The following is a 141,138-nucleotide window of genomic DNA, read 5'->3' as shown; positions in this document are numbered from 1 at the left end:
ACGTCTCAGACCTTCCACTACACATCCCACACCCTCCTAATCATCCTCCAGCTGCAGATTCATATTTTGAGTTGCAAAACTCATGTGGTGTGTGTTATAAGCCACAAACGTTCTCTTATTCATCCATTTTGTGTTCCTCACTCAAGTTCTCTGTTTTCCCTCTCTCTCCCCTCACATTTCCATATCTGAAGCAAACTTCATAAACCACTTTTCTTAACCTCCCTAGGCCTTACTGCAGCACCAGCAGAAAAGGTGCAATATTAAAAAAGGTATTAAAATAGCAGAGTGATACCTCCAGAGTGATGGGAAGTGGCGAGAAACAGAACTTTATTGAAACCAGTATTTAATGTTAATTATGTTTTCCCTTCCAGTAGTGAATAACCACTCAGTGCTGAAATTGGAAGGCTTGCTCAGAAAGGGTTCCATGGGATTATTTGATTGGAATATGTCAGTGGTGCTTATGGTTACCATTCTCCTGATTTCATGCCAACAGAATGGGCAGTGATGGTTGAGAATCAGCTAAAGAGTTCCCCTTCTTCTGAGCATCATAAATGGTTTAGAGAAAACACATCTGAGCATTTTCTTTCTGAGCTCTTTCATCATCAGAACTGTGATACAGAATAGCTTTATTCAGTCCTCACTGTATCACCACCGTTTCCTTAAATACAAATTTATTTTTGAAGATAAAATTTTATCTTCTCTCTTCCAGGAGAATGCATTGTCCATCTGAATATTTTGGGTTTCCGTTTGTACTTTTGCTCTGTCACCCCCAAATATTCAGTGTATGTTTCTTCCTTCTTCTAGCCTCCTTCCTTCTTCTATAAATTAAAATTCAATTTCATTAAAGTTGTAAGTAATCACTCTCTGGCTCTCATTAGTAATGATTCGGTGCAGGGGGATCCCGGCTGCTCCCACAACTGTAATTCAATTGGACTCATCAGCTCTTGTTCACAAATCGCTTGAGCTGCACTTTCTTCCCAAATTTATGGCATCAGCACTGTCCAGAGGTTGAATTACAGCTGCAGGTTTGATCAGGGACTGCATTATTCTGCATCTAATCCCTGCATTCTGACAGCAGTGGGGGGAGCACTGTTGTTTTACAGGAACTCTGCATTGTTCCTCTGCTTTATGTCAGGGGCTGAATTGCCTCTGGAATCAGGGAACTGTCAGCCCAAAGCTACAAGCAAACAAGCAGCTCCAGATGACATGGTGTATAAATAACAAACATGGAGACACTCAAAAGCCAGCTCTCCTTCTTCTGCACTCTCCTAAATTACCGGGATGGTGATTGACCACAGCCTGTGCTCCTGCATCAGCGGGTGCAATCTGAATATATTGATGCTTTCTGAATATATTGTTGGAATGTGACTCCCAGCTTTTACCCAAAATGAGGAATGCTGATATTCACTGGTGGCACAAAGTCACTTCCACACTGATTAAATATTTCAGCCAGAAGCCATGTTCATGCATTCATTCACATCCAAGCCTTTCCTCTTGAGCAGTGACCTGCAGCCCACGGCATTCCTGGCAAGAAGGGCTCTGGAATGGCAGGGAGCAGGCCCTGTGCCATTTTCCACAGTGTCACTCCTCAGCTGGCAGCCAGGACTTTGCCTCCTGCAAGGCAGCATGCCCCCAGACTCCCTGGAACTCAGGGTTTAATCCCAGAGGGATGCAGAAGCATTTATCCCTCCTGGAACCACTGTCCTTCAGCTGACAGAAGGGCACTGGCAACCTTAGTTAGGAGCAGAGGAAATGCCCCAGGCACATCCAACCTCAGGTCAGGCCAGGGGGAAATGGGGCACTGCCTTTGGAAGCTTCTCCTGCTTTAGCATATCCGTGTCCATGTGCTCCAACAACACAGAGCTCGCCACAGCCAGTACCTACCACTCATTTAATTGACCTTTGCTGTTAAATCATTAATGGAAATCACTGAACACAGGGCAATAAGGTGGTTTCAGCACTGTTCTGCTGCTTGTGGCTTCTGCTAATTTTCTGGTGTAGTTTTGCTTGTTCTAATAGCAGAATCTGTCATCTTCTAGTTTCTCACAAATCCTGGGAGGCAAATTAGAAGAGATGTGGAGCAAATTCCTGTTGACTTTAACGAGGGTTGTGGTTTTTAAAAACTACATTAAGAAGAAAACGAAGGTTCTTTCATTTCTTTATGCAACCTTGCCTTTTTATACACTTTGTGGTTGGAAAGACTGTGACATGAGACAGGCTATGGGAAATGTCTGCTTTCATATAACAACTGAGAGCAGCAGCATTTGGCTGCTGGAGTGCAGCTTTCAGAGAGCTGTCGGCATCACCTGTTGTGTCAGTCCCCTGTGGCTGCAGATCCCCAGGCAGGATTCTCAGTCAGCCTCCCAGGTGGGTTCCAACATGTTTTCAGTGTATTTTAGTTCTTTCATTTGTCCATTTTTTTATTCCTTTTCAAACTGAAATATATTTTTTCCATTCCTAATTAACTCCCTGCCACCCTACTTGTGGTAAAACCTGATTTATTTCTCCTTCTCTGCACTGAGAGGACAGGATACTTAATCTCCTCTGGGTGGACGCTGAAACACTGTCTGAATAAAATGCTGATCACTCATCTGGTTAGCTCCTGCCAGCTCTTCTCTGCATTCCTGCCACCTGGGTTTTGCATCATTTGCTATCGTTTCTTTAAGTGACAGTGACTATTCCTTCTCCATTTTTGGAAGAGCAATAATTCCTAAATTAGCTGCTCGTCACATTTAGGTGTGGTGTGAGTGTTTATCTTCCGCATTAATTGTAAGACCGTGACTATTCACAGGCTAAAAAGGATTGTTTGAATAAATACTTGGAAAGGGTATTAAACCAATGTCTACAGTTTACTGCATTTGCTGTCCTTTTGGGATCCCTTTTTTTGTGGATAGGGAGCAGCTTTTTATACCAATGTCCACTTGGTATCTGCAGAGGAATAAAGAAGGCTTGGGATCCTTCGTTCAGGGAGCAATGAATAAATGTTGTAGAAACAAAGCAATATTAGCATTTTGAAAGGCTCTGTGTTTGACACTAGTCTGCAAAGTAAAATATTAATTTCAGATACATGTGCATGCATGCATCCATGTTTGCAGGGGCAAACTCTTTCAGATGGCAAACACTCACTGTAAGTGCCAACATTTTTTTGCACATCTTGGAAATATTTGTGTAGAAATGGAAAGAGCAAAGATTGCCCATGTGCAAGGTGAGCAGGGGATGCTGTGGGCAGAGCTCACGTGTGCTCAGTGAAGGGAGGTGAAGAATCGAGGCTTCCCTTCCTCCTGCTGAAGCCTTGAGAGGCCCATCCTGTGACATGTCCAGTGACACCTCTCAGATGCACCATCCATCCCTTCTGCCTCACCTCTGGAGCCAGCCCAGGCTGAGGAACCTCCCTGTGGATTCAGGGAGCCTGGTCCACCACCCTGCCAGTGATCCCAGGCAAATACCGGGAACTCTGTTCCATTTATTCATTCTGAAGTGGAGATGCTAAGAAATACGAGGTTGGTAAGTGGGTGACAGGCATCTGCAAGTGTCACCTCAGCAATTCAGGTTCACAGAGAGCCTTGGAGTAGGACTGCAAAAATTGCATCATTTGTAACCTTTTCAGCACCAGCCGTGTTAAAAACAAACTGTAACCAACAGCTTTCCTTCGGACATGAAGAGAATAACTAAAGAGAACATCTGTTTTCCCTTTAGATGTGGAACTGCAATAGCAAGCCATGCATAAATTTTATTAAGGCTTGCTAATTTCTGACGAGTTTGGGGAGATACATGCTACCCGTGGAGATATTTGGCTCTGCATCACCAGATGAAAAGTCATTTTAAAAACAATGCAGAAAAAATGGACACAGCTTGGCAGCAAATGTGTGAGGTTTTGCTCCCAGGGCTTTGGCTTTGTTTGTGCAATTTATAGATTTGTGCCCTTTTTTTTCCCCTGTTAATGTCACTTATCTTGTTTTCTGATGACTTTTTACAGCATAGATGACTAAACAGAATGCACTAAACTGACAAAGCTACTTATTGCTGGAGCCTTTTGTACTCAAAAGCAGAGGTCCAAATGCTTGCAGCACTTGCAAAAAAGTTGTTTCTGCAATGCCAAGTTTTTCTGCACCCCAAGAGCACTTGAGCCAGCAGGAGCCTGTTCTGTCCCTTTTTCTGCAGCAATGTGTCCCCAGATTTAGAACTCAGAACTTGGGAAAGCCCCACTCAGGTCCCACAGCCCCAGGTTCTGTTCCCTCTGAGGAAACATCTTAGAGCAGAACCTCAATTTCTGATCTTTCTTCACTCTCAGAACCAAGGTTCATCATCCTGGGGGATAATCACAGTAACTTCACAGAATCCCAGAGTGGTTTGGGGTGGAAAGGACCTCAAAAACCATCGGGTTCCAACCCCCTGCCATGGGCAGGGACATCTTCCACTATCCCAGGTTGCTCCAATCCCTGTCCAGCCTGGCCTGGAACACTTCCATGGATGGGGCAGCCACAGCTTCTCTGGGCACCCTGTGCCAGGGCCTCACAGGAAAAGATTTTTTCCTAATATCCAATCTTTGCTGAGAACTGCAGGATGCTTTGCAGGACATGCCTGGAATTGCACAGATCATGCCTCGTTGCATGAAATAAGTAGGAAAGTCACAGGCTGGGCTCAAAATATGCTTGTCTTCTCTCAGTAATTAATTGTTTGTGGATTAATATGAGGTTTTGTGTTTTGAAAGTAAACTAATCCACTCACTGGCTGGTGTTTAATGAAGGAGAACAGGCTGCTGTCAAGCGGTCTGAAAATAGTGAAAATTAACTCCATGAAGTGTCACGACTCACATATTTTATGTGTATGAGTAATGTGTCTTCTGTGGGACAGAAGATGAAAATACCACATGGAAGAGAAAAAATAGTGGCTGCCAATTAAATAAGAGAAGCTGGAGTAATTTCTTTGACATAATTTGGTGTTTTGGCTGTTTGGTGGCAGCTGGGCTGCAAGAGAATCCACTGCAAGAGGACTCATAAACACTAGGAACCAAAGGTTCTGCAACCTCTGTAATCACAGATAATTAAAAATCAGAATACACTGAAATCATAGAGTTCCTCCCCAGGTTGGAAGGGATCTCAAGGATCATCCAGTCCAGCCTTTCTTGGCAAAAGATTGGTCTAGGCAAGGTGTCCCAGCACGCTGTCCAGCTGAACCTTAAAAGTATCCAGTACCGGGGAATCCACCACGTCTTTGGGGAGATTATTCCAATGGCAGATTGTTTTCATGGTGAAAAATTTTCCTCTTGTGTCCAGTCAGAATCTCCCCAGGAATAACTTGTACTCATTTTTCTTGTCCTTTCATACAACTCCTGGTAAAGAGGGAGTCTCCATCTTTTTTGTAGCCACACTTTAAATACTGAAACATGGTGATAAGATCTCCCTCAACCTTTTCTCAAGGCTGAACAAACCCCATCCTCTCAGCCCTTCCAGTGGCATTAAAAGGGACAAAGCAAATATTGAGATACAAATTCACTAATAAGTTGGATTTTTTCTTGAGAGATGTCAAACTGCTTCAGTTTTCTTTGGCTTTGCAAGTGTTAAGACTGCAAGCACTTCAAAAAATTGGGATTTCTCAGAAAGAGAACAGAATAGGGATCATAAAGTCTTGCAGATAACAACCAGCCAAGGGTTCAATACCTACAGCAAAAACCTCATACTTTAGTACCAGAAGGTTCCCATATACTTAATGATGTTGCTAGAAAATGGTTGATCTGTTTGAACTGCTCTTGTTCATTCCTGTGCAGGAGAATGTTATTCCCTTTGCCTCTCTGCACTTTTTCATTCTGCCATGGGGAGTGTGCAGAGAGAAGGCCATTGAAAAAGCCATATAAAACCTCGAGAATGCAATAAGCAGAACATGGCACTTTTAACACGACAAAACTACCAGCTTAGGTAAGGCTTGAAGTGCACATAAACTCCAGCACCTCCTCAGGCAAAGAGAGTCACAGTCTCAACAGAGAAGCAGCAAAAGGAGTTTAGATCATAAATGCTCTTCAGAACTGCAGGCTTTGCTGCCTGAATGCACAATGAGCAATTCAAGGGCCCAGACATCTTCCCATCACCCAGGCTAAGCCAGGAGTGCACCTGCCCTGTGGGAGCCACAGTTCAATATTCTGGCTCAGTTTGCTCACCCAGCACGAGGTGGGTGATTTATCACTTTGGGTGATTCCATCACTGCACACTTTTCCTTGCTGTCCTGTTAAGATCTTCAGTTTTGTGCCTAAACTGGAGTTTTGATTGCATTTGCAGTGGCTCTGGCATTGCTGCAAGGTGCTACTACTGCAGCAGGGGCAAATCCTCCTTGTGGCTTTATTTGCTTCCCAATTTCACTGAGCAAAATGCTCTTCGTGGCAGTGCTGGTGTCTGGTGGCACTCAGGGAAACAGCAGCCATGTCCTGGGTGTGGGCAAACAGATTTTGGTACAGGATCCATCAGCTGCACCTGTGGCAGTAGCTCCTTCCCACTGGGGCTCCTGCTGTCGCTCCAGCTGCAGCCAGATCTTCATGCACAAGCAGCCCACTGCCTTCTCCAGCTGCCAGACACCTTTCCAGCTTTCATCTGCAGATGTTCTCAGGGCCAGAGCCTCAAAAATTTATTCCCCAGCCTTTCCCCCCAAGAGCTCCCCAGCTTTCTGCTCATCATTCAGTTGCTTTGTAGGCTAGGGGGGAAATTGAAATCATGTTTTCCTAATTAGCCCTTTCTTTCTATCCTCTAGTTCTCTGCTCCTTTCCATCTTTTAGTCTTTTCCCTTGCTCTATGGGAGATTAAAGAAGAAGGAATAGAAGCAGCTGCACAATCAGCAGAAAGAGAACAGATGTTATAGGAAGAAGCAGAGATGGGAAAGAGGAAAACAGAGTAGAAATAGAAAAAAAATAAAAAAGGGAAACTGAGAAGGTAAAGGAATAGAAAGATGAAGTAATAGGCATTACTTTATTTTATTTTTGTATCAATGTAAGTTGTTTTAATTTCAGTCTAAGCCCAAAGAAGGGAGATGAACCAGAAATCCTAAAGCATGGAGCTGGGCAGATAGTAAGGAAAAGGGGAAAGGGAAATCTCTGAAGCTGAGAGCAAACCTATCTCTCATCAGGGACACTTCCACCTCCTGCTGACACTCATGGCAAAGCCTCTGCAGGGCCATCCATGGGATTGTCACAGGTGGCTGTGAGCCCTGCCCAGCCCTGGGCACAGCACCAGCCCGGCTGCTGCAGGAACAAACAGAATTCTGCTTTGTGCTGCTCCAGAGCAGCCTCCCAGTGATTCCACGGGGAACCACAGTGCTGTGGGGATGGAAGGAGGCAGGGCTGGACCTTTTCCTTCTGACAGTTAGATGGGAGCTGTTGAAAGCCACTTTCATGGATGAATGCATGGAGAACTAAGGATGTCTGGCAACCGATTGATTTGATTAGTTTATTGTGCACCACAATTTCCCTCTCCCAGATGAAGCAGGTCTGTCACTGGAGTGGGACTTTGTAGTTACTGAACTCTCTGCCAAAAGCCCTCAGCACCTCAGAAGTCTGGAGAGGACCTCAAGTAGGGCACAGACAAAGCTGGGGGAGCAGGAGAAACTGAGCTAATCAGAACACAGCAATCTGGGCACTCCAGAGTTCCACAGGGGCTGATTTGCAGTTCAACATCTGTGGATTCCAGCGGGAGCACTGAGAGCTCAGCTGTTGTGGGGGTTCAGGGTTGGGGTGTCTGTCTCCATCCCAGCGGTGTGGCTGGGTTCTGGCAGGGCAATCATGACATCCAGTGGGAAACTCCTGAACTACAGCATCTGATGGGCGCAGTGAGTCTCAAACTGCAATCAAAGGGTAAGGCCATGGAAGGGAAACAGTTCAAGAAAGCTTTATATACTGAATGGCTCAGGACTTAAAAGTTCTGTGCTGGTCTCATGAAATCTCAATATCCACATGTGTTTTGAAATGTCTCTTCTTGCCAGGGAGAAAAACAATTTGGGGAAGAGATGACAACAGTATCTCAGCAGGATTAATCCTCACACAGGATTCTCACTTGCATGAAAGGTTTTCTTTAATTGGTTTTGTTTTTAAATCTGTGACTCCCTGACCGTTTCAAAGCCAAAAGATTGGAGCCATTTGAAGATTATGTAAGAGTAAAGGTGCAGATACCCTTTGGAAAGAGGAATAATGGGCCCAGGCATTCAGGAATATCCCTTATTACTGCACAGAGAGACACAGCAGAAGGAAAGCCACAGCCACACCAAGGAAAGCCAGGAGGGAATGGAGTGGGCAGGTTGGAAGACCCGGACTGGATACCAGCCAGAGTCTGGACCGGAGTCGGACAGCCGGAAAACCCGGACCAGATTCCAGCCGGAGTATGGACCAGAGTTGGCAAACTAAAAAATCCCGAAAAAAATCCCCCAAAAATCCCAAGCAATTGCAAAAAAACTCCAAAAAAATCCAAAAAAACTCCCGAAAAAAATAAAAAAAATTCTTGAAAAAATTCTGGAAAAAGTAAAAAAAAAATCCACAAAAATTCCCAAAAAAATCAAAAAAAATTCCAAAAAATTCTGCAAAAAATCCCAAAAAATCACCAAAAAAATCCCCAAAATTTCCCCAAATATTCCGCAAAAAATCCCAAACAATTCCCAAAAAATTCCCGAAAAAATCCCAAAAAACCCCAAAAAATGCCAAAACATACCCAAAAAAATAAAAAAAAATCCCGAAAAAATAAAAAAAAAATCGAGAAAACATCCCAAAAAATCCCGAAAAATTCCCCAAAAAATTCCAAAAATTCCCCAAAAAAAAAAAAAAAATTCCCTAAAAAATCCCTAACAAAATCCCGAAATAATCACAAAAAGTCCCGAAATAATCCCAAAAAATTCCGCAAAAAATTCCCAAAAAAATCGCAAAAGATTCTGAAAAAAATCACAAAAAATCACAAAAAATTCCCGAAAATATCCCTAAATATCCCAAACAATTCCCGAAAAAATCCCAAAACTTCCCCAAAAAATAAAAAAAAAGTCCCGAAAAAATCCAAAAAATGAAAAAAAATTCCGCAAGAAAATCCAAAAAATTCCCAAAAAATCCCGAAAAATTCCCCAAAAATTCCCCAAAAAATCCAAAAAAATCCCAAAAAATTTCCAAAAAAATCCCCGAAAAAATCCAGCCGGAATCCATCCGGAGTCGGCAACTCGGAAAACCCGGACCGGATTCCGGCCGGAGTCTGGACCGGAGTCGGCAACTCGGAAAACCCGGACCGGATTCCGGCCGGAGTCCGGAATGGAGTCGGCAACCCGGAAAACCCGGACCGGATTCCGGCCGGAGTCCGGAATGGAGTCGGTAATGCGGAAAACCCGGACCGGATTCCGGCCGGAGTCCGGACCGGAGTCGGCAACCCGGAAAACCCGGACCGGATTCTGGCCGGAGTCCGGACCGGAGTCGGCCATATTTTTTGGGGATTTTTTGGGATTTTTCAAGATTTTTTTGGGATTTTTGGGGAATTTTTTGGGAATTTTTTGGATTTTTCTGGGATTTTTTTTGGGGGGGGGGGGAATTTTTTTTATTTTTCGTGAATTTTTGGGATTTTTTGGGATTTTTTTCTGGAATTTTTGGGGATTTTTGGGGATTTTTTCAGGAATTTTTGGGATTTTTTCAGGTATGTTTTGGGATTTTTTCAGGTATGTTTTGGGATTTTTTGCAGAATCATTTGGGAGTTTTTTGGATTTTTTAGGGAATTTTTCGGAAATTTTGGGGATTTTTGGGGAATTTTTGGGATTTTTTTGAGTATGTTTTGGGATTTTTTCGGGTATGTTTTGGGATTTTTTGCAGAATCATTTGGGAGTATTTTGGATTTTTTAGGGAATTTTTCGGAAATTTTGGGGATTTTTTTGGGAATTTTTGGGATTTTTTTGAGTATGTTTTGGGATATTTTCAGGTATGTTTTGGGATTTTTTCGGGATTTTTTGGGATTTTTTGCAGAATTATTTGGGAATTTTTGGGATTTTTTAGGGAATTTTTCGGGAATTGTTGGGATTTTTTCGGGAATTTTTTGGATTTTTTCGGGGATTTTTTCGGGAATTTTTGGGGAATTTTTGGGATTTTCTTGGGAATTTTCGGGAATTTTTCGGGATTTTTTTTGGGAATTGTCCCGGTTTAAAGGGACAGTATTACCAGGAAAAGGAAATTCAGGAACTCGCAGGCACAAAAAAGGTATAGGTTGGCAATAACAGTTCTTTACTGATATATTTATAAGACAAACAAAAACAGCATCAGCTATATGAAAGAAAAAAAACAGTGACAGAAAAGAATGGAATTCAGTCCCAGTCCCTTTTTTCAGTCACCGATGGCTCTCCGATGGAGCAGGGCAGGCGGCTTCTCAGTCGCGGCTGCTGCAGGGGCAGGGGAGGGGGCCAGGTGGCCTCAGCGCCCCAGGTGGAAGAAAAGGGTGAGGAAGGAACTCTGCTCACCGTGGGCGTCCCAGTTCCCAGTTGTTGTGGGTTGGCGAGGTTTAGAAATTTTTCCCATTATTATGTTAAACTAGCCGGGATGGCTCTCCTATTAGCCGTTAAGAGCTGGAGACAAATGACTAGCTGAAGCAAGCTGATGGCCCATTAGGGAAAGGTGGAGTCCTGCTTTTGTTTTTCGGCAAGTGAGAGGACACTGGGGGTAGGAGAACTGGTACAGCTCGCCGGCCGAACTGGAGGAGAGAGGTTCCTTTTCTAATGTTGGGATCAGGCTTCTTGGATTTGGACTGCTAAAGCTTCCTGCTTCCTCTGAACAACTGGGAACTGGGACGCCCACGGTGAGCAGAGTTCCTTCCTCACCCTTTTCTTCCACCTGGGGCGCTGAGGCCACCTGGTCCCCTCCCCTGCCCCTGCAGCAGCCGCGACTGAGAAGCCGCCTGCCCTGCTCCATCGGAGAGCCATCGGTGACTGAAAAAGGGACTGGGACTGAATTCCGTTCTATTCTGTCACTGTTTTTTTTCTTTCATATAGCTGATGCTGTTTTTGTTTGTCTTATAAATATATCAGTAAAGAACTGTTATTCCCAACCTATACCTTTTTTGTGCCTGTGAGTTCCTGAATTCCCTTTTCCTGGTAATACTGTCCCTTTAAACCGGGACACCAGTTGTTCAGAGGAAGCAGGAAGCTTTAGCAGTCCAAATCCAAGAAGCCTGATCCCAACAGGAGAAAAGGAATCTCTCTCCTCCAGTTCGGCCGGCGAGCTGTAAGAGTTCTCCTACCCCCAGTGTCCTCTCACTTGCCGAAAAACAAAAGCAGGACTCCACCTTTCCCTAATGGGGCCATCAGGTTGCTTCAGCTAGTCCTTTGTCTCCAGCTCTTAACGGCTAATAGGAGAGCCATCCGGGCTAGTTTAACATAACAATGGGAAAAATTTCTAAACCTTGCCAACCCACAACATTATCCACCCCAAATTTTTTCCATGTTAACATACTACATTAAATTAGAACCTTTAAATTACATACATACATGCAGTTACAGACACAGTATCATAGGTAGTTCACCCTAGAACAAGATCTCCTTGGGGTATGCATCGGGTTTCTCCATCCTTTTGCATCACCCACCAGGTACAACCTGGTCCTTGAGCAAAAACCACCCCACGGACAGGATTGTCTTTGCTGGAGGCAGAGTTCACCCAAACAGTTTTCCCTAGCATACCTCTCATGTGTACCACTGGAACCTTATCCCCATCTGGTGTTTCCAAGAGCTCAGATTGGGCAGGGCCTGCTCGGTTAGTGGAACCTCGGGTATTCACTAACCATGTGGCCTTTGGTAGATTACTTTCCCAGTTCTTGAAAGTCCCCCCACCAAGTGCCTTCAAGGTGGTTTTAAGCAGGCCATTGCACCGTTCGACCTTCCCAGCTGCTGGTGCATGGTAGGGGATGTGGTACACCCACTCAATGCCGTGTTCCCTAGCCCAGCTGTTTATGAGGCTGTTCTTGAAATGAGTCCCGTTGTCTGACTCAATTCTCTCAGGGGTGCCATGCCTCCAAAGGACCTGTTTCTCAAGGCCCAGGATGGTGTTCCGAGCAGTGGCATGAGGCACAGGGTAGGTTTCCAACCATCCGGTGGTGGCTTCCACCATGGTCAGCACGTAGCGCTTGCCTTGGCGGGTCTGAGGCAGTGTGATGTAGTCAATCTGCCAGGCCTCCCCGTACTTATATTTGGACCAACGCCCCCCATACCAGAGGGGCTTCACTCGCTTGGCCTGTTTGATGGCAGCGCACGTATCACAGTCATGGATGACTTGAGAGATACTGTCCATGGTTAGATCCACCCCTCGGTCTCGTGCCCACTTATACATGGCATCTCTGCCCTGATGACCTGAGGCGTCATGGGCCCATCGAGCCAGGAACAATTCTCCCTTGTGTTGCCAATCCAGGTCTATTTGTGACACCTCTATCTTTGAGGCCTGATCAACCTGCTCGTTGTGTTGGTGTTCCTCATTAGCCCGACTCTTTGGGACATGGGCATCCACGTGACGAACTTTCACAGGTAGCTTCTCTACCCAGGTGGCAATGTCTTTCCACTCGTCGGCAGCCCAGATTGGTTTTCCCCTACGTTGCCAGTTTGCCTTTTTCCACCTTTCCAGCCAACCCCACAGAGCATTGGCTACCATCCACGAGTCAGTATAAAGGTAGAGCTTTGGCCACTTCTCTCTTTCAGCAATGTCCAGGGCCAGCTGAACAGCTTTGAGTTCAGCAAATTGACTTGATCCACCTTCTCCTTCAGTAGCTTGTGCAACCTGTCGTGTGGGGCTCCATACGGCTGCTTTCCACTTCCGGTTCATCCCCACGACGCGGCAGGAGCCGTCGGTGAAAAGAGCGTAGCATGTTTCATCTGCTGGCAGTTGGTTATACGGTGGGGCTTCCTCAGCCTGGCTCACTTGTTCTTGCTCCTCATCATCGGCGAGACCAAAATTTTCACTTTCTGGCCAGTTCGTAATTATCTCCAAAATCCCAGGGCGATTTGGGTTTCCGATGCGGGCGCGTTGCGTGATGAGGGCAATCCACTTGCTCCATGTGGCGTCGGTGGCGTGGTGGGTAGAGGGAACCTTTCCTTTGAACATCCACCCCAGCACTGGTAGTCGGGGTGCCAGGAGGAGTTGTGCTTCTGTCCCAATCACCTCTGAGGCAGCTTGGACTCCTTCATAGGCAGCCAAGATCTCCTTCTCTGTGGGAGTGTAGTTGGTTTCAGACCCTCTGTAGCTCCGGCTCCAGAATCCCAGAGGTCGGCCTCGAGTCTCCCCAGGCACCTTCTGCCAAAGGCTCCAGGACAAGCCATGGTTCCCGGCTGCAGAATAAAGCACATTCTTTACCTCTGGTCCCGTCCTGACTGGGCCAAGGGCCACTGCATGAGCGATCTCCTGCTTGATCTGGGCAAAGGCTTGCTGTTGCTCAGCACCCCAGTGGAAATCGTTCTTCTTACGAGTGACCAGGTAGAGAGGGCTCACAATCTGGCTGTACTCAGGAATGTGCATTCTCCAAAAGCCTATGGCACCTAGGAAAGCTTGTGTTTCCTTCTTGCTGGTTGGTGGAGACATTGCGGTGATCTTATTGATGACCTCAGTGGGGATCTGGTGCCGTCCATCTTGCCACTTTACTCCCAGGAACTGGATCTCTCGGGCAGGTCCTTTGACTTTGCTCTTTTTAATGGCAAAGCCGGCTCTCAGCAGAATCTGTATGATCTTTTCTCCTTTCTCAAATACCTCCACTGCCGTGTTCCCCCACACAATGACGTCATCTATGTATTGCAGGTGTTCTGGAGCCTCACCCTTTTCCAGTGCAGCCTGGATCAATCCATGACAGATGGTGGGGCTGTGTTTCCACCCCTGGGGCAGACGATTCCACGTGTACTGCACGCCCCTCCATGTAAAGGCAAACTGAGGCCTGCACTCTGCTGCCAGGGGAATGGAGAAAAATGCATTGGCAATGTCAATGGTGGCATACCACCTTGCTGCCTTGGACTCCAGCTCGTACTGGAGCTCCAGCATGTCCAGCACAGCAGCGCTCAGCGGTGGAGTCACTTCGTTCAACGCACGATAGTCCACAGTCAATCTCCATTCCCCATCAGACTTGCGCACGGGCCAGATGGGGCTGTTGAAGGGTGAGTGGGTTTTGCTGACCACCCCTTGGCTCTCCAGCTCACGGATCATCTTGTGGATGGGGATCACAGCATCTCGATTCGTCCGGTACTGCCGGCGGTGCACTGTTGAGGTGGCAATTGGCACTTGTTGCTCTTCCACCTTCAGGAGTCCCACTGCAGATGGGTTTTCTGACAGTCCAGGCAAGGTGTTCAACTGCTTAATGCCCTCTGCCACTACAGCAGCTATTCCAAAAGCCCATCTGTATCCCTTTGGGTCTTTGTAGTAGCCACTCCTGAGAAAATCTATGCCTAGAATGGGCGGTGCCTCTGGGCCAGTTACAATCGGATGTTTCTGCCACCCCTCTCCTGTCAGGCTCACCTCAGCTTCCAGCAAAGACAATTCCTGTGATCCCCCCGTCACCCCAACAATGGAAACACGCTCTTCCCCCACATGTTCTGATGGTATTAGAGTGCATTGTGAACCAGTATCAACTAATACCCTGTATTCTTGTGGTTCTGATGTGCCAGGCCATCGGACCCACACCATCCAATAGACTCTGTTATCCCGTGCCTCTCCCTGGCTAGAGGCAGGGCCCCTCTAGCCCTGGCTATTATTCCTTTCCTGAACATACATAGTGGAGGTTCCTTCAAGTGGGTCTGACAGATCATCCTCCCTTCTGTAATGCCCAGCACCTTGGTCATGGGAGGTTGAGGCTACCTTCACTTTAGTGTAGCTCCCTCGGTTAGCATTTCCCTCCCTGAGTTGACGCACCCGTGCTGCCAAGACAGAAGTGGGTTTCCCATCCCATTTTCCCATGTCTTCCCCATGGTCACGCAGGAAAAACCATAGGTCAGCTCGTGGGGTGTACCCTCTTCCACTAGCTGAGGGGCGTGGGGCTGTAACCTTGGGGTATGAGGCTCGCACTGGTGCTGCCTTGATCTTCCTGATCTCCTCCCTCATCTCACTTATGTCACCTCTCATCCCCCTCACCTCCTTCATCTCCTCCCTCATCCCCCTCATCTCCTGGACCACGGAAGAAACCTGGGCCTGCACTACGCCATTCATCATACTGTGAAAATCCCTAAGCTTGTTAGCAACAGAGCTCACTGTTTCTCGGTGCTCATCAGCATTAATCATTGCAATGAAGGTGGTGTATTGAGATGGCCCCAGGTTTGCCAGGTTCCACAGCATGTGCCCTGTGCACCTGACCTTGTCAGGGTCATTGTCATGCTGTCCATCCCTCCCAAAGAGTACCTCCAGTACCGCCACCTCTCTCAGCTGTTGAATCCCTTCCTCAACGGTTTTCCAATGCATTCTATTATGGTGCTCCTGCATTCTTTCTTTGTTGACAAACCTCTCTCTTACACTCATTAAAAGCCGCTCCCAGAGGGGAAGTGGGCCTGGCTCCCTTACGAATATTTGGTCCACACCTGAGTCCTGGGACAAGGATCCCAAATTCCTTGCCTCTGTACCATCCAAGTGCACACCTGTACCCATAAGGTCCCAGACCCGAAGTAACCAAGTTGTCAAAGCCTCCCGGCCCCGTCGTGCAATATCTTTCCGCAGATTGCGGAGATTTTCATAAGACAGGGACTCAGTGATGATTTCAACCTCTGGCTCCCCTGCTGGTTGTGAGGGCCCTCCTCTCTGGTCCTCTTTGTCTAGGTGCCTTGTTTTCATTTTAGACTTCCTAGTTTCTACAGGGGCGACTGCTGCTGGCTGTGAGTGCCCTTGCAATTCAGCTGGACCCTGGGCAGATGTAACACCTATGGGTTCCACTACAGCATCACTGGATTCTCCCCCTTTATGGCAGGGCTTCTCACCAGCTGGGGAGAGGTACTCCTTCATCATCTGGCCCATCTCACTCATCTGCTTCACTAGAAGCCCCACCCACTCCGGGTGGTTTCTTTCTGAGATGGGCTGTGGGGCAGGGTCAGGCTCTGGGGCAGCATCCCTAGTCTCTGGGGTAGGGTCAGGTTCTGGGGCAGCATCCCTATTTCCTGGAGTAGGTATCAGAGTTGTTATCCAGCTCAATCCCCCGTTATCTCTTAATGTTAAATAGGACAAGCCTATCAGTAACACCAGCCACTGTACGATATCATTAACATTCATAGGAAATCTGAACCCTTCAAAAACTGGTGGGGTAGACCCAAAAATTTGGGTGAGGGGTTGGGAGAAAATTTCCCCTGGTGTTATTCCCTCACAGTAGGTGCCATTATTAAAGTAATCCCAAAAACATGCATTTAGTGTGTGGTATCCCTGAATCCATGTACCCGCTGTCCAAAGGAAGTTAAAAATCCATGAATTCCTCACCTTATCAACCCATAAAGCAAGTTGGATAACAGTCACAGTAGCCTTAGTTACAGGGCCCATGCTTATGTAAGGGTTTGCAAATGGGAGATATACATGTATGAACACGTGCAGCCCAAACCAGATCAAACTGGACCACATGTTGCTAGCACACAAAAAAACAATCTCAGGCAACTGAAGAACTGTTATTCCTTAACCTCGTGCCACACGTTCTGGGCGCCAAGATCTGTCCCGGTTTAAAGGGACAGTATTACCAGGAAAAGGAAATTCAGGAACTCGCAGGCACAAAAAAGGTATAGGTTGGCAATAACAGTTCTTTACTGATATATTTATAAGACAAACAAAAACAGCATCAGCTATATGAAAGAAAAAAAACAGTGACAGAACAGAACAGAATTCAGTCCCAGTCCCTTTTTCAGTCACCGATGGCTCTCCGATGGAGCAGGGCAGGCGGCTTCTCAGTCGCGGCTGCTGCAGGGGCAGGGGAGGGGGCCAGGTGGCCTCAGCGCCCCAGGTGGAAGAAAAGGGTGAGGAAGGAAACTCTGCTCACCGTGGGCGTCCCAGTTCCCAGTTGTTCAGAGGAAGCAGGAAGCTTTAGCAGTCCAAATCCAAGAAGCCTGATCCCAACAGGAGAAAAGGAACCTCTCTCCTCCAGTTCGGCCGGCGAGCTGTAAGAGTTCTCCTACCCTCAGTGTCCTCTCACTTGCCGAAAAACAAAAGCAGGACTCCACCTTTCCCTAATGGGGCCATCAGGTTGCTTCAGCTAGTCCTTTGTCTCCAGCTCTTAACGGCTAATAGGAGAGCCATCCCGGCTAGCTTAACATAATAATGGGAAAAATTTCTAAACCTTGATAACCCACAACAGGAATTTTTCGGGATTTTTTGGGATTTTTTCGGGAATTTTTGGGGAATTTTTGGCTCTTTTATTGCGATTTTTTGGGATTCTTTGGGGAATTTTAAGACGTTTTTCGGAATTTTTAGGGATTTTTTCGGGATTTTATGGGATTTTTTCGGGAATTTTTGGGGAATTTTTGGGGAATTTTTGGGATTTTTTGCGGAATTTTTGGGAATTTTTGGGGATTTTTTGGGGGAATTTATTTGGATTTTTTTGGAGACGGCAACCCAGAAAACCTGGACCGGATTCCGGCCGGAGTCCGGACCAGAGTGGGCAATCCGGAAAACCGGGACCAGATTCTGGCCAGAGTCTGGACCAGAGTCGGCAACCCAAAAAATCCCAAAAAAATCCCATAAAATTCAAAAAAAATTCCCCAAAATTTCCCAAAAAATTCCCGGAAAAATCCTCAAAAATTCCCAAAAAAATCCCAAAAAATTCTGCAAAAAATCTCAAAAAATCCTAAAATAATCCCAAAAAACTCACAAAAATTGCCCAAAAATCCCGAAAAACATCCCAAAAATTCCCAAAAATTTCCCGGAAAAATCCCCAAAAATTCCCCAAAAATTTCACAAGAAGTAAAAAAAAATCCCAAAAAATTCCAATAGCATTCCCGGAAAAATCCCAAAAAAATCCCCAAAAAATCCCAAGAAAATCCAAAAAAATTCCGCAAAAAATCTCAAAAAATCCCAAAATAATCCCAAAAAACTCCCAAAAAATCACAAAAAGATCCCCAAAAAATCCCAAAAAATTCCAGAAAAATTGCCGGAAAAATAAAAAAAGTTCCAAAAAAATCCAAAAAATACCCAAAAAATTCCCCACAAATTCCCAAAAAGTTCTTTAAATATCCCCAAAAAATCACAATAAATTCCCAAAAAATCCCGCAAAAAATAAAAAAAAAAATCCCAAAAAATTCCGCAAAACATCTCAAAAAATCACAAAATAATCCCAAAAAATTCCCCAAAAATTCTGCAAAAAATCCCAAAAAATCCCCCAAAAATTCCAAAACATACCCGAAAAAATACCAAAAATTCCCAAAAAAATCCCAAAAAAATCCACAAAAATTCCCGAAAAAATCCAAAAAATCCGGTCGGAGGCTGGACTGGAGTCGGCAACCTGGAAAACCCGGACCAGATTACGGTCGGAGTCCGGACCGGAGTCGGCAACCCGGAAAACCCGGACCGGATTCCGGCCGGAGTCCGGAATGGAGTCGGCAACTCGGAAAACCCGGACCGGATTCCGGCCGGAGTCCGGACCGGAGTCGGCAACCCGGAAAACCCGGACCGGATTCCGGCCGGAGTCCGGACCGGAGTCGGCAACTCGGAAAACCCGGACCGGATTCCGGCCGGAGTCCGGAATGGAGTCGGCAACCCGGAAAACCCGGACCGGATTCCGGCCGGAGTCCGGACCGGAGTCGGCAACCCGGAAAACCCGGACCGGATTCCGGCCGGAGTCCGGAATGGAGTCGGCAACCCGGAAAACCCGGACCGGATTCCGGCCGGAGTCCGGACCGGAGTCGGCAACCCGGAAAACCCGGACCGGATTCCGGCTGGAGTCCGGACCGGAGTCGGCCATATTTTTTGGGGATTTTTTGGGATTTTTCCGGGAATTTTTTAGGAATTTTTGGGACTTTTCTGGGATTTTTTTTTGGGGGGGGGGGAATTTTTTTCATTTTTTGTGAATTTTTGGGATTTTTTGGGATTTTTTTCTGGAATTTTTGGGGATTTTTGGGGATTTTTTGGGAATTTTGGGGGATTTTTGGGGATTTTTTCGGGAATTTTTGGGATTTTTTCGTGTATGTTTTGGGATTTTTTTCGGAAATTTTTGGGATTTTTTCGGGTATGTTTTGGGATTTTTTCAGGTATGTTTTGGGATTTTTTGCAGAATCATTTGGGATTTTTTTGGATTTTGTAGGGAATTTTTCGGAAATTTTGGGGATTTTTTTTGGGAATTTTTGGGATTTTTTTGAGTATGTTTTGGGATTTTTTCGGGTATGTTTTGGGATTTTTTTGAGTATATTTTGGGATATTTTCAGGTATGTTTTAGGATTTTTTCGGGATTTTTTGGGATTTTTTGCAGAATTATTTGGGATTTTTTTGGATTTTTTAGGGAATTTTTTGGGAATTTTTGGGATTTTTTTGGGAATTGTTGGGATTTTTTCGGGAATTTTTCGGATTTTTTTGGGGATTTTTTCGGGAATTTTTGGGGAATTTTTGGGATTTTCTTGGGAATTTTCGGGAATTTTTCGGGATTTTTTTTGGGAATTGTCCCGGTTTAAAGGGACAGTATTACCAGGAAAAGGAAATTCAGGAACTCGCAGGCACAAAAAAGGTATAGGTTGGCAATAACAGTTCTTTACTGATATATTTATAAGACAAACAAAAACAGCATCAGCTATATGAAAGAAAAAAAACAGTGACAGAACAGAACGGAATTCAGTCCCAGTCCCTTTTTCAGTCACCGATGGCTCTCCGATGGAGCAGGGCGGGCGGCGTCTCAGTCGCAGTTGCTGCAGGGGCAGGGGAGGGGGCCAGGTGGCCTCAGCGCCCCAGGTGGAAGAAAAGGGTGAGGAAGGAACTCTGCTCACCGTGGGCGTCCCAGTTCCCAGTTGTTCAGAGGAAGCAGGAAGCTTTAGCAGTCCAAATCCAAGAAGCCTGATCCCAACAGGAGAAAAGGAACCTCTCTCCTCCAGTTCGGCCGGCGAGCTGTAAGAGTTCTCCTACCCCCAGTGTCCTCTCACTTGCCGAAAAACAAAAGCAGGACTCCACCTTTCCCTAATGGGGCCATCAGGTTGCTTCAGCTAGTCCTTTGTCTCCAGCTCTTAACGGCTAATAGGAGAGCCATCCCGGCTAGTTTAACATAATAATGGGAAAAATTTCTAAACCTCGCTAACCCACAACAGGAATTTTTCGGGATTTTTTGGGATTTTTTCGGGAATTTTTGGGGAATTTTTGGCTCTTTTTTTGCGATTTTTTGGGATTCTTTGGGGAATTTTAAGATGTTTTTCGGAATTTTTAGGGATTTTTTGGGGATTTTATGGGATTTTTTCGGGAATTTTTGGGGAATTTTTGGGGAATTTTTGGGATTTTTTGCGGAATTTTTGGGAATTTTTGGGGATTTTTTGGGGGAATTTATTTGGATTTTTTTGGAGACGGCAACCCAGAAAACCTGGACCGGATTCCGGCCGGAGTCCGGACCAGAGTGGGCAATCTGGAAAACCGGGACCAGATTCTGGCCAGAGTCCGGACCAGAGTCGGCAACCCAAAAAATCCCAAAAAAATCCCATAAAATTCAAAAAAATTCCCCAAATTTTCCCAAAAAATTGCCGGAAAAATACCCAAAAATTCCCAAAAAAATCCCAAAAAATTCTGAAAAAAATCTCAAAAAATCCCAAAATAATCCCAAAAAACTCACAAAAATTGCCCAAAAATCCCGAAAAACATCCCAAAAATTCCCAAAAATTTCCCGGAAAAATCCCCAAAAATTCCCCAAAAATTTCACAAAAAGTAAAAAAAAATCCCAAAAAATTCCAATAGAATTTCCAGAAAAATCCCAAAAAAATCCCCAAAAAATCCCAAGAAAATAAAAAAAATTTCCGCAAAAAATCTCAAAAAATCCCAAAATAATCCCAAAAAACTCCCAAAATTTGCCCAAAAAATCCCGAAAAAAAAAAAAAAAAAATTCCCGGAAAAATCCCAAAAAATTCCAAATAAATGCCCAAAAATAAAAAAAACCTCCCAAAAAGTTCCCCAAAAATTGCTGAAAAAATATTTTAAAATCAAAAAAAAATTCCCCAAAAAATCCAAACAAATTCCGCAAAAAATCTCAAAAAAATCCCAAAATAATCCCAAAAAACTCCCAAAAAATCACAAAAAAATCCCCAAAAAATCCCAAAAAATTCCAAAAAAATTGCCGGAAAAATAAAAAAAATTCCAAAAAAATCCAAAAATACCCAAAAAATTCCCCACAAATTCCCAAAAAGTTCTTTAAAAATCCCCAAAAAATCCCAATAAATTCCCAAAAAATCCCGCAAAAAATAAAAAAAATCCCAAAAAATTCCGCAAAACATCTCAAAAAATCACAAAATAATCCCAAAAAATTCCCCAAAAATTCTGCAAAAAATCCCAAAAAATCCCCCCAAAATTCCAAAACATACCCGAAAAAATACCAAAAATTCCCAAAAAAATCCCAAAAAAATCCACAAAAATTACCGAAAAAATCCAAAAAATCCGGTCGGAGTCCGGACCGGAGTCGGCAACCTGGAAAACCCGGACCGGATTCCGGCCGGAGTCCGGACCGGAGTCGGCAACCCGGAAAACCCGGACCGGATTCCGGCCGGAGTCCGGAATGGAGTCGGCAACCCGGAAAACCCGGACCGGATTCCGGCCGGAGTCCGGAATGGAGTCGGCAACCCGGAAAACCCGGACCGGATTCCGGCCGGAGTCCGGAATGGAGTCGGCAACTCGGAAAACCCGGACCGGATTCCGGCCGGAGTCCGGACCGGAGTCGGTAACCCGGAAAACCCGGACCGGATTCCGGCCAGAGTCCGGAATGGAGTCGGCAACCCGGAAAACCCGGACCGGATTCCGGCCGGAGTCCGGAATGGAGTCGGCAACTCGGAAAACCCGGACCGGATTCCGGCCGGAGTCCGGACCGGAGTCGGTAACCCGGAAAACCCGGACCGGATTCCGGCCAGAGTCCGGAATGGAGTCGGCAACCCGAAAAACCCGGACCGGATTCCGGCCAGAGTCTGGACCGGAGTCGGCCAGATTTTTTTTTGATTTTTTGGGATTTTTCTAGATTTTTTGGGGATTTTTTTTGATTTTTGGGGGAATTTTTTAGGATTTTTTCTGTAAATTTTTGGGATTTTTTCGGGAATTTTTTGGGAATTTTTGGGATTTTTCTGGGATTTTTTTGGGGGGGGGGGAATTTTTTTTATTTTTCATGAATTTTTGGGATTTTTGGGGGATTTTTTCTGGAATTTTTTGGGATTTTTTGGGAATTTTTCTGGGATTTTTGGGGATTTTTTCGGGAATTTTTGGGATTTTTTCGGGTATGTTTTGGGATTTTTTGGGGCTATTTTGGGATTTTTTTCAGAATTAATTGTGATTTTTTGGGATTTTTTAGAGAATTTTTCGGGAATTTTTAGGATTTTTTCTGGACTTTTTCGGATGTTTTCGGGTATGTTTTGGGATTTTTTTGGGAATTTTTGGGGAATTTTTTGGGATTTTTTCGGGAAATTTTGGGATTTTTGGGGGAATTTTGGGGGAATTTTTGGAATTTTTTTCGGGAATTTTTTTATTTTTTTGGGAATTTTTTTGGAATTTTGGGGGATTTTTTGTGGAATTTTTGTGGGATTTCTTGGGATTTTTTGGGGAATTTTTGGGGATTTTTTTGGGAATTTTTGGGGAAATTTTGGGGATTTTTTTTGAGTCAGCAACCCAGAAAACCTGGACCGGATTCCGGCTGGAGTCTGTATAAGGGGTACATATATCTGATAGAATTTTTCACTTTTGCATTAGTAATATTAAAAATACAGCAGTGCATTTGTAGTATAAAAAGTAAAAAGTGGCCATGGCGTAGTTCTGAGGAACTTTAAGAATAACTGCAATAAACCTTTTTCTTAAGCTCAATTGCGCTCTACGCTTTTATTGTACTTCCTTTCTGACACTCATCTATGGTGCTATTTATATCTGATATTCTGTTTAATCCTTTGTGGTTACAGTAATGGAAAAAGCCATCCAAGTACCAAAGGACTAAATAAACCAATTTCTTATCCCATGTTTGGAACAGAACTGGGGAGGATAAATTATCTGAAACTTAAACTGAAATAGATATTTGTGGCATAAATAATCGGAAGCACAGGCAGAAGAAAGGTAAAAAGGACAAATAATCTCATAAAATTGAGGACATGTGCCTGTCTTTTATGATTTCATTCTGCAGCCAGAAGGTCTGGGATCCCAGCCGCTGCTCAGTGATCACACACCAGCTGCTTCCCAAAATGTTTTTTTCTCTCCAGTACCTAATCACGAGGCTGAGGGGGATTTCTTTAAACCTGTACTTTGATACTTTAATCCCCACCTCGCCATCAGCCCAGCACTGGATTGCTCCGGTGTGTTTGCGAGGAATTACACCTGATGTCATCAGGGACTGAAGTGTCCCTGTCCCACACCAGTGGGTTCACCCTGGGGGTTGGATTTTGGATGGCAGAGAGGCTGGGTCCACCTGGGATCAGCTCCTGGGGGCAGCCGGGTCCGTGGAGTTTAATCTGGCTGAATGAGGATCCACGGCTGCTGCAGTGCTATGGACGTGTGCTCCCTGATGACGTCAGCAATGACACGATTCATTGCATCACTGCATGAGGCAGCTGCTGCATCTCTCTAGTGAGAACAAACCCCGCTGGGCTCTGACCCACACGTTACAAACACCGCCCCAAGGGCCCGCCCAGGCCTCACCGTCGCGGCTCTCCTGACGTCATCCCGGACGCACCGTGACGTCACGCCAAAAACACGGGGCACTGTGTGACGTCACGCCGCGGGCGGCGTTCCCGCCTTCTCCTTCCGCCTATCAAACCCCGCCCCGGCAGGGAGGCCACGCCCTCTCTCTGCTGATTGGTGCTCGTGTCTCTGTCCCCGCCCCACTCCCGGCACCGCCGGCCCCGCCCTTGCCCTGAGCCGCGTCGCCCGCCTGGCCCCGCCCCGCGTCCCGGTTCCTCCAATTGGGGAACGGACTCGTTGAGCGACAGCGCTACCGCCCAATGAGGGCGGCGCGGGCTCCTCCCCACGCGGGCGGCGGCGCTCGCTGTGCGAGGGGCCGGGGCCGCGTGTCCCCCGCCCCGCCGCGGCACCGCCACGACCCCGCGCCGAGGGCTCCGGGTGCCTCCCGCCGCCCCCGGCTCCGCGCAGCCTCTCGGAGCGGCCGCGCCCCCGCCCCCTCCCCGGGCAGGGCCTGCGGGCCGCGCCCTGCCGCCCCCACCCCCTCCCCCGGCCGGCCGCTCCCTCCCTCCGCCGAGCCGGAGCGAGGAATGGGCGGTCCCGGCCCGTAGCCCCGGGCTGCGGCTGCTCCTCCTCCCGGTCGCAGCGTCTCGGCGGCCTCCGCCCGATGCTGGCGGAGCTCGGGGTCTCGGCGGCGGCGTTGTGAGCGCTCCGGCCGGGCCGCCGCCGCCATGTCCGGCGTGGTGCGCACCCTGAGCCGCTGCCTGCTGCCGGCCGAGGCCGCGGGCCGCGCCGGGGAGCAGCCGCGGAGGGACGGCAAGGAGCGGAGCCGCGATGCCGAGCGGGAGGCGCGGCGGCGCAGCCGGGAGATCGACGCGATGCTGGCCCGGGAGCGGCGCGCCGTGCGCCGCCTCGTCAAGATCCTGCTGCTGGGCGCCGGCGAGAGCGGCAAGTCCACCTTCCTCAAGCAGATGCGGATCATCCACGGCCGCGAGTTCGACCAGAAGGCGCTGCTGGAGTTCCGGGCCACCATCTACGAGAACATCCTCAAGGTGAGGGGCGGCGGAGGGGGGCGGTGGAGGCCGGCACATCCCGCAGCGCCGGGAGCTTGGGCCGTGCCCGGAGTCGGAAAAGGAGCTGAGGGCTGGGCCGGGGCTGCGCCCCCCGCCCGTCCCGCCGCTCCCGGTGCCCGCTCCTCGGGAAGGGCTCTCGGTGCAGGTGTTTAGGAGGGCGGGGACCTTTGTGCTGCTGGCGGCCCGGGGAATGCGGGTTCCGCCGTTACCCGGCTAAAGATTTGCTTTAAAAGGCTCAAAGGAAATTTCCCTGCAAAGGGGACTGAGAAAAGCTTTGTGGAAACGCAGAGGAAAGAGGATATAGGTGTGGCCTGCCTTCTGGAAAAAACATTATGAGAGCATCCTCGAAGTCGGAATTGGAGAAACTTGAAGGTTTGAAGCGATGAGTAGGAACTTCTCTGCTTTTGCAAAGTATCCCCAGTCTGTGCACCTCGAGATGGGACAAGAAGGGGTCCTTGTACAGTTAAGGCTGCGAGTGGTTCTTACTTGGAGCATCTTTAGAAAGGAGGGGAGTGTAGGCCCGCAGAGTTGGGCAGTGTGGGGTCTTATCAAACCTGGAGCTGAAGTGGAAATAACTTTGGTTGGATGCCTTTGCAGGGAAGTTTTAGTTCAGTGTGTGTGCGGGTTTTATAGTGCTGGCAGTGTGTGTCTGTAGTGACTGGAGACTATAAAAGCTGCTGTGGTACAGCCCTTGGTCTACAGACCAATAGTTCCATAACTAGGGAAAACCAGCTTGGAAATTTGGAAAACCAAATACTGTTCCTTTCAGGGATACCAGCATTGATGCCCTGTGTGAGTAGAAGTGATCACGTTTCAGAAAGCACCTGAAGATACATAAAAAGCTCACTCAGGAGTGTTTCTCTCTTCCTAATCTTTCCCTAAAAGAAATGCTGCTTTCCTGCCTATATTTTTCTGTAGGACCGTCTCCATTCTTTTGTGGGCATGGATGTGTGAGGCTCTGTGAGATTTCATAGAAAGTTAAAGGAAAGGGAACTGTGCAAGTTAAAGATAACGAGTTACTTTTGAGTTTCCAGATTTGTGTTTAAATAGGAGCTTTATGTGCACTTAATAACTGCACGCATACAATGACTCTTGTTTTTAAGAATGCTGCTATTCCATAAAGGGCTTTCACTTCTGTTAATGATCAGGAAAATGGTTGTCTAATTTTCTTTCCCTTTTTTTTGTCCATTTTCAGGCTGGAGCCCATTAACTGCAAGAAAGTTGAAATTCAGAAGCTTCTCTCTGATTTTAGTTATGTGAGCAAAGAGCGTTACGATTTTTGAAATCTATGTGCCTAGAAATGAGTCTTATTTTAGCTCTTAATGCTTATAGTGGTCCTGTCAGTGATTTTTATGTTTTTTTACTGCTACTTATTTCAAGTAGTAGCAGAAGCTTTTAGGGAAGCAGTTTGTGAAAATGGAAAAAATCTGAGACTCCTTCCTCTTTAAGTTGTCTAAGCAGTAGCAGTTATAGTAAAATGATGTAATATTTTATGCATGCAGAAGGTGTAGAGCTTTCAGCAGTAGAACTTGGTGTGCTCTGGAAAGGAAAGTGTCCCCTTGTAGTAGAGGAGGCAGAGTCACACACTTGAAACACTTGTTTGCTGGATGGCTCCAGGTAGATTGGCAGAATTCAAAGGAGAATCCTGGTCCTCCGGCAATCAGGTGTTCTGGTAGTTAACAGCTCTTCTTGGACTATGTAAGTTGAACCTTTTAAACTTCTAATCCTGAAAATAAAGTTTGGAAGTAGCTTTAAAGTGGGTTAATGTGGTTCAGCAGATTGATCACCCTTTTGGCCTTGCAGGTGGTGATTTGGGAGTTAAGGTTAGGTTAGGGTTCTCCTTTAGGTACGGGTCACACTCTTCCTTCCCTTGCTTCTCCAGATAACACAGGTGGCTCTTGCATACAAGAATACAATTTATATTCCCCCTTATAAGTTTTTTGGGGAATGGCTTGGGAATATGGAAAAAGTAGGCAGAAGGAGGAAGGGCAAACAAAGAGAAGAGTCTTCTGCTGGGAAGGCAGTAGATTTTTTTTGCATTTTTGCTCATCAGAGAGAAACCTGATAACACCTTAATATTCTGCCATAATCATCAGGAAGAAATCAAATACCAAGACAGAATAATGGCTTTCAAAACAGAGTGACTGTCAGTGCTTTTGTTTTAGGGTAATTGTGTAATACTCTCTTGCATTAAACTTTGTTCTGTGGATAAACATCCAGTGTTTAAAGTAAACTGATTTAGCTTCTTTCACAATATAAATTGTCAAGTGCACGTGATTGCTGCTCTTTCTATAACAGTGTTTAGACTACAGGTTCTTTTCACTTTTTCAGGAAGTTCAGTGATCACCCGCTAAGACTTAATGAAGCCAAGATCACCGTGTGTTTAACCAGCAATAAAAGATCTCAGATGAATTTTTCATACTAGATGTGGACAATGTGAAGTGGAAATGATCCTATCAAATAGCATTTAAATCTGTGTGACACTGTCAAGTACAGCTGCAGCAACCTTAGCCCGTTTTTCCACACAGCCCTCAGTGTGATCAGACAATGGTCCTGCTAAGCTTCTGCAGCACTGAGATCTGACTTAGAAATGCAGTGTAAATCTCTGGGATTAAATGGTCAATTTTCATTTTCCAGCCATGACTAAACTTTTGTTTGAAGAAGGAGCATTCCTGCTCTCGTAACAGTGCTGGGTATTTCTGAAATGCTTATTGCAGTGGTGTTTAGGTGACTGTACAGCTTATGGAGAATGAAGAAACTGCTTCAGAGAACACAATGTGAAACCTCTTTGAAAATAACAGTGCTGAGTATGAACTGACATTAGTGTCAGCTTCCACTTTGAGTTTTCACCTTCTTGCTTTTCTGATATCTTCTTGATGCTGAGTTCTTTGCTTACCCTGTTCTCTCTGGTTCTCATGTCCCATTTTGGGGAAACCCTAGTCAGAAACAAAATGCTGAAGCAAAATAAACCTATGATACAGAATTTACTTTTCCATTTAGTACAGGTGATGGTTCAGGGCCTTGCTAGCTTTTTCTGGCATTTGTGGGATGGTATTCAAATACAGGAGTTTTGCTTTGGTTTAAGGTAAATAGTCATTGGTTAACTCGGGTTTTGCTTGTTAATCGAGGCTAAGTTTCAAAGTAACTTTTTGGAACTTTTTGATGTTTGAAGTGAAAAGCAGTAGTGTTAATGTTCTGGTATGAGTACACAGGCTTCAGGACTTCAGCACACCCACCTGGAAAAGGAAAGTGCACAGGACAGGGCTGTCTGACTACTGAGGCCTGAATTTTAAGGTGACTCCTGGCTATGCAGAGAAACTTGGAAAACTTTCATGTACCTTAAGTCTCAAATCTAAGCAATGTGTGGTGGTATTACAGAGTATTTTGATGCTTTTCAACTGTAGCTGCAGGAATCTTTTGATACCTTCCATCCAAAACAGATGGGTTGGCCTTGGTAATCTATTTGCTTCCTTTGATAAAAGTTAAAGAGCTCAGACACTCAACGAGTCACAACTCTGATGTTCCTTGTCTAAATGTTTTTTTGTTTCAAGTATGTGAATATCATGCTGCTTAAAAAAACCCAGTTTAGTTGCATAAGAAAATAATTACAGCAATCTACAAGCGCCAGAGTGGTACTTGCACCAGCTTGTTGAGGAGATTTCAATCTGAAGAGAGAAAAAATTCAGCTTTTAAAAGCCTGAAGTATAATCTGTTGAGCTCTTTTGGTAATGTTACTTTTCCTGTTGAGAACGGAAAGACCAGCTCAAAGTTTCAGTATATCCATGAGGGTTTTCTTGTTGTTTGTAGCCTGAAGTGTGATGATTGACTAAGGAATTGAAAAGCCTGGAATTACAGAGGGAAGGACTACAGAGGAAATTATGTGTAATTTCATTTGTGAGCTCTGAGTGGGGGAAAAAACAAGGAAGGATTCTGAACATGTAAAATCTTTGAGGAACAGTCCTTTGGGACTTTTGAGTGCTGCTGCCATACACAAGGGGATACCTGAGAGTATTTCTCCTTGATAGCAGGAATATGAGTGGCAGTAAGGCAAAATAAGTGGCTTATGCTGAAGGCAGCTTTAAGAACTTTAGACTTCTGCAAGTAATACTAAACCTGGACTGTTGCTGGGACTCTGTGTACCTTGAATGTACTTAAATTGTATTTATGGTGCCTGAAGTAAGTTGGTTGTACCTTGTGTCATCAACAAACAAACCAAGAAAACTCTTTTGCAATTTTCAAGCTTCTGCCAGGTACAGATACAAACTCTGGGATGTGGAAACAGGCTATTCCTCAATTTGTTTGGGAGCTGTGCTTGCAAGTGACCAAGTTACTGCTCATTTATAATGTAAGCATATTCCTTCCAGTGCCTACAGCCCCAGGGGGAATACATCAGGGTAAACCCCAGTTGCTCTTTAATTGTCTTGACTCCTCACTTTCCTGGGTTTACATGCAAATGAGTTTGGAAACCCATTAGGAGGTGATGATGGTCACACTCCATCTGTTGCTTCAGAGCTGGGGTCCAGCTGTTTGAGTAGTTGGTCTCAGGACAGTGTCAGTCTCCTTTCTGCTTCTTTTCAGAGGAATGACAAGGAGAGTATAGGAACTGTGATTAATTAGAATATTTTCCTTTAAATTTAATATAGAAGTGCTAAAGTTCTGTACTAGAACAGTTTTTTAATTCTGATTATCTTTTTTTGAGCTTATTTTATTAAGAAAAATAATATTCACTAGTTTATGTAGAAGAGACAAAAAAAACCCTCATGAGTCTTGCTGATTTTGTTGTTCCAGGTTCATTTAATCAATGGATCTCTTACTGACTTCCAGCTGATGTATTTTCCATGTCTTAAATGTAAATTCCATCAACTCTGGTGGTCCCTTTGCATTTGGGGTGTCTCTTATTCAGGCTGGGAGACAGCAATCTCTTCATCATGGCAGATACTGGAAGAGGAGTAATGGTCAGTAGTAAATGATAAATATTCATAGTTGTTCCAAAATGGAGCTCACAATGCTCTTGTGATGTAGTCATTAGTATTGCAGAACATGACTTAGTCCCTGGAGACTGCAGGCACATACTTTGATGTCTTCCAGACAAAAGTTTAGTCACTGGAGTGACTAAATCTGGGAGCTTACATTATATTCACTTGGTTAACTATACATGTAGTTTTATAATTAGCTTGGAAACAGTATTGGCAAAAAATTAGCAAATTGTCCTCTTAAAAATGTTTACAGGAAAACTTGGAGCAAGCTCTAGTTTACATTGTCTGAAAAAGTTGCTAAGTTCAATGCAAATTTCAACAAGGAAAAAGCTGAAAGGAATTGGAGGCTGCAGAGTTTCCACATGAGTTTCCACCACTTGCCTGGTGTTTTTCAGCCCAGTGAAGGTCAGGAGCTGGTCCCATCCTGGCATTAAAAACACTGTCTGAGCACATGTGCCGGGTGCTGGATCCATGAGGGCAGCATGGCAGGGATACGTTTGGAACTGCAGATGCTGTGTCTCCTGTATCTAAGGCATGAGCTAACTGTGGACTGATACTGGTGGGATGGTCTCAGGGCAAGGAGAAAGCTGCTAATGCAGGTCTGAAAGCATTGACTGGCAGCTTTTTGTGAGGTCCTGCACCACTCGTCATCTCTGAGGTCATCATCTCTACCCTGTGCTGAGTTACAAGTAAAGTTTGCAAGTGAGTATTTTCCTTCTGCTGCATTTATCGTCATTTTGCTGGGTTCAGTCAAAGACAAGGACTCTTTTCAGAGTTTCCAGACAAGCAGACATCACTGCTGCTCCCAATCCAGAGACTCGGTGGCTAATCCAAATGTTTTTTAATATTTGTGTTCCTGTGGATTAGGTAAATGACACTTCCCCTTTGTTTCTATTTTTTATTTGTATGCTGGGCTGGAAGGTAGGTCATCTTTGCTGTTTACCCTGCTCTCACCTGGGTGGTACTGGAGTGTGTGAGTGGTGAAAGGACAGACAGAACTGGGAGCCTTTTCGTTGTCTAACTGGGCCAACTGGTGCTGCTCCCACTGCTACCCTTGTCTTGCCTCACAGCAAACTAAATAGCCACTGGAAATCTCTTTGAGTGGCCAGGTTTTTGGTTGTTTGCTTGCTGGATTGTGGGTTCAGGCAAATGACAAACATATCAAAGAGGAGAGGGTGGAACTGCACTGCCAGGAAAGATGCCCCTTTGGATGGTACCTCGTTTTTTGACAGTTCTGTAATGTGAAACCTTATCCTGAATGACATTGGGTTCTCTACTGCTGTAATGCTCCAAGGACATAGATCAAAGAAAATCTCTGTTAATGCATTTATGATAGTGTGCTGTAAAAATCTGATTGTCTTACTATGTTTGTAGTAGGTCAGCTTCTCTGCAGTGTTCCAGACAGCAATTTACAAACAGTGCATATGATTATATTTGCTAACACTGACAACTTTGTTTTTAAAAACTGTGCAGTTGTACCTGTGTTCCTATGGCTGCATCACCTTGTACTGTTCCTCTGGCTCCAAGGAATAACTGTGGGCTGAGGTGGGAGCAATTCTGTTGGCAACAGATCAGATTAATATTGGTCTCTGTGAGATGAGATCCCCAGACTTTTGCCAGCTCCTTGTAACAGCAGTGAGGAAAAACACACAGTAGGAAACACATTTTAATCTCCGTGTGCCTGTGATGTTCCTGTTGGTTTGCAGCCGTAGGAGAAGACAGCAGTGCCTGTTAGCTGTGACCTGGAGTCCCCCAGGGAGTGCTCAGCAGTGATCAGCACTTCTCTCAGGACAATAAGGTCTTAACTGATATGTAGATGCTGGAGATTTCGGGCGTTGCTGTGAGGTTAAACACTATGAATGGTACAGGTGTAGAAAGTAGCTGCTGTAGTATTTCATGTGTAACAGTTACTCTCTTATCTGTGATCTCATACCCAGTAGTAATTCCCTAAAATTATTTTGAGAAAATGCATTGTGGGAGACTCTTCTATTTGTACACAAGCTCTGAGCAGGTTTGCAACACTGAATCAGGTTTTTTGATCCCTTGACTGCTGGTGTGTGCATGGAAGAATCTGGCTTTGCCTATGAGCAAGTGTTCCCTAAACCTGTTGTGCCAATTTTACATTTGGTGCTTAACTGAGGGGTGTTCTCTTGGCCTCTTGAGTTGGTCCATCTGGTGAAGGGTGTGAGGTTTTAGGGATAATGAATACTTCAAGTACTGGAGCATATGAATAATTTAAAAAGTGAGTGTTGTGTTTTATGTAGCAGTGTAAGTACGTGTGTAAGATGTGCTTGAATCACACCACTCTTTAAATACAGGAACGCTTCTTGTCCTGTATTGACAAACATCTCTGACTTCAAGTGACATCAGCTCATGACAACCTTTCTAATAATTCCCACAAGTTCATTTAATCATTATTTAAAAATACAAGAGAACCTGGATTTTTTTCAAAGCTAGGATGCTTTCAAAAGTAAAGGAGAAGAAATGTATTTGAGCCAGTCCTAGTAATGACCGTTTGTGTAAATGCTCTTAAAACCGTCCTGCTGGTGAGTAGCAAACGTGCTCCCAACAGCTGTGCTGTGTCAGGCTGAGGAGCTCAGCCTTTGTCTGTGACATGAAAAAACAACCCACAACCAAAATGGGCTGGGAGCACAAGGCAATGTGATCCTTTGGTGTGCTCCTCCAATTATTGGCAGCCTTTGGTTTCGGAAACTTCTTGAGCCAGGATTTGCATCTGGAATGTAATCGAATAGTCCTCTCTGGACTCTGCTTCCATCTATTCTTCTTCATGGCTTTGGGAGTCCATTTATGCTTTTGGCCAACATCCTGTGTAAATGCATTTGGCTGGCTGGGGGTGTGTAGGGTTCGAGTTTGAACTGTTTGATAACTCGTGTTTGTCTAGCAAAGGGAAGGAGAAAAATGGTCTTTGTCTATTCCCTTTCTGCAAGTTGTTTGTAATTTCTGTGTATTTCTTGTGTGTTATGCTTTAGTTGTCTATTTTCTTCAAATCTGTGTATTTCTAGACTTGGCTTTTTCTTCTGTGTAAGATATGGTGCTTCATGAGAGAGATCTCATCACGCTCTTGTTGCACCTTTTTCTTCTCCTACCCTGATTCCATGCAGGTTTTGTGCATGCCAGGGATTTATGCAGTGACTTGAATATATTAAAAATTATTAAGAAAGGAATGGAACAGAGAATTTCCTATATTTACTCCCTAGCTGGTACTTCCATTATGCTGCTGGTTTTCTATTTTCTAATGCCTGACACTGTCCTTATCTGTCAATTTTAATTCTTCCCATCTGTGCTTATTCTGGGTCCTGCTTTAACTGCAACACAAAAGCTTTGAATCAGTTGAAATGTTCAGAAGTTTATTTCCCATATAAAGTTGTTGCTTCATTTTTTTTCCATAGTCCAAATTTGAAAAGAGAATGGTAATTGATGGTGTTCAACCTCACAAATGAAAGAGTGAATTGACATTCTCTATAGTAGCAGAAAATCAGAAAAACTGTCAGGAAAGGGGTAGGAGAAGTGTCTTGCTTGTATTTCCAGTAAGAGGAAGCCTTTCCTATGGTAACTTGCTCTGTAGATTAATGAGGCAGGGATTATCTAATGCTCAGTGAGGTTGCAAAATACAGTGTTACCAGTAAATCTGAGATGCAAGAATAGCTGTACATAGGATCTAAATTTAGTGATTCTTCTGCTTCTCCTCATTTTTCTGACATCTGCTTGTAGCATTTATGGAACTGTTTTGTGGAGATGGAGAAATATTGTTTAGATTCACTTTACTGGGGTTTCTGCTGAGTCACACTTCTAACTGCTAAGAGTTGGGAGGAAGAAACATTGGCTATTATGCTCGTTATGTGAAGTTTTTATTCCTGATGTGTTTTAGAGACACATCTTGAAGCAGATATGCTCTAAAAAATTTTGAGAGGTGCTGTGGGTGTGCATAGGACAGCATTCCTGCTGTTTTTTTATTTTCTTCATGCAGTGTGTGTCTGTCAGTGCTGATGCTGGTGTCCTACTCCTGAATCACTTTGTCCCAGGTCAGGCTCTACATGTGACATCTGTCTCTGGAACAGTCAGAGGAAGGTGCTGATGCCACATGCTCCCCGTGGGTGACCTTACAGTGGTTAATCCACTCCCACAGGATCTGTGGGACCTAAGTTTAGTTCCCTCTCTTGCCTCAGGGAGGGTCAAACCTGCATTTCCATTGAGCACCAGCCAGCAGATAAGTGACTATTCCGGGACTGGAGCAGTCTCTATGCCCTTGACTGAAACTGTTCTGTGGTTTTCTCCACACAAATAATGAAACTTTCCCTGACAACAAACAGCCTCTTGAGAATCTTCGTGTCTCCAGTGGGAGCAGGGAAAGTCAAGACAGCAGTGTGGGGAAATGCACTGGAACTGAGCTCCCAGTGCACTTTTATCCAAGCAGGAATTGTGCAGACCTGCAGCCATTCCTGTGAGATGCTGTGCAGTGGCTGTGGGGTGCAGAAGGGTTAAAGCAGCCCCAGGGCTGGAGCTGAGCAGCTGAGGGAGATCCTGCAGAGCCCAAGCAGGAGAAAGGTCAGAGCTGCGTGGGCTGGGAGCTCTGTGCAGGGCCCAGGGCAGCCAGGGGAGGTGGTGACCCCTGGGGAAGTGGCTGGGGAGATGGTGACCCACAGGGAGATGGTGAGCACTGTCCCACACACAGTGCTGATTAACCATTTCATACACAACAATTATCACTGAGCAGAGACAAACCTGGCATGAAACACCTAGAAATAACAGTGTCCTGCTGGTCTCAGTCATCACAGTGCTCTGGAAAAATCCCCCAAGTTCTTGACTGGGCATAGTGGGGAGCTGACCCTGTCTTTCAGTCGCAGCCAAGATGGGGATGTGTGCAAGGAGTGGTTTGCAAAAGTGTCTGAAGCTGTGAGATGTCGTGGAGGCATCTGCAGTTCAGAGACAGAGCCTTGTAAGTGGGTTTTTCATGCTTCTGTTTGTTAGTGCCGTTCAAATAACCATCGAAAGACTTCTGTTAATGAAGGGATAAACTCTGCAACTAGGAATGAGAGTTGGCTTTTTGTCTGTATGACAGTTACTAAATAGTTATGTCTGGAATTTAAAGCAGCAGTTGGTAAATATATTTGATTTTAGTCTTTTCATGGTATTGTGGAGATACATTCTCTACTTTATGAAGAGGAGTAACAATCAGTGGAGAATCATAAATATTTACATTTTTGGAAAGCTGCTCTTCAGGAGCACTGTTGGATAGTGACAACCATGATACTTGGCTTTGAGTTCCTATTCTGTGACACTCCACTAAATTGCTTCTCACTTTCCTCTCTAATCTTGGTTGCTGTTGGAAGTTACTTTTGTTGTTGTGTGGTTCTGCTAAAGGACTGGAGAGCAGAAAGGTTCAAGTGTTAATAAAACATCCATGCAGTCTTGATAGCTTAAAGTATGCAGAAAAAGAGATCAGTCTAGTGATGTGGAGGCTCATGTGAGTAACTCTGGAAGCAGAATTTCACTTTTTGAGATTTTAAAATTTTATTTAATTTTCATATATCTAGAACTGAATATTAACATAATGAGAAAAGAAATCCAATATAACCCACAGATTTTTCCTTGTGAATGCGATGGTACTTGAGATGCTCAGTCACCACTAGCAGATCTATCCATTACTAAAATGGGGCTCACTATTGAGAAATAAATATTGGCCATTGGAAGCTATTTACTGCAGGTGAAGTTCGAGTCAAGACTGAAGTTTCAAATTTCTTTAACCTCATGTGTTTGGCTTGTTGCCATGAGTATGAAATCAGGTTTCTGTAAAAACTGCAAAATGTGAAAAGAATCAGCTCAGTAATCCTGAATTGAATTTGAGAACTAGATCACTTTGCTTCCAGGTTTCTTTTCCAGTATTAGAGTAGCAAAACTTACCTGTCACACATTGCTTAGCAAAAATAGTTCAAAAAGTAAGCTGATTCAGAGGGAAAACTGGATCTGCTTTCCTGGTGGCTTGGAATCTATGCAATGCTCTTCAGTCCTGCAATGCTCTTCTGATCTCCCTAATGCTTGAGAAAGCTGGGATGTCCTTTTTGGTGTCAGAAACCCAGATGCAAAGAAAAAGATGGAAGATTATGGTTTCAGGCATGGTGTTACTTTTAAAACTACAGCTATGATGATCACACATTAGTTCCCAGACACTTTCCTTAATTCCCAGACACTTTTCATGCTCTCACTCATGTTTACTTTCATTATCTGTTGGTAGCACTGCTTGTTGCCATTAGCTGTTGCCGCTAATACTTTTTCCACCTGGGGAAATATTTTGTGGCTAAGTTGCTTACAGAAGCATGCTCTATCTTATTTCTGTTGGAGATGTTGCAATAAACAATGTTTATGATTCTCTCCTGAGTTCAGTCTCACCAGAACAGTGTCAAAAAAATAATCTTCAACTACCTTCAAGTCCTTGTTCTTTTACACTTTAATCTTTTTATCACTGACTTTCTTATCTGAATCATTCTTTAGGGCTGCAGGGTTCTGGTTGACGCACGGGACAAACTGGGGATCCCTTGGCAGTACACAGAGAATGAGAAGCATGGAATGTTTCTGATGGCCTTTGAGAACAAAGCTGGAATGCCCATCGAGCCTGCCACCTTCCAGCTCTATGTCCCTGCCCTGGGTGCGCTCTGGAGGGATTCAGGAATCAAGGAAGCCTTCAGCCGTCGGAGCGAGTATCAACTGGTGAGTACGGTGGGAGGAGAAAAGTGCTGCTCTATAAATCTCTCTTCAGCTGAAAGACAGCTTGCTACGTGCAAGATGGAGCCACCCTGTTAGCTGTTTGTAGGAGTGCTGTAAATCTGAGCGCTCCAGCAGCAGAAACAAGTGGTAATTGGAGCCAAACTTGAAAAACTACATGGCAGTAAGAGGGAGTGGAAAAGTGCACATGACTGGATAAACTGGAAGAGCAAGAGGAACCAAAAAAGGCAGGAATTGGTTGAACTAAAAATATTTTAGCAGCTCAGTAGGTCTGTTCATAGTAGGTCACTGATGAAGGCACACTTAATTTGTAACTTTCCAGTCCTGCCAGCTTGCACTGTATTGATACTGGCAGAGTCTTCCTGCATGCAGCTCTTTTGAAGTGAATGCAACACCCATTCCGGCTGCTGCTCCCTGACTGTTTCTTTTCATCCTGACGTCTGCAAGTGAAACTTGGATAAGCAGCTGAAAGATGACAGTGAGCATAAAAATGTGCTCTCTTCCCTGCTTTCTTGTTGTTAGGTCTTCATGCTCTTGTGCCAAAATAGCTGCACTTCTGGTATGGGATATGTTTCTGACAGCTGTTCATAATCCACTCCTTTTTCTTCATATGCACAAAATGGAGAGGATTTTTTTCCTTCTCTTTTTCTTCCCTGTTCTGTGGAACAAGGTACTGATCCAAACAACCTGGTACCACAATTGCCATGTTACCATTGTTTTATTAGAGGGGTTAAAGGACAGAAACATGGCTTTGCAAAGTCTCCTTTAGATTCTTTTACAAAGGAAGTTGGTACAGCTGAAGGAGAAGGAGAACTAGAGAAATTCAGTAGTGAAATTCTGGTTGTTCCCTCATGCTGCTCCTCTGTGTGGGTTCCCTGGTGTCTGGTACTGTAGTTAAACTCATGCTGCAGCCCTTAGGTACTCATCTGTCTCCACTAATAAGATGCCTCTTTGAGTCTTGTTGTTGCATATCTTTGAAATCTGTCTCTGAAGTATCATGAGACTGCCAAATAGGTAAAGAATAAATGAAATGGCAAAGTAAAGCTGTCACAGGATGATTGGCTAGACCTCACTTCCTTAGGCTAAAAATGAAACAATTTCCATGTTACAGCACTGGGGGTGGGGGAAAGGATGTGCAGGGGGAGAGAGGATGGATTAATTGTTCTATTATTCCTAGCATCTGTAGACTTTGCTGTTCTAAGCATTGTTCAAATGTGGAATAAAAAGATGGTTCGTGCCATGGGGAACTTGAACTTGCCACGAAACAACTGCTAAGAGAATCCAGTATAGTAAGCAATAGTTGCATCAGCAGCCTGTTAAGACTGTTTGTTTTTTCCTTGGGAAATGCTATGGTCAAGCATGGATTTTGTTTGTAGAGGGAGATTCAGATGGGGATCATGTGGGAGGTTCATTCCTATACTGGTTAGCAATAAAGTAGTATCAAACTGGGGGGAAGAAAAGTCCCATTTGTTGAATAAATAGCGTTCCAAAAGTAGTAGGCCTACCTCTGCATTCCCTGGCTTAGAGGATTAAACAGGAAATACCAAAAAAATAAAAAAGCCCCACAGGAACAAAGCAGAGAGGCATGCAAGTGATCATTTGATATGCTGTCATATCCAACATTGTGCTGCAGTTCCACAGTGCATCCTTTTGGATGCCATTGGTGTAACCTGGGTAACCTTACTGGGGCACCTGGAACTGCTGCAGGCACCAGGGCTGTTCCCTGTCAGTGCTGCAGCCATTTGTGTCACAAAAACTCTGTAACTCCATCCCAGTCCTGCACCTGTGGCACTGACAACATGAAAATCTGGGTGCTGTTATTTTATTGTGCAGGCTGCATCACCAGGGGATTAGGAAGTGCCTCACTTGTAACTAAAAAAAAAAAAAGCACTTGGCTGCATAAAAGGTTTTTTAATGTAGTACATTGATCTCAAGGATACAGATTATTTACACCTTAATACTTTGAATAAGTTTCTGTGTCTTGCTTCTAAATTCAGCAGAAGTCTGATTCCCTGAGTATATGGGAGTAAGCAACTGTACAATTCCTTTTAAAAAAATTTAAACTACATAATGTTTTAAAGAAAGAGGTGGTTTAAGGAGATGCCTAATTTGTAATTGCATATGATATGTATAAACCCATACCTTCATTTAGTTTAAACCTTTGCTGGATATAGACTTGTGTAAATAAATAGAAGCCAGATATAGTGGACTCTGAGAAAATAAATCTTTTCTGAACTGATTTTAACTCAGGCTAAAGAAAACCTCTGCATCAGCACTCTCTTTCTTCCCTAGTATAAGCGAGCTATTAAATGGAATATGCTTGGTTTAAACTGAATTTATTATCTTTAAAATAGTTCTTAAATCATCACCAAAATTTTGCAGCTTTACATTACTGTGATCTTTCTGAATGTGCCTTGACACTGTTTGAAAAAAACAACCCCACTCAGCACTGGCAATTCCTTCACCCTTGTCTTGCAGTCAGCTGAACACAAGTGCTTTTTTTAATCATCGTTTTTATTTTGGCTTCCAAGCTGTAGGATTATTGGTCTGCTCTTGAATGTTTTGTTTCTCCAGGAAGTTGTGTGACTGTTAAAAAGGAAAACACATTGGTTGGTTGACTAGAGCTGAAAATTGCAGTGTGCAGGTGCCTTGCTATGGTCTGCAGTGCCCAGCTCAGTGACTGACTCAGCAGTAACGAACTTGCTGGGAGAAAACAGCTCTGACCATAACCCTGTGCAATCTAAAAGCTGCTTCTCTGGCACCACAGAAGCTGCCTCTGGGCATTTGAGTGTTTTCTGCTTCATACTCGGTGCCTACAAGTGCTGGTTGTAAATCCCCGTCTGGGTCTTTGAGCGTTTCAGAAGTGAGTGGGTGGATTCTACAATAGCAGGCTGCTTTTTTTGCTTTTGTCTTCCCAGCCTTTCTTAAAGCAGACGAACCAATTTTGCTTTCTTTTCACAAACATCAGCTCTTCCCCTGCCCCAGCCAGTCCCCACCAACCCAAGTTCCTCTGTTCCTTGTATGGGAGCCAAGTAGTTTGGGGACAAAAGCTTCATTGTATGTTTGCTTCCATTGTCATGTCTGTCCTTGTTTTTTAACTACTGGAATAGGAATTCCTTTGTAATCAGAATGGGATTCTTCTCCCTTCTCCCCTGCCCTCATTATCCCCCCACCCCATTTTCTGTCTGTGTGTTAGAAAGGAACACATTGGAGTCTCCAAATGTCCTGCAATGTTTGTTCCTTGGAGGGTGGTTTGGGCAGGGGGCTTCAAATCCCCCAGTCCCAGCAGGGGGAGACAAATCCCACTGGGAATGGTTCCTGGAGAGGGGCAGTGGGATTTCCAGCAGGATTTGGCTGTGAGGGTGGAGCTTCTTCAGCTTGACCCTAACGACAGGTGCTTGGGTGCATTTGGGAGTTTGGGTGTCTGTATCTGTGGGCTCTTTATCACCCATAAATGACATTTCCTTTTATGCTATAAATGTGGAGAGCGAGGCCAAGATAGGAATTCCTTTGGTCATGTTTCTGTTTTGTTTTGTAGTTTGGGGTTTTTTTGGTTTTTTCCATCCTCTCAGGTCTCTACTATGAGATTGTGAGAATCTATTCACTTCTCCTTTAATATGTCCAGAACAAAAAGTCTGACACAAGGTTAGGTACCCTTTTGATTTCTTGCAGCTTGGCATGCTTGATGTCATTGTGAGTAAAGATGGGACAAACAGGGCTTGTCAGGGGAAAAAATTACATTTTTGTCACGGAAAAAACAGATGGATGGTGATGAGCAGATTTGCCAAGGCCATCATGTGGCTTTTTCAGTTCTTAGAGCAAAATTGACATTGTTGATAATAAGAATATGTTCATGATCCATCACCAGAATATCAATTGAAATCGTTGTTATTGATGCCTTAATATTATTACTGATGTTACATACACTGTTAAAAGACTTTCTGGTGTTTTAATAGCTCTTTTTTTAAAGAAAAAATGAATGTCAGCATTAATGGGAAGTTGTGGTTCCTGAGAGGGAAGTAAGACTCTTGCAAATATAGACAAAAACCTTAGTACTGTGTCCACAGCTATTTTTAGATGTGTGCACAGGGAATTGTATGGAACGCTTCCATTAATACTTCAAATACTGAGAGCCTCTGAAGCCTTGGATGTGGGAAGACTCTGGAAAATGTTTTAAAGACCCTAACTTTTATATTCATTCACCATTCTTTGGGCAAGAGGTGAGGGGGAATTGGGGGATATTTGCAATAGGACATGGGTCAGTCCTGGGAGAATTAACTATGGGGTTTGTTGTTTTTCCTTTAAGCAGACCCAGGAATTGGTGAAATTCTGCTGCCAGGACAGGCAGTGTGCTGGATCACTGCAGAGGAAACAACCTGCTCCTTGGGGTAGGAGAGCTTTGTTGCTGCATTCTCCCCATGCAAGGAGCTGATGGCTTCAAAGCCTCAAGAGCAGTCAGCTGTGTGTTCTGGCCAGTGTGCAGGGGAGGCACCAGTTATTCACACTAATTCTTGGTTCAGAGCAGACAAACTGTGGCTTAAGTGTCTTTATTTTTGTACAGAAATGCTCAGTACAGCAGTGATGTAATCAGGAGTTGGGCACTGGGAGATTCTGTGGCTGCATTTGGCTGAAGCCAAGTGAATTGAGAGATGGGGCAGCAGAAAACTGACTTAATGTGAGAAGCAGGTGACTTTTGAAGTGACATATTCAATGAAATCTACAGCAATGGGCTGTGCTTTGTCAGAATTCTTCAGTACACTTTGAGATTTCCTGAATCCTGAAGTACAAAGTTTCCAACTGATTATTTCTCTTTAAGATGCAATGGCAGAGTAGAGCCAGCCCTAAAAGTGTGTTTTAATGTTTCTAGGCAATTTGCTCTTTCAGCACACATGGCAGAGCCCAGAAATGCAGGGATACTTGTGCCTGGCATTGCTGTAAAACACTTTGCACTTGAGGAAATACCGAGTGTCAAATCAAGCCCAGCTTATACAATTGGCTGTAACACAAAAATGAGCTTTTCTCTTTGCAAACTACTGTTTGAATATGAGCTTACACAAGAGACTGTGAATGTTGCCTATTCTGCAAGAGTGATTTTTTTTTTTTCTCAGAGCTGTGAAACTCTCATATTTCATCAGTGAAATCCATTGAGGCTTGACCAATGCTGGTGAGATGTACAAAGGCAATAACCACACTGTTCAAAGTGCCAGCCTGGGAAATCTTGTTACCATTTAATGCATGTAATTGGGACTAGGCAGCAACTGCCAAATTACTTTTGAGCTCTGCATGGGTATTTCCTAGCTTGCAGAACTCCTGTGAAACTAAATTATTTCTGGGAAGTTACGTGGTTTTTTGTTTTCTTTTCTAGATCTGGATGGGACATACCACTCTAACCCACAAAATTTTTTACAAAACAAGGGATTGACAGTAGAGCTACAAAGCAGAAACTCATGTTTGCTGTTGCTAAGCCTTAATTTTTTGTATTTGCACACTATTAGTGCTGAAAGTCAAGTACATCTGTGTCTAACAATATTATATTATTTCTTTTTGAAGCTAATTGTGAAGCTGTGGATGGTGAATTGGCTTGTCTGAATCATAGCTAGTACATGTAAGGAATGATAATGCTGTATTTTATATATATAACACAGTAATAGTCAATTATAATCTAGTTTTGTTGTGTTAGAATTCTGAAAGAGTGGCCTTATCTGACACAAAATGTGATATTAGCCCAAAAGATCACTGACTTGCAGACTTTAACAAAAGATCAAACTTGCTCTGGACTCATTTGGAAGGGAGAGTTATGAAGATGTTTCTTAGTTCAATATCTGAGCAAGGTTTTGGGCCAGTGTCATGGCATTTAAGTGCTGGAGATCCAGCTTCAAACTCAAGTTGTGTTTCCAATCCCAAGACCTCCAAAGTTTATGGTCAGGTTATGGAGTCTGACTCATCTTTGTACAGCAGAAGTTAATTGCTTGCTTAAGTGTTACATTGCAAAGTGTGGTGGCTGCTCTGCAGCAGGAAGGATTAGCAGCTGGAGTCCCTGGCTTCTAATCCTGTCTCTAGGACCAAATAGGAAAATTTTTTTTCAGAGCAAGATCTCAAGTAAGAACCCTCAAACAGAAGTGGCATTTTTTTAAAGGAGGTGAAAGTTAGTGAGCTGTGGGTTAGGTTGTATTAAAAATTGAAAGATAGCAAAGCAAAATGCAGCTGGAAACCTTCACAGAAAATTCTGTGGGCACTGGATAAGGCTGTAGAGTTTGTCAGTTTGCATCTGCAGAAGTTCAGCCCTCAGTCTTATATTTGAAATATTCTAAAAATAAATGTTTAAATGAGATATGTTAATGGGCCTGCTGCCACCAGAGAGCTCCTGGAGCAGTGTGGGGTTTGGCTGTGATGGTTTGTCTTGACAGTCAGGGATTCATCCTGAGGACTGAGCAGGAGGCAGAGCTGGAGATGTTGGCTGTCACCCACAGCAAGGAATGCTGCACTTGGTACTCTCAGTTTTGTGTGAAGTGCCTTTGAACGAGAGGTGAGAAGAACTTGCATTTAGAGTAGGCTGGAGTCACAACCATTTAGGGAATCACTGCAAATCATTTTGAATTCTAGCAAAATCTGCTCTTGCCAAATCTTTTTCCAGTGATGAGCTGTTCTCTGAGGCAGAACCAACCTAAGAAAGCTGGGATGGGTAAAACAGTTACTAACCATTCTTAAATACCTTCTGCTGTTGGAGAGAAATGAGAAGAACCAGTAAGGTCATGAATGATGACTTTTTTAAAACAATGCAAGTGGAAAAGTCTTGGAGAACAGCAGTTTGGGGCTGTACCTACCTGAAGCCTCAACCAAGCATTGAGTGCTAAGTGCTCTGTGGAAGAACAGAAGGATTCTTGCCATGAATTTCTCCTGACCTTAGCTTATGACAAAGTGCAACAGCTGGGTGAAATGTAGCCTGCATGGAATTGGGAGGATAAGTTGGAAAGTCATGAGCAGATCATACATAATAAATAAGTGGATAACAAGAAATTGATATGCCTACCATATGGGAGCTGAGATGGATCTGAATAAAATAAGCTGTGCTACTGACTGTCCTGCTATTCTGTACAGCGAATTCCCAACACTTTACACTTTTTTAATTTTTACATTATTTAAAGATCAAAAACTTTGGGCAAAATCACCTCCAAAGTCTGTAATATGTGCAATTAATGCACTTCATTAATGCTCTGCTCTCTGTGGGTACCAAAAGGCTGAAATTCAGACTTAGTGTGGACCTACTTTAATTACAGATTCTGAAGGCAGATTAAAAAGTCTGGTACTATGTAAGGCTTACTGTAGGAGCTTTTTGCTACTGGCCCTTGGAAGCCAGTACATCTTGACTGTGTTTTTGGTGTGGCTGAGATAAATGAAACAACTTCATATTTACAGCTCCCATGGTGAAAATTCATTGCAAGCGTTTGCCTCTTGCCTAATGATCACCATTTTCTTGGTTGAAAGATTTCTTTTTCCTTATGTGTATTTTACTAAGTACAGACATTTTTTGTTTTTACCTCTTAGTGACTGGGCTCCTTAGAGAATTTTCTGCGTGTCCCAAAAGGTTTTTTACTCGCCCTTATCACTCTGTGTGCATATGGAAGTGGTTATTGTTTGCTGTCTTACCTTCAACAACAGCACTGAAACACTAAATCTAATGTTCTTAGGCTGGAAAGGCCCTTTTGGCTCTCAGCTCTTGAGAATAAATGCCACCTTGGTTCTGGAAAGAAGCTTTAGTTTTATAATGCATAAAATAATTAGAAAAAATACTCTGTATGTTTGTCTTTGCAGAATTGTTGTTCTAAGCCCTAATTAGTGCTACTCTAAATCTTGCAGGACTGTATTGAATATGAGGATTTGTTCAGAGCAAGTACAGCTGTAATTAATCTTTGCATTCCCATCAAGAAATGCTGGCACATGCTGTGAGAAACAAGGAAGGAAACTTTCAGTTCAGGCTGTCTGAGCCAGTACCCAACTGCAGCTACAAACCACTGGAGTAATCTCTTTATCCCTTTCTGGTGTGCAGGAAAGGTCTGGGCAGAGACAAATCCACCCAGTGAGCAGCCTTTAGCTTTGATTATGCTGTTTAATTTCATACTCAGAAAGTTTCTAATAGACCTCAATCATTCAGGAGACTTTAAAATTGGCAACTGCTATCACCTTAGAGAATCCCAGTAATGAAAATGTATTCCAGAAGTCTGAGAAATGCACATTTGAAGGTGCACCCTTTGAATGACAAAGGGAGTCTAATGAAGAGTTCTTTCTGAAATTTGGTGGAAGCAGGAGAGAACTCATATATTCAGTAATGATCAACTATGTAAGTTAAAACCATGGTAGCACAAGCACAACTTTTATTTGAGTTGCTACAAAAATACTTCATTATGCAGAGACATAGATGTTAATGTTTATCTGCCTGAAAACAAAGAATATTGTTTCTAGTGGAAGGGCTCCACTTGTCAGACTGGTTTCATCCATTCAGTCTCAAAGATACAATTGAAAAGGAGACTTTTATATTTGTGTTCCCATGATATGTAGAGTTCAAAGTTTTTGGTGTATTAAAGCTACATGCACTACTTGAAGATCCAGCTAGGGCTGCTTAACTGTGTGAAGGAAAAGAGAGAGCTCCTGCTCCTTGCTGTGTGCTGTATTGGCAGTTTTCTGACCCTGTGGTTGGTTTCAGGAAACTGGGGAGAAAAAACAGGCACTGCCCAAGAAGAGGTGACTGGTTTTGTTAAGCCTGTCCTCCCTGACATGGCTCTCTCTGCTCAGAACAGCAGTGCTGACAGTGCATTTCAGAAAGTTCCAGTTTTACAAGTCAGCCTTTTGTACCTCATTTAGAAGTTCTTTGTAGTGATTCAGCTTTCTTTGGGTACCCATTCAGCTTTTTGTTGGTACCAAAATTTGCACTTTTCACCTGGAACTGGGACAGCAAGCAAGGGTGTTTGCAGTGCCTTTAAAAATGTTCTAAAAGTTTCCCTTGAGAAAAAACAGTAAGAGGTTAAGGCTTAGATTTTTCAAAGGGGCCACTGAATTTAATAGGATAATGAGTAATGAATGCTTTCAGGCTTTCCTGAATATCCTAGTTTATCGTAAATTATGTAGGATCAAGAACAAGTAACACAAACAGATGAACAAATAAGCAAAACATTAAAAACTAGGTCTGTTTTTACAAGTAAGTTTTATTGCCATGTGTTCTGCATTTTTATACTTAGCAGATATTTGTTGTTCTTTACTTATCACAATGACAGTGAATGTATAATGAGCCCATGTTCTTTGAAAGATGAGACCTGACAGACAGCTGAAGAAGAAAATGCAGGTAGGATGGTTAGGCAGCATTTAGTGGTGATGTTATACCCTTGCTACCCATCCAAATCCTGACCTTTTTGCAATGACTTCTCAAAACTATTGTAATGTCTTTAACCTACTTTTCTTCTGTTTCTCCCCCTGCTCCTGCTGTCTCTCAAACAAGCCTGGTTTGCCTTAAAACATGGGAGTTTCACTGAATGCAAATCACTCTTGGCTTCAGCTTACTGTGGGCTGTAGCTCTGGACAGACTAATCCTGGTGAGCAATAGGAAGTGGTGGTTTGGGGAGTTCTGCTTTGCATTGTGCTCTTGCTTATGTTGGGTGGGTGTTTTGGAAGCTGCTCTTAGAGAAGGGGCAGATGCAGCCTGGGGGGTGACAGCACAGCTGGGGAAGGAACAAGCCATGGGCATCACAGGTGGGCACAAATTGCCTTAACCTGGTGCTTGCCAAGGAGTGATGACCTTGTCTTTATCTCACTGTTCCTTCTCCCAAGTTCCTTTCCTGATGCTAAAATAAGATGCCTGTATCCCTGTAGCTCAGAGTAGTTTTTTCAGTGTTTGTGTTGTGAGTTACTGGAGTATCTCAAGTGTTCACAGACTGTTCAAATCCAGGCTATGTTTCACAGATACTGAGTGTGGAGGAGGAGGAGGTGAGCAGAGGAAGGGAAGAAACAGGGTTTGACTTTTGACTTCTGGGTTCATGTGCAATGGTAGCTGTGCAAGGGAAGGGTTCCACAGATCAGATGACTTAAGATGCATCTGAATGTGATGCTGTTCCAGGAAATATCTCAGTTCTCCAAAGTGCCACAAACCAACCAGCTGATAAGCAGACACTAGTGGAGAGAGCAGAGCTGTTGAGTGCTTTTTCCAAAGGAGAAGGGTAAGGTAGGCTCAGTGTTTCACTTCTCCTTTCTCAGCTGGAAAAACTTCTGTCACAAAGGCAGAAGGCAGCATGGTCCCCACCTTTCAGTAGTTTGCAGCTACACCTAAAGCAACTCTGAGGAGTAAACCTGTTTGGCCCTGTTATTGACTTAGGATTTGGGGGAGGGCAGGAAAACTTCTTGGAAACATCATGCAAGATTTTCTGTTTGAGAGAGTGGAAAACATGTTGCTATGAGAAGTAATTTATTGACACCTTTCGAATGTCTCCTCTGTATACAACACAGATTCCTGCAGTCAGACTGTGGCAGACTTGTGCTTCACTTGGCTTTCCTCCTGAACAAACTGTTGCTGTTTGTCCTTAGAAGGTCTGCTCTCCACCCCGCCCCCAAAGCTCTTAATTTGACTTGCTTCCCTTGATACTTGCTTAATTCTACTTTGGAAAACTCGGTAGAATCTCAAACTGAAAAAGCCCTGGTGAATTGATGGAACTCTTTCCCATTTAATTCTACCTCTGAGTTCAAGACTTTGATCCATGTGGTTTCAATCTGGTCAGAGTACAGTAGGGAATCAGTAATGGTGTTAGATGTGGGCAGGAGACAAAAGAGCCACCTACTATATCCTCTCTTTCTGTCTTCTTTCTTCCAGCCCAGCACATGCATTCCTGGTTGCAGGGAGTTCAGCTGGCCATCCACGTGGCTGGACTGCTGCCCTCTCTCCAGTTCAGTAGGATGTGACCGAGGCTTTAATTAGGATTTTTTTTAAATAGGCTAGTCTGCTCAACAGCTTGGAAAAGTTTGTTAAACTCACTTCATTTTCCACTGTGGCTTGATTAATTTATATGTGTAACTGAGGCCTTAAGAATAGCAGTTACCTATTTCTAATCACAGATTAGATTTATTTTCAGACCTGAAAGAGGAAAAAATTCTGAAATTAAATTAAAAGTACTTCAGGTTTCATGAAATCTTCATACTGAATTATCAATAGGGTGTAGGTTTAACTGCAGATTTGGAGACTTCTTCCTCCTCATACCAAAACAGGCATGAGGGAAAGGGAGAGAACATTTAGAATAGCTGATAACCTTGCAAGGTAATGCCTATAAAGATGGTCACAGAGAAAACCTGACTTGATTGTGAATGGAAACTGAAGTTTATTTCAGGTCACCAAAGGTCCTTGGAGGTTCATTCATGTGCTGAAGGGCTGTCAGTGGCACTGGAGCAGGAGAGATGAGGTTGTGGAGAGGGCAGTCACTGCTTGGGTGAAACCCCCTCACAGACCCAAAATACAGCTGGAACTAAAGAAATAAATGTTCTTGGCATGTGACATGAGACAGCTTCATCTGGGGGATTTTCAGGTGTGTGTGAAGGTCAGAGTTGGTAGATACAGGTCTTGATGTAAGTGGGGGACACAAGGTGCTGAGCAACTTCTCAGTGCAGAGATGAGAATTTCCAGTGATTGGAAAGGCACTGGGAAGGCAAGCAGGGTAACAACAGGCAGAAACTGCACCTCAGAGGTCAGAGCTGCTCAATTCTGAGTCTCTTAGAATTAAAAAATACCAAAGTTTTATTGAAAAAGAAGGTTTTTTGTTTCTGGGACAAATAATCTTTGAGCGTCAGATGTGAAGCTGCCTTGAGGAATCCCTCAGACTTGCAAGCCTTGTGTTCTCTGTGGGTGAGCCTGCCAAGCACTGAGGTAATGGGCATGGGGCACAACTTCAGAGTAATGTAAGCAAGCTGGAATTTTTTTCCTGCTGCACTCTATTCTCTACAAATTTGATTTTATAGGAATCAAACTGTTTAATAGCACACCTGAGTGCAGCTAAGACTTAGGTTGCATTTTAGCTGTTTTACCTAAAACCTTGCAATCAGATACTGAGCAGCTTTCTGAGTTTTGCAAGACCATCATTTTAGTCTACCCATCTAAAAATGTCTCAGCTGTATATATACAGACAAAATGAGAAAATCTTACTTAAAGCAAAATTTAAAAGGGTATGAGGGACAAATGACACTTTGCAATCCTTACAGTCATAATTTAATAACAGACAAATTTCAGTCTGACATGTCTGAGCTGATACCTCCCCAGAAAGTGGAGCATTAGGACACTGCAGCAAATCTTTGGTGTGTAAGTGGAGCAGGAAGCATCGTTCTGCAAGATACTCAAGGTTATGTCTCTTGTAAGTGCATCCAAGTTGCTGAGCTTTCCAGCTGGCCACCTGCCATGGAAAAGTCCAAGCTCAACATTCTCTCATGGCTGGTGTTAGCTGCTTTTTCAGCCCACAAGATCTAAGATATTTATTTCCCATCCCTTGATCTGATAAGATTTGAAAGGGAAACTCACTGGTAAACTTGTGATTTAGTCTTGATCAGATAGTCAGTACTGCTGACTAGATTAATTCAGAAGGTACTTTTTCTTTGTCACTGTCTGTTCTAGTTCTGCAGATGTCTTCTGTAAACAAAGCAAATTTCAGGTTTGCATTTTGACCTGCTGGGAACAAAGCATGGGGACAGGATTGTGCATCATTCCAGAGGATGTAAAAAATCCAGTTGTTTCTAAATTCTGTCGTGTCAGTTGAAAATGCCCATTTTTCCCTGGCACTGCCCACTGACAATAAATGGGATAATTTGCTGGTGGTTGGATCCATCCCTCCTTGTGCAGCTCAGGACTTTGTTCTGACTGTGGCAGGAGTGGTGTTTCAGTTGCCTTTGGGCTGTGCCTGGAATGAGAAGCTGAGCCTGGCGCTCGCTCTGCTGCAGGAGAACCTCCGGTGTGGGAGATGAAAGGGCTCTGGCAGCACTTGCAGACAATGAATTCCCTTGGACAGCTGGCAGGGAAACAGGAAGGAATCCTTCCATGGGATGCTTAGGAGTAGGTCTGGCTTCCACTCGTGCCAGGACTGAGCTGGGCTCGCTGCTGATGTTGGATGCAGTTGTTGGACTATTTTTGTTGTTTAAACATAACCGTGATTCTTCCATGTGAATTTGCTCTATATCCCCTTGCATCCACTCCTCCACTCTTGCTAGCTGTTGGTCAGTGAATCCCTTTGGCTGATGTGCAGGTCTGTCTGGTTAAGGATTTTTCCTGATTTATCTTTTTTAAAAGCTAACATTTAGCATGTTTTTGTTACACTTTGTGTTTTGTTGGTGGTCAGTACTGTTTTCTCTGCTGTTTGCACCTGTTTTCCTTCCAACCACTGCAAATCTGTGAAGCAGAAACAGCAGTGATTAAAACAGTAAGTATGAGTAAAGTCAAAATTACAGAGATCTTTTGTTAATGTTTCTTGAAGCTTTTAGTGTAGGATGGAGCCTGCCTTAGTCTATTAACAGAAAATTCCTTTCTTCCTGGAGGCATTGCTGCTGGTGTGCATATTTGAAACAAATGGACAGAATTGTTAACCTAGTCCAAAAGTAATTTATCTCATCTACATCCTGTTGATGTAGAAATACCTAGAATTTCAGGAAAAAAATGTAACTTTAGTTTTCCCTTGCAGCACTTGGGGTAAAGAACTGCTATATTTGATTGCTGGAGAAAGATAACACATGTTAAGAGTTGCCCTTCAGCACAAGAACCCTGCTCCTCTGTGAGTGTTTCTTAGCTGCAAGGCTGGAATTTCAGTCACAGGATTCCACAAATCTTACTACTGATGTGGAAGCTCTGATTAGCATAAAGTTTTTCTGGAGAATTAAATAAATATTTATCACCTATTATTATCTATATGCTGCAAAGCACAGTTAGGCCATGTATCATGTAGGATGAGTTAATATAAACCCGCCCTGACGTGTACAAACAAATTTTTCCATTGCCTGTTTGGACTGAGCTGACAAATAATGAATTTTTGAAATATTTTCTGACCTTAACATCTGATACCTACTGTGTGTGAGTAGGCAAGAGAAAGGAGAGGTAATTTTTAGAAGTATGGAACCATATGGCACTCTTTTTTTATAGTTGGTATGTTTGTAGGGTCCAGATAGCAGCAACTTGGATAAGCACTGGAGTTGCTGGATGGGAGCCAGGAGCTCAGTCTGTTGTTAAGGAGGAAGTTAAATAACACTGCAGAGATTTGATAGCTGGAATTCTGTACAGCTTAAATAAGGAGAAGTGGTTGGTCTCTGCATTGGAGCTGATGATTGAATGAAAAATTAATGTTTGTCTTGTGTCAATAAATTTCGATGCCCAGACAGGATGTAGAATATCTGTGGAACAGAATTGCAGTGTCCAATGGGCATCAGCATTTCAGGGCAATTTAGGTTACTTCAGCATCCTCTGGGGGAATTCTTAACAAGCACAGACTTGCTCACCTCCTAGGAAAATAATACTGAATTCATCAGCTGTCAGAGAGGAGGGAACACATTTCTGGCTGCAGTAAATCCATGCCCTGTTAGCAGAGGCTGAATAGAAGTGCAGAGTTAGAAGTGATCTCTTGAAGGAACCTGTGGGCTTGGGGAGGGGGAGTTGTTTGTTTGTAGTTGTCCCTCAGGAGAATTTTAGCCCTTGGACAGAGGCAGGGTGCAGAGCCTGAGCCTGTTCACTTCCAAAGGATTTGTGTTGTGCTGGCAGGGTGTCAGCCTGCTGCTTGTGTCCAGTACCTCTCACTAAAGAAAGCATTTTCTGTATCATTTTTGGTGGTGAGGTTTTGGTTCTAATTTCAGTACCCAAAAACTTGGCTGATCTAACTCCCAGACATTTTCAAATGCTGGTCTCCTGGTTATTTTATAACCTTGCTCTTCCCTTGGGCCTTTTACTTTTATAAAATGTCTGAAGTGGTGACATTCAGACCCCTTACAGTGATTGACATCCCAGGAAACTTGGAAGGGAGGAGAGCTCAGGGTGTGCAAACAAGAATTTTGCTTTTTGTCTGTATGTGTCTCGAGCAGCCCTCATGGAATGGTTCCTTAAATAAAGGCAGCTTTGGATGAAATTGTGTCAATGCTTTAAATCCATCCCATTTATATATCCAAGATCTCAGAGCTGGGAGATTCCCAAACATCTTTCTAGGGACCCCTGAATTTCCTCTGTTTTTCTCAGCCCTGCTGCTGAATGTTTCACAACTCCTGAGCAGAGGGTGGGTGACCAACACTGGTGTTTTATCTGGATTAGTGTTCTCTCACCTTGCAGATTTTGCTGCAGTTTGTGGCAATTATTTGCAGTATCTATTTCTCTGGGTGTTTTGCTGTAGTGTGGGAATTCTGTTAGACCTGTATTTTGTGTTTCTGTTAGATCTGTATTAGATGCTTCCTTGAAGTACAACATTTCCTTCCTCTGTGGTTTAATCCATCATCTGAAACAAGCTAAGACTGACAGGTCTACCTTAAACTGTGCACTCTAAATTTAGCAGCCAGAGACAGAATGATCAGGAAGGGCTAAATTAATATTATGTCAAAAAGGCCTTGGGACAAGGAAAGGAAAAAAGCCAATTTGGAACAGAGGGTCTCCTTTCAAGTCTTTCAGTTCAGAGCAGAATTTAGAGGAACTGCTTTTCAGCAGGAAAAGTTTGAAATGAGCCAGTATTTTAGGGAACTGGACAATGGGATGTTTCACTGTCCTTTATACTCTGACCAAGGCTCTCTCTGAATAACTGAGGGTTACAGTGACAGGTTGATAAATTCTGGCCTTCCAGAACCTGTCTACTGAGTTTCTGGGGATATTTTAAAGTAATCTGCATATAATTGCTGTGCATTTATTTTCATGCAATAAATACTGCTCGGGAACTCTGCCCAAAATGAAGCTATCAATGGCAAAGGAAGTGATGCCAGCTTAGTTAAAATATTTCTGTATTGAGATTTCCTATGTGCTTTGAACGTAGCCTGAAGGGACAAGAATGTTGAATTCAATCAATTATTTTCGTGGTGACTTATTTGGAGCTCATGTTAAGATGGCATTCACATAGTACAAACTGTGTAGATCAAAAATTTCTTAATTTCATGGCTTTTACCCCTTGGGAATGCTGTGGTCAAAATAATCTAGCATATAAAAAGAGTTTTAAGAGCACTATTTCAGGAAGCAGGAGTATATGTTTACATTTCAACTTTCCTCCCTTTCTCTTCCACCAGTCAGTTTTTAAACAAATTGTACTATTTTCTCTGGTTTTACCAAACTTTATGCTGCAGATAGGCCAGTTTAAAAGAATAACAATTAAAAAAAAAATCCAATAATGATACTGCAATGTGGGCTCATTTGAGACCTTCTGTTTGTGTTTCTTGATTCCCCAGTTCCCAGATGTGCAGTGACTCATCCTCCTGAACAATGGGAACAGCATCTCTTACTCCTTCTCTTGGTCCCAGTTGGCAGAAGTGTTACTCAGAGGGTCTGGATTGCAGAGGGAGGACAGATCAGCAGTGACAGAATGAGTCACCCCAGCTTTGTGGTCACTCTTGAGAGGGGAACAAGGAGTGGAACAGGAATGGGCACTGCTGTACTCTGGGAATAAAAAAGGATCATCTGAGCTACGTAAAACTCATAACTCAGAGGTCACTGTTCCCTCCCCCACTGTCCTGTAAAACACAGTGTGGGTGCAGGAGACACCACTGAAACATCCTGATTTATTATCAAGGAGGATGAAAATCCATAAAAATAGCCAACTGGTTTGTAACTTTGCAATGTGAAATGTACTACTAGAGCACTAGCTAAAAATAAAATAATTAAGAAATGTCAATGTGTAAATGCTTCACTGGCAGGCTCTGCTGGGTCTGTGACAGAACAGGGCTTCCTATCTCAGTATTGTTCTGGTTGAAATTAAATTATTTTTCATATTTTAAGAGCATTATTTGTGAATATTGTTAGAATATTTTTAAAGGAAATAGTGTACTATAAGGACAGTGCAAGATGTGAGTTTTAAATCTGAAAGGCAGAAGCTCAGCAACCTTCTATGAATGGCATTGATCTGAGGAAGTTTCTGGAGCTGCCACAGTTTTTCTTGCAACATCAACCTGTAAAAGATCTGATCTGGATCTTTTTTGTTTGTTTTTAAAGTGAACACACCACGGTGTGATTATATTTAGGTAGTTACACGTAGTATAAATACACATAGAGGGTATAAATATACATATATTATAAATAACTTCAGCTTTCATTTCTACTTTTGCAAGCAGAGCTTAAAATAGATTGTGATGTTAAAATAATCCTTTTTTGTCCAACAGAACCATTAAAATACCGAAATTGAAGTCATCAATCTGCGTAAAGATATTTTTAGTATCTGATGAATCAATTACAAATATTTGCTGACACTTTTATAGGAAGTCATGGTCATGGACCTGAAATAACTGGCTAAGATCTGGAGGAGGAGAGCACTTGAAGTGCTAAGCCAGCTTTGAATGGAGCTGAATGGCCAGATGGATATTGGAGAAACACTAAATATTTGCACTGAAAAAACCAAACCAGCTTCTTTATGGCCAGTGTCTTGAAGAGAAAAAATAATTCAGCATGAAAGGGGCACTGATCCTTTATTTTGATAATTATTTGCTTTGAATGGGAATTCTCCTTTGATTTAGAAATGCTGTATATTTTTATATACATACATTTATATGCATAAGCATTTGTTTGTATGTGTGTGTAATACTCAAAACATGAGACAGCTTTGCATAAATAATAATTTATTAGTGGAATCCAAAAATCTGTTGAAGTGCAGCTTGATAAAAAACTCAATACATTTAACTTCTAGATCTAATTAATATTGCTGTCTATTTTCTCAGAATAACTAGGAAAAAAGGAGTTTTCAGTTAGCATAATGTTCTAATTAAAAATACTAATGGCAAGCAGTTGTGAAACCTGGAGTTTCCACGTTTTCCACATTCAATATGTTATGTGTTACTCATCAAGTCAGTTAATGTCCAGTGCATGTGTGTGCTGCTGGCTGCAGGAACTGAGTGTGCTTCCCAGAACATCCCAATTTGCTGTAAATGTGACTAAAATGCAGAACAAGGTTATTCCAGAGGCCTTTGGAGCAGGAACTGAGTCCACACTTCCGTAGGACTTGGTACAAGAATCATTAATCAGGGAATCATTAAAACAGGAGGTTTTGAGTGTGTGTGCACTGGGTTTGGGGTTATTACTCTGGAAGGGTTTTGGTGGGTGTTTGTCCTCCCTTCATGTTTGTGTGCTTTAATGTTTTGAGGGTTTTTGAACTTCAAACCCTCTGGAGCTTGTTGAGGATTTGTTGTTTTGGCTGGAAGCAGATATTTTGACTTAGGTCCTGGATGCCTTTGGATTCTGTGGCACAAGAGAATATTCAGATTCCTTCAGATCTGTCAGACCATGCATATGGTGCTCACACCTGTTCCAGCCACCTGACTTGGTTACCCAGCTCTCCCAGAGCTTTGCCATTGCTGCTTAAAATTTCCCTGAACAAATTACCTGGCTTAATTTCAACATTAATAAGAGCTAGGTAAGAATCTAGAGAAGTTGGTTTTCCCTAAATCACTCCAGAAATGAAAATGTATTTTTTCCTTTAATCAGTTCATTTTCTTCCCTCCCTATCAATGTGCAGACTGTCAGAGTGATGGATGTGTGGGGTGGGAATTAGGGGAGGCAGAAGCTGTAAATCAGATGATCCTGCCTGTGTGTCCTGCATTTCACAAGCAAACGGCTGTTCCTGCTCCAGCGTGGGAGGGTGGATGGACAGGCAGAGATTCTTAAAGAAACTGGGTAGAAAATTGGAAAAACCTCTATCAGAGATGGCCCCTTTGCAGTATTTGTGCACATCTGAAGGCACTGTGTGGGATGGAGTACAACAGATAGAGAAGGGGTTTTTTGTAGCTTCAGTGTTCTTTTCTTTCTGGGCTCTCCCATCTCCTGAACATGACTAATGCTGTACAGGAAGCCCTTTTCTCTTATTCATGCAGTCTGTGATATCTCTTCTGATCCACAGAGTGCCAAAAAATACAGGAAATTACTTTCACCTTATGAAAATTCATGATTGTAAGGAAGCTCTTAGAGCAATTGTTCTTTGGAAACTTCCCCTCTCCCCCACCCCACCCCCCCAGAAAAAAAGAAGTGGGTTTTTTTTTTTTTTTTTTATGCTTGCAATCCATTGTAAATCTTTTGTTGATACATGGCAGTCTTTTGCAAATCCGTGTGTTCTCTCTCCTTTATTGAAAAGACACTTCCAGTTTTAAATGTTAGGAAATAATAAGTTCCAGCTCCTTTTGTCTGTGCCTTATGCTGGGAGCATGTACTTGTCCAACACTGAATCCTCTGATCTCCAGGGTGATTCCTCACAATGAACTGTTGTGTTCATCTGTTTAGAGTTGTACTGGGGGCAGTAATTCTGCTCTGTCTCAGGCCTGTGAGGATGTGAGGTTTGAGGATTTGTATTGCAGCTGGAGTCCAGGGTAGTACTTGGAGGAAGTTCCATTCTGAATTAGTGACTTGGTGAGGGCACCTACTGTCATTTGGTCATGAGTGACAGCCCTGCTCTGTGATAAAGAATGGGGTTTTCTGCCTAAAATCACTAAAAGGCAGCAGGATTTTCCACTTTATCATTCTCATGACATGGCTACAACTACAAGACACATCCTGAACAATAAAGAAGACTTACTGAATTACCTCTTCGTGAAGGGAAGTATTTGCAGGAGAGTTTCACTCCAGAGTAGTCTGTATTATGGAAATAATACTGTGACTTCTTTAAAAATCTGTGCAGGGCTTCTTGTCCCCACTCAATGCAAAGGGGCCCTTGATTTGAGTGGGACACACAGGCAAGCTTGTTTGATAAAAGACCAAATCCTCTTACACAAGAGTAAATTTTCACACAAGAATGAATTTTTCCCTGTAAACATTCCTATTTTCTTCTCAATATAACTGCTAAAGGGCTTTGTACAAGATGAGCAAATCTATTATTAAAAGTCTTGAGCTCAGAAGGGAAGCTATCTATAGAAGAGCAAGTCCTTGAAAATGTTCCTTTTTTTGTTTGTTTGTGACAAGTCTAGCTTAAATCATCATAAATTGTAGGGGACTTAAATCTTCCACTTTTCTAAAGATATTCCAGCCAGTCTAGGATATGCTTTTGTTCACTGTTACGAATTTTAAACAAAATACACTGGTTTATTATAAATGTGTTTCATTTTTTTACACCCACTCAGTGTCAGTTAACCACATTTATCTTATAAGGGGAAAAAAGCCAAATTCTCCAAGTCAAAGAACTGACTTTAATATTAAACACTCTCTTTATTGTAGAGATTTACTGGAGAGATCTGAGCATTTGTCCAAATCTCTTCTCAACTTGGATTTTTCCAGACCTGGTGCTATTGCTCTGTTAAACCTCAGTGCATGTTGGGAAGAAGGTTGGTTCTGTTGGATTTGCTGTCCTAGGAACAGGCTCAGTTCTCATGTCTTTCCTTTCCACAGGGTGAATCAGTGAAATACTTCCTGGATAACCTGGATCGGATCGGTCAGCTGGTAAGAAACCTTCTCCTTCTGAACCAGAGAATAAATAAAATAGCCTGAGTGAGCTGTGATTAATGGGGGTTTTGGTTGGTTTATTAAATAATAATGCATTCAATCATTTCAGTGTTCTTTCTCTAGAAATAGTAAACTCCAGCTTTCTGAAGCTTAGCATTTGTTTAATCTTTTTTGACAGACAACAAATGGAAATTGCATTTGTGCACATATTTTATCAGTCTTTCTGTGCAGTCTCTGGATCTCATTCACTTTTCCTGATGATTTGACGCCTGATGCTACTTAAGGTAGCAGAATGAAACCTTAGCAAAATAAAAACCATTCCTAGCACTTGTAGGATTCAAAATCTGTAATGAAAACATCTGGCAGGAGACTTGGAGGAGAAAAAAGGGAGATGATTTTCCTGAACAGTAACAGTGATAAGGTTCTGAAGAACAAATTTCTCCTCAGTGGTAGATTGGGGCACAGCTTGTGGTAGGATCTGTTGCTGGTCATAGAGTGTGAACCTGGAAGAAGAATTTCCACTGAAGCTTTCAAGATGATCCTTGTCAGAGTAAGGAAAAGCTAGATTTAGAAAAAAAAAAAGAAAAACAAAACCTTTCAGTGATTATTTGATCTGCTTTATTGAACACTACCTAAGTGGCAGTAACATTGTAGCTAAGAATTTCATTATGAAAAAATACACTTCAACTTTAAATGAAGAGGATGAAAGTATGAGGAATGAGTTAGTCCTTTATTTTTGTTCTCATATGTCTCAGGATCTTCTGTAGCTGTTTCCCAAAGTGTTGAGCTAAATGGTCAACAGGCCATGTTTTAAAGTTGAGTGTTCATTCTTCATCTGATAATTTCTAAGTTTAAAAGCAGCTCCTGATGATTTTACCCATCCGTTCAGTATTCAGGCATTAGCCAGAATTTTTGAAGGACTTTTTTGACACTTCCCTCATTTCTTTTGCAGAACTATTTCCCCAGCAAACAAGATATTTTGCTGGCCAGAAAAGCCACGAAGGGGATAGTAGAGCACGATTTCATCATTAAAAAAATTCCTTTCAAGATGGTGGATGTAGGAGGACAGAGATCTCAGCGTCAAAAATGGTTCCAGTGCTTTGATGGAATAACTTCCATTTTGTTCATGGTCTCCTCCAGTGAATACGACCAGGTCCTCATGGAAGACAGGCGCACAAACAGACTCGTGGAGTCCATGAATATCTTTGAGACAATAGTCAATAACAAGCTTTTCTTTAACGTTTCCATTATCCTATTCCTCAACAAGATGGATCTTCTCGTGGAGAAGGTAAAGACTGTCAGCATTAAGAAGTATTTCTCGGACTTCAAGGGCGACCCTCACCGTCTGGAGGACGTGCAGCGTTACCTGGTGCAGTGCTTCGACAGGAAGAGGCGGAACCGCAGCAAGCCGCTCTTCCACCACTTCACCACGGCCATCGACACGGAGAACATCCGCTTCGTGTTCCACGCCGTCAAGGACACCATCCTGCAGGAGAACCTCAAGGATATCATGCTGCAGTGAAGGAGAGCAGCCCCTGCTCTGCTGAAATTTCGCTGGAGGGTTCCATCGAAGTTTTTGTCCTTTCTTTACGGCCCTTGCATGCGGCGTAGGACCCATGCGAATTCCTTGGCTCAGGAATGCTGTACACTAGCCAGTCCAAACAGAGGAGCTATAGGCCAGAGGAGTCATGTTGATGTTAGCTACTGAATCATTTGGACTAAAACACTACTGAAACCTGGCCGTGGTAGGTTCTGTACCGAGTTTGGAACGCTGAATGACACAACCACCATCTGCCTTCTTGGAGAACAGAAATCTCTGCCAAACCATGGATGGAAGACATGTTCCAAACGAATATGCTCATTTTTCAGAGACACTAATTGTACAAACTGCCTTTTTTTTTGTAGTTTGGAGGTGCTGAATCGATCAAACTAACCTAAACACGATGAGATTGGCAGCTGTATTGGAGAATGTTAATGGAAGTTCCGTTCTTAACCCTTAGGAGTATAACCAGGTCTTGTGTGTGTGTTCAGCTTTGCCGAGGGTCTAGAATCCACCTCCCAAGGTGGATGCACAGCTCTTGTCTGAAGGTTTTGCATGAGTCTCCTGAGGCAGAAGTCTAAAACTGTGTAAGGATGCTCATGTTGGAGTAAATGGGATGGGGACTTAGGGCCTCGCTGATACGGAGAAGGGTTTATTTTGCACTATGCATGGAGGGTGTTACATCATGGGAAAACTGATTTCCTTGGTGCAGCAGCCTGTGCTGGAGCACCCAGCCATGTATCTGCACAGTGGAGATGTGCTCCATGGCCAGCCAGCACTGTCCTCAAACCCACAGTGGGCAGCATTTGTGAAGGTTCAGTATCTCAAGTGACAGGGCTCATCTGTACTCAAAGTTTGGAAGCTGATTAAACTCTTTAAGTAAAGGTTTTGGTAGCACAGCAGCTGCTTGATTAGTTCCCAACAGCTGACCTTGTAGGAAGACTGAACACCCTGGAGATCCCAGCTTTCCAGCTGCACTGATGTATTTGGACAGCAAGACCTTGCTGTAAAATTAGCCTTTAATCTGTGTATTAATGGGATCTTCAGCCTATAGTGATGCACATGGATCTCGGAGCAGAGTCAGATTTGGAGTTGCCCCTTTGGGCAGTGGTTTGTGTGTAAAATGACAAGAGGCTGGGAATAGTTGGGATGTGAACTCTGAATTTCCTTGTGCTCTCAATCTCTGCCAGGTGCCTTTTCTGTGTACAGACATTGAATCTTTTCTACTGCAGTGGGGTACATGGACAAACCGAAGATTTTGTAGTGCTATCCTTTAGGTGACTCAAACATAGTTTACTGTGCAATTTTTGTCATAGCTTTTATCCAAGAATAAAACCTGAAGGGCTGTTTGTACCCATAAAAAGTCAGCAGATTCCCTGGAGTTCTTATCCCCTTTGAGCCTGTAATGGCATGTCAAAACAAGCAAAGTTTTACTTCAGCTGGTAATCCCATGGGAAATGTGGTCAAAGAAAAGTCCTGTTCCGTTGTCCTTTCATGTTAATTTGGATAAAATCTGGAATCTTTCTTCCCCTCTGAAGCTTGCAGATGTTCATATCAGTATTTTTTGTGTAGTTTCCTGATGTAGCAGCCTCCTGGCTTTCTTTGTGCAGGCTCCAGAGTGGAAAAGCTGTGGCTGTTTCAGTGCCTGTAACAGGCACAGGAGTGAGGTAAGAAGCAACTGAGAAGTTGCAGATGGGAAAATCTAACTTAAATTTCAGCAAACTTAAACAGGAATTAGCTTCCTTGTAACAAGTCTTATTTTGCCAGGACCAACTCTGTCTTTTAAATATTTATTAATTTTTAGCCTTGAAGGGGAAGAATGTTATGTGACTAATATTCAGATGGGGGAAAAAATCTTAAGATTATTACCTTTGAAAAGGAAAATGTTTCACCACAGTGTGATGCAAACCAGTTTACTCATCACATAAGGTTGGTTTCTCTGAGCCCATTTGTTTGGCTGAAGACTAAGGCTGCTTTCAAAGCTTTCAGATATTTTCTGAGTTCTTGGTGGTGGTTTTTGTTTCACACAAGGTGCTGGGAAAGAGGAGGCAGTTGTGGGCTCACCTGACTTCTAGGTTGACTTTAGTTTGCTGTGAGCTTTATTCTTTCACTGAATTTTCCAGATGAGTTAATATTATGCCTGTTTTCTCAAATTAGTTGAACATTCCCTTTCAACTGTATTTTTTCTCAAGAATTACCTCAGTTTGGTGTCTGAATCTACTGTAGTTTTACCTGGGAGGCATAGCATGGAATTTCCTGTTCTTTTTTTCTCTTGACACTCATCCATGGTTTTGTATCCTTAGTCACCTTATGGATTTACCCTCAACAGAGCTAATAATGCAACTTATATTTTAAGTAACTTAAAATCTGCACCTGGAAAATAAAACAGCATGAGAGATCTCACACTGAACTCTCAAGCTGCCTTTTTTTTTTTTTTTTTTTTGTATGATATGGCAGTTTTGCACACTAAGTCAGTTTGAGGGAACCAGTTTGCCCACCTTGGGCCCATTATTGCCTTTCTTGTTTTAATTGATGAAGTGGGCCTGAGTGTGGGGCTACAGCTGCAGGTGAAAATCAGTGGTTTGGCTCTGTACTCTTCTTGCCACAGTTGAGGGGGCTGGGGGGTTTTTTCCAAGGTAGGTTGTAGTATAATAAAACCAGAAAATGATGTTGTGGTAAATCAGTGAATTACTAAAGCAGAGCTTAGGTAGATGAGGTTCTTCACACATCTCAGGACAGGCCTGGTCGGTTGCTTAGTCCTTTTACCAGAAACAAATAGAAAACTTTATTTTAAGTGACATCCTGGAGAACTTTGCAGGTAAACACAGCTGGAGAGAACATCTTTTTTTGTTAGTTTTATAGGTTATTGTTCATTTGGCTGGTCAGGAAATGGGTCACAGGCAGGATGATCATCAGATGGAGACCTTGAACAAGTACTTTTTTTTTTTTAAAAAGAAAAAAGCAGCTTTTTGCTGTCCCTCCTCTGGGGTCAGTGACAGAGTGTTGCAGAGGGGTTGTCTCTCCTGAGGACAAAGAGAGGAAGCTCTTGCAGTCTGTGCTTGGACAGAGGTTTACGTAATCCTGGAGTTTAAGGAGAAAAACTAAATGGGAGTCATTTATCCGACACTACTTGGTGTTTGTTGTCCTCAAAACAAGTGTTAAGGTAATACAGTGTGTCAGCACCATCCTGCAGATTGCAGTGCTGTAAGGCTCTGAAAATCCTTGCATGCATTGACTTGGTGGAGTTAAAAAGGAAGGGTGGTTTTCTGGAAGTGACATATTCAATAAGCACTTGTCACTTTAAAGGAACGAAACACTTCTTAATGTTGAAAATTAGCTAATGGTGGTTATGGAATTGAAATTACTGGCCACTCAGTTTTACAATGCAAAGATGCTTTCAGTTTCATGCAGAGAATGGATCTTATTTAATATGGCAGCATAGATTGACTTACTAACTTGATAATTTTTTTTTTATTGCTGCTGTGTAAAACCTAAAACTAGGCATGTTACAAGAATGAAGCTCCTGAAGATGAGCATTCCCAGACCTTCTGAGGCAGGTAAAGCTGAGCTGCAGCCAAGCAGGCAGAGTAGAGAAAGTAATGGGCAATAAACCATAGGGAAATGAAGTAGGAAGAGCTCATTTGTACCTGGCACTGGAGACAAAAATATAATTCCCCCAGGACAGCTGAAGTGGCATTTGGTGTGAAAAGTGGTGCATTTGGAGTGTGTCCCCCCATCCCCATGGCTCATTCCCTCTGGGAGTTCACCCATCCTGGTTACTGTGATCTGCAGAGAAATGTAGAATTAAAGAGTCAGAAGAACAATGGTACCACTGAAGAATCCAGCAGCTTTCTTTAGTGACAGAGCTGCCTTCCACAGAACAGCATTTTAGAAAACAGGTCCTCTGCTGCCTTTAGATGGCTGTCTTTGTATTAACTATGTTTTAACTTATATTAACTTATGTTTTGGAGTCTTTTCTATGTGTGTACTTCTTTATTTCTGGGGGAAAAATCCTTCTGTGCGTGGATCTAGAGGATTTCTCTAAAGGCCCCTCTGATTTTCAAGCAGTGAGTTTTGACACCTGACTTAGCTTGGCTTCTGTCACCAGATTTTCAGGAGTACCTGCTGCATTGATGGATGATTTGATGTGAGAGACAAACACAATATGCAACACCACCTCCACACAGTGCAGTTTGTATGTAACCCAAACACTGATCTCATGATGAGAACTGTAAGTTTAGCAGCACCCTCTTTTCTGTATTCTCTTTCTAGTATAAAATCACGTGGTGTAGTCAGGGGTTTAATATAGCACTGCCAACTCTTTACCTCATACTCTGTAATTCTGTTACACAAAGTGGTGGGTGGGGTGTTTCAGTAGCAACTATAAAACATCTGTGCCTACTTTTGTAAATGAGCTTTTAACAGTTTTTTAGGGAGCATCCATTATGGATCAGGAAGACTGGCGTGGTCTGGGCCAGACTTGGCCTGAATTATTGCTGACTCCACACAGTTCTAGGTGAGGACTGTCTAGCCTAGTGAGGGATAATTGGTAATGCAAGACCTAGTGCTTTTTAATAATACCTGTTTTGTAATTAGCTGGGGTGATCTCTGCTTTGTGCTGTGACGTGGGCACTGCTTTGTTTTAACACTAATCTTTTCTTACATAGATGGAAATGAGTAAAGCCAGGAGATTTGGAGCTGAAACTGCTAACCAGGTGATGCTGCCTCTTTGCTCATCGTGGTGGTTGGGCAGTTCAGCTCCATCCTTGACATTTTTATCTTTCTAATGGCATTTGGAAAGCGGTGTTGAAGTTTGTCTGTGTGTTGATATGCTTGTGTTCTTACTGGGTGGGGAGTGTGGAGGTTCTAGAGGGTCAGTGCTGGTGGTTCTGTGCCTGGCTTCAGGAGCTGTCCCAGCCCAGCTCTTGGCCTGTGACTGAAGGTCATATCTTCTGTCTGGTGTGAAAATAGTCAGAGGGGGGGAAATGAGCAGCACTGACTTCCAAGGTGGGCATTCTGGTTAAAAAAAAAAAGCCAAAGTATGTTGGAGGGAAGCAGGAGAAGGGAGCTAGTTTCTAAACAGATCCCAAAAGCTGATGGTGCTTGAAGACTGTATTGAAGTGAAATGCCATGTGCACTGACCCAAAAGCTTTGGGTGACTCCAGAGAGCCATTGACTGTGAATTAGGAGCAGCAGGCTGGCAATGCTGGCCCTGCCATTGGAAATCTCACTGTTCATCTGTTCATCACTGGCTGCTAAAACTCAATTTTGATAAAATACAGTATGCAGATCTCTGGTCAGACAGTGCATCTTACTCCTTCCTGACACCTGCTTAAACTTTCTTCAAGATACCAGAGCATGAGAAGGTAAGAGGCTGTTTCCATTCTTTGAATAAAAACTACAACTGATGGAGAGCAACTTATTAAAATAAGTAGGACCCGAGAGAGCATCTTTTGAGGGAAGTGTCAGGTTTTGAGTAGCACAACTTCTCTGCTGTTACTTCCCATCAATCTCTTGTGCAGGTGGTTGGGCACAAAGGCTGAGAGGAGATGGCAGGGAGCAGGGGGATGTGGAGGAGAGAGGATCTGGTGGGAGCTCAAGAGACTTGGGAAGGTGGTTGGGTGGACTTAGGTTTGGAGAGGGGTGTTCAGAGTCCTGATTGCATTGAAGCCATGAACCCTCTGTAGGATAGGGAGTGTTCCTCCAGGTTGTGTTGTCTGGAATGTGGAATGGGCTTGAATTGATGATACAGATTTAAACTATTTCTGGAGACTCCACTGAGCAGCAGTGCTGGTGTTTCTCACTCTAGTGAGGAGTTGTCTTGTTTGTGGAATCAAAATGTGCAGAAGCAAACTGACAAACACCAGGGTGTCTGTGACACGACCACATAGCTTAGGAAGCCAAGTGATGTTACCTTTTATTCTGCAATGTACTTGCTCTCTGGTGCCTATGCATTAACACACATACTATGCAATATCAGTCTTTTTTTTAAACCAGTTCACTACATTGGGCAAGAAAGGCCTGAGTTTAGCCTTAATTTTCTTAACAATTCACAGGAACGTACCTTAAAAACAGTTACAAACTAAAAGAAGGTGGAAAATGCATAAAGTAAAAGCACAGTCCCAGACTGCTCACATAAGTGTCTTTCTAGCACCAAAACAGCATCCGTGATAGAAGCAGCTACTTGCTGTAATAGTTTCAACTTATGAAAACTGTGTACTAGATAAAATTATATTGTGATGTGTAAAAAGTGTATTTTATAGCTTTGGTGACTTAGTTTACTGTTTTGTATATATGAATTTTATAAATCTATTAAAACTTGACTTGTTATACTGTTCTTTATGGGTTTTATCTTTCCATAGAGTTTGAGGTGACTTTTTTCCTTTATTAAATTTTTTTCTGTGAGACAGTTTTTGAACAAACAGTATGGACTCTGTATGGAAGTGCAGCTGTCACACCATGAAACCTCAGTCTGTAACCTTCAGGAGTCTCCCTCTCCTCCAGTCCTGGTTGGAATAATTCTTCTGAGTGTGTCCAGGAGCTCAGGCTGGTGACACATTAACCTGTGTGAAACTTGGAACTCGTTGATCTGTGGCATTCCTGGGGCTGACTGGGGCATTAGCACTGATGGGATGTGGGAGGGGGGAGGCACAGCTGGGGTTTGCTTCTGTGTTTTGAGCTCAGCAAGGGAAGATAATTGGGCCTGTTGAGATGGGAGCACCTGTTGGAGATTCCTCAGTGCTGTGTAGGATCTGATAATAAATATCCATGGGGAGTGTGCCTGCTGCTTTCCCAGGGCCAGGCCCCTGTCTGGGGCACAGCAGAACCTTTGGAGAGACCCCAGTGTCCCTGTCACACAGCATTGCCATCCTGTGCTGCCAGAACTCGGGCTCCAGTCCTTGGGAATGCCATTAACCTTTCCTCACATTCCCTCACTTCAGAAGGTCACATCTGGCAGATTTTTGTGGCAAGTCTTGATTGTTTTTGTGTAAACTATTAGTGCCAAGTCGGTTCCACTGGCAGTGCACAGCTTGAGACACTTCATGGAGCATTTTTGGTCCTTTCTACTAATTGGAAATGCAGCATTTGAGCTGTGTCATGTCTTTGGGAATGGCTGAGTCTTGGTCCCTGGAGTTGCTGGGCATTTTCAGGTGAGATATTTTGCCAGTGTTCAGCATTTCTGCTGAACAGCAAGTTCAGTGTGCTCTAGTAGAAGGTGCCCAGGTGTGATCACCATAACCTGAAAAGCTGTCAGCAGCAGCTCCAGGGGATCTCTGGTGAGCTCTGTGGAGCAAAGTGGCCCTTTTGGGGCCCAGGTGTTTGTGAGGTGTCCCTTTCCTAACTCAGCTGTGCAGATGTTGCTCCATAAGAGCAGAGCTGCAGCAGTTGGTTCTGCAGGTGGGTTTGTCTGCTCAGTGCCAGTGAGTGCTTGTGCCCCAGGGAGAGCCTAAACTCCATATATTAGCTTGGAATTACCTTCCCAGGAGCAGCACAACTCCCTGTTCAGAGCCAGAGTATCTCTCCTGCAATTTCAGTAATCCTACACTGAAGATAAAAGGGAGAACATGTCTGTTTCCCCAGGGAGAGGCTGCTCTAAAATGCAAAGTATAGCTTGTATTTTTGCTCAAGTGTATAAGGTGTAAGGTTTGGGTGGTTATAGTAATATTAAAGTATTTGTTAGAACACTTTGAGGGGAGAAATTAAATAAATCCTTGTGGTTTCTAGCTCAAGCCTGGTATCTCATTATCCTTACAGACCTGGAGGAAGTTTACTCAGTTACTAATCCCAAATTTCTTGCCACTCTTCCCAAGGCTGACTGGCAACTTGGGAAGCTCTGCGGTGTTAGGGCAGGAAGAGTTAATTAGGACGAGTGTTAAGGGATTTTTACCAAGAGTAGCTTTCCCTTAAATCCTCAATTTTGCACAGCAGAAGCAGACCTCAGTGAGAAGTACCATTTTTAGGGCAGAGAGGTCACAGCCACTGTTAAATCACCAAGTGCTGGATCATGCTAATGAAATGTCTGTGGAAGGTGCTGCTTTTTCCTCTCCCACCCTTGCAAGCTGTTGTAGGCAATTGCACCCCTAATTAGCAAAGAGCATGGAATTTTTTTGTTGTGTTGGGTTTTTTTTTTCCTTCTGGGCAGTTGCTTTGTCTCCCTTTCCCTTCAGCTACAGCAAGTCCCTGTTTTCAGAGTAGGAGTGGAATGTTCTGCCTGTTTATTCTTGGGAGAAGATATTTGTCTTTAAGAGCTCGTAAAGCTATTAAAAGACTGTTTTTTACTATGTTCAGGATTAGACTTTAGAAGTTGCTTCAAAACAAGTGTCCTTGAGCTTAGGGCAGAAGGGATGTGGCCGAGCCGCTTTGGTGGTGCAGGGTCAGGGTGGTGTGGTTTGGGAGATGCTCTGAGCCAGAGGAGTCTAACATGGATCTGGGTTGTGCTTTAAGGTTTGTTACATGGAAAGCAGCAGCAGCTGCAGGAAGGAGGTGCTGGTTCTGCTGGGAGATCTCCTGAAGGTGGGTTATGTGCAGGATTCATGGTCTGCCTGTCAGCACAGGCAGAGGAGCACAAGCAGTGCCTTCCAGGGCAGCCAGCCAGAGCCCTGGGCATGCCTGGGGAGCCTGGGGCAGGCTGCTGGACTGTGTCCCTCTGGGACCTGCTGTCCCTTCCCATCTGAGTGCCCTGTTCCTTCCCCTGCCATCTTCTGCCAAGAGCTTTCCAGGCTGTGGCTGAGGTGCTGCACAGGGAGCACCCAGGTCTCCTGCCCACTGCCTGCCACACACAGGAACTGTTCCTGGGCTTCTGTAACCAGCCCCAACCTTGGCTGCTGCATTGCAAGTGACTTCTGTGGGTTGTATTTATATACAGAGCACCCTACTCCTTGCTGAGGGTTGATCCACAGCTTGACCTTCTAAAGTGACTCCTAATTATCTCATCTGTATTTCTGTTTCACAGCTTTCTCAGCAGCTTATTAATGCCAAGTCATGTTCCCACTCCTTTCCAAGTAGCAGGCTCTCCCTTGGAACCTGCTGCTTAAAATGCAGGAATCTTATTTAGGGGCTTACCTTCAATTTGGCCTACTGCTTATTCCTGTGTCAGCTGTTTTGTGCTCCCCTGCAGCTCTGGTACATGCAGAGGAGTAGGAACTGTGCCTTTGTGCTTTACTTCTGGTTATAACCTTCATTTTCAGTGTAACCTTGGCCAGTGCTTTTGTTCCTCTGTGACCCAGGCTGCCTCCAGTCCTTTCACTGTGAGCAAAGTGCTGCTCCCAGACCCTGTGCTTAACCTGCTGCTGCAGCACTGGAAACCTTGGGTGTGAAGAGCCCCTCCACAGGAATGTTTCAGCAGAGCAAACCCTGCAGTGGAATATTGCAGGGATCCTCCAGCTGCTGAAGGACTTCCAAGTGTTTTCAGCCACTTTCTGCCTCTCACCACAAAGCTGCCTCTTGCCTGTGGGCACTGCTGAGCTGCCCAGGTGAAGCTCTGAGTTGCCATCTCATTTGTGTCTTACCTGGAGCACTTGTGGACAAGCTGAGCAGGTAAGTGGTGGTGCTGGCAGGGATGGTGTCAAAAATACCCATCTGCAGTCACAAGAGCTCTTCAGCAGCAATTCTGCTCTCACAGCAGCACTAAGGTAAGACAAGAGCCACAAGGAGTCTCATCTGTGACTTCTGCCAGCCCTTCTGTGCCACCCCACTCCTCTGTTGGCTTTGGAATTTTATGATGGGAAGCTGCCTCTGTTCCCTTAGGCAGGATTGTCATCCTGAGCCTCTTTCTGGAAAGTTTTTGAAGTTCAGCTAATAACTCAGTACGGAATCAAGGCAGAGCAAACAAGGCTGAACAGAGAGTAATCTCTTGCTTAAAATAGCAAATGAGTTCGGGGCAGAACTGGGGTTGGTAATTCAAGCAGGGTTTGTTTGGAAGGTTTCTGCTGCTGGCAAGAATGTCTTGGATGAGGAGCCACCTTTGTGGCTGCCAGGAGAGGGCGGCAGCAGCGGCTCTGCAGCCTGGAAAATGTTTCCAGGAATTGCCGTCATCAGTCCCGGAGCCAAACTCCCTTTCTCTCCCGGTATGAATCATGCGGATGTGAAATGCTTGTGTTTCCGGAATCCAGCTGAATTTACTGCAAGACCCTCTTTGCTACTCACCTGCGTGTGTAAATCTCCGGCGTTTTTCCAGTGTCCTCCCGTTATCCCCTTGCCTCCTGCTCCAGAATCGCTCTGATGGGGTGGAGGCTCAAAGGGCACAAGTGCTCCGGAAAGCCAAAGCTGTTGTCTCCTCGCAGGGAAACATCCTCTCCCTTCTCCCAGCTGCACTGCATCTGATCCTACCTGCTGGTGTTTTTAGGCAGCGATCTGGAGCTCAGCCGTGAGCTGTGGGAGTGTTATCAGTGCTCAGGGGATGGAGAGGGGTCAGGTCAGCCTTGCCTGGCAGGAGCAAAGAGCCCAGCGGCCTCTCGAGCTCTGGCTATAAATAGCCGGGAGCAGCAGAGAGGAACAGCATGCCCTGGCCATGGGAAGGGAGGCTCTGCTGCTCCCAGTGCCAGCACGGCTCAGTGTCCTGCTCAGTGGGTGCCTTATGGAGCAGGGAGGAGGGAAGGGCAAGGGTGGTGAATTCCTAAGGCAGAAAGAGGAATGCATGTCTGGTTCCCCCTTTAACATTAATAATCAATGAATCTGTGAATGTTTCCAAAAGTTTCCTCTCCTGTGCCAATCTATAGAGGGTGTGAGTTGTTCCAGCTCACGCTCCAAGCCTTGCTTTGTTTGAACTGCAGCTCTGGAGATCCTCTTGAGAGTCTGCCAAGAGACAATTGTCAGACTAACACTGCTCTTTGGGGCAGCCGAGCTGCCAGGGATCTTCCTCCTTTACTCTGTGCCCATCTCCTCCATCTGTGAGAGTCCATCAGCCTGGATTGTGCTCAGAACAGCCTCCAGCTGATGGGGCAGTGAGCAGAGCACTCTGTGAGGAGGAGAGGAGAGGGAGAAATCTCATCTGTGCCTGGGACTGAGGTGCTAAGCTGGGAAGAGCTCTCTGTGTGGGGGAGCTGCCCTGGTTTCATTTGCATCTGTTTGTTCAGATGGCCCAAGCTCCTGTGTGAGCATGTTAAGTCTTTATTGGGAACCTGGCTGACCTCTTCCTGACCAACTTCAGACCAAGAAAATAAAAGCATCTACATGGGACTTGAGGTGGATGTGTAGTGCTGGTGTCATTTAGACCAGCACAGGGAAAACTCTTAGAGAAGAACTAATCACATCCAAACCGTGTTAACAATCTCAGAAAACAAAACACCTTTTATTCCTGGGGGAGTTGCTGTTTCTCTGAGACAGCAATGGCTTGGGGTGAGGAAGGCTGGAAGCAAAGCTGGCCCAAGGCAGCCCCAGCCTAATTGTCCTCCCACCGCCAGTGATGAGGGGATGATTCCCCTTTGGACAGTTTTCTGGAGCTCAGCTTCCTCCTCAAGGAGGAAAATTTGTCTCCAAGAACTTTGCGTAGCCCGGTGCTGTCCCTAGCAAAGGGCAGGTCCTTCCTCATGGCAGGCAGCTGGCCTGTAAACATTTCCCACTTAGCCAGGGCATCCACAGTCTTGTCCACTTGCGCCAGCTCCTCCTCAGAGACGTTCCTCTCCAGGGCAGCAATGCACATCTCCAGCCACAGCTCGTAATCCTTGATGGTGTCCGTGGCCTTGCTGGGTGCAGGGGGCCGGGGCTGGCCTGGAGCCTCGGGCAGGGAGCTGGGCTGCTCGTCCTGCTCCAGCTCAGGCCCCAGGGACAGGCCCTGGCTGCAGGTGTCGGGGGTCAGCGGCTCCGACAGGGACGTCACGGCCTCGGAGTCGTTCTCGCAGCACATCCCGGAGTCGGAGCTGAACGGGGGGGTGTCCTCTGAGGCTGACAGCTCTGCTGGCTCCTGCCTCGGCCACGTGGACAGCACGGTCTGTGTCCAAGCATAGAGCTTCTGTGGTGAGAGGAGAAAGGTTTTGTTGTGGAGGATGAGAGACACCAGCTACACATTTCCCAGTGTTTGCCAGGTAAACTTATTTATCTTGGGTGGCTGCCATGGTCCTCTCTGCCAAACAATGGGTTCAGACAACTCCTGGTGACCCTACAAAGCAGGAGCTTTCTCTTGTTCCATTTTCTTGGACTGTGGCAGAGCTGCCTCCAGTCAGATGTGGACTTTATCTGCCCTGTTATGCAAGGTGGTAGGAGAAAACTGCACCAGATCACTCCCTGTTGTGTGAATGTGGTATCCAGGAGAGGCAAACCAATGTCTCTCCAGAGCAAACTGTCATTATAAAAACTCCTGAGATAGTGGTGAAGAATTGTGTTTCATCATGTTAATGCCTGTGGTAACATGCATTTTATTCTCAAGCATAGCTCTTCCTCTACTGAGCTGAAATGAGCAAGTGGGAAGGCTGGCTCTAGGAAAGAATTAATGAAAGGAAAATGTCTGAGACAATTTCCTTTTTAAATATTAACTGCCACAATGAAGCATATAGCAGGTTGCTCCTGGCACATTTGTTCCTTTTGCTTTAGGGAAGGAACCACAGTGCTCCAGTCATCCCTGGGTAAAAGGTGATCTCATCTGCCTGGTTTCCAGTGTTGGGGGTTTTTTGTGTGTGTTTTTCAGTGTTTCACACTCCTGTGGCCTACTTCTTCACATTTACCTTCTCCCAGTGATCCATTTGCAAAGCCCCCAGTTGCTCAGCAGGGACAGGATCAGCCTGGGCTGTCCCCATGGTGTGCCAGAGCTGGATCTGTCCCTGCTCAGCTCAGGGGGAGCTGCAGTGTTTGAGGAGCAGGCAGGAGATTCCCAGCCCTGTGGCTCTCACAGCCCCCCACTGTTCCCTCCCCCTTCCCTCCTCTATTGCTCTCTCTTCAGGCAAGTGACAGAAAGGATAAAGACCTCAAATTGAGTGGGTGGGAGAAATCAGCCCTGCTTCTCATTTCAGTCTGAGCATGGAGCCTGGGGGAAGAATTTCGTACAGGAATAAAATGGACTCTTTCAGCTTGGCTAATCCACCCTGCCCCCTCCCTCTGGGACAAGAAAAATTCTAAAGGGACAACTTTTCGTCCCACCTCCAGTGGCCCTCCCTCCCTCTGGGTTTATCCAACAAAGGCAGTGCCAGAAGCTGCAGTGGGAGCTGGGCTAGTGAAGGGGACAGCAAAGCTACTGCAAAGCTGCAAGCAGCCCATGACTTTGTAATGGCTCTAAATTCTCAAGAATAGTAAATCTGGGAAGGAATCCCAATTGCTACTTAGTCCAATTCCCAAGAAGAAAAATGGCTGTGAGGATCAGGATTTTTCCAGCAGTACATTTGGGTTATTCAAGGCAAAGAAAAGGGATGATGGATCCCTCAGGATCACTACCTGAATTCCCAGAACCTCTTCAGTTTCCCTCATCCTTTGGGTGGCTTATTCATTTGAACTTTGGGTGGGTTTGAAAGGCTGCAGCCTCTTATGTTCTCCTGTTTAACCAGGAAGGAATGAGCTCTGTGTGGGTTTTGTTTACCTGCAGGCAAGAACAGCTGAAGTGGATGTCCTTCCCAAGGATGTCACTAAGACCTGCTGTCTGTGTGTGTGTGGCCACTGCAAACTCATCCAGCCACCACATGAGGACAGCCTGGGATGCTGCACAAGCAGCAGGTGGAAATGTGGAAATGTTGATTGTGGTGGGGAAACACCAGGACAATTAACTTGCTTCCAGTTTTCAAGATGACTCATGCTGGAATAAGCAGCTGGAATATAAAATGGAGTGGGGTGCTGAGGGGCTCTTTCTGCTGTGCAAGGACTGGTTTCCTGCCCCATGTGCTCCTCTGCCCCAAACCATGTCTCAGCTGCAGATCTGAGCAGTGTTACCTGCTGCTGCTGAGGCACAGCTTGGTTCTGGCATTTCCTGTGGTTATTATGAGTGTCTGAAGCTGTTTTGTGGCAGGTGGGGATCTGTGATAGTTTTCCAAGAGGAAATGTGACTTCAGACTTACACTTAACATGCTTGGCAAGTTAACTTTGCTCTCTGTTATTGTCTCAGTGCTTTCTGCTCTCTTCTGTCAGGTTCCTTAACTATTTAATTCATCTCTGGCATTTATGTCTCCTCTCAACATTATGGCAAAGCCTCTTACAGAGATTATCACAGCTCTCTTGCACCAGCTTGTACTGTATCTAGTTGAGCTTTGCCTTCTCGAGGAAGCAGATGTGACATTTGGCAAGTGCACCATTCCTTCAGGTTTGTGTTCCCTGTCAGCAGAGGATGCTGAGCCAATTACAGTATTTGCTGCAGGTGCAAAGGCAAAAATGTTTCTAGAAAAGATTAATGCAGTTGGCAGTTATCTTCTAGAAAGCACTGGCTGGATGCTGACAGGCTGGGTGTTTAAATAAAGCAGAATTTATTCTTCTGGTGGTCTGGGCAATTTAGACACCTTTCAGACAGAACTAGGAACCAAACAGCCACAGAGTCAGAGAAGGGTCTGGCAGCACCACAGATAAGTAGGAAAACCATAAAAAATGTGTGTTTCCCCACACGCTTTGCCATGCTTCTGTGTATCTGATTCCACACTGAATGAAACTAGAGGCATCTCCTTTCTCATTCTGCTCGTATCTTGTTACAAATACAACCCACAGACTTTAAAATAGGCAACTGTGGAAAATCCTGCCTCTGATTGTGATATGTGTCAGACAGGAATCACAACCAGGGAGAAGATGGGTGCAGAGTGAGAACATTATTTCTATTCCACCAACCATTTGCCTGCTGAATCCTGCTTTTTAGACAGCAGAGGTAGAAAACCCTTTCAAGAGCTAAGGGTGTGTTAACACTGTTCCAAATCTGTCCAAATGTGGTGTCAGCAGTGTTATGGATGGGAGAGAGGAGACAAAAGAAGAGTCTGGGACTCTCCACGTATTTGGGGCAATAATTTGGGTTCCTTTCTCATAAATTTGGACAGAGGAACTGCAGCAAAGTACACACATAATGTTTCCTCCCTGTTCCCAGCAGCCCCATAGAGGCAAAAATCCAGCGTGGCACAGGAAAGGGTGTGGGAATCCCTGCACTCACTGCTGCTCCTGCTTGCACTGTGCCTGCCCTCCCCACCTCGTTTTTGGGAGTAGGAAAGTGTGGTTGGGCTGTGGCAGTGTCCCTTGGGAAGAGCCAAAAGCCCTGGAGCTTGTGCAAAGTGCTTTGTTGGTCAGAGCCTGTGTAGAACACCTCTGTGTTCAGGTGTGAGCTGCTGCTCTCAGCACCTTGCACTGAGAGCTCCTGAAATCTGAAGTCTCCTGAAATCTCCTGCACTCTCCTGGCTTTGGCATGCTGCTGCAGCACCTTCAGTGCTGGGCTTTGGGCTGCCCTGCCCTGCCCTGCCCTGCTCCAGGAGGGGACTGGGGCTCACCCTGTAGCGCTCGATGAGTTTGAAGCCCACGACGTGCTGCAGCTTCCTCAGGCAGATGGGGCAGGGCTCCAGGGGCCTCAGCAGGGCCTCATCCAGGCTCAGGGCTCCCTGCATGATGCACTGCAGCCAGCGACACGTCCCCAGCCCCATCAGGTGGCAGATCTCGTGGCAGGTCACCTGTCAGGGAAGCAGAGATCACAGCAGTGTGTGGTCATTCCTGTTTCTGCTGCTCCCTCCTCTTCCTCCTCTGCTGTTTCACCTTCCCTGCTGCCTGGCAGTCTGACCCAACTCTTTTGCTATGGCACTCCTCCAGCCCAGGCTTTCCAAGGTGATAGGAGAGCCTGGCTGCCTCCTCCCAGCTCCCTGTTTGTGTTGTGGAGAAGGAGGGCTGGGTGTGGGTGAAGCAGATGGGGAAAGCCCTGTGAGCAGTGTGTTTGGAGCTGTGGGGCAGTGCTGCTGCTGCTCTTCCCCAAGGACAGTGTGGTCTTTGGAGATTTTGTTGTTTTAAGAGTTTTTTCCAAGGAGGAAAACCAGTCCCAGTGGGGCCTGAAAAGAGCAACACAGCCTGTGTGAGAAATGTGCAAGAAGCTGTTGGCAATAACAGATCTGGGTCCTTCCAGAACAGACTCCATTAGCTTTTGTGCCAAAGCAAAAAACTGAGATGGAGTCAGCTGGCCAAGCATGACTGCCTTGGGAATTGGCAACTGTGGAAAGGCTGAGGATGGAGGATTCCTCTCCTCCTCCCATTCCCACTTAATATCATTTGAAATTATTACAGGAAGAGACCTCAAACTAGAAAGTCCTGAGCAAATAGCAGGGGAGCAAAGGGACATGGCTTTGAAGGTGCTGGTGTGACTGCTCTATGTGGGCCAGCTGTGGGAGGAACACTGGAAGCAGAGCTGGCAGATGTTGGGGTGAGGGAGGACAGCACTAGTGAAGGGGATGTGTTGGAGGTGAGGATGGTTTAAGGGCATTCTGCATGTAAACAGAAGTGCAAACTCAGCTGAGGTATTGCTCTCATCCATCCATGTAACAGGTCTGGCACAGGGACCCCTCCCATCACAGATGCCAGTGTCTGAAGAGGACAGTGACCCTTTAGCCATCCATTAGTTACACACACCTGCACCAGATAGTCTGATTAACCTCTAAATACTGTATCAGCCCTGCTGGGCCTGACAAGAAAAATATTCAGGATTACCCAAGCAGGAGGCTGGGAGCTGGGCAGGGTTGTTTCAGTGCCTTTCCATGACACAGCCTAGTTTAGTGGAAGGTGTCCCTGCCCATGATGGGGGTTTGGGACAAGATAATCTTTAAGGTTCCTTCCAACCCAAACCATTCTGTGATTCTGAGGCAAGTCCTGTAGCCTCCCTATATCTGATGTTATTTGCTCCAGTGGTGAGGGGAGCAGGAGTTGTCCATGCAGTGCACTAAAATGCAAGCTCTTTATGGCTGAATTCAGTGTGGACTTAGCTGTGATTGCCTGTGCTTCTGGGAGCAGTCTCACAGCTGCTTCACTGGGCTGAGGCATGGATTGTGCCCTGGCCTGAAATATTTAACCGTCACAGGAAGAAACAGAGGGTGCAGGAGGTTGCTGGTCCTACCTTACAGCACTGGACCATCTCCTGGGCACTGAACTGCAAGGTCCGGTCTCTGCCCTCCTTGCTGACTTCACACAGCTCTTCCTTCTGCCTGGCTGGGTTCAAGGTGCTACAGCCAGCCTGGGGGAAATCCCCAGAAAACCTGGCAAAGCTGCAGACTCCCACTTCTGTGAAGAGAGTACAAATTAGGCATCTCCTCTTTTACAACTGTCTCTCACCTTAGGCAGCATGAAAACACAGCTGTGAGAGCACAGTCCAGCTGAGCAGAAGGTTTGCATCACCTCAGTTACCTCTGGATCAGGAGCCCTGATCCCCCTGATCTCACATTGGGAAAACCTAATTCCTCTTACCAGGGAATAGCAGGTTAAGGATAAGATTTGGCTGTTCCAGTCTCACAGGGAAGGGCTTTTTATTCATGCACTGTGCTAGATCACCATGGGACACCAATCCCACCTTGTCCTGGCAGGAATTTGCTGAATGTGAAGCTCCAGGTCTCACAAGGGTAAAGGTCCAGCAAGGTAAGTCCAAGAACACACAGGGCATCCATGGGCTTGTTGTTCTTCAGGAAATTCAGGATCCCATCTGGACAAATACAAGAGAGATGTTCATTTAAATGAAGAATCCCTGGAAGGCACAGAGTCAGAATTTCTGCTGCTGAGGGGGAGGAGGATGTAATCCAAGCCCACAGGCAGGCACAGCTGCTGGATTCATCATCTCAGGTGGAGAACCATGGCTTGTAGCCCATCCCTGAAATCAGAGAAGACTTGACTTTGGAAGTGGTGCTGAGCAGAGTTCAAGCAAAGCAGATACTGATGAATTCAGTACTAACCCATGGAAATGAGCACCTGGGAGCAGAATTTCCCTACAGGCATTTCAGAACTGAGCTGGAGCAGCCCCAGGGCTGCAGTGCTGGGTCTGTGCTGAGCTTGTGCTGCCCATGGTACCTGCAAACATCTCATTCCAGGTGGATGTTTGTGCAGTGTGAGTTTGGCAGCTGGCAAGCCCAGTCCCCTGGGGAACTGTGTGACACTTGAACCCTAATTTCCTATCATGAAAGGCTTGTTCTCCCCCTGCACCACCCAGGCCAATAATTTACTTTGGCTCTGGACAGGGGATGGGAGAACTCAGACTGCTCCAAATCAACAGAGCCTTCCTGCAGAGCTGATCCCATCAATTTGCAGAGCTGGACCTAAACATAATAGCTCTGAAAAATACAAACAGCAGAGGAAAATATGATGAAAGTCACTTTGTTTTTTATTCCTGTTTCCAGCCTCAAAGCTCCGGGCTTTCCATGGGAACAGGATTTCTGCCTTTTCACTCCCTTCCTCACCCCCTCCCAGCTCAGGCAATGAAGGGCTGTGTCAGGCATTTCCTAAGGGAGAACTGGTGCCCCTGTGCCAGGCTGGTGCCTGTGGGCTCCCTGCTGGCAGCTCCTCCCTCACCTGCGTGGAGCTGCACCCTGTCCGAGTCCCGGCTGTGGCGGAAGCAGCAGTGGATGGAGGACACGGGGATGGAGGGAAGGCACTTCACACGCAGACCCAGGAAGAAAGACTCCACACAGCTCTGGAGGGAATCCAGCAGAGAGAGCCCAGCAGGCCCTTCGATTAAATCTGAGGAGAGAAGCTCTGTTACCATCCCTTAGAGCCAGGGTGAACATTAGGGTCTGAAGGGGTTTTGTGTCACTGGCCACAGCAACTGGGGAGGGGGCAGGCTGGTTCATTCTGGAGTTAGCTGCTTGCTCTGGGATGTGGTGGACACCTCTGGATGGTTATGGAAATAGAGGAGAAGAGAGGGTTTTCTTTCTGAGAGTTTGCTCAAGGCATTAGTAAGCTCTCATTAGCAGAGCAGATGTGCTGGAAGGTTGTCTCCTGTTTAAGTTGTGCAGAATGATTAACGTGGGAATGGGTGGCTGTGTTTAATGAAGCATCAGAGATAGACCTCCAGAAATGCTGGTTTTTCCAGCACTGTTTCATACTTTGATATACATATATGCATAAATTCATAGCAAGCCTCACCCAGGGGCACACATAACCATTTATATGGCAGATCTACCACATGGCTTGTGACTCCAGGCTGGGGGCATGTCAGAGCCTTGCCTGTTACTCTTGTCTTTGCCATGGCCATTGAATTTGCAGGTGAGTGCTTAGAGAAGGGTATCAGCATCCCTCAACAGCACCCACCGCCCTCCTGTCTCTCCAGGCAGCCCAGTGAACATCCCCCATTACCTATAGGCTGCAGGTAAATGTGCTTTCGACAGAAGTTCTGCTTCCTCCTCAGCATGGCGTGGTAGAAGGTCTCGAAGTCCTCGGGGGCATCGGGGTGGCTGAGCAGCCAGTCGAAGGCCGTGCGGATGAGCAGCGTGCAGAACAGCGTGCGCTGGGGGTTGTAGGCCTCGGACAGGAACAGCTTCTCCGCCCTGGAGAAGGCCTTGGCGTAGAGCTCCTGCAGGGCCGGGTCTGTGGAGATGAGCGCGTCCTTCAGAGCGCGGGGCCCGAAGCTGAACTCCTGCGCCGGCTTGCACTGCAGCATGGCGGGGCTCCGGCCTGCAGGGGACAGGGCCATCAGCACCCACTGCAGAGTGACACAGCCATCAGCACCCACTGCAGGGGGACACGGCCATCAGCACCCACTGCAGAGTGACACAGCCATCAGCACCCACTGCACAGGGGACACGGCCATCAGCACCCACTGCAAGGGGGACACGGCCATCAGCACCCACTGCAGAGGGGACAGGGCCATCAGCACCCACTGCAGGGGGGACACAGCCATCAGCACCCACTGCAGAGGGGACACGGCCATCAGCACCCACTGCAGGGGGGACACGGCCATCAGCACCCACTGCAGAGGGGACAGGGCCATCAGCACCCACTGCAAGGGGGACACGGCCATCAGCACCCACTGCAGGGGGACACGGCCATCAGCACCCACTGCAGGGGGGACACGGCCATCAGCACCCACTGCAGAGTGACACAGCCATCAGCACCCACTGCAGAGTGACACGGCCATCAGCACCCACTGCAGAGGGGACAGGGCCATCAGCACCCACTGCAGAGTGACACAGCCATCAGCACCCACTGCAGAGTGACACGGCCATCAGCACCCACTGCAGAGTGACACGGCCATCAGCACCCACTGCAGGGGGGACAGGGCCATCAGCACCCACTGCAGGGGGACACGGCCATCAGCACCCACTGCAGGGGGGACACGGCCATCAGCACCCACTGCAGGGGGGACACGGCCATCAGCACCCACTGCAGGGGGGACACGGCCATCAGCACCCACTGAAGTGGGGACACGGCCATCAGCACCCACTGCAGAGGGGACACGGCCATCAGCACCCACTGCAGAGGGACAGGGCCATCAGCACCCACTGCAGAGTGACACAGCCATCAGCACCCACTGCAGGGGGGACACGGCCATCAGCACCCACTGCAGGGGGGACACGGCCATCAGCACCCACTGCAGGGGGACACGGCCATCAGCACCCACTGCAGGGGGACACGGCCATCAGCACCCACTGCAGGGGGACACAGCCATCAGCACCCACTGCAGAGTGACACGGCCATCAGCACCCATTGCAGAGGGGACACAGCGATCAGCACCCACTGCAGGGGGACAGGGCCATCAGCACCCACTGCAGAGGGGACAGGGCCATCAGCACCCACTGCAGAGTGACACGGCCATCAGCACCCACTGCAGAGTGACACGGCCATCAGCACCCACTGCAGAGTGACACGGCCATCAGCACTCACTGCAGGGGGACACGGCCATCAGCACCCACTGCAGGGGGACAGGGCCATCAGCACCCACTGCAGAGTGACACGGCCATCAGCACCCACTGCAGAGTGACACGGCCATCAGCACCCACTGCAGAGGGGATACAGCCATCAGCACCCACTGCAGAGTGACACGGCCATCAGCACCCACTGCAGAGGGACACGGCCATCAGCACCCACTGCAGAGTGACACAGACATCAGCACCCACTGCAGGGGGGACACAGCCATCAGCACCCACTGCAGGGGGGACACGGCCATCAGCACCCACTGCAGAGGGGACAGGGCCATCAGCACCCACTGCAGAGGGACAGGGCCATCAGCACCCACTGCAGAGTGACACGGCCATCAGCACCCACTGCAGAGGGACATGGCCATCAGCACCCACTGCAGAGTGACACAGCCATCAGCACCCACTGCAGAGTGACACGGCCATCAGCACCCACTGCAGGGGGGACAGGGCCATCAGCACCCACTGCAGAGTGACACGGCCATCAGCACCCACTGCAGAGTGACACGGCCATCAGCACCCACTGCAGGGGGGACACGGCCATCAGCACCCACTGCAGGGGGGACACGGCCATCAGCACCCACTGCAGGGGGGACACGGCCATCAGCACCCACTGCAGAGGGGACAGGGCCATCAGCACCCACTGCAGAGTGACACGGCCATCAGCACCCTCTGCAGAGTGACACAGCCATCAGCACCCATTGCAGAGGGATACACAGCCATCAGCACCCACTGCAGGGGGGACACGGCCATCAGCACCCACTGCAGAGTGACACAGCCATCAGCACCCACTGCAGAGTGACACGGCCATCAGCACCCACTGCAGAGGGGGCACAGCCATCAGCACCCACTGCAGAGTGACACAGCCATCAGCACCCACTGCAGAGTGACACAGCCATCAGCACTCGGCCTCACCAGGCACAGGGAATTGCCTCACGCTTGGCTCTCAGCAGTGTGCACCAATATCCCAGCTGTAGGGTTTGTGGGATGCTATAAACACTGCACACTGGGTGGCTGTAGGGTTTGTGGGGTGCTACAAACACTGTACATGGCTGTAGGGTTTGTGGGGTGCTGCAAGCACTGCACACTGGGTGGCTGTAGGGTTTGTGGGGTGCTATAAACACTGTACATGGCTGTAGGGTTTGTGGGGTGCTGCAAGCACTGCACACTGGGTGGCTGTAGGGTTTGTGGGGTGCTATAAGCACTGCACACTGGGTGGCTGTAGGGTTTGTGGGGTGCTATAAACACTGTACATGGCTGTAGGGTTTGTGGGGTGCTGCAAGCACTGCACACTGTGCTGCCCTGGAGCCCTACACTGTGTGTATGTTTTGGAGTGGCTGTTATGTGTTCTGCACATCCCTAGCAGTGTCACTGGCTCAGGGACCCTGTGCTGGGAGCGGTGCTCAAGAATGCACAGCCCCAAAATGCTGCTGGGTGTCTGGAGTAAGCCAGATGGCTTGACTGGTTTGGAGGTGTTCTGGTGCTCTATCCTGAAGTCCCAATAAGATGGGAAATACCTCTGAGTGTTGTGCAACCGTTTGCACTAGACCTTGAAGGATGTGGAAAGGTGGTGCTCCTATTTGCTTGGGATAAACCACAATCCTTGGAATGAGTCCATGTCAGGAACCAAGAAGTTGATATTGGTCTTTATCTGTTGATCAGAAGCCCAAACTTCTGCCTTACCTGACACCAGTGCAAGCAGCTGTTCTCTGGTGACAATTTCCTCTAACACTTTTTAATCCCAGGGCCTCTGCTGGGTCCCAGTGCTGTTGTCAGCTGCAGGATTTGGGGAGGTTTGCCCAGCAAAGATGGGACTTGCTGTGTGAGGCTCACGTGTGCTGGTGGTGCCTCTCTAGCAGGACACACTCGGGCCCATTGCCAGCATGTCCCTTCATGAACAGCTTCATGTCACACTGTGTTAGCATCAGCAACGCTGGGGATGATGGCAAGTGGTAAATAAAGAGCAAATGAAAGCCTGCAGCACAAAGAAACCAATTTGGAGCATCCTGGAAATATCTTCTCCAGGGTCCTTTCTAAGGCCAGCATTCCCCAAACCTGCACAAGTCAAGCACCTCTTTCCCACTGCAGTTCGTGCACTTGGGGAGGTGCCAGTGCTCACCTTGGGGAGAGGGAAGAAAAAGAGGAAACAAAGCACAGCCCCCATGACGAATCCATGTCTGGGATTTTCCTTTTTGTAAGGAGATCATGCCAAGCAGAACTGGAGCATTTTGGAGCAGTGCTTTGGGCTTTTTGCCTACCACAGGTAAGTGCTCCACCTGCTCACAGCAGAATGAGAAATTCAGGGGATATATGAACAAAAGCCCAGGGTTTCTAGGAATAAATGTTACCTCCTTCTAGGCAAGTTCATAGCAACTTAAAAGGAGCCAGAAAAGCTTTCTGGGTGGGCACCAAATGCATCAGCTGCTGACCATCACTGCTCTAGCAGCAGCATTCAATCAGAAAAAAAGAGAGATGAAATATTTTAAGGAGGAACTGCTTAAGTCTATAGTTTAAGTAGGTCTGCAGCCTAGTTCTGCCAGGTAAGTGGCACTCAGGGACCCCTGAGGACAGCAATATGATTAAGAAAATTCAACATTTAAAAGAAGTAGTACCAACGTGAGCCAAAGCCTCTCCTCAGTTATGCAGAGGTGGTTTGCACTGTAAGAGGAAAGTGGCAGCCTATTAAAATTAACACTGCATTCCTTCTCATCTAACCCTTGGGAAGAGCTGTGTATGTATTGGTAGTCCTTAAAGAACTCATGGAGTGTGATCTTTTTTGTCTCTAAGGGTGTGTAGCTTGGAGAGGGAGTGGATAAGCAGTTTTCTTTCATTTTTGCTAGCTTTGTATTTCACTCACATTGAAGGCTGACAGCAGGTGGCACAGGGGGATCTGAAGTGCTACAAGGGCCCCAATCCAGTGACAGTTTAGAAAAAAATCTGTGATACTTTCTCAGCTCTCCTTACTGCCCAAAATTGTCCAAATTTCTCCAGCTGGTTTTTACAGGGAGCAGCAAGAGTTTGTGTAAGGTTGCTCTGGTCTTGGTGACCTAAATCTCTACACTTCTGACTTCCTTCCAGATTTGGGAGGACAAAGTGAGAGTCTGACCCCAGCAGGTCATCGGGAGTTTTGCCTTGGATTCGGGTGAAGATTGGCATTTTCCTAATGGACAAGATTTCACTTGTTCTGCACAACCCTTAAAACAAGAATCCTTTCCCTGGTGATTGCAGAACTTTCACTGGGAACTCTGAGCACTATTTAACTCCCTGAGGATGTGATGCTGTGAGCTGCTGCCTGCCCAGAGTGCAGGTCAAGAAAGAGACTGCACCTGGTCCAGATTGAGACTGATCATGTTAAAAGAGTTGAATTTAAAAATTTCTGGAAGCATGAGCTGCCCTCATTAACATTTCAGGCAACAACTGGAGTGTTGGTCTGGGGAGGAGGAGCTGGGTAGAAAATGAATGGATTTTTCTCTGCTAAATGGGAAGCAGCAAAGAGTGGATGTATGTGAATGCAAATACAATGAGTGCACAGTCTGGTAGTAAGTGTTCCCCCCAGGGTCTCTCGTGGAATACAGTGTGAGCCCAAAGCTATGGGACATACATTGTTTCCCTAGACTTCCTAAAAGGGGACATTCACCCAGCTCCAGACATTCCCAGCTGTGACCATGGGTGTTTTGTGATGTTCCCCATGCCCAAGGGTGCCCATGACAACTCTTTAATGGTTCAAAAGCTCAGGCACAGGAATGCATTTGCAGGAATTCAGTCTGGAATGACATGTGCCTCCTTCTCCTGGAGGGTCTGGCTTTGCTTCCAACAGAACAGCAGCAATCCATTACACTCTCCAAATCCAAGACAATTACTTCTCTTTAGTAAGTTTTTCTAAAATACTTCATTGGAGAAAATTAATGCTTCAGAAAAATTTTATGGACAAACTAGAATGGTTGAAAAAAGAAGCTCTTTTATCACATTATCCATAGTAGATGTTATTTGTCTTTGTCTAATATATGGATGTGGTGTTTCATTAACTGGAGCAGAGCAACAGGGCTTTATAATTTTTAGCTCTTGTGCTGAGGGTGCCTGCTGTAACTCCCTGAGGCAGTCCCTCAGGAGGGATTGGCTCTTTGGCTTGGATAGTTTCTTTCTCAACTCAGTTTTTAAGATGCCAAGGTGAGGATGAAGAAGAGCTGGAAGCACCAATGCATCCTTCAGCCCTTCAGGTATTTTGGAAGATGCCCTGCCTTTAAAGAAGCTCATTTGGCCCTTGTTCAATGACAAGCTGTAGGACCTGACCAGCAAGTCCTGGGGAGGAAAAAGTAACTCCTTTTGTTTTAAAGGCCAATAATTTGTAGCTGCTCTTAATGCTTTAAGCAAAGTAATAATGTAGAGATCTGCTGCAAGTGGAGACACTCTCCACATCCACTCCTGGGAAAAATCCCATCCTCAATGCACACTTTGTCGTTCCATCTCACAGCATCTCACAATGCTAACATTGCAATTTTTCCTAAACCAGGAGCACCTGTGTTGGACCATAAGAAGTCCATGGAGGTTGGATCTCGTCTGGGAGGTCTTTTCCAACCTCAGTGATTCTGTGATATGAAGGAGCAATGTTCCTGTGTGCAGGTGTTACCTGCTGTGCTCTGGCACCTGCAGGATCCAGGGGCAGGGGAGGAGCTGTGCTGGGAATCTCATCCAGCCCATGGAGACCCTCCTCTTTTTCTCTGTTATTTGCTTATTTCATATCATGCAGAGGAGACACAAAGAACCCAAAGGTTTTGGCACCTGCTCCTTGTCTGCTCCTGGCACCAGCCTTTTCCTGGATTAGTTGTAGGACCCCAGTTGAGAGGTTTCTGTTTGTGGTGCTCCACAAGGCAGGAGCTCCAACACACTCCCTGAGTCTGGCTTTCAGCACCACTCAGAGGTTTCAAATCAGATTGGGCACATTACACAAATCTGTTTACTATGGAATCTGGAAGATTTTATGTTCGTGGTGAGTGTTTTCACAAGAAACGCCCCAAAATCCAGGCTCAACACATGACACTTGAGCAGCCTGTACACTCCCTTTCCCACAGCAACCTGTTAATGTGCTTCATGTGCAATTCAGGTTACTCATAAATAATTCTCTTTGCAAATCAGACACATATAAATTATTCTCTGTAATTGAAAATTACCTATGAATTATTCTGTTTGTAATTCATAGATATGTCATTTATTCTCTAATTTATTGACATTGCTTTCTTGGATAGATATGCCTGGGGCTGACAATAACAGGGTGATTCTCAAAGGCCAAGGAAATACCATACAGTGTGAGTTCACTTGGGATATTCTGACTAGGCAGGGATAATCTTGTGTGCAGAAATTCCATGTACAGATCCAGAAATGGCACAGTGCATTATGGATTTATATAGAATGTTATATAGAATTTGACTCTAAAATTGCAGAGATTGTATTTTTTTAAGCTGATCATTCTAAAGTTATTTATTTTATAAGCCAACTTGTAAGTAATTTCTAGCTCTGCCTCTCCCACAGGCACTGCAGATGCACAGAAGGAGATTCCCTCTGTTCCTCTCTCAACTCTGGTGAAGTATTTGGAGGCAAACTGACTTAACTCAGCCCTTTGGATGTCAGAGGGACATTAGCAGGGTCTCTCAACACTGATTGATTACCTTTGTTAGGTGCTGTACTGTAAACAAGCAGTGATAGTGCAGAAAATTCATCGCCAGTCAACAGAAATGAAAAGCCCAGAGCAAACATAACAAGCGATAACTAATTATCAACACATGCTCCAGTTGCTTAATAGCTCTTTCCCTGAGACTTGCACTCAGTGTCTGCCACTGCTGCTCCAGGATCAGCCTCTCCTTCCCAGTATTGCACCAATGACAGCCTGAAAGCAATTTTCTCAATTTATTTGTTGACATGTATAGAAAGAGATTTTTCTTGACTGAGAAGCTCTGCTCCAAATGAAATTCTCACTGGTCCAGCTCCTTCCTCGAGGAGCTCAACACCAGGCTTTGCCTGCCACTTAGGCTCAGCTCCTGGGGTCACACCAAATCTGTTTGGTCAGGTTCAGACCTGGTTTTGACATGCTCAGCAGTTTTCAGAATCAGTCCCCTCTGCTCACTCTGGACCTTCTCAGGTTCTCTGTTTGCACCTCCATGAGGCTCTGGCATCCTCTGTCCACTTGGCATTAAGTGGCCACAAAGCACTGAGTCAGATCTGTGGTGTTCCAGCCCATAAACTCAGATAAAGCCTTCTGTGTGCCCAAAAATATTTGTGTGTAATGTCTCTAGAATATGTCTGTGCTCAGAAACAGATGGTCTCGAGAAGAGTCATTCCTGGTGCTGTGGAAACCTTCAGGGATTCACACGTGCATTCACCAGGAGGAGAATCTGCTAGTCCTATTGGAGCTGTGATTGATGTGTTACTGCTGCAAGACTCAGTCCTGGAAGTTTGTCCTCCCAGGAATCTGCCTCATTAATTAACTTGGACTGCTGGACAAGTTGGATGGACAGCTCAACAATATGCAAAAAAGGTTTGCAAGGTGAAAGACAAGATTTGTAAAGGTCATTTAATACCTAAGATGGAGGCAGATGCTTCCATTTGCCCTTATTTAAATATTCCTATTTAAGTGTTCTTAAGTGTTTAAGAACACATACACATCCACTTTGCCCTTGATTTTGTTTTATGTTAAAGCTTGCTCTCTCAGTACACTGTGCTTCATTTTAATAAGTACTGAGGACATACATTATTCCTCGTTTCAGCCTTCTCTTCTACAGATTTTATTTATTCTATGCTCATACAAAGCGCTACCCTATTTTTCCGTGCCTGCTATTTGAGGCTCTGTGAGTGTCACACAAACACTCATGAACTTCTCTGTGCTACCCTCCAGAAAGTAAGCTGGCAGCATGTGCCTTTCCCCCTCCTCCCCCTCATCACCCATTTATTCACCATTTTCAGAGTTTTCTCTGTTCATTTTAGTCTGGTTCCCCTGCCTGTGATGCTTCTCCTGTGCACACATGTGACGAAGGGCTGGCTGTGTTCTCCTTACCTGGCTCTGACATGAAATAATCCTCCACAATCCATGTCTGCGTGCTGTGCACTTGCTAACCAGAGAGCCAAAAGCACCGAGCAGCATCTCTCAGAGCCGTACAACAAACGCAGCACTGCAGAGATACCCGAGCTCTAATCACTCACAGCTCCAGGCACTTTGCTCTTCATCATACTTGTCTAGACAGACTAAATGGTCTCTGCGCGACAAGCCCGGTGCTAGCCAGGAAAGCGGCTGCGTTTTCCATACGGATGAACTCCCAGACAGGTACGGCTCAGGGTGGGTATTCCCGGGAGCACGGGCGGTGGAAAAGTGCCTCATCCCGCGGTGGAAAGGGAACGCGGTGCCTCCTCCTCCCAACACACCAAGTGCTTTTTAAGTGGTGCCGCCAGGTCGGGGATGTCTGTGGGCATTTCACAGCCCAGGAGAGGGAAGGGGCTCTAAGCTGTTACTACAGCCAGCATGTCTGGGAGGGACAAGACAGATCCCAAACCCACGATTGATTTCCATGGGGCCGGCTGTACCCTGTCACCAGCCCGCGCTGCCGGCCGGAGGGCTGCTGCGTACGAGGCATGTTCTGGAAGGGCTGCAGAAGCAGGTGCTGCTCCTGGGACACCTGAACACCCCCCGGCCCCGCTGATGTGCAAAAGGGGCTGTTGGTGCTGGTTCCCGGTGCGGGAATCACGCGGGTGGGTGCACAGGGAGGGAACAAGTCCCCCAGCACTTTGGGACGATGCACCAAGCACGAACACCGAGCTCAGGAGCTCAGCCGCCGGCACCGCAAACCCCCGGCAGGGTGCACCGAGAGTGGCCGGGCAGGACCCCTGGAGCCCGTGGGGATGATGCCCGGAGCGCAGTCCCTAATCCCCAGCGGGAGATGCCCCGAGCGCGGTCACCAGCCCCGGGAGGGGGATGCCCTAAAGCGTGACCCGCCGCCACCGGGGGAGGATGCTCCGGGCGCGGCCACCCTGACCCGCGGAGCGGTGCCCGTCACCCCGGGAGATGCGCCGAGTGCGGCCACCCTCACCCGCGGAGCGGTGCCCGTCACCCCGGGGATGATGCCCATCACCCCGGGAGATGCCCCAGCCCACCGGGGCCGCCCTTCCCGCCCGGCCGTGCCCTCCCCCGAGGAGCAGACCCCGCGACCCCCCCGATCTGCCCGGGGGGACAGGACGGGACTCACCGCCCGCCGGGCCGGGACTGCGGAGGCCGGGAGGAGCGGCAGGGCCGGGGCACCCGGCTCGGGCTGGCGAGGCGGAGCGGAGCCCGGCAGCGGCGGCGGCGGCGGCAGGAGGAGCAGCAGGAGGAGGAGGAGGAGGAGGTGGAGGAGGAGGAGGAAGAAAAGGGGGAGCAAAGGGGGGCTCGGCCCCGGCGCCGGGAGCCCGCGGGATTCGCCGAGCGGCCGCCGGAGCCGCCTCCTGCCGGGAGCGGGGCAACCGCCGGGGGGCGCCCGCGGGGAGAGGGGAACACGGGGATGGGGACAGCGATAGGGACAGGGATAGGGATAGGGGGACAGGACACGGTTACAGGGACGGGACAGAGTGGGAGGGTCACGGGGATAGGGACAGGGACAGGGATAGGGATACGGATAGGGATAGAAATGGGGGGTCAGGACACGGGGACAGGGATAGGGACAGGACACGGGGTACAGGACACGGGTAGAGGGACGGAACACAGTGTTCGGGAGGGACACGGGGATAGGGAGAGGATACGGGGTGTGGAGGGGACACAATGCAGAGGGGACACGGGGTGCGGGAACAGGACACAGGGTGCAGGAACAGGACACAGGGTGCAGGAACAGGACACGGGGTGCGGGGCAGGACGGTCCCGCTCGGCTGCCGGAGCCTGGGAGCGCACACAGCCCCGTTTGGGGAAGCGCACTCCCGAAAGGGCCGGGGCTGAGCAGAGCGGCAGTGCCGGGGGGTGGAAAGCCTTTAATCTGTGCTCTAATGAGAGCTGGGCGAGGAGCGGTGTCTGGGGACTGGTTGTGCCGGTGGCTGGTGCCATCCCCGCCCTGCCAGCCGTGTTTGCATTCGCCTCGATGCCTCGCTCCCAGCATCGTTCCCACACGACCCGGATGCATTTCTGTGTCCCACGATGTCCTTTAATTCGGGAATATTATCTGTTCTTGGAAAGGTTAATTACGTTAAAGGAGTGGATCTCTGTTCCTATTTCTTCATGGCTTCATTTATTCTGCCTTTCATGTTTTGATCCTCTTCAGTACTTTGATCCCTCATTTCTACCATCACTGGATGGGAAGAAAAAGGAATACCCTGGCTGGGACCCAAGCATGTCCCTAAGTGACATAAACGGAAATTAGGGGAAAAAAAATATTTTACAGCCTCAGGAGCTGTAGCAGTGCTGGCAGCCCAAACGCCATCTGCACACCCAGCACAACCCCAGGCCCTGCAAGGGCCAGCAGAGTGTCCTGCTGGAGTCGTGGTGGCCAAGGGAATGGACAGGTGACCTCGTGCCATGCTGCAGGATTAGCAAGCACCAGGATGAGACCATCCCTGCTGCAGCCTGCGTGCCTGGGACCTGCATTGCTCTGAAGGCACTGGCAGCATCACTGGTGAAAAATTGCCCTAATTTGCTGCTCTCATAATCAGGCCAAGGCAAAGCAGCAGCTTTTCCTGGCAGCAGAGGCTGCTCGTGAATCTTCCTTGTGGGAAACCTTCCTGAGATTCAGGCTGTGAGAAGGACAGGAGGGAATCCTGAGGCCTTGCAATAGCATCTTCTTCCACTTGAGTTGCTACCCAAAGCACATGAGATGCCCTCTGCGCTGTTTTAATTGGTTGCTGCTTGTAATGAGACTTTATTTGTATTAATTACTTAAATTATGTATTTATGAGTTGCTCTGAGTACACCATTAACATGTTTAGAACCACAACAAGCCTCAAAGAGTCAGCTCCTACATGAGGAAACTGTGAACTGGAAAACCAGACACACTGATAGAGTGTGCTCCCAAAATGCACAATTATTTTTTGTTAAACTTCTTGTAAACTTTATGATTAGTACTTGGCTTAGCTGCCAGCCCACTGACTGACCAGCACAGGTAAACAGGACTGGTGTTGTTGTTAAATGGTCTCATAATGAGGAATTTATCCTGGGCAGGCACAGGAGCAGGTGGCAGTCCTCACCCAGCAGAGCTGGCAGTGGGCGAGATGGAGGCAGGCACAGAGAAGTGATGAGGAAGGAGGCAAGTGGTTTATTGAGAGGGGATCAGTAGAAAAGGAAGAGAAAAGGTAGCAGGAGGTGGTCAAAACTCAGATGAGAAGACAACCAGGAGTTGGAGAGTGCAGTGAGTCAGGAATGGGGATTTGGAGCATGGAGGGAGCAGGAGGTCACCGGGACAGCTGCACTCAGCATTCGCTCAGCTGCGAGCAGAGCTGGTCAGAGCACAGACGTGATGCTCACCACAAGTGCCCTTTATCTGCAGTGATCAGCAGCAGTCACCACTCTGCTCTGAAATCAACTGTTTGTGCAGAGCTGTTTCCTGGAGTGGCCACGATCTGTGCACTCCAACAGGAGGATGTAAAATATGGGGGTTGTGCCTTGAGTGCTGGAAACTTCATGGGGCAGCACATCCTCAGGGAGAGGCAGAATGGAAAAAAATCCCAAAACTGCTACCTGAGGCTGGAATTTAGGCAACTGTAGCTATTTAGCCGAAGAAAGTTCCATTGATACATAAATAGCTCCATGGGGAGTAAAGGCAGGTACCATGAGCTGTATAAGCTGGAGAGAAGAGACTGCCCAAACCCACAGCTGCAGGCTGCAGCCAGACTAATTGAAATGAGAAAATAGGCATTAATTTTTTAAAGAATGAAGTTGATTAGCTGCTGGAACAAATTACTGAGGAAAGTGAAAATCTTCCCATGTGATAGTGTTTTCTATTCAAGATAAGAGGCCTTTCCCCAAGTGGGCTTCAGCCAAGCACATGTTCCTGTGTTCAGCAAAGCAAGGATGGGGTGAAATGTGGTGGTCTCTGCTCTGAGAAGGTGAAGAGGTGGCTTTCAGGCCCCACCTTGATTTTAGGAAATTAATTGAAAGCTGTGCTGTTGGCATGGATTTCTAAATCCCTCCTGGATGATGCCCCTAATTTCAGTTCATGCTGCTACCACAAAGCATAAATGCACACAAGCAAAAGTTCGAAACTTTGGACTTAGGCAGCAGCCCAGAGAGAGCAGAGTGGGTTCAGCTCATGTTGTCTCTCTGCTGGTCAGTCACAAAACCCTGACCTACATTGGGCAGCACTGTAGAACCACCAGCAACTTTGATATTGGTCCTAAAGCAGTTGCAGCCACGTCTGTCTCACCTTCAGACTACATTGTGCACAAGGAGGAGAATTAGGGAATGCCCACACAAAGAAAAGTAAGAATCTAATCTTGTGTTGCTGCTTCTATGGGAATGAGTAAAGTACAAAATTAGCTAGGAGGAACAGGCTCAAAATCAAAGGATGAGATCTACATGTGAATAGTGATGGGGAGGAGGACAAACAGGACTGATTGGTTTGCACGGGACATTGGGAGTTCCCATCCTGGCAGGTACTGGGAGGATGTAGCACCGACCTGTCTGGGGTCAGGTTTGCTGCCTTTGCAAGCTGAAGTCTGGTGGTGTGGTTCTGGTAGAGGGTCTGAGGCAGGAGATGAGGAGAAATCCTCATTTTCCTGAATTTCCCTCAGGAAATCCTTATTAAAGCAGGATTTCACCTGCAACTGGAGAGTCTGAGGGACCTCATCTGACAATACCATAGGAGGTTTTTGCTTCCTCACTGAATCAGTTGATCTGGCTCCCTGCCACACATCCGAGGGTGTGGAAGGGGGATGAAATGTTCCTTGTCTCCTCCACTGATACCACGAAAATGCAGAGCATTGTGCTGGTGCTGAGGAAAGGCCCCTCCTTTGCCCAGCTGCTGTAGTGCCATCCCAGTGGGTAGTGCCATCCCAGCCGTGTGCCAGAACATGCCCTGCGATGCTGCCTCGTGCCCCATCCATCACCTTCCCAAAAACCCCATGGAGGTGTGGATGAACAGCCCTGAGAGGCACTCCTGGATTTCCATGATTCCCTTGGGAAAGCCGAGGTAGCTGGGATTGGCAGCAGTGAAGGACAGCTTCCTTCCCTCTGCAGGAGGCGGCAGGAGAGGAGCACAGAGCAGCAGGCACCTTCTGATGGGGACATCAGTGTCCCTAAGGCAACCAGACCAGCAAAACTGTCCCTCTCTGCTGTGTCCTGGCACAGTCCAGCCTCCAGTGGCAGCTCGGGGAGGAGCTTTAATGAAAACAAATGTTTGGCTGGTGTTACTGTAGTGCCACAGACTTCAAGGAGCAAACAGAGCCCAGCCCTTCTTTGATTAGTGAGTGCAATCTGCTGCTACAGCTGATGCTGGAGGAGAAGATAAGAGAGAGAAAAAGAGAACAGCTCTGCAGTGAAGATGAAAACACTGGACAGAAGATCTGTGGGTGGATGAAAGAGAGCCATTTATTTGCAAATAACTTGCTAGATCAGGCTTCATGTGCATCTGGGCAGCTTCTAATACTGTGGGCTTATTCAGAGCTGAGAGTTTTGACTGGAGTTGGAGACTCCTGAGACATCAGCCCACACATGTAGCTGGTCCAAGTGTCTTGTGCCAATCTCAGGAAAATGTAAGGGTCTTCTTCATTTTTTACCACTGATTTTGTGTCTCCCTGCAGTGTGGCTGCTCTGTGATTCATTCCCATGAGGAAGCATGATTTCAGGTCCCCAGATGGTTGCAGAGGCAGAAGAGGGGGCAGATATGTATTTTTACAGCCAGGAGAATGCAATTTTGGTGTATAAATTTGGCCTGACTTTATTCTGGGGAATATACAGAATGATTGTTTATTATTTATGATATATTTATCTATTTTCACAATTGTCTTCCTCTTGGCTCCTGATTAGGCTTTAGGAACACTGAGGAAGGAGGAGGCTGCTGCCTGAGCAATCCATCCCAGGATTTAAACTCAGCCTGGTATTTGGTCTGTGTGTTCCCTGGGATTCAGCAGAGTCCATTTATTGAGTCCAGCAGAAATAACTTTTCGTTTCCTGGTTTCAGAGGAGGTGTTAAGTAGGACACAGATAAATTTGGGAATATTAGTAAGGGAAGAAGGGCAGCTATTTCTTTTGAAATAAATCCTTGATAATAGATCTTTGGGCAGAGAACTGTGAAGAGCTGCCCTTTGTAGAGAGCTAGAGGATGAGACTTTTGCAGATAGGAAATTTTCTGATTCCAATAAATTATTGGGCAGAAATGGATGTTTGGGAGCATTTCAAGTTTCTTTCTATGCAGACCTGTCTGGCACTGAGTACTGCAGTGTTTCAGCTCAGGGAGTATCTTGCTGATGTCAACAGTTCAGGGCTGGGTCATGTCCTACATTGGTATCTCAGTCCGATTTGGGGAATTTGGGGACTGCTCTGGAGAGGTGAAGAGGTTTTTGGTGGCACTCCAGTTGTAAGGTTTGTCAGAGTTTTCCCTGAGATGCAGAGACATCAAATTTCACGTGGTCAGTAACCTGAAACAGGCTCTCCCCACAGAAGGAGGGAGGTCTGTGACTGAGAGGCAGAGCCCTGCAACGCTCTGTCTGCTTAATTAAAACACTGCAATGAGATGAAACACGAGATGGAGAGCAGAGATAGCTGGAGGCACTGAGAAACTGAAGCATTTTCAAGTATTTTGCTGCAGAGGTGACTGGAGAATTTGCCTGATTTTCCCCTGGTGCTGTTCTTTGCCAGGTGACATGCTGGGCATGGGTGGGCACATCACTGACCCAGAAAGTGGGTCACTGACCAAACCACACGAGGCAGAGGAGAACCACAGGGCTGCAGAGCCTTGAGTCACAGCTCATCTCTGTGTCTCCTTGGGCTGGTGCATGGCTGTGATTTTTGGCTCAGGAAGTGACCACAGCCCAGTTTGCTCTGGGCTGGGCGAGGATCTGCCTGTGCCTGGTGATGCTACAAAGGCGGCCAAAGGCCAAGTGCTGTCACTGGAAACCAACTGTGAATTAACACACAGGGTGTGATTAATGTGCTTTTTAAATGCATTCATGTCCTGTCGCACTGGCTGTGGCTCTTGTGTCACATTTGGTGTTCTCAGAACATTTATTAGCCTTACAGATCCCTTGATTATTGCTTTCTCTTTCATAATTAAGCCATGAAACTCAGCATGGTGCAGCTTATGCAGTATTAATTCATGGCTGGCATATTCTGCCTGTGCCCTAGGATAAGGCTAAATGCTGGCAGCTGGATTGCTCTCTGCACAGTTGCTATTCTGATTTTTTTTAATATGATTATAAAAATCACATCCTGCTCGTATATGGGCAACCTGGGGCTCTGCAGGGGTGCAGCCTGACTTCCTCAAGAGCAGAATCTGTGCCCTCAGCAGTGCTGGCAGAAGGGGTTTCCCCCTGCCCCAGGTGCTGGCTGATGCTCTGCAGGTGGATGCTATTAGCTTTGCTCCAGTGCAGATACAGCCCCACTGCTCTCCACTCCCTGCCCACCCTTCCTAGGACATGCCTGTGAAAATGTGAGTCTTGTAATGAGTTCTGTTTCACTCCTTTTTGTCCTCCTTTTCTTCATGTGAGAGTGAAGTAGAATTCAGGATTTCCTTCTGTAGCTCCACGGCCCCTTTCTGTCAGCAGCAGCTGCTGTGGATGTCTGAATAGTTTTCCTCCTGGCTGGTTGCTCCTGCCCCCAGAACAACAGTTTAACAGTTTGTGTGGCCATGTGGTGAGCTGAAAAGGGAACAAAAATAGCATTAAACATGTCTGTTTTATTTAATTTTTTTAAATTTTTCCCTCTCCTGGGAACTAGTTGTAGGAGTGTGCAGGAGGAATTGGAGCTCAGAGCTACTGGCAGGGAAATCACCAGAATGACACAGACCCAGTGCACTGCTGACCCAGAGGCAGCAGTTTGAATGCAGAATTCATGAGGCCTTTGCTGGGCTGGGTGTTGGGGCACTGGCTGTTTCCTTTGGGTAAATCCAAGCAGCTCTGCAGCCACCTCCTCTGAGGCATGAGCTGCAGGGTGGGCAGTGATGAGCTCCAGCAGCTCTGGTCTCCTGGGAGTCCTGACAAATATCAGATATGGGGACAAAGTGCCACTACTGGAGAGCAGTCCTGTCAGTGTCCCTCACGTGCTCTTCATGGGCCACAGATTCCACAGTGGAATGGCAGTTCCACCCCACTGTGTGAGTGACACACATACCCACACTGCTCAGGTTATTGATTATTGCCCATCAGACCATTTCTGGAGAGACCTGACTGCTGATCATCTCAAAGCTTCTGTTTCAAATAAACAGTGGCAAACCCTACGTGCAGGATGCAAAGCTGTGGTGCAGAAACTCTTTGAGCTCACACGTTTCCATGGAGATGAATCTTTGATCTCGCTGAAATAAATAAAGGGCGGAGAAGATGCTCCCAAATTAGGGAGGAAGGGAAGGCTGATCCCTACGGGGCAGAAGTTCTCAACAGGAATTAGGGTGACAGGAGGCTTCTCTTTTTATGCCCTCCTGATGCCATGTCTGTGGTAGCAGGGAGGTTGAGCTGTGTGCCCGCTGGCACACGTGGAGAACGTGCCTTTCATGCAGCCAGCCTCTCTGCACCTTGGAGCTGCCTGATTTAATGCTGCTGGAGAGAGGCAGACTTTTGTCTGCACTGCAATATTCACCCTGTGCTGCCGGATTTGGAGAACAGAGACACAGGGGTTTAACACCAATGCGAGGCACACTTGTTTTCTTGAGTTGTGGTGAAGCGATGAGAACAGGCAGGAAAAGTGCTCAGTTTACAGATAAAATATAGAGGGGAAAAATAAATCACATTTTACTCTGGTGTAAAAACAGAAGTGTTTACTATGCTGACACGGAGATGGTGACCAAAGGCAGCAGTCAAGTTGGCTTTATCCACACGGGTGAGCTTTGACCGCGCTGGCAACTCGTGTGTTCTCCAAGCTGTCTGCAGGATCTGTTACTGCTGGCACTGGAATCTGAGGCTTCTGTGGATGGAGCAGAGAGGATTAATTAGGAAAGGGCACAATTAGCAGAGTAGTCTCTGAGATGCCAGGCTGTGCTCAGGAGATCTGGGTGGGTACTGCAGGCTCTGAGCCCAGTGTGTGGTACCCTGAGCTGCCGCTCACTGTGCCCGGCTGGGCACGCCTGGGCTGCCTGTCTTAGGCTGCAACACAGGATGTGACCTAAAGTCTGTGTTCTGTCAGCATCTGTTAAACCAGGTGGGGCAGTGACCCTTGTCTCTGTGGGGCAGTGTTCTTTATCTTGTCACAACCCATCCTTCCTCCAGGAGATATCTCCTGTTCATGGCCATTGAGTCCCACTGTACGACTGATAAAATTCCATCATCCCATTGGGAGATGCTCCAGCCAGGGGGAGGAGCCAAGCCTTTCCTACCTAGATAAAAACTGAGATTTGGAACATCAGAGCAGCCTTTTCCCACTGGATTCCAGAGGAAAACCAGACCATTCTACATCACTGGACCTTTGGAGGAAAACTGCACCTTCTGCAGGAGCACTGCTCCAACTGAGCCACATCTGTCACTGCAGGAGGATGCAGCCACCATGGAATGGGACTGCTGCCAACACCCTGCCTGACTGACAGGTGTCAGCTTGGATTCTGACTCTGTCAGTGTTTTAGGTTTGCTCTTTGTAATACTGTATCTCTATTTTAATTTTCCTAGTAAAGAACTGTTATTCCTAATTCCCATATCTTTGCCTGAGAGCGCCTTAATTTCAAAATTATAATAATTTGGAGGGAGGAGGTTTACATTCTCCATTTCAAAGAGAGGCTCCTCCTTTTCTTAGCAGACACCTGTCTTTCAAAGCAGGACACTGCATTTCTCACTCCACTGGGCGCCCGTGTGGTGCCTTTCCCTGGTCACTTCAGATCTGCTCACAGGGCAGTGATGGATCGGTCCCTTTGTCTCAGCTGCCAGCACAGCACCAAACAGGTTTTACTGCAGCGTGCAGGGTGAGCAAACTGCTGTGCAAAACTGGTGCAGCACTGCTTTTCCTCCTTTTTCACTTAAATAATGTCCCTCAGATGCGTTGAGCTGCCAGTTGTGCTAATTAGGGTCTCTAATCCAGGGGTTTTCACCCAGGCTGGATGGTGCTTGAGTGCCTTGCTCCCACCACTGCTTTCCCTGGAGCAAGTGATCCCTTTGTACTTTGCTGGTTCTCCAGCTCCTGAATGGCTCAACCATCATTTCATGGAATTTTAGATTTACAGTTTAAATACTTTATTTATGAGGATAAATGTTGTTTACGGTTCTGAAATCTTACAGTCTTTTCCAAATATTTCAGAAAGCTTCAGTGTTGAACAAAGCCCACAAGTTCCCTTTAGGAGCCAACAAGGGGGAGTTTTTGTTGATTTTATTGTTGTTTCACATGACCTCCTTCACTGAAAATACTATCACTGCTCTCTTTTTTCAGAAATGGGCCATTTAAGTGAGGAAGCCGTGTTGTCTTATGCACTACTTCACTGGGAAGAAAATGAAGGAGCATGCAATATTAAAGGTATTTTGAACCAAATTCACTTCAACTGGTTTCAGTGGAAGATTTAACTTTGTTTTCACAGGGCTGTTTGTCAGAACCTAAAGCACAAAATGCTCTGTTGGGTCAAAGTTAAGGTTATTGGACAGTAATGAAAACAGCATTTTTATCCTCAATAACATGGACAAGACAGGATTGCTGTGCAGCCACAGCTGTTTGTCTCTGGGCTGTGATGGATGTTGTCACTTAGCAACCACTGCCATTTGTGTTTTAACTGGAGCTTTTCTGTTGTTGGCATATAATGAGAGTTGTAACCACGAGATCTGTTCCATCCAGGGTGTTTGTTATCAAGAGTGATGGGTTGTAGGACTCACCTGTGCCCCAGCCTGTAAGGGCTAAACCAGATTTCATGTGTGATGGCTAAGGCAGCTCAGTAAGGCTTTGTTTAGGAGCTGGCTTGGCCAAGCCACGTTTGAAGATGAACAGCCTGCCTTCACCATCTGCCAGACCTGGCTCTGCAGCTCCTTGGTGCTGGTCACAGCCCAGCCCAGCAGCTGGTTTGAGGCCAAAGCTCTGGGTGCAGGAAGGAGGGAGCAGCCTGGATGTCCCTGCACACAGCAGCAGCAGAGCCCTTCTCCCTGCTGCTGAGCCAGCCTGAGAGCTCAGGAGTGTGGGGTCAGTGGAGGCTGGGAATGAGAGGAGTGAAGGAGAGCTGAAGATTGAAGCTCTCTGCCTCTTGAGTGTAATTCCCACCTATCCTGCATTGACAATGAGGGAAAAGGGTCAGACCTGTGACAGTTCAAGCTGTAACACTACAGGAACTGGGTAAGGTCATGGTTTAACACCTGGTCTGATTTGATCTAACCTAGAAATGCCTCTCAAAGTGGTGGGTGCACCCTCTGTGCTGGACAATTGGGTTCCTGCCTGGCCAGGCAAATGAGGAGTAACTTGGTTTGGATGGGGTTGGTTTGGAGGTAGAGGTGTGAAAGGTATCTTTGCAGCTCTGTTATATTGTCATTATTATGTAAATAAACACTTTCAGGTGGTGTGCTCTGAGCAGACAGTGGGTTCTGGATAGAAGCACTATTTTCTTTAATTTTATTTTGCTTTAACTGGAGTTGTGCAATTGCACCTGTAGCTCTGCAGATCCTTGGTGAGGGCTGCTCATCCCTTTCCATCAGGGGAATTCAGGAGAGCCCCCAGGATGTGTTTCCTCACAGTTGCACATCCTCAGCTCTGCTCTGCCTTGTCCAGGTGAGCACACTGCTCCTCCAAATCCCATTTCTCTGTTTGCTGGCTCTAAGGTTAAAGGCAGGACCTGTCCTGCCTCTGGAGCAGCAGGGCTGACACAGGCTGAGGTCTGGCCCTGCTGAAGTGATGTTTTATTCCTCAGCAGAAAGCAAAACCCACTGCTCCAAGGGGAAATGACACAGAGCACAGAGCTGCTGCTACTGGGGTACTTTTCCATTGTGAAGTGCTGAGATCTTCGGCAGTGAAGCTTTTGACAAGTTCCTCTCTAATGCACACCACTTTTTAGAAGCCTTGATGAATATGTATTGAAAGGTAGGGCAAATTTTATCAGATGAGGACAGAAGGAATTGCACAGATGTGCACAAATTGATCTGTAATCACAGATCACGTATATCCAAGCTGAAGCAGCAGCCCTAGACATTTATGGCCCATTTTTGACAAAGTTGTGCAATTAGTGTAATTAGGCAAAGAATATTCTTTGTATTGTAAATGTCTAGTGTATTAAACCAGAAAATTAACAGCCATTCCTTTGGCAGCTTTCATAAAGCCATTGCTAGTAGGGCTGAGCCAAAGATGATGCTTCTCTCTAGTGTCTGAGTCTGAGCAGTAAAAGGATAAATCCTTTCTTCAGAGCTTTGTTGAAATGTGTTGAAAGCAACTCTAGGAATTTCCTACCTGTGTACAGATCAGACAATACAACTTAACATTGCCCCCTTGCAGATAAAGAGCTGAAATGAGCTTTGAAAATTTCTTCTTCCACAGCACCAGCCACCAGAGATACAATTATTTTTTTAAAAAATCTGTGATGTTTTTTGTCAATACGACTTGAATTTCTCCTGCTGGCTATTCACAGCCTGCTTAAAAACAAAGGTCAGTCCTGAGCCTGGTGTCCTCTTTCCTTGAGGTGCATGTCTGCCTGCAGCCTCTGCCAAAATCAGCTCTCTGGGTGTTGGAAAAACTCTCAGTGGTGCCTGCCTCCTGCAGGAACCAAACACAGCTACAGCTCTGATGGGGTGAACGCTGGAGTTTCCAGAGAAATCCATCCCAAAATGTCCATAACAGCAGGCCAGGCAGCCCCCTCCTTCTCTGTGCTGTGTGACAGTGAGCTGGTGGTACTTTCTGGAGGGACAGCTGTAGTTGTGCTGTGCTGTGGTTAAATGACAATGGCACTTGCTGAAGGGAATGCTCAGGATGCACTTGGGGACAGCCAGAGCTGCTCAGGGCTGTCTCCTTGGGGGCCAAGCCTTCCCCCCATGTGCAGCATGACCACAGCTCCTTGGCAAGACAGCAGTGAGTGCAGTTCTTAACCCAGCAGGAAGCTCTGTGGCTGGGATAGGGATCTTGTGGAGGTGCAAAAAAAAAAGTCTGGGTAGGTAAAAATTTGGTTTAAAATAGTTGTGAGTGTAAACAAGCAGGGTAGGGCTTGTATGAGTCCTGAAGTGTGTGAAGATGGGCATCCTAGAGGGGGTATCCCAGCATGAGAGGTGATCCACATCAGTAGCTGTTGGTGTGTGTTCATAAAATTGAGAGCTAAATTTCCAGCTCAAAAATCCCACCCCATTGTTTTCTGTAGAAATAATTGTGGAGTTTTTAGTTTGCTTTAATGTCATTGCCCCAGACATTTGTCCCACACACTGCCCAGATGTCCATGACCCTTCCAGTTTCTCCCAGCTACCAGGGGCAGGGTGGCAGTGCCAGCACCTCGGGGTCAGTGGGACTCACTGTCACAGGAGCAGCAGAGAAAACAAAAGGCAAAGCAGGGAGCTCAGACAGGACACAAATACAGTCAGCACTGTCCCAGAGCTGCTGGAGGTGGAGACCTGTATGTAATGAAAGAGGAACCAAATCCTTAAGACCCCTTCTAAAGATAAGGAGCCCCCCCAGCTTGTTGTACATTTGGATTTTAGTGTACAAGTGTATAAACACCATTTTGGACTGCAATTAGGCAAATGCTACAAACATGTCACCCTCACCCCAGCTGATTAAAAAGGAAAGAGAGTTCCATAAAAATTTAATAGGTCTGGGAGTTGAGAGACCTTGGTAATAAGCAGTGAGTTTTCCTTCTGTAGCAACTCACTTTTTCAATTTGCTGGTATCTGAATAACTCCTTGGAGTCTCCTAAACTGCACAGCCCTGAAATGAGAAGAATTCCAGTGCTGAACAGGAGGGAGGTGCTCACCCAGCAACCTGCTGCCTCCTCTCCTGGAGCACAGCTGACTTGCTGTCAACACAGAATGCTGCTTTTGGAACTGCAGAGCCTTCACTAGACGGGACTGCTGGACTCCACAAACACTCCACACTGCTTTAAAAGCACATCCCTGCTCTCTCACTAACCCTTTCCATTTCTGAGATGAACTCAGTGGCAGGAAAAGGCCTGAATTTTATGTCTCCTGTCTTTTGCCAGGTGTAGATCCAGTTCAAGTAGAATTGTGTGTCAGCAGCAGAGCTATTCTCTCCTAAAAACAGCTGCTGGTACAAAACCCAAGGGCTCTGTCACACATAAAGCTGTGCACAGAGCAACAGGCACGTGTGCTGCTTTCCTCAAAAGGCACAGAGCAAACCTTCAGCCTCAGCAGCAAGGGATCCAAACTGCATCTCAGTCCATTGTAGTGCTGCAGGGAGGAGACTGTACAAGTCCTTTCAGTGCTTTAGCTGCTACAGCCTCCACTGCCCCAAAATCAGTGTCATGTTCCTGCCTCTCCACAGACTCAGGAGGCAAAAGGATGCTCAGTAACCCCTCAGTGCTGGAAAAGAACCCACCATGGTTTGATCTACTCTAAAGGTGCTGTTTGGTTTGGGGCTTTTTCTAGGTTGCAAAAAGTTTTTTATCACATGGCAAGATACTGGAGCAAGTTACAAACTGCACTCTTCCCCAAGTTTTTATAAAACTGCCTAATTTTCCTCAGAAAATCATGTTGCTAGTTTCTAATTGTTACCAAAACTGAACTTGAAAAAGCTTTAAGTGTAAGTTTCTCTCAAAAGTTAGAAACTATCTGAGCACTTCAGGAATGGAAAATAGCAGCACTTGGAAAAAAATCAGCAAAATGGACTTGCTTCTGGCTTCAATTAAAACAAAGTCAGCATGTTGGTGTCACTGCTGAGATCAAACAAGTCTGTGATCTATAGGAGAAAATTTGTAATGCTGAGGATGATCAGCTTTTGACTCCTTAAATGCCACCTTCTGCTCTAGACCTCAAAATGCACAAGGGAAGCTGAAAGCTCTGTTTTTAGAATAAATACAGAAAGGTCAAAACAAGCGTCCCTTAAAACCAGTCTCCATCAGTTTTAGCTACTCTGGCTCTAAAGGAGCCTGCAACAGTTTGTTTTCAGTCACTCCTTTGTTTTTTTAAAATGCTTCCTTATGTAGGCATGGTCTGGTGCTTTCTTAAAAGACAACAACTTTAAAAAAAGAACAAATGCCATTCCCAATGTTTTTACTTTGAAAAAGAAACAACAGTTTATTGGAGATGACACTTTTTAACAAAAAAAAAATCATCAGTATTAAAGCAAAGATTTTCTAACTCATTTAACAGCTTACAACCCATCCTTCTCCAGAAGAAGAAAACTGCTTAAGCACTGCTCCCACAGAGCAAAAGCTGTGTTCAGTAACAGTCAACTTCATTATCCTCTATGGTCCCCACAGTAGCAAGGATGTCCTGTAAGAGGGACTGAGGGCTTTCCTCCACATGGTCACTACTTTTATTTAGCTCATCATGCAGCTCCAGTAAGTCTATTGCTCCCAAAGCTAACATCATGCTCTCTGGATCCTGGAAATCCACCCCATCACCACCATCTGTGGGCAAGTTCTGAGCCAGAGAACCCTGTCTCAGTGTCCTCTGTAACCAGGCAATGCCACGTCCTGCAGGTGAATCTTCAACCTCTTGTGGATTCTCCAAAGTACTCATGGGGTAGAAATGACCTCTCAAGCCAACCAGCACATCACAGGCTCTCTGCCCCACGGGTTTGTCACAGTCACACAAAGATCCAAACAAGAACCCAAACAGCTTTGCTCGACAGAACACCTGCAGCAGCTCCTTCTGAGGGGTGGAACTTGTGACTGCAGAGGAGACAGGAGCATAGGGACACTGGGAAAGCTGGCAAATGGCCTGACTACAGAAAACTTCAACCAGCTCCAAACCACCAAGTCTGACTTCCCAGTCCAAGTCGTGCTCCACAGTCTGGATGACTCTAGAGACAAACTGCTCTGTATCTTCCAGCCGACCTGTGCAGCCTTCTCTCAGCCACTTGGTGAAGATGCTGATCACAGCCCTCCTAGGAAAGCCCTCTGAGTCTGTTGACAAGATTTCCTGAAGCTTTGCTATAATGCTCTAGGTGCAAAAAGACAAAAGAGAAAGCACTGTGAGGAGAACACAAAGAAACAAGAACAGCAGTGGTGAAAAAATCTTGTCATTACAGGCTGTGCAATCTGCCTGCATGAGCAGGTAACTTGTGAAGAAAGTTATAAGCAGTACAGCAGTAAAGTGATGGGAATTCTGCTCGTGGAGGAAAGGTTATTTTACCTCTTTGTTATATTGACTGCCTGTGACAGGTGACTCTGGAGCAAAGCAAGTAATGGGGGCCAGGTGTCCCACCGCAGTCACGGCGCTCGCTCGCACGTAGCTCTCTGGGTCCTCCAGCAGGTTTTCTGTGAGCCTCAGCACCTCTGAGGACAGCAGACACTGCCTGAACTCATTCTGGTCTGTAAACAAGACAGCAATCCAAAGAAGTGGGAGTTTGTTCCCTCTGAGCATGAAGCTGTTTCAATGCAAACACTCAAGGATGGCCACTGCCTGCAGGGACAGCTACTGGAGAGAGAAGCCACCGCAAGGACCAGGCAGATGTTCTGTGTCAGGCTGCCCCTCTCCCAGCAGCTTTTAGTCAAGCCCTGACAGACACTGGGACTTGGACAATTGCACTTAGAGTTGCTTCAGCAGAAAGAAAAAACTTTCTGCGGGCAAGTGGGGACATGGTTCCAGCCCCATCAAATTCATGCCTTTGCTTAAAGGAGGAAAAAATAGTCTTGCTTTCTGTTGTTAGGCATGTGGCAGAGAAAACAAAAGTAACTGCAGCACTGAGAGGGGCTGCAGGGTAAAGTGCTAATGCAGCTGAGCGTGCTGGATACTTCTTTTGTGACCTGGGGACAAGAGCAGAAGACAACATTCCCCTCCCCTCAATATCACAGAGCTACCACAGGAAAATCAGTATTGCCTCAGTGCTACATGCTGCAAAGCCTGAGCTATCAGTAAGGCAGAAAACCAGTCATTAATCCCAAGCATATAAAGCAGGTCTAGGCTTTTAGTCTCCTAAAGCCCAACCCCCAACCTGCTGAAAGAAACCAGACTCCAGTGCACAGCAAACTGAAAACCAGAAAGTATTATCTGCCATTGAGCAGTGTCACTGCCTTGACAGACATGTCTCAACACCTCTCAGTTTAACTCACCAAAACTGCCATTAAGGCAGGTACAGCAATCTGAGTTCAACAGAAAAAGCAGGGTAAGTTTATTAATATTTTTGTAAGATTTTGATCATGATCTCAGAGTAAAAATCTTGACACTTCTTTCTCTTCTCAGCCCTCCAGTTACAGGTCAGAAGATGCTTCACCAGCCCAACTGACTTTCATAGAACCAAAAGAAATACTCCTCAAATATGAACTATTAAATTTTTGCACCTACCTCTCAAGCACTTAACCATGGCAGTGAGGAACTCCAGGGAAGAATCTCTTACTTCCCAGCAAGGACTGCACAAACGTTTCTGCAGCACCAGAAACACACCTGTAAAAGGAAAATGGCAAACCTGAATGGACATGAGGAGGTAACAAGCCTTACTGAAGAGCTCACTGTACAACCTCTACATCACTTCATCTGATACAATCCCTTTTGCTGCTGTTGTGTGCTTCTCCCAGAGTTCTGCAAAGCACTATTTGGGCATCCAAACTTAAATTTAACATAATTGTGAACAAGTGAATCCAGTGCTTTGAGCAGGAAAGATAGGCAGGAGCAGATTTATGTGTGTCACTGTTTGTCCCAGCTGGACCAGCTTTGTTACCTTCCAAAATCTTCTCAGTTTGTTGCTGCTGACTGTTGGAGGGCAGTCCTTGCAAGTGCACCAACCACTTGGATGTAGCTTGAAAGGTTTTCTTTAGAACCTGAAACAATGGAAAGCAGATTGGCTTTACTACAGGAGGAGGCAGTGTTGCCTTTATGCCTTTAAAGGTAAAATCCATTTTAACCTCGAACTTACAGAGAAATTCTCAGAGTAAACAAGTGCATGTGCCTCCTTACTAAGAAGCCAGCCATAAATAAATGGTGCTTAAATATAATTTCTAACAAACACCTGGAAAATTCCTGTGTTCAGCCTAGTATTACTAAGTTCTAGTACCTCCAGCTTTGGATTTGCAGCTGCCATCAGAGTCATTCAAACAAAACAAAGAAAAAACCAAATCCCCTTAATAAAAAGAATCCAATACTTCATGACTATGTCAAGTTGAGTATGAGTGATGCTCTTAGACATGATGGCTCCTGTCTCCTCAAGAACTCTCAATTTACTGCTAAGTTACTTGCTCATTACAATTTTAGCTATTTTCTGGAAGCCACCCAGGACAAGTGTCCTACATATTCTAATTCAAAGTGTGCTAGGAAACAACTGCAGTCAGACTCTTTCTCAGAATTACACCCCATCGGGGTTAGCTAATAGACTTGGATCTCTCCCTAGCTCTATACTCACAGTAGGGCTGGTGTTTGGACTCTGCAGATATGCCAGAAGGACATCAAAGAGACTTCCTATGAGTGTGTCACAGTCTGAAACAGAGAAAACAAACCCAGAGGACCAACAATGAGAGATGGAGCAGCCAAATCCCTGCTGAAATACAGGAAGACACAGAACTGTAAAATTGTTTTGGTTAAGAAAGCAAAGATGAACTCACCTTTTTTCTCTGAGAGTGCTGCAAGGACATCAAGAGCTGACTTCTGCACTCTGAAGCAATTGATCAAATTCCTGCTTATTGTGCTTCCCAGAGGAGAAGGTGGGCTCAGGGAGCCATTGCAGAATTGCAATATTGTCATGAGAGAGCGCAGCAAAGACACACAGGGTAAATCCACTTTTAAATGTTTCTAATGAGTGAGAAAGAAAAGAAAAGAGTTTCCAGCAACAACCTCAAGTACAGAACAGTTTTAGGAGAGAAGGCAGCAAAAATTGCAACTTTTAGTCAGTTCTTAAGGTACCACAATGTCAATAACTACAAATAAATTATCTTCCTCTCTTCCAAGAACTATGGCACAGATGGAAGGAGATTCTTCTCACTGCTTGGGAAAGCAGTTCAATTTGTGTTTCTTCTCAGGATCAATAATTGCAATACAAGTAAGGCATGCTAACAAAGCTCATCAAGACAAATCTAAAACTTAAGAGTCTCAGTATCCCTCTGCTTTCCTATTTAGAGCCCACTGTGCTAAATTTCCTTAACTATCAAAACTCTCACTGCCAACTCCTCATTCTGTTATGCTCTACTGCAAAAGTTTGCAATCATCTTAACACTGTCTCTCAAGAACCAGTTTGATTCCCAGGTTCTTTTTTCCCCTCTCTGAATGTTACCAGAGACAGCAGCTTCTCCAGGTGAGCGAGGGTCTGACACAGGAGACCAGCACAAGACGTCTTGGAGGACAGAAGACTTTCAACAGTGACAGGATCACTGACAGACTCATCCAGCAAACCTAGAGGACCAAAGAAGAAGAGCTCAGGTCATCAATGAATAGAAAAGGCTGTGATTTTTAAAGTTAACCAAGATATTCAGGTGATGTAGTAGGAATATCCCTTCAAATGCAACTGGCAGTAGGATTTGTCACTGTTTAAATACTGCTATTGTCCTTGACTTCTCCTACTCTTTTTCCTCCAGTTTTGTCTGTACCAGGCACTTAAAATACTGGCAAGCAGACTGGCCTCTAACTTTTCTGTCACAACTGTACCTGCACATTCCAGAGGTTGGGAGGCTGCTCTCAAAATACAGTCCATTGGCTGAAGCAGAACAGTCAGTGCCTGAATCCTGACATCTTGTGGGCTTCAAGGAGGAAACAGCAGTTAACACAAGTAAACTTCAATTCCTTCCCAAATACCTGCCCCAAATGAGCAGGATAATGATTTTCATGCAGGCTTTTAAACAAGCCAGCAATGACAGAGCAACAAAAGCAGTATCACAATCTGAGCCTTCTTCCAAGGTCCCCTTGCTAACTGAAAGCAGAGAAATGGCTCTGGAATTTAGAAGCAGCTTTATCAAGCTATGCAAACAGAGAGTGGGATCCTGTGCAAGGAGGCTGGGAGAGGCATATTTGTCAACAAGAGAGTGTTCTTCTACCTTAGAATAAGTGTTAGCTTGCAAATTAGTATCTGTATATGCTGTATTCATCTGATGATTTCCTGCTGCTTTTTCACTACCTAACAGGGAATTATGGAGCAGAAACACCTGCACAGTGCAGAAATTTCATTGCATTAAATCTTACCATTTGCAGAGCTTCAAAAGTCCCACTGCCAGAGGACCTGCTTGTACTGGGGTTAAGCGTTCCAGAGCAGAAGTTACTAATGCCCAAAAGCTGCCTTCAGTGCCACAAAGCACAGGGGACCTGAGAAGAGAGAGTAAGTGTCACCCATCCCATGGTGGCAAACAGATCTGTCTCAGCATGGGCTCCAAGGTACCAGAAGATCCTTACCGTGCCACATTAAGCAGAAGATTTGCCAGCACAGGCTGTGCTTGAACAGTCTCCTCCAGCAGAAAGGATTCTATTTGCTTTGCTATGTCTAACCAAAGGACTTCAGTCCATGCAGCATAACAGCTGCCAAAACAACTGCCAAACAAACTGCTCAACAGCTTCAGTGACTGCTCAACGTGAGAGGCAGAGCTGGACTGAAGTGACTCTTGTATGTGCTTTACAATCATCTGGGCACACGCTGGCCAGTCACAGTCCTTGGCACTGAGAGCTTTGGATGTTTCAGACTCTAGGGAGAAGGTAAGCATGTGCACCAGGAGCTGGCTGGCAGCTGAAGCCACAAACAGGCTGGGATCCCCTTGCAGAGTGAAGATCACATCCATGCTTCCTGTGGGAAAACAAAACAAAATCACTGGAGGAACAACCAACCATTTTTTGTCTTTCATTCAGGTACCACAAAGCTTTAAATGGTGGTGGTGGGGTTTCCTTATACTTTATTTCATAGTCTCTACTCAAAGTCAGCCAGTCCTTAAGAACAAGCAAACTGAATAAGAAAATAAAACTGTTTTCAGATCCTCAAGGGTTTAGTAACTCAGGATCTGACTTCAATATAACACCAGTAACATTAGGAGATCTGACAGCACACCCAGTGTGTATTTATGGACAGAGCCTGTACCATCTCTGGACATAACCTGAAGGAAAAACATGAACAGCAGTATCAATACCACTTTTCCATCACATGGACAGCAGCACGTGCTGCACTTTAATACCAATCCAGTCTTTTAGGCCCCTCTGTACATGGGATCTAAAGCTGGTGTTAACAGCAGAATTTACACATATATGTAATGAATAGCTGCATAACAACAGGATTGCAAATGTGTGCAAGCACCAAGAGATAAATGAGCCCCTGCTTAGTTTCTCTGCACTAAAATCAGGCTGAAATGCACCCTTTAGTAGGAGAGTACAACTCCTTACAACAACTTCTTACAATTAAGAATACAGATAACCCTTAATTTATAAGGGCAATTTTAGAAGATTCTTTCCCCTCTAAAAAGAGCACCACTGCAGTGTTAGGAGAAAAAAAAACGCATAACTAAAGTTAACTTAGTGCTTAACTAACTCAACCAGCATCTTTCAATGACTTTGTTTTTTTTGACAAACAGCTTATTCTAATCTTAAATAAACAAAGACTCCCATCTTGCTCATTTGGCATCTGAGCAAGAGCCTGCAATGGCAGGGACACAGCAGAGCTGGGGAGATGGCAGCCCCAGCAGCACTCACCTGTGGAGCAGAGGAAGGGCAGGGCAGGCTGGTGGTGCACCATGCTGTGCACACCCTTCAGCCAGGCGCTGCGCACCGACGCGTCCTCCCACACCGCGCTGCCCCGGGGCCCCTCCCGGCCAAAGAGCCTCCCCAGCAGCTTCTCCTGCTGAGACAGGGCACAACACAGAGCAAACAGTGAGCAGAGGGGCTGCTCTGTCTGAGTCGAGAGTATCAGTACTGTAGTGAAAGCTGCTCTTGCTAGAAGTATCACTAAAATGGGTAATTTTCAGATTATCACGCTTAAACACAACATATGGACAAACCAGAGTGTTCAAAACTAAAACTGTTTTGTTTTCAGGTGCTAAGGGACAACTTATGTGCATCAGTTCCATCAGACTGCTTTATGCACCTGTACACATCTCCTCCCTGAGTGAAGCTTTTGGGTTTTGTACTAAAATGTATCCTGCTGCAGAAAACATAGCTTTAAAAAGCTCCCTCGTTTTTGCAGGGAATCAAAAATTTCCTGTCAACCTATTATGGAGGGAAAATGACATCTGTTAGTGAAGTTTAAATCTACAAGATCTGTCCAGTACTGTGCAGTGAGTGCTGTGAAGTAGTGTTACCCCATACACTCTTTTGAACTAAAATGGGACACTGGACATCAGCATTCACATCCTACTGTGGTGAGACAGAAGCGAGAAGCAGCTTTACATGAGAACTGAACAAGAATGGTGATTTTAGGTCTTTGTTGCTCTATCACTTTTACTGAGCTGTCCCACATAAGCCATAAATCTGTGCTTAAGAAGAATACGCACATTTTGAAGGACTGTCCATACAGGAGGAGCACACAGACACACAGCAGGGCGGCTGACTCACCTGCAGGTGCTGGAAGCGGCTCTCGGAAGAGGCGAGGATCCCAGCTAGCTGCAGGGTGAAGGACACGATGCTGGGGCTGGGATCCGGCAGGGCCAGCACGGAGGTGATGAGCTCTGTCAGACTCGGGTTGTCCTGCACCAGCTCCACAGTGGGATCTGCCCGGGAGAGGCCGGGACACAGCAGTCACTGCCAGGACTGTCCTGTCCCATAAAGCGGCTCCCTGAGAGGAGGTGAGCCCTGCCCACTGCTAGAATGGATGAATTCGGGTTCACCCACAGCATCTCCAGGTGTCACAGCACCTCAGATACTTGTGGAGACACTCAAACCCCACCTGGACACCCGTTCCCGTGTCACCTGCTCCAGGTGACCCTGCCTTGGCACTTGGCACTGGATGGTCCCTTCCAACCCGAACCATTCTGCATTCCGTGATGGATCTCCGCTCCCCTCGGAGCAGCCCCCGGCAGCCCCCGACACTCACCGAACCACGTCAGGCTGCGGAACCAGTCCAGCAGCTTCTCCAGGCAGGTGTCGTCGAGGCCGGGCTGCCGCGGGTCGGCCAGCGCGGCGCACACGCCGGGCAGCAGCGCGGCGCACTCGCGGGTCATGGCGAAGCGGCGGCGGGCCCGGGCCACGAACCGGGACTGGGGGTCGCACATGGCCAGGAGCACCGGGACTGATAGAGGGACCGACAGAGGGACAGATACCGGGACAGACAGAGGGACCGACAGAGGGACAGATACCGGGACAGACACCGGGACCGACACCGACCCCGGGCCGGCGCGGCCGCACCGCGAGTGTCGCAAAGGGGGCGTGGCCAATGGCGCCAAGGGGCGTGGTCAGGGGGCGTGCCCCGGGCGCGCTCCGGGAGCGGGCGGTGGGTGCGGGCCGGTGCCCGTGATGCGCGCGGTGCGGTTGCGCCCTGCCCGGAGTTGTCCCGGCGCTCACGGGCAGAAGGTTCCGGCCCGGCAGTGGAGCGGAGCCCTCGCAGGGGTCGCTCCGCCGCCCGCGGGTGTTTGGCTCCCTGTGGAGCCGCTTGGTGTCACCCGCGCTCTGCGGCCCGGCCGAGCGCCGCTCCCCCCTGGCAGTGCGCGTGCGCCATTCCCCCGAGCCGCATGGGGGCGCTGGCGCCGCTCAGCGGTTGCTATGGTGACCGCGACCCGGAAGTGCCGCCGGGGGCCATGGCCGCCCCCAGCCCCGAACCGGCAGCCTCGGCCCGAGGGGGTCTCTGCGGCCTCACCGCCCCGTGAGGCCTTCCCGCCGCTCTCCCACCATGGCCCGAGGGGTCGGCGAGGCGGCCGCGGAGGGGGAGCTGGTAAGGAGTGAGCGGCGGGGAGGAAGAGAAGGCCCCAGGTCTAGGCCCGCTTCGGCCCGGGCTCGGCTCAGGAAACGCTCCCACGAGGCCGGGGCAAAACCTTGGGGCACCCCCGGGCTCGGAGTGCGGTGGGATGGCTCCTGCCGCCTGCAGCCCGCGGGGCTCTGGGCTCTGCCCGTGTCTCCCTGACTGCCCCGCAGCACGGCGCGGAGGCGGCAAAAGCTGTGCTGAGGAAGGTTTAGGTTGGGCATTAGGAAGAATTTCTTCGCAGAAACGGTGATTAGATGTTGGAATGAGCTGCCCAGGGAAGTGGTGGATTTGCCGTCCCTGGAGGTGTTTAAAGGAAGACTGGGCATGGCACTCAGTCTTGGCAAGGCGGCGATGGGTCGTAAGTTGGACTCAATGATCTTAGAGGGCTTTTCCAGCCTAAATAATTCTGTGATTCTGTGTTGGCATTTGTTTCCCACCCCCTCAGCAGGTATTTGGAGGTTTTGAGCCCCTTTGGGAGCCCCCACGTTCTGTTGTTGCCAGCTGTAGGTGGCTCTGGTTGGGGCAGTTTTGCAGGAGCAAAGGGGCTGTGCGGGTTACCAAGCAGTATTGGGGCTGTTACTGCATGTTTGTATCCTGCTGAATGTTTTGTTGTTACCATTTATCAAGGCTGAGCACCCTCCACGTTCTCTGATTCCAAACACGATAGCTGCAGTTAGAGAAATATTTCAGAATGAGGCACCTTAAAATAACAAAATTAATCATTGTGCTGCAAGGAGCATTGCCTCAGGAAATTAAAAACTGTGATGTGTGAGGAGCATCCCTGCTTGCTCTCAGCCAGCATTACAGGCTCTTTAACCTGCTCTGTTGTCAGTCCTTGCTTCTATTGTGCCAGCCAGGGGTTCAGAAATACTTCATCCCCTCCCCTGCCTCTTACAGGCATCTTACAGATCAACACCTGTCCAGAGATTAGTGCTGAGTGCCACAGAGTCAGCAGCAAGTGGAAAAGGTCTTTCTGTGAGATAATTTGAAAGCTAAGTGGAAATTTTCCTTCAGCTGTGGATATGCTTGCATTTGAGAGGGAGGGAAGCTTGTCACCTTCCTTGTGTTTGAGGTTTTTCCCCTGGGCCTGAGCACTTCTCCATTTCAATGTAGGAACTGAACAATCCCATGGCATAGCAGGGGTAGGACAGGTGAGTGAGGAAGGGAAGAAGTGAGTGAGTTACAGCTTAAATGGAGAAATTCATGCAGAGCCAGCTGAAGGTTCAGCTGGTGTAATGCTGTGTACTCTCAGTGACTCAAGTGCAGTGTCACTGCTCATGGCACAGGGCTTGAAACTGGATGGTCTTTAAGGTCCCTTCCAACCCAAAGCATTCAATGATGGTTCAGTTCTGAAGTGACTTTCACAATATCCCAAAGCTATTTGTGTTGGAGCAAATGATGCTGACTCTTGCAGCAAGAGCCCCAGCATCTTTCAGTGGCTTTAGTGTTTTTGAAAAATGGCTTATTTTTATCTTAAACAATTGACATTTTAGCAGTGCAATGGAAGAGAAACAGAGGCTGTGGTCACAGTATTTATTGTTTGAATTTATTGCACTCCAGCTGTGTTGAATTGTGAAAGTTTTCTGGATGTGTATTACAAGCAGTTGTTCAGTAGCAAATGTCCTGTCTGTGTTTCCCAGGGGGATGACAGCCTGTCTGTGATAACCTGTGAGTCAGACACAGCAATGGTGAGTTCTGATTAATGCCCCTGGGTTCCTGCTGCATCTGTGTGGTGCCTCCTGCTCACCAAGAGAGAGGAGAGTGAACAGTGGCACTGCAATGGGCTTGAGTCACAAACCTCAAATATCAGATGTAATTCTGATTCTGTAATTCCAGATTCTCAGCACTGGGGCTACAAATGATATTTGGCTTTATTTTGCTGTTCTATCAAGTTGTGGGATTAAGTAATCATTTTAGAGAGGTTTAGTGGAATTGAATAACTCCTTTAGCTAAAGAGCTCTACAGATAAGCCTCTACTCTGGGATCATCTTGAATTTACTGCTTCTCATGTTTAATATTGATGGGAAAGGTCTTATGTTCTGAGCAAGAATTGACAATTTACCTGTATAATCAAACTTCAGTTGGCCCCACCTTCATTCTGGTGACCGTTGCTGTGCCCAAATCTGCATGTGCTTAATGCTACTATTTTCCTTTTCTATAGGAAAAGTTTTGTCTTATTAGAACAAAAGATCTTCATGGAAAATGGAGATTGAAGGAAATTTTGAGATTATATGATGAAATCTTAAGAGCTGAGTATTCTCAATATGAAAAAAAAAACATTTCTCTTTCAGAAGTTAAAGAAGAAGATTTTTCACAAGCCCCCAAAGTCACCAAGTAAGTGTTCCAAAACTTTGTATTCTGCAATTGCAAAACCAGATAGGTTTGTGGGATACAGAAACTGGAAGCTTTTCTTGAGACAACATCTTGGTATTCTCTTCAGAATTATTCACTGCTGTGTGCAGAGCACACCTGTTTGAGATCTCTTCTGTAACCTGTGAAGCCCAATTTGTATAGACTAAAATCTTGACATTTATGGGTTGGTTGTAATTATTGATTCTCTAGCATAAACTACTTTTTTCTCATGTTATGCTTCTGATGGCAACCATTCTGAATTTATTTTTCTCCTTGTCTTTTTGGAGAAATGCTGATCCTTGTTGTGTAGAGAGACTCTGGAATTACTGGAGCTCTCTACCATCCAGTCATAGGTCTCTGTGTGTACATTTAGCAGTTCTGTTTCATTTGTTGTGATGGGTTCTTGGTTGGTTTTTTTCACAGTACAATGTTATTATTATTATTATTAGATCTGCAGTTTTAATATTGAGTTTGTCCCTTTTTTGCTGGGTTTTATGATTTTTGCTATACTTTTCCATTTACCTTCCTTCATAGGCTTCCAGTGAATATTTCAAAGAAGATTTTACCCTAAAGTGTTGTTAATAACACTTTAGATGTGCAGGTGTCTTAAGGATGCCTGTCCAAACTGTACATGTAAATATTTCCACATGTTTTGAATCGTACTGCTGTCACTCTGCCTTTTTCTAAACCTCTTCATTTTTTGCAATTGTGTTTTTTTCTTTATAGCAGAGTTTTTTGAGTTTTGGGTTGGTTTTTATGTGTATAAGCCAGTGTGAAATACGTTGTTAAATTCTATTTTTACAAGTAATAGGATTGAGTCCAGAAATTTTGAAGAACAAAACAACAAGAATTTTAGTGAGCTGTTGAAGGCAGCACTGAGATATTTTCTTTTGCTCTAGAGTCTCCCTACAGCTCAAGCACACAACTGTATCCTAAAAAAGCTGCAGCTTGGCGATCTCTGCAGGGAACGGGCAGTGCTTGTTTGGAGAATGCAGCTGTTAAAAACCCAAGGCAGATGTGGCTGGGATCTCTGAAACAAGGTAATGGTACAGAAATGTTTGCATTTATGAATAAAATTCATTGTTGTGGACAGCTTAATATGTAAACTATTAAAAAATAGATTTGTATTTGATTAAAGGCTAGATAGGAATTCATTTCACTGTTATTTATTTGGATGGTTGGAATTATCTGATCCAGAGCATTGGCATTCATAGAGGGAATAATTAACAGCATCTGGAGCTTTCCATGTTGCATTTGCTCAGAATAATTCCACAAATTTAATTCACAATTATCCCTGATTTTTGCATTTTTGTTCCATTTCTCTTGGCAGGATTGAGCCATGCTCTGAAATCAGATGTTGACATGGGGCATGTGCGAGCTAACGTTTCCAGTAGCACTCCAGAATATTTGAAGGAAGCTCTAGGAATGAAAAAGCCAAAACATTCTCGTTCTTCCAGTAATGGTAAACTCTAATGGTGGGGTAGATAAAAATGAATGATCTTTTTTACCCTTTGAAAACACACATTGCAAAAGATCTTAGCTTCAGTAAAGCAAGAGCCATTTTAGTTACTAAAATATATGTGTCAAAATATGATCCATGAGATACTTCTTGAGATTCCTAAATTGGTTAAGGCAGGGATTTCCAATTTTTTTGAGCAATGAATCACTATTAGCTTTCAGAACTTTTGCAAATTGCCATGCATTTGCAGCTGAAAATGTTGCAAATATAATATGGTTCAATGGGACAGCTGTAGACAATTTATTGTGACTTCAAAACATAGTTTAGGAACCATTGATAGAAACCATCTGCTTGTCTGAATTTCTATGTAATTGACTCCTTTTACTTCTTCTCTAGAAAGTGTTTTATCATGTGGTTGTGACATTAAAATCAAATGAGTTTTATGAGATGAGTGAACTTTCCAAGTTTTATTCTGCTTTTCTTAAAGGAGAACTGTAAACTTTAAAATTCTGCTTCCATTTAAAATGACACCTATGCTTTTACTGGTGATGCACAGTTTTTGGCCACTTTACAGGATGATGTATTTGTGCATGATAAGCATAAATAGAAAAATGTATTCTAGACATCTTTTAGAAACCTTTTATAAATAATGGATTTATTGGGATGAGAAGACTGCAGTCTTCTGTGAAGTTTGTATCTTTCTTGAGAGGGATATTTTCATATAGCACCAGAGAAGAGAAGTAATTAGGAAAAAATTGGCTGCAAAATCTGGCAGAAGTTTCATACAGTAACACTTCCATTTCACCTCCAGTTCTAAAATTAATTTCCTTGCTGATTTTTCTTCGAGGAAAGAAAAACTCCCCTAGTTTCCACTTGTTCTAGATATTTAACTGCAAGGTTTCTAGTTGGTTAAAAATATCTCTTTTGGATCTACTTATTTTACATACCCTTTCTGTAGGCTACATTCCTGGAACTCCTGACTACAAAGAGAAAGAAGATATGTATGATGAAATTATGGAACTGAAAAAGGTACAGTTTTTCTGACTTACAAAAAAGGTCATGGCATTGCTCCATCCTGTACATGTCCTGGCCTTAATGATCCAGAATACTTTGATTTCTACAGCTTGAGACATCCACCACATTTTTTGCATTTGTAATGTGGGGCTAAACTAAAACTTGTGTCTGTCTAAGATAATTTCACTGTGGTGATATGGTTAGAGTGGGTTTTCTGTGCAGGTTAGTCACTGTATGAAGGGTGAGGACTGGGTTTGTTGAACTCTGGGGTTACCTATAGACAAATACCTTGGCTGTGGTTGATGATTTTTATAAGGTTACCTTTCTGTTAAACCTTTTCCTTTTATCTTCCCTCTGTCTCCTCCCTAAGCTGTCCTGTCCTGATGCCTGCCCTGCTCCAATGGGATGGTTTTGTGTTTTGGCTATTTTTTCCTCTTTTTCCATGTCATCTTTGCCATCATAATTGAATTGGTTTTGACATCAAAATGTGTTTCCGTGTGAAAACCCTGCATTTTACTATTTCTGAAATATACTTTAATTTTTTCTGCCCTCTTACAGACAATACAAGCTCAGAAGAATGAGGGAGACCGAATGAAAACAAAACTCCGTCGGCTGGAAGAGGAGAACAATAGAAAGGATAAACAGATTGAGCAACTGCTGGATCCTTCCAGGGTGGGTGTTCCTTAAGGGGATAAAAATGAGGCAAAGGAGTAGGAGTTTGTAGTGTGATGACTCCTAGGAGTGATGAGCTGGAATATGAGAGGTGGTGTGAAGGGATTTCTGGTCTGTGCATCTCAGATCAGCAGTGCAGCTCAGTTCAAAGGAAGATGATGCCATGCACTGCAGACAAGTTCATTTAGCACAAATGCCTTTAATTTCTGAAGGCAAAATTAAAATGCTGTCTCATTTGGGACCCACTTTCTGGATATTTTGCCTGAGAGTAGAAGGGAGTTAACTCTTGCAGGGTGATGGATTCATCAGTCCTGAGACCTTATCAGGAGGCAGAAGGGCAGCCTTGTCTGGCCCTGACAAGAAGCATTTGTGGTTATAGTCAGACTTGAATCTTACTGAATTTCTTGTGGCTGTCACTGTGTGCAGACCCACATCTTGGGAGAAATGTGCTGAAAGAAAGCTATGGGCATAGGGAGTTCAGAATTTCAGCTGCTGGACTGTGAAGTGACTGTGGGGTTGAGCAGATTGGAAAATTCTGTGGAAAGAGCCAGCAGTAGAATAAAATAGCAGAGTTGGTCACTTGTTTTTTCTGTGTTATTTGCAGGGCTCTGAGTTGGCACGAGCTTTGTCAGAAAAGAAGACTGATAATGGATGGGTAAGAGTGTTTTTATCATTTCCTGCTTTCATTTGTCCTTTTTCCTCTTGCTAAGGTGAAACACCACTAAAAATAAAATCAGGTCAGAAAGAATAATCAATTTTGGAATCACATAACCTTTATCTCTGCTAGCAGGTAAGGGGTCAGTAACAAAGATCTAGAATTAACATTATTTTGGGGAGCTTTCTTTGTCATTGTCTTGAGTCTGTTTAGGGATTATTCTCCCCATTGTTTGCTGCTTTGGTAAGGTAATGGGCAGTGTTGTTTCTGTTTGATGGTTGTGTATCCATATTCTTAAGCTCTTTATGAAATCAGGCATCTGATTTCATCAGTGTTCTCTTTTTTCACAGATGTGTATGATTTACTAAGTACTGAAATATGTAGAAATAAGTATATGTGATTAGGTACAGTTTATAAAGACAGGGCAGACAGGAATAGACCTATGAAGAGACAGATTATTCAAGGACTCAGGAGCTCTTTGTTCTTTCTGTAGGTGGTTACTGGATTAAAGCAGAAGATTGTCAAGCTCGAAGAGCACTGCAAGGAGAAAGACAACACTATTAAGTATGACTTTGAGGGGGTAGGAGGTAGAGGCTTGTATTGGATAAGCTAACCAAGAGAATTGGAAATTCATGTTATTTTTCATTTGTGTTCTATTCCTTAAGACATTTTAATAAACTCCCAAGAACGTATTGTCAATTATAAATGACAAAATTATGAACCACCAGGTTGCAGTGTCTTTGCTGATCTGACTGGATTATTTTTTGTATTATTCTATTTCCAGTGAATTCCAGGCAGACATGAAGACCAGTAATTTGGAAGAAGTGAGGTTAGCCATGGAAACCTATTATGAAGAGGTATGTTTGGCAGGTCCTTCAGGTGCATGCAGGACAGGAAGCTGGTCAGTTGTTGAGTCAAAGTGTAAATGGAATGTTTAGGATAAGTGTCTTGTACCTGAGCAGCACCTGTCATTGCTTGCAGGTTTTCATATTCTCATAGCTCCAGCTGTATGTACTGAAAAAATGTTTTCCTGCAATAAATTGAATGTGTTAATGAAAAAGGGTAAATATAGAACCCACTGTACATCCATAAGTGTAATGTGAGATGGAAGCAAATATAACAGTGAGGGCATCATTAACTCTGCCACTACCCAGAGAGTCTTGTACTGAATTTCACCTAATGAACCAATGTTGCTGTGGAAGCTGACATTGCTAATGCTCCTTAATGGAATCTGTATTTCACAGGTTCATCGCCTCCAACTGCTCCTGGCCAAGTCTGAGACTATGAGGAAAAAGTATGTTTAATTCTTTAGAGGCAAATGTTTGCATGCATATGTTTGACACATCACTCAAGTCTTACTTTACCTGATGGAAAACTACTACATGGGAACAGTTTTTGTCATTTAGATTGCTGGATTTGCTTTTTGGTACTGCTTTGATTGGCTTCCCAGCCTTGAAATATGTCTTAGTCACGTTTTTTTTGCTTGTAGATAGATCATTTTGTGAATGTGGAAAAATACCAGAAGTATTTAAAAAGTATTTGGTAGTGCTGAAAATTTGTCTCTGTTACATCTTCCCTCATAATCACATCTATTCTGGTAATTGAAACAAACTCCCTGGATGTTTGGCATTTCTCACTTGAGTCTTGCTCTAGAGCATGCTGCAAAGAGAATGTTCTTGGAGTAAACATTATTTTCCTTTGGTACAGAGGCACAGACTGGTAAATTATGTCAGAGAAGCTTGTACTAGTGCTTGTCACTGGTGTGCAAGTGTGGGCATGGTGGTGAGGGTGAACAGCTTATAGAGGCAATAAAAGTCAAATCACAAAAGCAGAAGACAAAGCTCCACCAAGAGAGCAAATTAAAAGCATTGCTGCAAGTGAGTGTTATTTGAGCTGGAAAAAGGGTAAGAGTGTCTTGTAGGACAGTAAAATTCATAACCACACCATTTCAAAATATACTTGACCTCCTAGTGCTGAGTACAGACAACTGTCCTAACACTGAGTATTATTATTTAGATTGATAGAAACATGTGAGAACTCCTTAGGTTCCCTCATTCACTGTTGCTCATGGATTGAAAACTGCAATTTGTTTTGTCACTTTAAAAAAAGAATAAATCTTTTGTCTCAGGCCTGCAGTGACCAGTTCTCAAGGCTCTAAACCATCACACCTAATTTATTTAGAGGTGAAAATGAGTCATCAGGTCTCTTCCTTGTCCTCATTTATTCATAGCTTCAAAAAGTGGTGGTCAGGGCAGTCTCTCTCCATTACGTGACTGTCAGTCTCTACTGGAGAGGCTGAGCACTGAAATAATAAATCATGTTGAAGGTCAGGACTCTGGCATATTGAAAGAGTTGTTTGAGAGTATTTCTTTCATGATGCTTGTCTCCATTAGTTCTGGCTGAAGTGAATGGCATTTGGCTTCTCTTTTTCAGTGTTGATACTGAAGTGTGGTTATTTATATGTGAAGCTGTAGTATCCAGTTGTAGCTAGTAACTAACTTTTCAAGCCCTCAAAATGGACTGAAATAGATTTTTTAATTTAGATTTAGATGAGCCTAAAATAATGTCTCTGAGTGGTGTGGTTATGATTTCTATTATTCCTGTCACTGCCCCATTTTGATCATGTGTTGTGTTTTGGTTTTTACTCTTTTTTTCCCTATGAAAAAAGCTGTGTGGATAGTCATCCATGACATCTGGACAGCCTTATTTTGTTTTGTTTTTTCTTCATTTCCTTTTAATTTCTAAAAAGGAGATCAGCTAAAAATTCAGCCTTTCACTCTGATATGTTAACTGTAGGCTCTCTGCCCTTTTACCTTGTAATTATTCCAGTGGATGGGATGTAAGATTCCCTCTTAAGGAATAAGATTCTGTAAGGTTCTGTGATTGTCACTGATTGTGGCATCTGTGCAAAACTGAGTGCATCAGTTACTTCAGGCTTTTATTTCCAGAAGTAAATTTTTAGTAATTTTCTCATAGCAATAAAGAAAAAAACAATTAATCTCACTAGAAATCTGTTTTGTGAACAAATTTTACAACTTTACACATCTATAAGCTCAGATTTCTTCCCCCTTTTATTAGAAAAAAAAATTAAAATCCCCGTAGTACATTTAAAGTCATTTTAGCGTGTAGCAGGCTTTCCCATTTCTGATGCCTTTTATTTCCATATTAGCTGTATTCTTCAAATATTCTTCTTTATATTCTTCAAATCTGTTTCAAATCTCTCTGGGGTTCATAGACATGAGGATAGTTTATTTTACAGTAAGGCACCATTCTCAGTTATCTGAAAATACACTTGGGTGCTGGATTTGTTTGAGAGTTATTCCATCTCTGTCTATCCCCTCTCTCTCCCCCAGTCTCAATGTTTTTAGTGAAGAAAAGCCATTCAGAGCCTACAGGTTGGCTCTCTCTGCTGGGCAGTTTTTTGGAGCAGTCTCACAGTTGGCTGAAGCATTTTTTAAATCAGAGGTTCACAGAGTGCTGGTAAAGCATTATAAGGTTAGTTAACAAAACAAACAGAAAATAAGATAAATAACATTCATACAAGTGCCCTTGTTTGTGCATAAATGGAATAGAGTGAGGGAGGAAGTAAGAGTAATAAATGAATTTTCAATGTTTCAAAATATTTTTTTTCTTTGTAAATTAAAACAATTGTTGGAGTGTTGAGCAAGATGATTTTTGCATGCTTTTTCAGAAAAGAATAGGTAACTCCTCCAGCAAAAAAAGAGTTGAGAAATGTTATTAAGGGGGAGCTGAGGCTGTCAGCTCAGCCATCTGACTTGAGTAGTGAAGCTGCTCCACTCTTTTTAATGCTGCTCTTTGTTCTCTGCTTTTAAGTTAACTTTCTGGTTTTGACCCCTTTTCCAAGTACAGAGGGCAGAGACACCCAGAAACGACTAAAGGCTCTGAATGCTGCTGTGCTGAGGATGTCCAGGAACATCAAGGAACTGCAGGCTGAGAATCAGAGGCTGAAGGAAGATCTGGGTCATGTGCTGAGCAGTTCCCCTCCTCCCACTAAAACAAAAAGTATGTGCTGGAAAATCTGTTAACATGGGGGATTTGGGTACATCTGCAAGATGTGTGACAGCAGGACCCTACAAAGGTAGAAATAAGGGTGTTGTTACAAAGGTGGAGATTCAGGAGTGGCAAAATTGGAATGAGAACCTTTCAGGAGTCTCTGATTTCTCCAGTCAGATTTGTATTTCCTCTAGTATTGTTCCTGAGAATTCTGAACTGGAATTGGTAGAGGGAACCTTTTGAATAGCTGAAAACTGGTGAACGTGAGTGGCTTATATGGATTTCAGAGCTAATTGGTTTAGAAGTCAGATATTTTTAAGTCCATTCTCACTTTTTCATTGGTAGACATTTAAAGCTGGCGTTCAGAGATCTTTAAATGGTCTTTTGATATGGCCAGAAGTTTCAAACAGCAAGAACAGTGTTGGCCCATGGATGTAGTTAAATGTTTAAAGCTTTGTTGTTGTATTTAGATTATAGTGAGTGGAGCAGACAGAGGCTGGTGAGGAGGATTTCGGATCTAGAAAAAGTAAGTGGTCATAGATAAGTGACTTTCTTACCTGTCTGGGAGCAGAAAATGCAGAACCACTGCCTTGTTCTCTTGACATGTTGTCCTTCAGTGTCTCAGCCTTGTGCATTCTGCCTCATACACAAAACCTGTAGCATGAGCCCTCCCTCCCTCCCTCCCTGTATTTTTTATCAATATAGATGCTTATTTTAGAATTAACCTCCATTTGATCTTTTCTCATGGCCTAAATAAAGTAATTTCATGCTACATTTAATTCTTTTTTTCTGGTGTGTGTTTTCCATGTAAATTTACCCTGCTTAGAAAGTGTGTGCCATGGAGAGCAGCAGGGTGTCCTCAGCTGACAGTGAGGCATCACAAGTGCTTGCTGTGTCATCCTCACCTTCTGTGGACCTGGATCATCCAACATCCCAACATTTAGACCATGGGGAGGAATGCTGTCACCTCCAAAGGCTGGTGAAGAAACTGAAGAGTGATAAGAAGGCACTTCAGAATCTCCTGCTCAGTAAAGAGTTGAGTGTGATTCTTGTCTGGGATGTTCTTCTGTGGGTGTGAATTATTTCATCATTTCTGATCCTGTTATTAAATGATGTAATAAGTACTTCACATTTTCAGCTAGAAAATTAATTTTGAGAATCCCTTCAGTTTTTATTTCAAAAACTTCTTTCTAATCCTACTTGCTTCATAAAATTACATTGCAGAAAAAAACCAGAGGACAGTAAAGGAGAACTTCTGCTTGTTTCTAGCACATTTTTCAGGACTTATTTTTCTGCCAACCACACTGAAAACCCTTTGAAGGGTTATGTGTTTGTGCAGCACTTCTTGCTTGTATTATGCTGTAAAAATTTGTGTGTGGTTTTTTTTCCAACATGTTTTATCCTGCTCTCCCACTTTCTCCATTTAAACTTTGTGCCCTAGGATGCTCTGTGGCTTCTGTTCTGACAGAACAGACAGATTTGCTGTTTGTATTGCCTGGGCTGTTTGGTGTGTCAGGTTAATCTGAGCACTCTGAGCAGGGACATGCCCACAGGGAGGTGTCTTGGTGACACTCTGCCTCCTGTGTCACCTCTGAACAAAAATGCACAGTGAGAGCATGTGAGGAGGCCTTTTACTCCTCAGAAATGGGTGCTTGCACTTCGTTTTCTTTAAAGGGAAAAATTAAACATTTTGTTACTTTATGAATTTGAGAGAACCCAATTATTTAGAAGTTTAAATTAAAAATAACTACTTTGTGGAAGTATGAGTGTCTTAGGTATCACTTAGAGTTCCTTGTACCTTTGTAGATTAGATATCCAGCAGTTACTGCAGGCTAAGGCTGAAATGGAACAGGAGCTGCAGAAGTGGCAAAGTAAGATGGAAGAAAAGAGAACAGAAGAGCAGACTTTAAGGTAAAGCATTTTATATTAATAGATCCTTTCAGAACCCCAAAAATAAAATCTCCTAAAGTGTAATTCTCTTTTGAAGTGGCTCAGATTCTGTAGGAGTTCATCTGGACTGCAAGAAGCAAGATTCTTTTGAGCAGAAGTGTTTGGAGGGATGGAGTAAGTTACTAGAGGAAGAGCTCTATAGAGTGCTTTTAGAGGAAGTGCAAGACTAAGTAGTATAGTAAAAATAAGAATTAAATTATAATAAAAATTGATAAGATAAATGGAAAAAGCTTTTATGTTGGGCTCAGACATTTTTTTTCTCTAGGAAAACGTTGTACTCTCTTTACCTTAGCCTGTGTTTCTAGACTGTTACCTCTTTGTCATTCCAGTTACTCCTTGAATTCTGTATAACTGAGTGATAATCCTGTGCAAGGGAAGCATAAAAAAGTGGTTTCAATATTGTTTTGTGAGAAAGGACTTTGACTGACAAATATAAAACTGTAGTAGATCTAAATACATTATTAATAGTATCAAGGTTACCACAGTAACCTTGAGACTTCTTGATTTTAACATAAGGTTGTGCTATCACAGATTGAGAATTGATGTTCTATGAGAACAGGTATCATCCTGAGCAGTTTCCCTCTCTAGCCTTAAAAAACAAACCCAAAGCAACCAAGTGTTATGAAATAGGTTAAGTATTTTCAAAGCAGGGTCAACAGAAAATTTGTATAAGCTATAAATATCTTTGCTTTTCCAACCACAGTGAGGAAATCCAGAACCTGACACAGAAAGTAGGGAGGCTGGAGCTAAAACTGGAGGAAGAGAAAAGGCAAATGGCAGAAGATACAGTGGAAAAGCTTAATAAGGTACAACCACATTTTTGATTGTGTTTTTCTTTTTCTCTTGTGCCTGATACAGATTTCAAATGGAGGTGGCAGTCTAAAGAGCTGCTAGTTGTGTTTTTTCAGAGATGCATTAAATCTTGTAATAGAGGTAATGATGGTTAACTCTCAATATTTGTTGGAAATAAGTTATTTCAATAATTAACACTGCAACTTGGGGAGTTTTAAAGCTGTTCTGTTAGTGATCCTCTGCATTGCTGTTGCTTTTTCTCTTGTCCAGTGTAATGTTGCAAAAGACTTAGTTTGGGGCTTTTCCCAATACCTAAAAAACCAAAAACTTTGTGGTTACCTTCTTACAGCATCTGAGGCCGTTGCCTAATTTCAGCCTGATTTTATAGAGGGAGGTTTTGTGGGAGTTGACAGTTAGATAAAGCATAGAAACACAGGTAAGTGTGCTCACTGACAGAATGACAAAAGATAGAAATCCCTCTTCAGTACTTTTTCTGCTGGCCAGGTGGCCACTTATGGCACAAGTGCTGTCCAGTCAGAAAATACTCACTGGCTTTTCTGTCAGGATGGAAGTGAGGGGCTTTTTCATGGGAAGATTTACAGGATGTAGAACAGTAGTTATCATGGAAATTGAGGGGGTTTAAATTCTGCTGCTTTGAGTCAAGAATTAAGGAAGATATCAGTACAATGAAATCAGTGAACTTCACTTTCAAGTGAAGTTTTCCTAAAGTTGAGGTATTCATAACCTTTTTTTCTAATACCTAATAAATGTATATGAGCATCTGTTAACCCTGGACAGTCTTAAGTGTGGCTCTGGAATCAGTCTGGGGTTTTGTAAAATATGTCTGAAATTGCTATCTCTGCAATCTTCTGTCCCTCTTCCAAGTGAGGTAATTGGCCAGTAGAGATGGATGGGCACTGACAGAGCTGCTTTCAGAGCACTGTGGCCATGTTAATCTCATTTCACTAAATACTACTTGGAAATTATTACTGGGGATTTTGATTTGCACTTAAAAATAAATAGACCCTGAAATACAGGCTGTAAAAAATACTAATAAAAATGTCCAGTGGCTTAAGAGGGTTCTGCTTTCTGATATACTGTACCATTCTGTAGATTCTTTTCTGTGTGTTACAAGCTCATGGATGCTAGAGGATGTTTGGAATACCAAAGAACTGGAGTCTTTAAAAACAGCCAACAAACAGCTCCTTTTTCCCTCTGCAGACTATATATATTCTTGGCCAGTAACCATCCATTTATTGAAATGTTCCCATTATTTGTAATTATCACTAAATTCCTACCAATTTCTCATTTTAATAGCAGGTTGTCATTTTTAATATGACATGATCCATTTGCTAAACTTAAGCCTGGAGCTCGGCGGTTTTAGGTTATAAATAAATTCTTTTCACAGAATCAAGAGGTTTTTTCAGAGTCTATAAAATCTCTTGTTCCTCTAGTTAAAATTTTACACCAACAAATTAAATTAGTCTGTTAAACTTACAGTTAACTTTTGTTTGGAGTGTGAGGTATGACAATTAGGGTGGGATAATTAGGGATCAAAAAGATCAAGTGGTGAGAAGTGGAATATGCAACCACACCTTGGGACAAATTACTGCAACAAAATCTTGGTTTAGTCTTGGTTTCTTCCTTTTTCCTCTAATTAGCTTCATTAAGATAGAAGAGTAGATTTATGCCAACTTACATAAACTTGGTGTCATACAATGGCCAGAGCTCAGTAAGCTTAAAGAGATGATTATGGGGCCACAGTTGCCAGGATGAGCATGAGAGACTTCCCTGGTTAATTAATACTTGTCTTTCCTGGAGAAGAGCTGCAACATCAGATAACCTGACTTTTGTTCTCAGTCTGTTGATAAAATACAAATCATTTCTGAGCAACAAAGCAGCAGGTTAGCAGTGCCTTAGCAATGCACAGAGGAAGTAGGAGTTTGTGCAAATGGAAACTTTTCCATTCCCATGCCCTGGGAGAGCTGAAATGGGCAGGGATGTGTTTCACTCTCAGAGTCATCTCCATGCTGAGTGTGAGCACAAGCAGGGTTCAGAACTGAGAGTTTCCTCTTGAACTTCCTTCTGCCCTGCAGGCAGGATGAGCTCTGGAGCTGATTTTCCTGAGTCACTTGTGATCTGTTCCCTCCCAGCTCTGTGTCTTTAGTGTGCTAACCTGGAGATTCTCCTCTGCAGGCTCCCCCAGTCTGCACAGTTACAGGCAAAGAAAATCACAGGAAGGAACAAGCAGCCAAAATTATCCAGAGACACTGGAAGATGTACAAAACCAAGGTGAGATTCTCCTATCAGGACATCCCCCTCTGAACCTTGCTCTTGTTTTAGCATCTATCCACACACCCTGAGAGATTATGTTGGGTTTGGCAGGGGTTGGGATGTGTGTTTTCTGTGTCTTTTAATGATTGGGAAAATTTGGCAAAGCTTTATTAGCTAAAACTTGTATATATTTGTGGCATTAACATGGGCATCTTTCATTTCAGAAAGAAGAAATTGCTCTGGATGAGGTGAGTGTATTTATGATACAGAACATTACAACAGATTTAATTTGTATCAATGGGCAAACAACCAAGACAATATTTGTTCTTCATGCTGCCTATAATCTTCCCTCTGACATCCTGATTTTGTGTCATGTGTTTTGTCAGTGGTTTCATAATTTTGGTGAAAAATTTTCCATAGTTGGTACCTTCTGCAAGGTGAAAGTTTCTGAAAATATTGAACAGAATCTGTTACTGGGCAAGAAAGTTTTTCTGAACGAGATAATTCTAATCATGATTTAATTTTCATTATGATGGATCTTCAGAAAGACTTGAAATAGGATTTGGAGCTTTTGCTAAGGAGAAATGTCTGTGGGAATTATGAAGATACTGACAAATTTGTCACACAAAGTCACTTCTTGATGAATGTTTTGTAAAAGAGTTTTAATTAAACTGTTTTTTTTCAAATAGCGCAATGTAGCATCTTACCTGCATTTTTTCCAGAACATTAAAAATCCCGTTTTCAGAAATTAGAACTGATTCAAACCACATGGCACAAACATGCTGTTCTAAATGGTTTTTGTTGATTATGACCCAGTAAAATCTCTGAGGGGAGTGGAAGGCCTTGCATTCAGTGTCATCACCACAGGGTCTGCCAGGTTGGCCTGGTTTCTGATTGTAGCAGAGCAGCTCAGAGCCCTCTGGGTAGCCAGAATCTAATGTGGGAATGGGAGCATGGTGCTGTGTTGGTGAAATACAGGCTGGTGCTGGCAGCCAGAACTTCACTGCATTTGATAGGATCAGTCCTGAGCACCTCCCAGATGGAATTTAAGCCCCAGAGCTGCCCCTGGAGGTGTAATGTCTGTGGGTTATCTTTCAGAGGAGCTAATGGCCTCTTCTCTCCATGCCAGGCAGTTGTTCTGCTCCAGGCAGCCTTCAGAGGACATTTATCTCGACAGAAAGTGCTGCTGGGTGTCAGGGTGCCTGATGCAAAGTCTCACACCAAGGTAATTGTGGGGGCAGATGGATGTCCCAGCATCACTCTGTGTTTATCTTGCATTGTTAAGGACTTGACTTCCAGGCTTCATTTGTTGAATCACCTGGTGATTGTTTTAATGTGCTGGTTGGCAGCACCACTGTAATTCTAGAAAGATACTGAGCTCATTCCCTTCTTACTTTCTGTAGTTCACACTTTTTCTTAGAAGTAAAGCTGTAACTTCTCAGCCTTGTGACCTCTAAGACTGTAACTAAGTCTTTTTTTTCCCCATGGTTCTCCCATCAGATAACACATCCTTTAACTCTTTAATTTGGAGTGCTGTTCAAAACTTTACCTGCTCTCAAAGGTTCACTACTCAGTCACTGGAGTAATAGATAAACTTTTTTCATCAAAGTTCAGCAATAAGAATCTGGAAAACATCTTTTATTGGATTGGAAAGTAAAGGAGTCTTGGTGAGGCATGCTCTGCCCAAGACTTGGTGTCCTGTGTCATGTCCAGTTTGCTCCAGATTATTTAGTTCTGAATATGAAGAAATTTCCTTCCCAATTAAACATTCAGTTTCTGTAAATCATTTGCCAGGTTGTATAAATATCCTTTGGACCTTTAGCAGGCTATAGTTAATTTGTAATTCTCCATCCAGGTTGTCCATCTGATTGTACTTTCCATGCTCTTTGATTCTGATAAACTGGCCAATGTAGGAGGACTGAATATTTGGCTTGATACAAGCAGAAGATAAATCCATTATGAAGGTTGTCTTACCTCCTTAATCTTCAAAAGGCTTCCTTCCTGGAAAATAAATGAACTTTCCTTGCAGGTGTCTACTCTTTCATTAATTGAATGCTGATGCTTCAAAGCTTATATGATGATCAGATTTGCATTTCCTGCTGATTTAGTCTTACAAAACCTTAAAAACTGCAGACCAAAAGATTGGATGTTTGTTCTACTGCCAGTTTCACAATCAAGAGTGAGATTGTGAAAGGTTCTGTCAAGCTTCTGTGCAATCTGTAAAATGTCAGTTTTCTTTAATCTGATTGCTTTGCAGAACTCCTGCCTTTCTTCCATGTCAGACTCCTTGAGCTTTTCTTCTGATTGCAAGGAGAGAGATGAGATTGTGACATTCATCCAGTCCATTTTCAGGGCTCACTTAGCACGTACAGGACTGCTTCAGGAGAGGTAAGTGAGGGCTAGATGCTTCTGCAACATGCAACAGCAAAATCATTTTTATGACAGGAGAGGAGTAATTTTTAAATAGAATTTTAGTGTGGATTCCTTGGCAGAGAAGGAGAGCAAGGCCATTGTTACAAAAAAGACAAGGGAGAGCTTGTTCCTGAGAAGATTCTAAAGATGTGCAACTAAAAGGAGCTTTGTGGCAGCAGGAGTCTTCCCATATCCTGCTGCATGTTCTCTTCCGTAGCAGTGAGGAAAAGTAAAGTGAAATAATTGCTCTTTGGAACAGAAAGGTTACTGTTGTTATCACACAGATTGCTGATACATTTGCTTAATGTGTGAATCTGAAGCCCTGACACGTGCAGGTGAAGGGATATGTGGAGGAAGAAGAGGGAGAAGCTAGAATGCCATCAAATCATTTAACTCAGGCAGGATGCAGGGATTTGATTGCTGCTTAGGTTTATGGTGACTCTGTCTTGAAAAATACTTCCTTTCTCTCTAGGGTTTACTGCTCTGAAAGTTTCTAATGTTGGCTGCCATGGTTACAAGCAGAGTTACATGGCTGTCACCTCTGTGTCTGGGATCACTTCTGCAGGTGATAGAGTAGCAACACAAGAAACTTTTCAGCACAGTCTATGAAGAGAGACTGCAAACACTGTTCTGTGCCTCGTGCTCTGAGTGTGTCTCTTTGCAGGCTCTCTGTGCCCAGTGGCCCCAGTGGGAAAGCAGATCCTGCAGTTCACATCACAGAGAAGAAACCAGGCTCAGCAGCACTCCAGAGACCTTCAGTCCTCACATCTCCTCTCCCTGGTAATCTCCCTCCCCTGTGTTCAGAGGTCTGGGTGTTTTGAGTTGGGTACATGCACAGTTTTATAGAGAACATCTGCATGTGCACACACATGTGCATCCTTCTATTCCATGTGTGTGGCTTCATTTGGTGGCATGTTGCTTCTACTGGCACGTGCAGTTCCCTACATAAAAAATAAAAGCTCTGACAGTCTCAGCACCAGCTTCCTCCCAGTGCTTTGTCTGCTTGTCCCAGCTGTGGTTTGGAAGGTCTCTCTGGTGTAAGTGGCAATTATTGAGGGAACATGGTGTTCCCCTCTATTGCCTCTCTGCTTTCTTTTCAGCCCTGTAGCTGGAGTTTGGTACTTCCCATCACATTTTGGGCCCTTAGCCATAGACAAGCTGAGAGCATTTCCACCACCCTGAACTTATTTCTGCAGAAGACAGACAGACATCTGCTAAAAAGAGCCATCCTAGGCAGCCATGTGCATTTAGCAATCTTCAGTTGCTGCAGTCAGGGGGAAAATGAAGTCCTGGATAACCTTGCCAACAATTACTGCTGTAATACACAGTGAGAAAATCTCTTTTATGGCTCTTGTGCCATTTGGTTTTCTTCTTGGATTCTTTGTTGCTGTTTGTGAGAAGATGGAGTTAAAGCCAAAGAGGCTTTTAGGAGGATGTTAGAAGTACTGGGTAAGAAAGGCAAAACAATGCTGCAGATAAGACAGCCTTGGACATGCAGCTTCAAAGGAGTTAAATTGAAAAGGCCTGGTTGTGTCCAGAGTGGGATTTTTAGGCTTTTATGGACCAGTTGGGGAAAAAAGGAGCAACTTTGAGTGTGACCTGAGAAACACTGGTTCAGATTTTTTGTCAGGGAAAAGCTGCCAGTCCCTGCAGGCTTGCTCAGAGACAGAATGCTGGAAGCAGTGAGGCTGTTTCTCTAAGATAGGAGGTGGGGAATAAGCCAGATTTGCAGGGCTTGTGAAAACAGAGGTAACACTTCAATAGAAGAAAAAGTGTTTAGGAAACTTCACTGTGTTCCATATTCAGAGGCACATTTTACTTTGTGAAGGAGTAGTAGTGCTCGCTTCTGAAGATGTTTGAGTTTTGAATGACTTTAATTATATCTGGTGATAGTATCCAGGAGAAAAATCCTGCTGCAGCACCCTGTTTTGCCTGAGCTGTACTGCAGCAGTTGGGCATTATTGGTGTGCTCTCTCTACAGCCAGGGTAAATCAGTTGTGAAATTCTACTCAAAGAGAGAGAATCCCTTAAATGCATAGTCCATCTAGGACCCACAGAGAGTGAGATGAGGCAAGTCCAGTAAACACAGTCATATGAATACCAGCAGAGCACAGTCATTGTCTAGCTATGAAGTCTCCTAAGCTAAGTTTTATTGCAGATTATGATGACAAGTTGATGAGTGAAGAAGTTCTGGAATAGTTTATACTGGAAGAGAGAGAGAGAGAGAAAACCATACTTTCAAACTTTCTTCCTTGCAGTCCTTTCCTGCTGAATATCAAAAAGGAGTGATTGGGAGCAGACCAGGTTTTGTTTGCTGTTGATTTTGTGAATGTGGGAGATGTTTTCAAGCTCTGGGATGAGGACAGGATGAATCCAGGTGCTTTGTGGAGAGGCACACTGGGAATGTGCTTCTGTAACTGCACAGCTGCCCAAAGCACTGCCTGGCACTGAGCTGTCTGCAGTAGGTCCTGGTGCATGGCAATGGTTAAAATCTCCCAATGAATTGGGAAAAACCTCCTAAAGGAAGGAGAGTATCCAGGTGTAAATGCAACCTCTGAGTGTTCTGTTTGGTTTTTTGTGGATTTATGTAGCTTAAGCTAAAGTTAAAATTAACTGAAAGTCCCTCCCTGCCATTCTGAGCTCATGGCTGATACAAAAATCCAGTGACAAAATTGGGGTCTGATGGTAAGTTGGGATTTCAGTGGTCACCCTGCAGCTTGGAAAGGACAAGAGACAAGGAGCTTGTTGAGCAGCTGAGTGATTTAAAAGCAATCAGATTCTTAAAGCTTTAAATCATACAGCTGTTGAACAAGTTCTTTCTTCATTTGTCCCAAGTCCAAACTTGCATTTCATGACCTCTAGGTCTTAGAATGATCTTAAGCTTTCAGTCAATATCTGTATTGCAGTAAATAATTTAAATTCACTACTCTTCTGGCATTATTTTAAGAACAATGGGGAAGATGAAAATGTGTTTTAAAAGACCTTATACATCTGCTAGAATGAATGTATACAATCCTGGTGTAGCATTGCAGAACTTGTAATTCATTGTTTGCATCAGGTTACATGTCTCTGTATTTTCTAGGAAAAGAAAACATTTTTTGTAAAGTGTATTATTCAGTGCTGCTTTGCTTGTTCTCAGGACCTGGAGATTTTATAAAGCCATTTCTGTTGTTTCCCTCGAAATGAAACAGATATTAACAATTCAGCCTGTGAAACTTGGTGTTGTGTTTTGTTTTGTTCTATCAGGGGAGGGACAGGAAGGAAGAATATGTTCTGTACATGCACAGCAATCTTGATTAAGGGCAGTTTCTCTTTGCATATTACTGACCACTCTGGCAGCAACTGTTAACTTCATTTCAGGCTTTTTTGGAATCATCATGAGTTTGCATACAACCCTTAACTCTTATCAGTGCTTACCCTTCACAGGCACCAAGAAAACTGAAAATGAGGACATATGCTCATATGTCAAGAGCAGGATATAATTAGGGGTGATTTGGATAATATTAAGCTATTTCATGTATAGTATGTTTATTCTTGATTCTTCTGGTTATCATGCCTGCTTTTGGCAGTTCCCTTTGCTCCTCCATATCAACAGTGCTACTGTCTCATAAATCTCCCTGAAAAACTCTGACATTTTTTGTTGACTGGTGCAGAAAAGATTTTCATTTAGCTATAAAACCATGTGTTCCTTTTTAGGCTGAGGTCAGTGTAATGGCCTCCTGCATCCCCCTTGCCATTCTCAGGCTCTGTCTGTCACTCTTTTTCCAATTCCTGGGCCAGTTGTGCTCCCTTTTCTTTATTCCGTGTTCCACTTTCTGTTTATGCCTGTTCTTCCATACCAGGATATTTATTTCCTGTGTCAGGAATCTCTTATTTCTCTACAAGACCCATGGCAGGTCTGTTCTCCCTGGGTAATATTCTCTGTGTGCCCTCCAGTTCAGGTCAAAACCTCAGATTGTGGCTTCTTGCCTGTTTCCTCTTTCTACCACAGGTTGTCTTGGTTTGTTTTCTTCTCTGGGAGAGTCTTTTCAGAGAATTTATGTTTGGAACTGAAAAATAAGTGGAGCTGAGGGAAGAGTATTGTGCTAGAAGGTATTAATAGCTGAGGGGAGGATATTGTGCTGGAAGGTATTAATAGCAGTCATCATTTAGTTCCTACATCTCTTGCACAGGGGTTATAAGCTGCTGCTTCTGCTCTTCTTGTGTCAGGGACTTTGTACATACTCATTTCATGCCTCTGATTCTCCAGTGATTACTGGAATCATCAGGAATATCTGTTCACAACCTGAACACTTCTTCAATCACTGGAATGGTTGAGATGCCTAGAAGCACACCTAGGAAAATATCAAAGAAACAAAATAAAAAATAAAGGGAAGAACCCAATGGTGTGGTCACTATTTTTATTGTCATTACAGCTGAACAGCATGTGAACAATGATTTGGGTGTTTTACATGCATAAAGGTTAAAGAGAGGGATTGAGAGCTTCTACCTTTTTTTGCATCTATTTCCCTTTGGTCCATCCAGATCTGAGTCAAGTTCTCATTGTGAGCTCTCTGTGTAGTTTAAGCTTGGGTCAATTTTTCCTTTTCTGGCCATTTAATAAATATTTGCTTTTGACCTGTGATGGCTTCAGTATCAAATGGCTTTACTTGGTGTGTGTAACCCCTTGCAAAGATTTAAAGGCAATAAGAGAACTCATGCATGGTCAGTGTGTCAGCTCAAACCCTGCTGTGCACTCTGGCTCATTAAAGAGGAGCAGAAATAGCTCCATGCACAAAGAGATCAGAGTCATTCATAACTGGATGACTGCAGGTAAGGTTGGGAACTGAATGGCTCAGAGGGAGTGCCACACTTGGCACAAGGGTTGTTTTGCTCAGAGTTGTTTGTTGATGACCTGTTTGCTGGATCATTCCAGGCAGGTGCTGCTCTGCTCCCTGTGTGCCCCTGGACGAGGCTCACTCCGACGACTCCGATGACATCGTTGTTGTCCCTCCCCTGCTGCAGGTGAAGAAAAGCTACAGCCACTTCTGAGGTGTGGTAACAGGCTCTGGTGATCTTCAGTTATTTGGTTCACCAACACAACTATTTGTACCAAGATCAAGCATATCAAAGATGGGAAAAGGGGGAATATCACCCCTTTTTAATGACAGTTCACATGATTTCTGCCACAAATGAGTAATTCTTTGATATGTTGTCTCTGCAGACTTTGTGGCTAAAAGCCACTGACTGACTGTTAACCTTACCTTCCTGGTAATCAGAGAGTTTGGATTTAAAAACTCAACCAAAACACTTTAATGTTTTGCTTCACAATGAGGATTATGAATTCAGTTGTCAAATTGAAATGAAAGCAATAAAACCTAAAGATATTTAATGCCGAAGTTTTGTTCCAGGTCAACTAAAATAGTTTGTTTAATCAGAAAGTGGTAAATTATATAATTCCAGTTTTTAGCCCATGTATGCAAAGGGGCACAACTGGTATTTGTTATCTCTGTTTCACTGTATTTTAACTGTATTATATTTTAATCTTTTTTATTTTTATATTGAACATTTACAGTCTGTGCAGACCTTGTAAAGGCTTTTAGAAAGCCATTTCTTTGTCATGGGGCTATTCTAGACCCACTGTATCAGCTGGGTTTTCTTATTTATTGACCTTTTCCATGTGTGTGTATGATAATAGTGTAGTACTGTTTTGTGTTGAAATGTCTGATGACATAATCAGATTTGGGATTTGGAAGGGCAGGTGAGTGATAGCAGGAGTGTGCTGTGAAGGGATACCCTTGTGAGTGTTTTTTTTGCTTAAAAAGTCACACATTGTGTGTGTTTTGCAGGGTCAGCTCTGTAAAGGTACTTGACATAGGAGATAGAAGTGTCTGGAGTGTTCACCTGGCTACATTGCTCATGCCTAATCAAGGCAGTTTGGTTTGGGAGCAGAAGTGGTAGGTTGGATTATAACAGAAATTAGGACTGCATCCAGGAAAAGCACTCACTATCCATGGAAAGACCAAAGGCTGATGGGCAGTTGAGGATTTAACTGGGGGGATCATTCCAGATCTTCTCTGCAGATTGTACTTTTTGACTGGATAGTTCCTGCTGTTGGTTGCACCAATATCCTTCAAAGCCATTGAAATGTGTGTGGGTTTTTTAAGGTGAACTAGATAAATCACAATACTTATTGGAAGGGGAAATTAATTTTACAAGCACGTGGTGAAGGTTTTCTGGAAATACTAATGGTTTCTTTGTCATCAAAGAGTAATAAAGTCTCCTGTAAACAGAAAAGCACACTCTCAAATACAAGATTTTTATCACCTTTTTTAAATTAAAAATCAGTCACCACTGTTTCTCAGAATACCAATAAGTCAGGGCTGTCTCAATTCTGTGATTTCAATGAAGCACTATCTGAGGCTTATCATGGTTTGTGCCAGTACTTACAGCCAAAGAGGAAACTGGATGGCTGCAGCACAATGCAGCTGATTTCATTTAATCCCATCGGTGGAAATGCTGCCTGTGCTGTTTCCAAAGGCAGTTTTGGGAGCTCTCCATACCCAAAGCAGTCTGAAGAATGTCATTTGCACTCCCACTGGGTAAATTTTTCCTGCTGGTGCTTTGGTCACATGACTGTCATCTGCAGGAAGGAGAAAAATATATATATATAAAAGAAAAGGGATAGATCCTTCTGGTAGAAGCTGGGATCTGTCTCCTTTTTCTGGAAGTCACATTAAGAAGAAGGGTCATTTTGCTAAATGGAAGCAGTGCTGTACTGAGTTGTTGTGTATAATATTTCAGGTCTGTAACTGTGACTCTGTCATGGATCCCTCCAGAGGGTAACCAGAGATGAGGTCTGACACATTAAAGGGAGAGTGTGTAATGTGTCAGGACCAGGGCTGACACCAAATACCTGCCTGGCTGTCATCCTATAGGGAAATACTGGGGCAGCAAATGCAATATAGAAAACATTCTATTACTTTACTGTGCTGTAGTGAGCAATATGACAGTATTGGGAAGTTGATACAGAGCAGCAGGGCTTGTGTTTGAGCTGAGCATGTGACCAGCCCTGTCAATAGACAAATTCTGGGATAAATGGGGGTAGGACCTTGGGATGACCCAAGGCAGAAACCAGGGTGAAAGGGAGCAAGTGTTTTCTGGGGTGAATCAAAATGTGTCTAAAACTTCCTAAATTTGGGGGTGCTATCTCCCAGCTGTCAAAAATCTGATACTACCTCTGAGATGGCCTTCAAACTCATATCTTACTGTGGAAGATAATAATATGTTCACTACACATCAGGAGTTTGGTACAGTAGGAAGAGAAACCTGCACAGCATTAGCCTGATGTGTTGTCCTGTTGTACACTGTGATGGAATGTGTTGGAGGGAGGAGTGATTGACACTAGGTTTGGTTCTGTGGTTATCCATCTGAATGCCAGCACCCATAAATCTGGCACAGAGAAGGCAGAAAAAGTTAATTTTTGAATAAATGGCATTTTTCCTTAACAGGGAGCTGAGGACAGTAAAAATCAGTGTGGCTCAAACCTGCCAAGATTGGCCCAATACAAGCAGTTTCTGAATAACACCTCTGTAGAAAACCCTGAAAACGTTGTGGGGGTGTCAAGGTCTTGAATTAAAATTAAACTCCCCTATACCCTGTGTAATCTAAAAGCACACTTTCCATTCTGATGCAATAATGTTTCTGACTTAAAACCTTCTGCAGTTTGCAGCAGTGTTAGTTAGAGATTGTGTGTGAGTGCAGGATCTGACTTTAATGGGATGTTATCTCTCTTGATCTCTTTTTGCCCTTAAGTGCCTTTGCCTGTAAATCTTTACTGAGGCATCAAGACCTGAAAACTATTGTTTCCTGCATAGCTCTAAAAATAATCCCTACACAGGCAACTTCTAATGTAGTCAAAATGGAAAAGGATTAATCTTGGCATATGAGAGCACCATTAATTTTTATGATCTTTTTAATATTTAGAACTGTGTAAGTATTTTATATAATTTATTTTGGGATCTTCAAAAAAGCTAAAACAATTGCAATGTATTTTCTTTGAACTCTTGAATTTTGAAATAAAGTTTATACACGGATTTTGATGTGTTTGTTGTGCTACTGCTGTATTTTCATTGCCCCTCTGGCCTCTGCTGCATGCTCATGTTTTCTCTTTGCACCTGGGCTGACCTTTTATCCCTGATCTCTTGGGTGGACAGTAACAAGAGAACTGAAACATGTAGGGTATGTAATTTCTTCTCTCTTCTAGTGCAGGTTCAAGGTTGTCAGAAATGAGCAGTGTTCCTGACCAAAGCCTGGTGGAACTGAAAGAGGTGATGGGTTTTTACTTTATAAAACTGGTCTGGCAGCAGCTGAGGGAGAGCAGGAGACCACAGAGTTGAACAGTTTACTGACAGTGTATCCTCTTACCTGGGTTAGTGTTGCTGTTTGTGAAGCTCTGGAAGGAGCTGGGACATGTGAGTTCCTTTCCAGGTCGGCTGAAAAAGCCTTTAAGGACTCCCTGAAGAAGCCTTATGCTGGTTTATGGAAATAGAGACCTTGTTAACTGCTGTGAAAACATGGGAATCCTACAGTCATCCTTCTGTCAAGCAGAGTCCTTGCTGTAGGTCTACAAGAGCTATGAGACTACAAGATGAGACAGTCTTTGTTGGATGATTGTATTGACTAAATTTCACTTCTTTTTAATTCTTTCCTCCCAGCTCTGCTGGCATATTCTCTAGCTTTCTTACGAGAAACTTCAGTTTTAAATCTTAAACACCAAAGGTAATCCATGAGGCATGAATGGAAAAATTTGGTATTATTTCTTGGAGCAGACTGGTCTTGAATTCAGTTGAAAGCAATTAAACATTCACACTTAGTTATATTAAGCCATAATTTGTCTGCAGCTGAGGTTGGAATGCCCTTGACTCTTGCAAGCTTTGCAGCATCTCTCTGTGGTAGGTTTGTCAGCTAATGAATTGCTTTCCTCATACAAACTTTCTGAGGGGAGAAAAAAGTTTCATTCAATGGCCATCATTAAGACCTGCAAAGAGCAAAATTTCCAAGTTAGACTCCAGGTTTTTAGGGAAGGATTTTCAGGCATGGTTGGTGGTCAGGTGCTGCATCAGTTCCTCTGATGTTTCCTTCAGTTTGCTGAAGTGCTGCTCTGCTGCTGGAGGCAGTGCTGACATCCTCTTCCCAATTCCTGCCCCGGTTTTGGTGTGTGTTTGGCACATTGGTTGCATGTGCTGTTCAGTAACCTCTTGCTGTGCTCAAGGAACAGCCCTGAACAGCCTGTGTTGCTGTGTTCTCAGGAATTACACTCTGGTGTAGTGCAACTGATGAAGCTGCACCCTGCTACCCTTGCCCCTCCCTGCCTGGCTCTCCCTTTTCAAACCTGAGCATTTGGACTCCCCCTGCTCTCCAGGACAGTGTTTGTGTTGTTCCCCTCAACCAGAGCTGTGTCTGAACCAGTGTCCCAGCTCAAGGTGCTGCTCAGGCTGTCCCAGCTCGCCTCACAGACACATTGCACTGGGTACCACACAACCCCTCTAGGGATTCTATTGCTGGTAGTGTGAACAGAGGTGTCATAAAATCTTGATGCTCAGAATGGTCTGGCAAGAAGCAGGAGGGACATCATGTCCATTGTCAAGGGCTGTCTTGCCTCCCTCATAATCAGCCAGACAATCCCTCTCTGGATCTCATTCCTCTCCCCTCCTCAGCCCCTCAGCTCTGCAGAGCTGAGCCTCTGTCTCAGCAATGTAACACAGCTTGAAAGTCTGCTGTAATACGACTTTAGGGATGAAATACTGTAAAATCTGTCACTTGGTTACAGTGCTGCTGTAAAAAAAGGCTGTGCTGGAATTGCCTCTAGGTATATGCATGGAAAATTAGAAGAGCTTTTAATAAATGGGATTGACCATGAGTGCCTGTAGTACGAGTTACAACGTTCTGCACAAACATTGCACTGCCATTATCGAGCAATAATCCCTATTTGGAACTTATACAAATTGTGGCAGAACCTTCTATTTATCTAACCTGGAAATTTTTCCTGAACAGGCTCTCTATAATCTACTCAGAGAATTGGCAGTTTTCTTCCCTCTCTCGGCAGATATTTAATAGCCACGTATTGCTTTTCCATGCTAGTAAACCTTCATTATTATACAAAATGTACCAGAATGTTATGAAGAAATACCTTAAATAATTAAATAGAAATGAAGAGTGACAAAACAAACGAACGAAGTGCAATTTGAGCTGTGTTATTCTTTCCTTTTTATGTTCACTTATTTGCTAATTTGCTGAACTTACTGGACTGCAGTGGGTCTTGCTGTGATTAGGGAGAGTTTGCCAAGTTCCTTTGTAATTGTTTCTTTGCAATTAACTAAATAATGGAATGTTCTCTGTGTGGCTCTCTGGGGAAAAAAGTGGGCAGGTGCTTTTGCAATAGGATTTCCACATCTTCCACCCATTTCCCTAGAACTCAGTTTGAAAAGACCAGTAAAACATGAGAAAGAGAGAGAATATTGCCTCAGGACTGGAAATGAGAGCATTAACCTTTTATTATTATTTCTTTCAGTTGGCTGAAAGTGGTTTTTTTGCTGGCCCTAGTAGTGGCTATTCTTTGTGTAAACCTGAAAGTCCCTGGCAGGACGTCGGGGCAAAATCATGAAAACCCAAATGTATGTTCCTGCCTGCAGATGCCTCCACTGGAGGGAAGTCCTTCAAGGAGGAGAAGTCAGCTGGGAAGGTGAGGTGGCTTTGCAGGGAGAGCAGAGCCTGGAGGCCGAGCTGCCCTGGGGGAGGCTGGAGAGCAGCCCTGGCTTTGTTATTTCCTTTGACTTTGAGCAGAAAATCACAGAGGAAGCCCTGGGAGGAGAGGAAGGGTAATTTTAATGGAGGCACAGTTGAGCTCAGCGGGAAGGAGGCAGGGCTAGATGTAAGGGCAGGGTTTATGGAGCGGCAGAGGCAGAGGTGTGGCCCGGCAGTGGCAGCCGAGTGCCGAGGCACGCTTGTCTCACTGACCTCCCCCTGACCGTCTGTAATTTAGTTCCCGTCTCAAGAGGGTAACTCATCCATCTGCTGGCACTTGGAGTGCAAACTTGCCTTTTATTCTTTTTTCTTTTTTTTTTTTTCTGTAGCACATATTAGGTTTGACAGTCAGGGGAAGACTCCTTGCTCCACAGTATATTAAAAGCTGAATTATTTAATTTCATAGCGAATCAGAAAAGCCAGGGCTAGGAGATTGCTGTTTTAAAAGGTGCTCTCGTTGCCAGTATCACTTCAGCACTAGGGATGTCTGGAATCAGAAGCTTGTGAAGAATGAAAAATGCTACATTTCTCTGAGGGCTTCTGCAGACTGCCTGGTGGTCTCAAGAGGATGGAGACAGCACTGGCTGCCTTATTTTGGAGGTTTAAACCAGTCTTTTTATCCTTGCTGTCTTTAATGTGGAACTTTTCTCATCTGCCTATTTTATCCAGTGATTCTTCAGCAAAGCCACTGTCAGAGCATGTTAGCAAACCCTAATACAGCTCTTTGGGTTACTTTTCAGCAGGATTATCAGTGAACAAGCTGACATTTGCAGTTTGCTTTGCTTGGCTGTGGAACTGCTTTCCATGCAAGGGTGATTTACTGTTAGATTTTATTCCTGGGATGCCACGACAGTGTCTTGTTTGTTCATTTGGCTTTGGCAAAACAGAGTGTACCTATTTGTGTGGGAAGGAAAAAAAGGCTGCTATAATCTAAACGTGAGAGACTTGATAACTGTCTTATCATGTAATCAAGAGTTACCTGAATAGGATCAAATGAGAGACACTAGACATCCAAGAATTGCAGATATTTCTTTGTGATGTGGTACAACAGGCTGAAATGGCATGGGAAGGATGGCTAGTGCTGGATCCTGTGGTTTGTCTCTCATTCCTCATTTGCTGAATCCATTCTGCTCTTCATTTTCCCATATTATTATAAATAATTGTTGGGGAGAAATACAAACTGTTGATGCCTCTGTTTCTCTGTAATCCCCAATCCTCATTCTGCTCTAATTTAATCCAGTTGTCTTGGCAGCAGGAGGCTGAGAGGAGGCATGCACACCAGCCCTGCTGAGCTGCTCCCTTTCCCACTCACCCCCAGCCCCATGGAACAGCATCCAGCTTTTCCTGTCATTTATTCCAAAACTTTTTGTGCAGTTTGATTTACATCAGCCCTGTCAAATAAGATCTCAGTGTGGCATCCTGGCTGCATCTTCTGTCCCCTGTCCATCACATGCTGACCTGCAGAGCCCTGGTGGGGGTTCTGTGTCCATCCATGTCCATGGCTGCAGTTACATCTGCAGGACAGATTCCAGGCTTGAGCATTTTAGCATCAAATGGCATAAACTCTGTGTCAGAAGGGGCTTACACAGAGATCTCTTGCGTCCAGAGAGGTCTCTCTGCTCCTTGTCTTTGGGTTGTTAGAACTGGAGGTGAGCTATGTTAGTCTGTTGGCCCTTGAAATGATTCCTTCTTCATCTTCGCCAGCACTGTGAAAAAAAATGAAAATAATAAGGAAGAAAATAAAACTGGCTGATGTTCAGCTGTCCTCCTGCAGAAAAATAAAGCCTTTTCTTGGAGAAAGCTGGAGGGAGTTGAGGTCTTGTATCTTGTACCCTTGTATATCTTGTACTTGTGCACACAGCATGTGGCCCTGAACCCTCTGACGTGCATCTTAATGCTATTTGTGAGTGATAAGATTTCTTTTTAGCTGTGTTGATAATACTCATATGAAAATCCTGTCCTAGTCAAAAGCTATTAATGTTATATTTCAGAACATCAGCAGAAATATGTTTATTTGCTTCTAAGGTGTTAAATGACCCATTTTAGCATTTTTGCTCTCCTTATTTATGAAATGCATCAGTCAGGACAATGTAAAGTGTGAAATCCTGGCTGCATTTGGGAAAAGGAATAAAATCATACTTGCAAAAGAAGTGTCTCCATAACATCTACTGATCTGCCACCCTCTAGGAGAAAAAAACCTGTTGGTGTTACCCTTTTATTTTCCCCAGTGGGATACACAGCACTCCAATATTTTCTAAGTTTTCATGGGCCATCACAGTTTCTAATTCTAAACAGATGAGAGTTTCTCAAGCCTGCAAGACCTGGAAATCATTTGCCTGAAGTCTGTAAGAGGACTGAATGGTCCTTTTTTCCCTT

At 44.9% G+C, this 141,138-nt stretch overlaps 4 protein-coding genes across 7 annotated transcripts; 2 read left to right on the top strand and 2 right to left on the bottom strand.

Annotated features, from left to right (window-relative positions):
• The first annotated feature begins 24,295 nt into the window (after positions 1 to 24,295).
• Positions 24,296 to 64,985, top strand: GNA12 (G protein subunit alpha 12). The gene is made up of 4 exons (XM_033074111.1): positions 24,296 to 24,777; positions 36,285 to 36,500; positions 57,055 to 57,105; positions 58,061 to 64,985. The coding sequence occupies exons 1-4, from the start codon at positions 24,457 to 24,459 to the stop codon at positions 58,628 to 58,630; spliced, it is 1,158 nt and encodes a 385-aa protein (XP_032930002.1). The 5' UTR covers positions 24,296 to 24,456; the 3' UTR covers positions 58,631 to 64,985.
• Positions 64,986 to 69,910: 4,925 nt separating this feature from the next.
• On the bottom strand, positions 69,911 to 87,680 carry AMZ1 (archaelysin family metallopeptidase 1). The gene is made up of 7 exons (XM_033074363.1): positions 87,633 to 87,680; positions 77,846 to 78,163; positions 77,063 to 77,230; positions 76,074 to 76,202; positions 75,624 to 75,787; positions 74,023 to 74,199; positions 69,911 to 70,598 (listed from the first exon to the last, which is right to left on the bottom strand). Exons 2-7 carry the CDS (start codon positions 78,147 to 78,149, stop codon positions 70,029 to 70,031), a joined length of 1,512 nt encoding a protein of 503 aa, XP_032930254.1. The 5' UTR covers positions 78,150 to 78,163; positions 87,633 to 87,680; the 3' UTR covers positions 69,911 to 70,028.
• A 13,996-nt stretch (positions 87,681 to 101,676) lies between these two features.
• On the bottom strand, positions 101,677 to 109,853 carry BRAT1 (BRCA1 associated ATM activator 1). Of its 2 annotated transcripts, none has more exons than XM_033074361.2 (13): positions 109,520 to 109,853; positions 109,042 to 109,196; positions 108,184 to 108,331; positions 106,906 to 107,290; positions 106,699 to 106,818; positions 106,168 to 106,259; positions 105,797 to 105,915; positions 105,132 to 105,318; positions 104,933 to 105,006; positions 104,255 to 104,354; positions 103,882 to 103,980; positions 102,730 to 102,908; positions 101,677 to 102,537 (listed from the first exon to the last, which is right to left on the bottom strand). In XM_033074361.2, exons 1-13 carry the CDS (start codon positions 109,695 to 109,697, stop codon positions 101,812 to 101,814), a joined length of 2,562 nt encoding a protein of 853 aa, XP_032930252.1. In that variant the 5' UTR covers positions 109,698 to 109,853; the 3' UTR covers positions 101,677 to 101,811. The 2 variants fall into 2 exon arrangements, with proteins under 2 accessions (XP_032930252.1, XP_032930253.1); XM_033074362.2 differs by having other exon boundaries at positions 108,184 to 108,328.
• A 357-nt stretch (positions 109,854 to 110,210) lies between these two features.
• On the top strand, positions 110,211 to 136,039 carry IQCE (IQ motif containing E). 3 transcript variants are annotated; one of them, XM_033074249.1, is made up of 22 exons: positions 110,211 to 110,353; positions 112,024 to 112,071; positions 112,675 to 112,717; positions 113,635 to 113,775; positions 114,066 to 114,197; positions 115,153 to 115,223; positions 115,767 to 115,880; positions 116,485 to 116,535; positions 117,029 to 117,099; positions 117,320 to 117,392; positions 117,780 to 117,829; positions 120,401 to 120,558; positions 121,020 to 121,075; positions 121,376 to 121,584; positions 122,356 to 122,460; positions 123,203 to 123,305; positions 125,488 to 125,583; positions 125,790 to 125,813; positions 126,695 to 126,790; positions 127,823 to 127,953; positions 128,642 to 128,757; positions 132,893 to 136,039. In XM_033074249.1, the coding sequence occupies exons 1-22, from the start codon at positions 110,312 to 110,314 to the stop codon at positions 133,006 to 133,008; spliced, it is 2,046 nt and encodes a 681-aa protein (XP_032930140.1). In that variant the 5' UTR covers positions 110,211 to 110,311; the 3' UTR covers positions 133,009 to 136,039. The 3 variants fall into 3 exon arrangements, with proteins under 3 accessions (XP_032930140.1, XP_032930141.1, XP_032930142.1); XM_033074250.1 differs by lacking the exon at positions 114,066 to 114,197 and having other exon boundaries at positions 110,230 to 110,353; XM_033074251.2 differs by lacking the exons at positions 128,642 to 128,757; positions 132,893 to 136,039 and having other exon boundaries at positions 110,230 to 110,353; positions 126,699 to 126,790; positions 127,823 to 127,941.
• The last annotated feature ends 5,099 nt before the right edge of the window (positions 136,040 to 141,138 follow it).

The sequence above is a fragment of the Catharus ustulatus genome, chromosome 16 (genome assembly GCF_009819885.2).
Source record: "Catharus ustulatus isolate bCatUst1 chromosome 16, bCatUst1.pri.v2, whole genome shotgun sequence".
Taxonomy (NCBI): Eukaryota; Metazoa; Chordata; class Aves; order Passeriformes; family Turdidae; genus Catharus; species Catharus ustulatus.
This window is presented reverse-complemented; position numbering and strand designations above follow the sequence as displayed.

What these genes read in the sequence shown, in the direction of transcription:
- GNA12 (XM_033074111.1), top strand. Translation starts at nt 24,457, where the DNA reads ATGTCCGGCGTGGTGCGCACCCTGAGCCGCTGCCTGCTGCCGGCCGAG. An exon ending in GTCGGAGCGAGTATCAACTG is followed by an intron (nt 36,501 to 57,054) that starts GTGAGTACGGTG and finishes TCCTTTCCACAG; the next exon opens with GGTGAATCAGTGAAATACTT. An exon ending in TGGATCGGATCGGTCAGCTG is followed by an intron (nt 57,106 to 58,060) that starts GTAAGAAACCTT and finishes TTTCTTTTGCAG; the next exon opens with AACTATTTCCCCAGCAAACA.
- AMZ1 (XM_033074363.1), bottom strand. Translation starts at nt 78,149, where the DNA reads ATGCTGCAGTGCAAGCCGGCGCAGGAGTTCAGCTTCGGGCCCCGCGCT. An exon ending in AGATGGTCCAGTGCTGTAAG is followed by an intron (nt 74,200 to 75,623) that starts GTAGGACCAGCA and finishes CTTCCCTGACAG; the next exon opens with GTGACCTGCCACGAGATCTG. An exon ending in AACTCATCGAGCGCTACAGG is followed by an intron (nt 70,599 to 74,022) that starts GTGAGCCCCAGT and finishes CTCTCACCACAG; the next exon opens with AAGCTCTATGCTTGGACACA.
- BRAT1 (XM_033074361.2), bottom strand. Translation starts at nt 109,697, where the DNA reads ATGTGCGACCCCCAGTCCCGGTTCGTGGCCCGGGCCCGCCGCCGCTTC. An exon ending in AACTGAGAAGATTTTGGAAG is followed by an intron (nt 103,981 to 104,254) that starts GTAACAAAGCTG and finishes TTCCTTTTACAG; the next exon opens with GTGTGTTTCTGGTGCTGCAG. An exon ending in CATGGTTAAGTGCTTGAGAG is followed by an intron (nt 102,909 to 103,881) that starts GTAGGTGCAAAA and finishes TCTTGTTTACAG; the next exon opens with ACCAGAATGAGTTCAGGCAG.
- IQCE (XM_033074249.1), top strand. Translation starts at nt 110,312, where the DNA reads ATGGCCCGAGGGGTCGGCGAGGCGGCCGCGGAGGGGGAGCTG. An exon ending in CGGCCGCGGAGGGGGAGCTG is followed by an intron (nt 110,354 to 112,023) that starts GTAAGGAGTGAG and finishes TGTGTTTCCCAG; the next exon opens with GGGGATGACAGCCTGTCTGT. An exon ending in GAGAAAGACAACACTATTAA is followed by an intron (nt 117,100 to 117,319) that starts GTATGACTTTGA and finishes TTCTATTTCCAG; the next exon opens with TGAATTCCAGGCAGACATGA.